Source organism: Tyto alba, unplaced genomic scaffold, assembly GCF_018691265.1.
Source record: "Tyto alba isolate M040663 unplaced genomic scaffold, T.alba_DEE_v4.0 Super-Scaffold_33, whole genome shotgun sequence".
Taxonomy (NCBI): Eukaryota; Metazoa; Chordata; class Aves; order Strigiformes; family Tytonidae; genus Tyto; species Tyto alba.
In genome coordinates this window covers 3382192-3522680 of record NW_024881308.1, presented here as the reverse complement: position 1 = coordinate 3522680, position 140489 = coordinate 3382192, and the positions used below count along the sequence as shown (strand labels likewise).

Genomic DNA, 140489 nt, shown 5'->3' with positions numbered 1-140489 from the left:
GCCTCAGATGAATAGTCCCTGCATTCCTCTGATGGTCCTAAATCCCCTCACTGGACCATTTACTGTTTGAATTCTTCACACTCACACTTGAGGGAAGTGAACCATGCACATTATTATCATGAGGTCAGACCTATCTTTGTAAAATTGAATTAGTGCTTCCCTAGACTTCTAGCCTTAACTGGAAAGCCAACTTGGGTATATTTGATCATTTTTTTCTTGAGACCATATAATTGGCACTTAATCTGTGACATCCAAGTACACTTGGGTCTTTCTCATCCTCAGTCATTTCTAACAAATAACTGAAATTCTTGCTACTACTCTGTAAGTACTTGTCCATACATTATATATTACTGTATTTTATCCCTTTTTTATTACTTTAGTTTTCAAGGTCAATCCTCCGTTGACAGCCCCATCCTGGTTTGCATTGACAATGCACCTACCATCGCATGAGCTCTAAGAGTCATTGACACACTCATACATTCCCTTCCAAGGTCAATACAGAAATGAAATATGTTCAGTCCCACTCCTGATCCTTGGGGATGTTTAGTGGTAACCTCACTTCAGAGTGATAACTCCCCTTTCGGTGTTCCCTGGCATTGGCTCCCTTTTAGCCAGTGCTGTACCCACTTTACAGTTCCTGTATAAATTCTCAGCACTTTCAGTTGAGCTGATAATTTCCCATGTGGCACTATATCAAATGATATCTTCAGACCAGATGGATGAGATATCTTTCATTTCCTTTGTCTAGAAAAATCATTTATCTTATCAATTTTTTCACAAATGGACACGGTTTGCCCAGAAGAATTTAATAGTCAACAGGATGATCGTGAGTGCAACAGAAAATTGGAGAGTGGGCTGCGCTCCCTGGCAGCTCTGCTGGACACGCATGCTTGTCGAGGGGGCCCTAATTTCAGAAACAATTTTTCCTGCTCTGCTACCCCTTGAAATGACCCACTCTGCCACCGGAGGCTGTGAATAGATGGTGACTCTCGTTCCTCGTACAGAGGCTAAAGTCAAGGTGAGTGATGTATTTTCATACAGCAGGCAGTTACAGCCCAGCACTCTGAGGAGAAGAGCTGAAGCATTTACCTGTTTTATTTTGGTTGCTGTTATATATCTATTTGTTTATTACAAGGGAAAAGGTGCACGGTTTTTACACAAAACTGATATGTTTAGTGCTTTCATTTTATGTTTTGAGCAGTTAAGCTATTCAGAGTTTTAAGAGTAGTATTGGTTCTTTATAACTCTATGCTGACAATAGGAGTCTAAGATAATGGAGCCTAAAGAGAGATATTTTTCCATTCCCACATTGTTTCTGAAATATGGAGAGATCAAATGCACTCAGTAGAAGGTTTCTATCAGTAAATCTTCAGTTAAAATGCCTTTAAAAGTTAGGTAGAAAGATTGTGGATGGGAAAATGGCTTGAGGTTTTGGTAAAAACTCACAAAAGTTTTGTGAAAATTCCTTAAAGGCACTGGAGCAGGTTTTCTCTAATTGTCATAGCAAAATGCCTCTCCCATCCTAGTCATTCTGCACTTTGGATCTATTTCAGCAAAGCTCTTAAGTAATGAGCATTTGTATAAATTAGAACAGAAAACAAACATGCTTAAGGTTAAGCATGGGCTTAATTCTCCACAGGCTCTGGTCTCTGCCATGAATGGAGGAGCAGACTTCTGTGAGAGCTGAGAAATGGGATGCACTTGTCCAAATGTCATACTCCCTGCAGAGTGATTAAGGGGTGTTCATTAATACAGGGCCCTGCACAGAGTAATCTGAAATTCAGATCTGTCCCAGAAAGGGCAGGGTGCTGCAATGTCCTGAAGGCCTGAACACACCGAGTCCTCAGAAATCCACACTGCTTGAAGGAAACCGCTTCAGGCCCTCCCCGTCTCAGTAGTCACACAAAGGATGAAGACCCAGGAAGGAGTACTTGACCTTTCCTCATCTGCACATCACTTGACTTTCCCTGGGCAGAAGAGGGAAGGGTTAATATCAGCCACACTTTCAATATCAGCCACAGTATTCACTACCTGAGGCTGTGGAAGGCTCCTGCTGTCCCTCTCCAGGTGCCTGTCTGCTACAGGATATCCTGAATATGCATCCCAAATATTTTTTCCCTTTCTCAGGTTCATAATCTTCACAAAATCCTGCCTGCTGATTACAGCCTGAACATTCATTGTTTCCAGACCACTAAGAAGTCCTTATCCCCCTTGGGTGTCTGGTTTTAAATTCCTGCTTGTGCACATTTCCTGAAGTGAATAGAAATGTGGGACTTATCTGCACATGCAGTTGATATGATCTTCTGCAAAACCTGCCCATGGGCAATTATGCATTGAAAGGGCAATTACACACACAGCGACCCAATTTGCATACAAAATCTAGATTATTGCCAAGAATTGCATGTACATTTTTGTGCAATATTCAGAAAATTGGGCCCCAAAGACATAAACCCTTTCTTCTGCTATCAAATCACTTTCTACTTCTGCAACAGGAAATAGAATATATATGAGTCATATGAGAAAAAATATTATTATCAGAAAATTAGTATGGCCACATCAGGTCAGAGTGCAGGTTTGTCTCCACTCTCACCACATCTCTCCTAGTTGGAGATGACCTGCACATCCCAGGGCTCGCCCAGAATCCTCTCCCAGACACCTCTATTCCATGGCTTAGTGACTTTCAGAGTCAAAGAAGGGGTTTTAGTATTTAAGAGCCTGGATTATTCACTAATAAATGGATTATTCTTGCAGATAAAAAATCAAATATAGAATAAACCATTTCCGTTTGCTCACATTTGTCCATATCAATATAACATCTGATGAGTAAATATGTCACAGTGAGCAGATTGCCTTTTCTGCCTTTGCACCTCGGTAGTGAGGGGGGAAGGAGGGTTGTGATCACGGGTGTCACTGCTGTGTCTTGTAGTATGTGTCCATAAAGAACTCTGCCAGCACCACAGGCTGTCGGAGACGGAAAAGCCAGCTCTTCTGCAAACCTTCTTGAGGGGCACCTTTAGCCTTGGCTGCAATAAAGACCAGAGGCAGGGATGTCTGGTTTCGAGGTATTTCTGTGCAGGACTGGTGGAAGCTGGTGGTCTGGCAGTTTGCACCACATCCCACTCCAGCGCTGTGCCCCAGCATGCGGTGGGGTGTTGAATCACTATTTCATCTGCTCTAGAGTTCAAAATGTGAGATTTGAGACAAGGTTATTTCATGATGTGAAATCTATCATATCCTTCTGATAAAACAGCGAAAGTTTTAGCATCCTTTCCTAGGAGACCAATAGAGGGTGGGGGGAAACAAGGAAGGCAGACAGCAAGAAAATGTTTATTTGCTTCATAAACTCTCTGTTTGTTAGCGAGGCCAAGAGCACCTTCCTTGTGACAGCCCACAAAACACCCAACGTGCTCTGCATTGTCACTGAGATCTGGCCAATAAACTTTATTCTGGTAAATGTTCTCATTTAGCCAGTATATTTCGATAACCCCTCTTCCTGCTGTCGCAGGTATTCAGATTCATAAAATAAAGCCACCCTTTATAAAAGTACATTTAATGAGAGTTTAATGTTCATGCAGTAAATTTGTAAGCAGCTGGATGTGTTTTTAAGTTTCCTTGACGTCTTTTATTTGTTTAATACATGGGTCTATAAAAGCTGTTTCTCTGAGCCTGCTAATGAGCAATAGGGGACTCGCAGCTATTTAAAACCTGGAACAAGGCATCAAAATGAAGAACGCAGTAAAGGCTGCTGGAGCAAGGAGCTCCAGATGTGACAAGTGGTGCTTTATGGTGCAGGAAGATGGAGCACCAGCCACGTGGCTGCGGTGTCACACCAGGTATGGGCTTGCTCGCAGGAACCCAGAGCCCTGCTTTCCATCCAGCTGGGCATGAGCTAACGAACTGGCTTCCTAAAAGTGGTGCTAAGGAGCGCCACTTTTGTCCAAGTTGAAATGGGAGCCTCAGCATGGAAGGCATAAAAGGACGTGGCGGGGAAGGGATAGGAGCTCTGTGAAGGTCCCTGTGAATTTGAAGTAGACTTCCATGGCTGCAGCTCGGCTCTGAAACATCTCCACCGCAGAGGTCTTCTCTGCGATCGAATCTCTGAACTCTGTCAGCACCACGCAGCTCATCCGAAGTGAGGAATGATCCCCAAAAGCCAGGCGGGAGGAGGGTCAGTGACAGCGCCAGCCAGCACCGGTGGCACGGGGCACGTCGGGTGCAGGATTAGCTCCCATCACGCAGCCGTAGCCCCGCGGGCCCTCGCCTCGAGGAGCTCACAGGGAGCACTGGGGGTCACCACTGCCGGCCCGTGGTGAGGCTTTACATAGGAAATAGCTACGAGAAGTCAGTGCCCACCCATGTACAACATGTTGTACAAAGTACAGGAAGCACCTGGGAGACTCGAGAATCAGCTGAAGTTGGGGGAGACTTTTCTCAGAGCAGTTCCTATAAGAAAGAGGAAGATACTAGTTGAAGAAAAGATTTTTCTAATATATTTTGGTTTGAGAAATTGTTTTGGAAAAATAAATCCTAAGGAAAAAAACATCTAAACTAGGATATTTTTCTTGATGCCTTTGAACAAAACATTTTTAAGTTATATAAAAACAAGACATCTATTTTATTTTTAAATAATTTAAAAATGGGTAATGAAAGTCTTTAGTTTCATGAGAAAGATTTTTTTACTTTAATTTGACTAAATGAATTTTATAAATCCCTTCAGGTTGATGTGAAATTATTTTTTTTTTACATTTTCTTATTCAAGTTGTACAGCAGACAGAAAAATCAGTTCTTTGCACATCTTTACTCTTGAATATATTGAATTCCTCTGTGAAGATGGAAAGGATGGGAATCCTTGAAAACTGAGTAATTCAGATGAATAGTGTCTTCAAAGTCAATTATCACTGTGCCGGGATGACAACTACTTCTGTCTCATCTGGACTCTCCAGCTCAATCTTTGCTCTCCCCAGAACTTTCTGAAGGTTTTGATTTGGTTTGGTTTTGGTTTTGGTTTTGGTTTTGGTTTTGGTTTTGGTTTTGGTTTTGGCTTTGTTTTTTTTTCCCGAGGAAAACTAGCAAGGGATCCCTCTCTTGTACATACCGATTAATTAGAGCAAGGAGGTTTAAAACAAGTCCCAAATCACAGAATCACAGTACTGCATTATAAAATAACTCACAAATACCTTTTCATACCTTGGTCTGTACATCCTCTTTATGAGGCATGTTACTGACAGTTCTAGTCCTGTCTGGTTTGGAATCACCAAAAAAGCAGAGTAGTTTAGCTTTTCCCAAAAAGCAGATGGCTGAAAGGCAGTCCAGCCCCAAACCACAACAGGGCAGCGGTCCCCCAGGATCTCCTAATGAGTCACAGCAGGCTCCTTCTAGCAGGCTATATCAAATTAAGGAAAAACACCAGTAACTCTGTTAATATCATGAATATCACGTACATTACTTGCTCATGAAAGACAAGCATTTAACTTTCCTGAATGCCTGTTGGTTTAAAATAGGAGAGCTGACTGCAGTGCTAGTCTCTGCCTGCCCAAAGTACCTCGGAGTAAGCAAAACCATGAATTTAAAGCACCTTATCTGCCTGCTGTAACTGTCCACCATGGGGAGAAAAACACTATATTACTTCTTTCCCAATGTTCGTGTCCATTATATGCCTTCCTGTTTAGTCTGGCAATGTGCCGTTATGCTTCCTATTCTCTATTGCTGGAGAGATAATAAATAAGGCCAATTATTCTTATCGGAGTTGCAGTAAGAAAGTCTACTTCCTCCAGTGCAATGTAAATGCCACTTTTCATTCTTACTTTTATGATTCTTTAGCCAGTTATGGATCCATGTAGCTGTGCTTATATCAAAGCCAGTTTTAATTTATTTCGAGATTAAAATTTTATGAGAGATTGCATCAGATGCTTTTCTAAAATTCAAATAGACTACACCCACCACATTCCCTTCAGCTAGTAACTGTAATTCTATTTTAATAAGATATTGAATTTGTCTGTAAGATTATTATTTTTTCTGTACAAAACCACCCTCAAAGAAATATTTATCTCATAATATTTGTTTCAGATTTAGAAATTCAATGTATGGTAACTGACTGTGTCACTCTTTCTCCGATTTTCCGATAAGTAGGACAATATTTGCATTTCTCCCTTCTTCTGGTGCTCCTCAGATATCTACCTATAGTTTCCCAGAAATAAGTCAAGACAAGTAAGTGGCTCCATCTGGTAGTTCCTTTATCATTCTGGGATGCATATCACCTCTCTTAATTGGTCTCTGCATTTTAAATTTTCCAAGGATTTCCTTAATTTGCTTTATTAATTTTTTCTTTTTTTCTTTTTTTTTTTTTTTTTCCCCTCTCTCTTTTCATTTATAGTTAAAACCAGCTCTAAACTGAATCTGGACCCACTACATAGACATACACATCATATATTCTACCGTGTATCCCTGCGCAAACCCATGTGCTTGCACAGAGTCGTTCATGGAAACGCCAGCACAGTTTTGTTCAGCAAAAGAGGTGTCCCTCGAACTGTGCCACCTGTGAGACTGAATTCTCTGAGCTAGCCGGGACATCTCCATCTCAAAACAGCGCTCTCAGAAAGATGTGTATCAGGAATGTCACTCCATGATAGCCTCTTACTGCCTGACGAGAGACTGTTTTAGCTGTGACATATAGTCTGATGCTAGCATGTACATACCCCATCTTGTAACACCTCCTCCGCAGGAGCTGAACCTCTTTCCAGAGAGACTGAATACTCACCAGTGTGGAAGGATGTCCGTAGCCCAGCCCGCAGCCACCTCATATCCAATTCCCTGCTGCCTTGATTACAGCAACATCTGCCTCATCTTAGTGTATTCTCTTCTCAGGCGGCCAACTTGTTTCTGTCAATAATAAAAATAAGTAGCAGAGCATCCAATGTATTATTGATCATATAATAAATATTTTACTGTTTTTCAATAATTCAACATTGTCTTAAAAAAAAACCCAACCCAAAGCCCCATGAACAATGGAGAAAATTCCCCATGTCCTGAGAGGGCTTTGGGAAGAATGTAAAAAGGATAAAATCTGTGTTAAAAGCAGATATGCCTCTCTCATTTTAAAAAATGTTTTCAGGTTTGATAAAACAGTAGAGGGTTTGATGCACTTAATGATTCGCCTGAGCTGGTTGGGAGGGTAAAATATCTTTCCTATCTCAATAATTGATCAGAAATAATGTTGCAGCAAGAAGTATACAAAGGTTTGCACCCTGATGGAGCAAAGCAAGTACCTGCTTCAATACCGTGTTTGAAAGTGACTGTTTATTTTTATGTGCTACTTCGTTCTTTCCTTAAAGAAACCACGAGCTCCTTCTCTTACACTACAGTTTGTTCCAGATTTACTTATTTTTACCCCTAGGTGAAAAAACGTGCTCTTCTACTTTCAATTGCAATGGACTGTAAAAGCATACACCTGGTGATAGTTTGCTGAACATTAAATACTCGTATTGCTTTTCTCAGTGCATTTACTGGCAGAGCTATCACGCAAGCAGTGTAGCTCTTCAAAACTATAAAGATCACAGGAAATACATTTAAACTCTGAAACACGACTTTGTAAAAAATGGCACCAAGGAATTCCATGGTTGTTGTCTTTTATCATATTTGCCCCATTTACAGCTCCAGAGGGATGGTTTCCCTAGTGCTCAGTGCTGTGTAGTCATCCATATCTGATAATGAAGCTCCTTACCTCTGAACCAGTAATCAGTCAAACCTTCAACAGTGACTTTATTTAAATGATGCCTGCACTAGGGCAGGATTTTGTTTACTCCCTGAATTTCCACCAACAGTTGTGAAATGATGGAAATACTCTTTTTTAACTTGTTTTTCTGCAAGAATTGTTTGCCTCAGCAGTATACACACTGCAAGGAAATAATAGGGAGAAGCAGATCAAGATATTCTGCCAGAGGTTTCTTTCCTGAGGTTCTTTCTCCTCTCTCCCCTGCTGTTCATGCTGCAATAAATTTTGCTGTTGTGAACCCAATCTGCACCCATTTCCAGCGAGATCGGGGCTGCATGTGTGGATTTAGAGCCTGTCAAACTCCGGGTTGGCTGAACCCTCCAGCCGTGCCAGGGGCAGTGGTCCAGGCTCCGACATCCGCATCGCGCAGCCTTGGGAAGGCTGAAGTCACCATCAGGGAATAGGGCTGAACCTGCTCAGCTTCACCTGAACCTGAACTACCTAAAAAGATCTTGACCCTGTGCTAAGGGGGTGCTCGTGGGTGTTGAGGATAGTTTTCTGTGTAGAGAAGATGCGGTGCTAACCTCCCCTCAAAGAGAAAGGCTCCATCACAGGGCTGATGATTTCAGATCCCTGTGAGAAGAAGAGGGGAGATGTACGGGCATAATTCTCTGTCCTCTTCCAGTTCTCTAGCCATCACCCCTCTTTCCACATTCATAGCATACACTTGTGCAGCTCCAAGAAGACACTTTGACCCTGGAGGCTACTAAAACATGGGTCCGGCTCAGTTCAACACAGCGCAGTGCAGCTCTGATGAGAGTGCAAGCAGAGAAGCTGTGACAGTGCTGGCACCTCTGCATCCCTGGCACCTCACAGTCTGCTTGTATGGGTGCACATTAAATGTTCACACTGCTGGGGCTTGGCTGCTTTTATTATCCCTTAGCTAGAACAAAGTCAGCTTTGCTCTGCCCAGCCATTCTTAGAAAAGAAGATGTGATTTGATTTGATTTTAGATGCAGACATTCAGCTTATTAATAATTATGTGAGCTACAGCAGCATGGACTAGACCTAATTCCCATGAATGGCAAGCTCATTGAAAAAAATGGCCTAGTTGGGGGATGAATCACCATTTTTGTACCAGAGCAGGGAGGTTCAGATGAAATGCGTTACTGCTGTTGATTCTCTCCTTGCTGAGCTCCAGTTCCTAATGGAGATCAAAGATCCCATTAGACAGATTTGATGAAGAGACAGTCCCTCATTATAGACTTCGAACAAGCTGTACAAAAATCATAAAAAAAAAAAAAAAAAACAGGGGCTGCTCTTTCTCTCGGCACAGAACCTGACTCTTCCTCTGGCAGGTGTGTGCTCGTCTGAAACATCCCAAGATTTTATAAGCTCATTTCCAGAATTCACAGGAGTTCTAACAAATCTGTCCTGCTCTCTGACACGGAGAAAGGAATGCAGGAATAGCTCATTAGTTTAAATTAAAAATAAACAAGTGGGAAGAAAACGCTCTGAAAAGGAGTCATCAAAGCATTAAGGCTGTGAATGTAATTTAAATAACCAGCTTCTATGGGACGCAGGTGAGAATTCAAGTATCGGAAGAACTCGGGCTTTGGAATTTTGAGGGGATTTTTTGGCTTGCACACAGGGACATCAGCCATGCAAACCAAACCCAGGAGAAAGGCACACTCAGAAAGGACCAGGAGCAAAGCATCAGACAGGGGTGGATGATCATTAAAGGCTCTTATTGAGGGGAATCGTGTTGTCACTGACTTCCCATGGAGCTGCTACATCACCACGGAAGCCTGCACTTGCCAGCCAAGCAGCTAAGTCATCTTTCTAGCAGCCTGGGTGTAGCCTACAGCAGCTGGGAAGGCTCTCTACTAATCAAAAACACTATCTCCAGTACTTTTCCTGTCCTTTCTTGGCTGCTGGATAAATATATATATATTCTGTTATAATACTGGGATCCCCTAATATTAGATTAACGTATACCATATAGCAGACCAGCTAAAAATCAAGATTTGTATTTCCATGGCAAACATATTTCAAAACTTGGCATCATTCTGTGTTGCAACTCTTTTCACCTTCTCCCCATTTAATCAATATTCCTGGGGAAAAGAAAAAAAAAAAAAAAAAAAAAAAAAAAAAAAAAAAAAAAAAACACATATATAAAAAGTCCACTTCAACTTATTGGCCAAAATCTCTGGTCTTCATCAATAGAAGTTTAGCCTGATCCATTTTTGAATTTTAATGTGTGGGGTGTTAGCCTCGCCTCCTCTTGATGACTGAACATGTCTTTCCCTGGAGAGGAAGGCCCCTACCATTTCCTGGCTCCTGTTGTTCTATTCCTACCTGGAGAGAATGAAACACAGAAATTCAGTGCAAGAAGCATCCAATTTGTTCCCCTAGTGCAGCCCTGTGGCTGCAGCCTCAATCAGCTGCACACTAAACACTTTAGTTAATTGGCAACAAATTGGGAGATATGAGCTGATTGCAATAAATATTTTATTAATTTTAAAAAACAAAAGGTTCTATCCCTTCTAGCCCAGTTTGATTGTGCACAGTCACACATATTAATATATAATTGCCACATCAGTTGGTATTCGTGGGCTCAGAAGGAGCTCATTATGAAAAATACTTATGCATGTATCCTCAGTAGGTGTCAATCAGCATTGTGCCATTGAGATCAATGGAGCTAGGCTTATTTATAGAGTTAAAGCTCCAACAATTCACCTGGAAAATAAACCCTACAGTATGTTTTCATATTTAAGCTGGGCAGAGAAAGAACAGATTTTTCTCTGCATTTTTTATTTACATAAAAATGCAATTTTATCGATATCTATATCTCACCTCTGCTTAGAAACAAGTTATTATTTTTTGCAGTAAACCCCTCAACTAAAATACAAATATTCAAACCCAATAATGTTACAGTTCTCCACAACCTAAGTTTGCCTCCTTGGTTTCAGAGGATATATTGAGTTGCTGTAGTGCTGCCAGTGGGGACAGGCTCATTTCCATTGCCAGCAGTGCTGCACCCCGCACCGACAGAGAACGGGGAATATTTCTGGCCAAGGGGGTGGGAGCCCATGTTATGCTCTTTCCATCTCCAGTTTTGAGGTTTTGATGGTAAAATCAAATGTGGTGTATGACAGAAAAGTGTGGCAAAGCAATGACAAGAAGTGGTTGAATTATTCATGGGGAATAAATTAGCGATGAGCGCAGCCCCTTCCCGGCCCAGGAAGACTCCGTGAGGTATCTCTGAGCTGATGGAGCCTTGTGTAGATCAAGAATAGCTCCAGTTAACTCAACAGACTTCTGCTGAGGGGAAACTGGTATCAGGATCATGCCTGTAACTTGCAAGCAGTCACTAGAGCTGTCGCTGGAGTGGTGTTTCGTTAGCAAATGTGGTTCCATTTTCATCAAAATGTTGCAGAGGAAACCGTTGATTTCCACAACATTCTTGATGGGGAAGTCAAAATAAAGTGCTTCTCTCTCCTTCTGATATGGAAAAAACATCACATCATCTCCTTAGATGACTCAATTAAACTCTTTACTTTTCTGCATGATTCTGATGTTCTCACGTTTTAGAAACAAGGAGCCACAATTATATCAAATATTTCTTTCTATTTTTTGTGACATTCTCATTCTTTGGAAAAGGTAAACAATTTTTCTTCTCTTTGGTTTTTAATTCAAATGTTTTCTGTAGAACAGGTATTCCTTTTTCTGGCCAATTTGTTGTGTGGAGGGGATGAATAATTTTTCAGGCTGTATTTTCATCATAAGTTGTTTACTTTGACTACTTACTAGTCATTCTGTGGGATATTTGAGCTGTCACTGAAGTCATTTTGGCTTTCCTTCTGCTCCTGGAACAGAGGACAAACTGTTTAAACAGAAAAATAACAAATGATGAAGAGCAACTAAAGAAATGTAAATAATTCATAAATACTTGTTTCTGCTTGTCCTGGTGTTCGTGCATGGCACAGTTGTTCTCAAACAGCTACACAAACAGAAAGCTGTTTGTGCAATGATGCTCACATCCCCTTTTCCGTCACTATTTGCAAACAGCAGCCTGAAAGAGCAAATAGTTGCAACCAGTTGTATTGAAAGGGGCAAGATAAGGCACAGCAACAAATATTTTCCCATCACAAAGGAGTTAGTATTTTATATGATATAGAGTTCAGCTTTGCATGAGGGCTCAGGACTTGCAATGTGGTGATCTGCCTTATAAAGTCACATACCTTAAGGTAATGTCATGAGGCTAAATTCATCAGCTTTCTTAAAAGTTTGGTTTGGTTTTTTTTTTTTGCTGGTTTTTTTTTTTTTTTTCAGATCTGCAGGTGGGATGTGTGTTTTACTATTACAGTCTGGGATCCCACGTACCTGAGACAAAGTTGTGGTGAGGATGTCCTTATTTATAAGGGGCTTGACTGAAGGCAAAAGATTAGCTTGAGATGATGAAAGAAAATAACGAAAAATCTTCAGATAAGCCATAACGGTAGAAAAAATATCCATTGAAGCATTATGTTATTTAAGCAGAGAGTGCATAAAACAGCTCCTCGGGGCAGGAGGCTTTGCAGGAGGAGTGGAGGAGGTTGGGGCCATGGACAGTTGTGGCTCCCCGATGTATGGGGCAGGGGAGGAGCAGGCTGGACTCGTGGTGAGAGTCCCTGTGGGACCGGGAGAGCTTCCCTCGCCAGCTTGTGCCAAGGAAGGGCAAGTCAACCCAACCATCACACTCTCCAACACACCCTCTCTGGGAGATTAATGCCAGCAATGATGGTAAACATTTCCCAGGGATGCATGTTTCCATCTGAATTTCCAGAAGCATTAAACTTGTCCAAGAAATAGAGCCAGACGTTTCTCCTAGCAACTCCTGCACCTTTCCCACTGTGCTTTGGCACCTCTGAAGCAGGTTTAAGTCATTGCACAGCCAACCAGAACACCACCAACTGCTCCAGGCTGCTAGAACGTGTCTGCTCAGGTGCAGCTTCCAGGCACAAAGCAGGATCTTCTAATGGTGGTGCCTGTGGTTCCCCAGAAAGGTGCTCAACACCAGCCCGTGCCAGAGGATGGCTCCAGGAGGAGTGGGCAGAGCACTCAATCTTTCATTTAAAGACGTACTTGAGTAAATAAACAATGAAGAATGAAGTATTTTAGACTTCTCAGTTTGACATGGGGGCTAAGGGTTTCTCTCACCATATTGCAATCTCCATGTTGTCAACCAAAAAAATTTGACAATAGTAGCTAGATGCAAGTGAATAAACGGGTAGCCTCCTGGACCCAGCTCCCCAGGAGACCATAGATTAATCATTTACGCTCAGGAAAGTACAAGTTTACTACTGGCTCCCTTCTGACTCTTTTCTCCTTTAATTATTCTTTTTTTCACCAGCAGTTAGTTGCAGTACTTTTCTTCTCCTAAGCAAAGGGCTATCATTTATGTAAGGTGAAACAAGAAGGGGAAGAGAAATGCATGACAGGAGTGCCAGGACTTTCTCATACTATGAACCTAGCTCTCTGCAGTGTTTTGTGGTAGGACATTAAAAAAACAAAACAAAGCAAACAAATCATGAGCAAACATCCTACTCCACCACGCTTCCATCAGAGGAAATTTCCAGCATTGGTGCTGGGTGGATGAGATTTTCCAGTGGCCCCTGACGTCACCTTGCAGAGAGCTGCCAAGTCCCTTCTCTTTTAAATCCCTCTTTGTGTTTTACCCAGACTAATTAAGTTGCTTAATTCCATTTGTGGATATATTGTGGGAGCAAAGCTCTGTTCCAACAATGTTAACGAGCCTGGGTTAGAAGTTAAAGCACCCACTAATGTGTTTAAATGAGTTCTTACTCGGAGCTTTACAATCAGCTGGAAGACGCCTGCCTTGTACTTTCAGTGGCGGGGACAGGACAGGGTCAGCCTCAGGTTAAGGTCCCTCTTCCCACACCTCAGCTCTCCCGCTGAGCTCCTCAGGTCAATCACGGCCTGCCAAGACCACCTGAAGGAGCTGAAAAGTTCCCACATATCTCTTGAGCTTTGTCCTTTGGAATATTTTCGAATGTCAGTGATTTTAGTTCTTCCTAAAACGGTTCTTCTCGGGACATGTCTCCATCCCTGGGGGAGAAGGGAGTTTATTGCAGCTGACCTCTCTCCTCCTGCCAAGAAATCCCCCCGGTGCCCAGCAGCTCCTTCACCCCCTCAGGATCAATTCTGCAGCGATAATTGATGGCTCCTTCATCAAGTCTTTCTTCTCTCAGAAAATACACTTCCTTATAGCCGGCATTAGCATGGTCAAGTGAACTCTTTGCAATCAATGGCCAAGGGTGAGGAAGTTTCTCTGAGAAAAAGATTGTGTTAGCAAACTTGGAGACTTGATGCTGGGGCAGAATGGGATGACTGAAAGGAACAGCGCTCGGCTTCTCTTGGGCTGTTTTATTCCTATGCTTTTTGTGTACTTTGCATAATAATGCAATAGAATTGACAAAAGATTTATTCCTGGCGCCTATAAAATGACACAATACAATGAGTTTTAAATGGAGAGGAGAAAAAAATTCAAGAGAAAAGGTAATTATGTGGGCTCTTCTTAAAGTCTGTAAATGTTATGGACAGAAATTCAATTAGCTCAGAGGAAGCTGCAGAAGCATTCATTTTTTTTTTTTTTTTTTTTTTTTTTTTTTTTTTTTTAAGCCTTTTAATGTCCAGGCAACGGGGCATATTTAAAAGATGCAAGTTGTGCCCCTGCGTGAGCATGCAGGCACATACAGGCAACATACATCTGTGTGTATATAATCATCACTGTTCTTCTCCTTTATATCCACACACAGCTGTTCTCTTTTATGATGGAGTGCCACTTGCTTAAGAAGAAATATTTGATTAGATTATGTGTAATCTTAAACTGGTGGTGTTCAACCATGGGCTACAGTGTGTGCATATAGTTTATATAAATCAATAATTCCCACAGAGCACATTTTGGGTTGGTGTACATGTTCAGACTAAAAAAGAGTTGTTTATATGAGCACTGGGCAACCGAGCCTTTTACAGCACGCCTTGCTTTTTAAGGCCTTACCAAATTCTCACTCTGAATTGTAACAGTCCCCAGATATGACTTCACACAGTTCTTTATCCTTTTGGAGAGTATTTTTGAGGCTTTATCTTGTCTACCTGATGATACATCCTCTCAGGTGCTAAGTGTCATCAGCTCCCATGCAGCCCCTCATGCAAGTGAAACCTGAACATGGAAACGGTAATTGCTGTGATTTAAAGTGTGCAGCTGGACAAAGTGAAATGGCAGAGCAGCCACCTCACCCAGAAATGATGGGAGAGCCCGGTCCCTGCGCCAGTGCCTGTGCCACGGATGAGCTGTCCCAACGACGGGTGCACGTTCATCGCCACATCAAACTTCCCCGGCCCCATCTCGAGCGGCTTGCCACTTCCTACAAAGAGGACACCATAAAGCAGGATCTTGCTTTATTCCTCCTGCCAAGAGTATGGACTGGCTCGAGCCAAGAAGGGTTTTGCAGAGCTGTAGACGCTGTGCTGGCTGACCGGAGGAGCTGGTGCTCCTGCAGAGCCTGCCTTCACCCACAGCAGGCTGCAACGCCCGTCCCCAGACGCAGCCAAGCACTGGTTGTGTTCTCCTGAGGCTTCAGCTTTCTTTTGCAGAGGGACCTCTCAAGGAGATGGTGCTTGCTAATGTTGCAAGGAGCCGTGGAACAGTTGGCTTGTTGCCTCTATGCATATTTAGCCTTGGCACCTTCTTGAAGGACATGTCAGTGGACTGCGTACATGGTGATTTGGGGGATCTGGCCATCAGGAAACTTAACAAGGCTAATAAAATGCTCAGGCATCTCCAGCTTTTCTTTCTGAAGGGCTGTTTCGCTAGGGACAGGCTAAAAAGTGGACCATCTCCTCACACAGCGTCTGCAGGCAGCTAATGCAAACCAAGAGCACCATCTACTGTCGTGCGTTGCAGGATTATCTGTTATTGACAGCTGGGGTTCAATAAAGGGACTGTTATTACAGTCAAGTTTCTTGACTGCTGCACTGAATGTTGCTCAATAGCTTATTAGAGTTTACTAATAAGGAAAACTCACAGATGAATGGATTTTTCTATTCAGCACTTACACTGTATGTCAAACTCAGCATTTACAGGGGTACAACCAGCCTCTCCTAATTGCATGCAGTGGAATACCCTAATAAAGTTAATTTCTAGGGTACCATAACATGCATTATGGACTGTGCAACTGATTAAAGGAATCATAAAACAAAACACTGACGTTCATCTTTCAGTGGAAGTAACATATTTGAACAGCAGCAGAAGGAACATGTTATACTGTACTATGACAGCACCATACAAAAGAACTTTAATAACAATAGTGTATGAATCACCCGGCCCAAGGGCTGTGTCTGTCATTGCGGGCTGTGCAGAGTGACCTGCCCCCAGCCTGTCAGCAGAATCACTTGCTTGCCGGAGCTGCCCCTGCCCAGGTGTTTTTCCACAGATACTCCAATTTCCCAGAAAATCTGACCTTTCTCTGGAGCACGGGAGCAGGATGAAGGAGAGAACAAGTTACGAGGTTGTGGTCCGCGCTTCTGGCCAGGCGGGTGCAGGATGGCGAGCGTCAGGGTGGCTGCTCATCCCTCCCAGCCAGCCACCCCAGCCACCCACGCCAAGTGGGGTCCCCTCACCCCCACCGACACTGACACCCGGGGTGCTGCATGGACACAAAGTGACAGCAAGCCTTGAAGTGTGCAACCCTCCCATTGGTAGCAAAATCTCTCCTTGCCTTCAAATCCATAAGCAATGACTTTTGATTACTTTTGACAATCCTTTCACCTTTTTGACATTTTCTTTGCGAGTTTTTAACATATGACAGATTTTGCAGGGTAGGAGATTCCTCATATTTTTAGGGGGGAAGTTGATGTTTAGCTATTTGTTTGTTCTGATTTGATTTTTTGCTCTGATTTTCTTGGGGGGCAGTATGCCATTTATTTATACACGGGCTGGGAGATTGTATGTTTGTTTACAGGTTGAAGGGGTGGAGGTGGTGGTGTTCTTAAATCCTGATTGGTACTTTTAATTATTTCTGCTGACTCATAGGGGCTTTTGCAGCCAGTGGACTGGTGAGTGCCAGTGCAGCCCTGTCACATAGGGGAGGATGGACAGGGAATGGGTGGGACAAGGCCCTGTTCCATTTAATACCTTCATTATTGACCTGAAAAACTCCTGTAACAGCCCTGGCTGGGAGTCCCTGCTGTGGCCAAAGAAACAGGAGCAAATTAAAGAAAAATCTTATCCCTTTCTCAGTCATCATTAGACCACATCTGCACCCCATTTGGGGCCACCCCATAGAAGGTAACGTCAGCGTAGATGTGAGCATTGGGGCACTCATAAGAGGCACTCTGCAGCTGGTAGCACGTGTTGCCATTTTGATTCAGTAGCATTTGATACCCACTTTGATTTTCTGTAATAAACAGCCAAGGCACAGATCAACTGGCCTCATTTTTACAGGGAGACTTTTAAACCCTTCCCTGCCAGATCAAGAAACGCATCACTCGCAGTCAGTTATCTAAAATAAATTTGTTTTGATGCATGATGTCATAATGAAGGTGGGGGCTGAATTCCAAATCTGAAGGAACTAATTTCCTTCATTTTCTGTTCTTTTCCTTTTCCTTTCCACTTTACAAATGTCCCCAGTTTCAGCAGTTCAGAAAGTGGCTGTAAGTACCGGGGCCAGCCTGTGACCACAGGCATTTTCCTCCCAGCCCCATAAATCTCTCTCGATGGGGTCTCATTTTTCTTGCCATTGCTCCCACATCCCCCGTGGATACGGAGCAGTGGGGTCCGTCATGGAGATGAACACTTCCAGGGACCAGGCAAAGCTCACCAGCTTCGTGTGATTTGTGACTGGTACCTGCAGCGCGATGAGGCACTCCAGAAAGCAATCGCTTCTTTTTATGCGTTCTTAGAAAACAATTACCAGCAGGAGTGATGAATGCACTTCTAATTATATCCTTGCTGTCTCACCCCCTCCCAGTTGTGAAACACTTTAATAGCAAAGGGCATTCAGGAAAAAAAGTGGTTTCATTCAGTGACAACTAACTCAACGGAGGGTTTCCACACCTGGTTCCTTTGGGGGGGGGGGCATTCACAGTGTCCAGGGCAGATGTGCAGGGCTGGGGGTGGAGGCCCAGCAGCTGGACTGAGCCCCCCAAATGCCTTTGGGGTTCTTGCACATCAGCTGCGTCACTGCTCTGTGTAGCGCTGTCATTCGCGGGTGGTATTTTGGGTGGTGTAGCATTTGGATGCACATTTTATCACTTTCACTTGCAAAAGTAGCTCCTAGCTCAGAGAGGCTCACGTGCTATGATACAGATGAGACAGACTAGCGTGACCTTTTAAAGCAAACCACCTACCCGTGCTGTATTTTGACCGTAGTTTTTAAGAGAAGGGTGAAGGACACCGTTCAGCTGTTACCGTCTTGGATAAAAACAGTGAACTAAGGGCTGCCAGTGTTTGTAGAGGAAGCCGGATCAAATACCTGATTCGAAAGATGCGCCTCTGCTTCATCCAGCCTTATAGGTCTGTTAAACAGTCCCAGAGAGACCACAAAAACATGTATTTTCTAGAAGAGATCAACATTCCCGCTACCGGTCCCAGTTGTCAATCTGAAAGCAAAAAACTCTGCGAGCAGCAGCAGTGATGGAGCAGTTTGATCTTATTTTCCTTCAAAATTCCTTCAAAGATTTGCATCCATCTCGTTTTAATTGGTCTTTGCTTGGCCTGTCCTTAATTTCTCTTAGTTGTTCTCATTTCATCTAAATCCTTTGCATTTCATAAAAGCACTGTAATGCTCAGCTTGTACTGCAAAGGCTGCACCATGAGCCTGCCTTCCTCATGTGCAGCTATTGTATCAGCTTGCTATTGTCTCAAAGTAGTTTTTTCCTCCTCCCTTCCAAAAAGCTTTGAGAGATATATAATACCCTCTTTAAAATGGCTCAGATGTATCACCTGAGGATCTATTTCTAACAAAGATTCACACTGAATAAGCATTATCCTTGATAGAATTTTTCATGCATTAGATTGGAAGCAAGAATTGATCAATGCAAGTTAAAATAACACTAAGCTACATAAATATAGAGCTCTATTTTGTAATTATTAGCAATACTTGACTATAAGCTTGAAAATAACATTTCTTATCTCATCAAGTGTGACTTTCCCCATGTGCCAAACACTGAACAGTTTTTCTAAGGGGGTTTCAGACTTCCCTGCGAACAAATATCCCAGCCAGTCTTGGGAGAGGACATGTTTTTGGGTGCCGGAGAAAAGTCGTCATTTCTAACCTGGGAGTGTAGAAGAAAGGGCAGCTGCAGTAATTTGACGTGATACCCCAACCTTTAAGGAATGTAGGTGCACAAAATAAATTTAAAATGGGTTAATATCTAGATTGCCAAATGCCAGCAAATAAATTGAACTTATTCTCGGCTGCGGTAAAGGTCGCAGCGTGGGGCACGGTGGGATGTGATCGGAGACTACAGCCAGCTGTGGCTCCCGGCGGTGGAGCTCAGCCACCCCCCGCAGCAAACGCAGCCGGAACGCCGCAACGCTTCCCGCAGCGGGGCGGCTGAGGGTGCCTCGGCAGCACACGGCTGTTGGACAAGCATCTTCACGTCTCTTTCTTAAAGCCCTCTGATTACAGCTCTGTGGTGGCTGAGGCTACGACCACAGCCCTTTTGCCGTCACCAAGGCTGACTCAGTATAATTTTAAATCTATTATCTGAAATACACGGTGCACTGTCTTTTGTACTGTAAGTTAGACTTCGCTTTTCCCCTGTGGTTTTATTTTTTATTTTAGTTGGCTCGTGGCAATCAGATAGATCACTTCATCTTCCCAGGAAAACTTCCAGTTCATTAAAACCCTCCTTTTTTTTTTTTTGTTGTTCTTTTTCTTTTTGTAATTAATGTGAGTCACAGAATATTTTATATTTGGAATCATGATATTTGTAGACAGTTGTCAAACGTGTTTGGTTAGCAGCCAGATGCTAAGCATATGCAGCAGAGGAGTGAGATGAAAGGATGTAGGTAAACAGGGAAGACACATGCTGATCGCGAGACCAACCCGCCCCCCTCCCAGTGCTGCTGTACTTGCTAAAATAGATGCCAGTCTGAAAGGTAAATGAAAGCCAAATTTGGATGGAAACCAGAAGTACTTTGGAGGATAAATTTTTAATTAAAAAAGCAGTATGGGATAGCAAGTTTAGAAAGATTGCTCCTAAAAGCTTAAGGCTCTGTTTCTCTGCCCTCTATCTTTAGCTTTTTTTATTGACATGGAATGAGGAAAGAGCTTTTTCTGGATGCATTATAGGAAAGCACAATTCATGCTATAAGCATCTTTCTCATTTCCATCCAGTATTACTGATTTGGCCCTTGAAATGTTGCAAAATAAAATACAAATAGAGAAGAAAGGGGCTATCTGCTTGCAAAATGACATCTTTTAAAGGAGGAAGCACGTGGATCCAGAGCTGTAATGGCTTCTAATTATCTTGCAGGGGTAATTTAAATTAGTTCAACTCTTATTTATGACTGTGACATTTATTTCTTTGTATTGTAGCCATTCTTAAATGACTTAATGTGGGATCAATATCACTTTGTACCAAGCCAGACCTGCACAACGTGCTACTCCCCAGAAAGCATTTGTTTTGCCACCAGGGCTTTTTGCTTGACCCTCCTACCAGTGAAGAAGTGAAGGACAGCGCCCTGCAAGATGCTATTTGCTTCCTGGCTCATGGCTGCTTGCCTGTGTGTCGCTCCTGGTGTCGAGCCAGGCATTTCTGCAGCGATGCCACCATCTCACCACACCACGTGTGGCCTTTTGGCTGGATGGAGATAAACAGGAGGGAGAGAGAAGACATGATCGTTGCTGGATGTATCAGTACTGAGTGCAGGGGGAAAACGTGGAGCTGGAAATCTTGCTGTATATAAACTAAAGTAATCCCATGCTACGCACTCATTGCAAATTCACAATGTATATCTATATGACAGTGAACATGTTTAGAACCTTTTCTTTTCTTTTATCTTGCTGTTCCAATAATCCAGCCTGGTAGATAAAATCAGCCAAGCAGGATCTATGTGGTGCTCTCCAGACTTCCTCTCTGGAGTGCAGGTGAATGTGCTGCTTCGCAAATCACATCTGCCTGTGGTTTGAAATATTTAAGCTTTTGATTTGCTTTGTGTAGCCACAAATGGATGAGTTTAGTAAAATAAATTACTTCTATGCCATCACGTGATACAGACACTGCATCTCAGCAGAGGCCAGAGGAAAGTATACATAATGGTTATGGTAGGAGAATAATCTCAAATCTAAGTCTTCCTTAAGGTGTGTGGTGTTGGAGACTGGAAGCTGTTATGTGTGAGACAGTGATCAACACTGAAAAATCTTTTTAGAGGAATTTCTTAGATGACAGATCCCTCTGCAAGATGTCATGGTAAGAAATCGATGAGATTTGGTGCAGCACTAAGGTGATTAACAGATATTTTTAATCACTAACATCTGTACAGGCAGAGATGAAGTAATTGGGGTCCACCCACTTTGAAATAAAGAAGAGCTGGAGCTCCATACACTCTCCACTCATTTTTTTAGGATGCAAAACTAGGTGAATATCGTTATTTGCCTTACTTTCCTGGGTCATTTGCCTCTGATTCATTTTATTGTGAGATATACATGCACACATGAAATGTTGTAGTCCAGATTCATGCTAAGGGAACTCCGTGAGCTTCAAGATGGTCAGGTCAGAAGTGAACTCAGAGCATTTTGTAGCAGACACTCGATTCAAGGCCTTTGCTACTGAATCTTGTAAACGTATGCAATACTGAATAGAATATGCTCAGCTTACCTGGACTCAGCTACATGGATGAGTGCTGGGGGTGGAAGTGATGCAGCACTTGGCAGCTCCAGCACAGGAGTCACTTAATGCTGCTGACACTGGCTTCAGATTTACAAATTGGCAGATTAGTTCCCAAACACCAGGCTGGACCTGACTCCAAGCAGCACTAGACAACAAGGGAGTAGGAATAAGGCAATTGTGACCTCATTAAAAAAGGCTGAAATAAGAAATAAAAATGTTATCACATTGCGCTCACTTACCTACAGATGACAAGCAACTTTAAAAATCCAGAATCTTTACAAACTCAGAGACCAGTATTATCTATTCTGGTCTCCCTTCCCAGTGCTAATTCCAGTTACACTGATAGAAATTCCTCTGCAATTACACATCTATGTCTGTCTGCAAGAATGGAGCTGGTTCTTCTGAAACTTTGGAGTAGATAAATCAAATGAGGGAGGCAAAAGCAGTGCTTGAGTTTGATCTGACTTTAACAGATAAAAATCAGAGCAGCTCCAGCCAAGCTAAAAGCAATGCACTGAAATCAGATTAACAACTCAGAGCGCAGCAAGTCCAGAAAATGTCCTTAGAGGGCATTTCATAACGCCCCTGATCCTACTCCCCAGCATTAACCTCAAAAGCACTGCAGTAACATCCTTTCTGGCATAGGCAGAGATATCAGAGATCCAAGTGAATGTAGTTAGCTAGCACTGACTGTCTGGATCTTAATATTCACCCTCACTCAGTGGCCTCAGAGGACAGCTGATACAGCACGTGATTAGGCATGATAAGCTGTACCTGAGAGATGAACAAGCTTGTTGATAACAGACAAGCAAGCATTACATTTTAATGATACTAGAAATTAGCATATCAAAATCTTGTTCTTTCTTTCCATAGCCCATATTTCTGGAGAGGGAAGAAGGAGCTGCAACACAGAGGGCTCTTTTGCATTGCAACCTTTTTGCATTGTAACATACGCCTGTATCTCTGTTCAGCTGGTTGAAGTTTTTCATCACAAAACTTTATTTGAATCCTTAAGTAGCTGTGCTAGAAGAATGGTTAACAGCAATGTGTGGTGCTTCAAGTCTGAGGACATAAACTTCATACGAGGTCCTTCCTTTCCCTTTTAATTGCAAAGTATATGCAACAGAGGCCACTCACTGTCATGGGAAAAAAAAAAAAAAAAATATTAGCGATTTCTCCTCAAGATTACTGCTAAAACACCTTAGGCATGTTTCACTGTGGCTATAGGAGCAATCTCTGTTATTTGAGTCCTGTGGCATAAAGTAAAGTCTGCTGGAAGTGAACCAAACCTGCCAGCAAATATTTTTGTAACTATCATTTTTGTTTTCAAATCCCATGTGGCATTAATTATTTGCCTATAAAAATGACATGTACAGAAGCAAAGGAGCTCTGGTGAGGATTTGCTCTTTGCCTTACGAATCCAGATAGCTTCACAGCTCAAAGGAAGTTGTAAAGGACAGGGAGAAAAAGAAAAAAATCTTGCTTTTGTGACTCCTGCCTGCAAGAGCCTGAAGGGAGGGGATGAGTGGGTGGAGGGAAGTCATTGGTCCCATTAACTAATCTGCCAAAACTCTCCAGTATATGTATTTTTTACCCTCTCACCTACTCAACACACAAAACTATGAAATGTGACTGATACAAGCTCATGTCTCACCAGTGTATCTTGACAATATGCAACCTTGACATTCTACAAGTAATTTTAAAAACTGCTTAGAGTCAAGAATGGGGTTTTTAAATTTATTTTTAGGTTATCCATTTAAAAGAAAACAACTGTGAATTCATTGTGTTCTCCAGGAAAGAAAGCTATCTGTTTCCAAGGTTAGGTTTCTGAGAACTTCACTCTAGTCATATCCTAATGATATTTTTTAATAAGAAGTGAATGCTTCAAAGCTTGAGATAGAGTCATTGTTTGAGCTAAAGCCTAGCAGCCATCACTACCAAAAAGGAATTAATTTCATTCACTTTCAGATGGAACAGGTATGCCCATCCCAGAAGCATATTATGAAATTTGCACTGTAGGTCCAGATGCACCCTACATAAAGGTAGCTTGTGATATTTTATTCCTGGTTATTTAGAGGAATGTCTAAAGACAGCCATTAAGAAAGAGAAACCACACACAAAGTCTGAATGTCTATTTGGGTTGCAGTGGTACAATGGTATCCATTGCTGCCTAAGAAATGAGAGGTAGATTTTGCAGGGAGATATAATACATCTTCTATTAGACAAACAAACACTGATATAAGCAAACCAGAAAACCAGAGACACTCAAATTACAAAAAAAAAAAAGAAAAAAGTGCTATGTGTTAATCACGTATGTCTCTTTCTAGCAAATTTACAAAGACAAATGGAGGCACAAACATTTTGCTGTCTTATTCCAACATGACCCTTTTCTTACTTTTTACAAAAAATCTCCTAAGCTTTTTTACCACCAGATGCTTTAGGCTGCTGCTTGCTCCTAGCAGAGCTGAGGTGTCTAGGACTTGCACTTTAAAGCATTAATATTGCTCTCTGATACGCTGATGGGGTTGCAAAAAAGTATTCTGGTGAAGGCTAACTGCTATCTGCTCAGAATTTAAACGTGGGAATCAAATGCACAGTGGGATGTACCAGCCATAAGAACTGCAGACAAATCTTTGAGGTCTTCCCTTACACACGCTGGGAACATTTTTCCACTCAGCCTTGAAAGAGTCAGGATTGTTCCAAGACATCCAAGTAGAGCTAAATCGTTGATCAGCATCCAGAGCAGACCTGCCTGGTTGAGGCTGCAGAAGAAAAATGGCTTTATTAGGGCCTGTCAAAGCATAAACCTGATCCCATGCTGAAGACACTGCTTCACTGTCTGTGATAAAGGACCACTGTGTAATGACAGGTTCAACCACAGCAGCAAGATAAATAGGCAGCAGAGCCTGCCTGGGTGCACGCCGCTGTCGGGGCTAGTTTGCACTGGATGTGTCCTCATCAGGGAGCCACTGCGGGGGACACGGTAGTTTCAGCTCTCAAAGCAGCAGCTCAGCTGGGGTTTTAAGCTTCTGTGGACTCCTACAGCATGAATTTTCCCTTTGTACACTGGCACCACGTCATATCTGACTTGCTTGCGTGCAGCATCTCCAGGCCACTTTAGCACAGGGGAGAGGTGCACCCAGGGCCCTGCTCCCCCGGGTGATGCAGGCACTGCCTCCAGGGAGATCAGTGCCAGCAGCCACAGAACTTGACCATGGTGCACTCAGGAGCATGGCCAGCACTAAGGCAGACTCCTGACAATAAATGAGTCTCTGTGCAAGCCAGGAACCTCTTCAGTTCAGAGGGGAAATGTACACAAAAACCCCTGGAAACATGGCTGCCCTGCAGAGAGCAAGCTACACGTCCCAGAACTCCTCCTTTTTACTTCCATAAATTCCTCTTCTGAATAGCTTTTCTACAATTAAATGAAGCATTTCAGGTCACGGGCAAGAGCTGTCCTAGAAACACACCAACTTCTGCTATTCTTCTGTCTCATCAAGAAAGGAAAATTAAAAGAACATAAAATTAGACTTGACAGAAACACAAATGTAGCTATCAAAGCTTTGTCTTCATATAATCATCGAATGGTTTGGGTTGGAGGGGACCTTAAAGCCCCCCCAGTCCCACTCCCTGCCCCGGGCAGGGCCCCCTTCCCCCAGCCCAGGGGGCTCCCAGCCCCGTCCAACCTGGCCTTGAACCCTTCCAGGGAGGGGGCAGCCACAGCTGCTCTGGGCACCCTGGGCCAGCGCCTCACCGCCCGCACAGGGAAGGATTTCTTCCCTATATCTATTCTAAATCTACCCTCTTTCAGCTTAAACTGTTACCCCTCATCCTATCCCCACACCCCCTGATCCAGAGTCCCTCCCCACTTTTCCTGTCCCCCCTTTAAGCCCTGGGAGGCCGCTCGAAGGTCTCCCCGGAGCCTTCTCTTCTCCAGGCTGAACCCCCCCAACTCTCTCAGCCCGGCCCCCCAGGGGAGCTGCTCCAGCCCCCCCAGCATCTCCGTGGCCTCCTCTGGCCCCGCTCGAGCAGCTCCGTGTCCTTCTGCTGTTGGGGGCCCCCGAGCTGGCCCCAGCACTGCAGGGGGGTCTCCCCAGAGCGGAGCAGAGGGGGAGAATCCCCTCCCTGGCCCTGCTGCCCCCCCTGCTCTGGCTGCAGCCCAGGGCACGGGTGGGTTCTGGGCTGCAAGCACACATTGCTGGCTCACAGGCACTTTGCCATCCACCAACACCCCCAAGTCCTTCTCCTCAGGGCTGCTCTCCAGCCACTCCTCACCCAGCCTGGGTTTGTGCCTGGGATTGCCCTGACCCCTGTGCAGGACCTTGCACTTGGCCGTGTTGAACTCCATGAGGTTTGCACAGCCCCACCTCTCCAGCCTGCCCAGGCCCCTCTGGATGCCATCCCTGCCCCCAGCGTGTCCCCGCACCACACAGCTCGGTGTCACGGGTGAACTTGCTGAGGGTGCACTCGATCCCACTGTCCATGTCACCAACAAAGATGTTAAACGGGGCCAGGCCCAACACCGACCCCTGAGGAGCGCCGCTCGTCACTGCTCTCCACTTGGACGTTGAGCCATTGCCCGCAACTCTCTGAGTGAGACCATCCAGCCAGTTCCTCATCCCCCGAGTGGTCCACCCGTCAAATCCACGTCTCTCCAATTTGGAGACAAGGATGTTGTGTGGGACAGTGTCAGATGCTTTGCCCAATCCAGGTAGATGACATCAGTTGTTCTTCCCTTATCCACCATCGCTGTAACCCTGTTGTAGAAGGCCACCAAATTTGTCAGGCACAATTTGCTCTTAGTGAAGCCATGTTGGCTGCCACCAATCACCTCATTATTTTCCATGTGGCCTAACAGAGTTTCCATGATCTTGCTGGGCACAGAGATTAGACTGACTGGCCTGCAGTTCCCTGAGTCTTTCTTTTTTCCCTTTTTAAAAATGGGGGTTATGTTTGTCCTTTTCCAGTCAGTGGGGACTTCACTGGACTGCCGTGACTTCTCACCTGTGATGGATAGTGGCTTAGCCACTGCATTCGCTAGTTCCCTCAGGATCCACTGATGCATCTCATCAGGTCCCATGGACTTGTGCACCTTCAGGTTCCTCAGATGATCTAGAACTTGATCTTCTCCTACAGTGGGTGGTTCATCATTCCCCCAGTCCCTGCCTTTGCCTTCTGCCCCTTAGATGGTGTGGCTGGAGCCCTTGCTGATGAAGATTGAGACAAAAAGCTCATTAGGTACCTCATCCTTCTCCATATCCTGGGTAACCAGTTCTCCCATTTCCTTCCAGAGAGGGCCCACATTTTCCCTTGTCTTCCTTTTATCACTGATGTACCCATAACAGCTTTTCTTGTTGCCCTTGATGTTCTTGACCAGATTTAATTCTATCAAGGCTTTGGCTTTCCTAACCTGATCCCTGGCTCCTCAGACAGTTTCTCTACATTCCTCCCAGGTGACCTGTCCTTGATTCCACTCTTTGCAGGCTTCCTTTTTGTGTTTGAGCTTGTCCAGGAGTTCCTTGATCATCCATGCAGTCTCCTGGCATTCTTACCTGACTTACTCTTTGTTGGGATGCATTGCTCCTGAGCCTGGAGGAGGTGATCCTTGCATACGAACCAGCTTACTTGGGCCACTCTTCACTCCAGGGCTTTATCCCATGGTCCTATGCCAAGCAGATCCCTGAAAAGGCCAAAGTCTGATCTCCTGAAGTCCAGGGTACCGAGTCTGCTGTGCACCCTCCTCACTGCCCTAAGGATCTTGAACCCCACCATTTCATGGTGACTACCTGGTCTTGCTTGTACTGGCCACCAAGACTGGGTAATGTGAGGTTAAATCTGTAATGGTAGCCTCGTGTTTTTTTCTATCTACTGGCATGTTTGAATGGCATCCAAACAGAGGACATCAGATCTTTAGTCTTCGTATCAGAGTAGAAATATAGTTCAGACCATCCTCAGTCAAATTCTGCAAATTTGAGAGGCAGGAACGTTCTGTTCAGTGTGAGGTGTGTCCAACAAACAAACTGTATGATGTGCGTCTATCAAACCAAAACCAGAATTTCAAAATCTGGTCACTGAAAGGTAACCATGTGTTATATCTTGTGCTATTGGTGCTTCAGCAGGGAGTACTCTCTAGTTCTGGCAGGGAGGAATCATTCAGCCTGGTACATCAGGACCCACAGTGGCATCAAGGATGCCATCGTGCTCAAAGTGTATCAGCATGGGCAGATACAGACAGCTGTCGGTTATCACCATCTCTTCTCCAAAGCAGACAGATACAAGGCAACTCTAGACCAGATAATCCTAATAATCACGTTAGCATGGCACAGAGCCCAAGGTAATATGCCAAGCCTCTCAGTTTATTCCTACATTGTTTATATGTGTTTATAATCTTTAAATCAAAGCGCTCTCCCATACTAAGAGATCCCAAATAAATGCAACAATAAACTGAAATTCAACAGATTGTGAGGCAGAGGGACAGAGCAGAAAATAGTACTGGTGAATCACAAATACTGAAACAAAATAAATGAATCAGTCTTAAATAGTCTAATTAATAAAGGTTAATTTATTTATCATCCTGGCGAACCTGATGTCTCTGAACTCATCTAAATTAACACAAAATGAACAAAGCACAAAAAGGGCAGCAGTAATTGGAAAGCCTCAGTAGATACATTTTCCAGAAGCTTCTTTTCCTGCTACATAAAAAGCATCCCAGGTTCATCAGTACATCAGGGTGGTCAAGGTGCACAGACATGCTCACTCACATCCTGATGGGCAGCAGCATAATTAAAATGATGTTAATGGATTAACTTTTTCTGAGTTAGAGACAGGTCTTTCTTCTTTTCATTTTATCATGAAAAGCATCAGAGATGGTCACCAAGCCCAGACCTCCCACACATAAAATGATGTCTCTATCATACCCAATGCAGTCTGCATGGAGGAAGATTTCATCCCTCCCAGGAAATCGAGCCTGGGACACTTACATGCTGAGAATTGTTTATTGAGACTTGAGAATTGTTTATTGAGACTAACTACAAACTCATTCTACTGTAACATGTTACTAATTTTCTATGTCTGTATCTACCCCCAACTAGTACATAAAATTCAGCATCTGGATTAGTGGAAACATCATTGCACTTGCTAGCTCATGGTAATTGTAAATGCAGCACCCTACAGAAGTGCCATACATATCAGTCCTCCCCAAGGTACACAATTCTCCAAACCTGATGTCTTCTAAGACTCAAATCTCAGAGAGATAAAGGAGTTTCATGGTTCATCAGGACAAAGGAGATGGAGCACTTCACTTCAGGCTGGCACCAGCAGTGCTGGGGGCAGCTGCAGGTGCCCCATTCCTCCCATCACCCCCTAGGCTGTCCTACACATGGTTCATGCAACAAAAATCATTGCCTAATACTTCAATACCACAAAGAAAATCTAAAGTTTTGTGCTGTTGCACCACTGAAACACTTCAACATGTGCTTGGTAAATTCAAGGTTCCCACAAAGCCATTACAACTCTTTAATTTGGGGGCTTCACTAGGTTCTTTCCTTCCATTTTGGCTCTTTGGTATGTGAGTTATAAGACTGATTCATAATACTTAAACAGGAAAAGAATTGTCTAGATCTACAAAGACTGTTTCATATTGCTGATTTCTGAGTGTTGGGGGCATCCTGATAGCGAACTTCTGATGCTGCTTTAAATTCCACCCACTTGGTGGCTTCCTCAGGAGATACTTTTGCCTTCCGTCAGGAAGAAAAGATGTGGTCGTCACTGAAAATCTTCAGTAACAATCTATGAAACATGGCTTGAAACATGGAGTTAAAGAAATCTAACGAGGGTAAAAAAGTAGAATTTGAGATCATACAAAAGAGCTATGGTCATAGAGTTAATTTTCTTTCTTTTTAAGAGTCCTTCTGTGTTACTGTATCTTGTACAATGTAGGCAGCTACGTTTAATTTCTAAAGGCATAAGTGGCTGTCACTTAAGTAGTAACTACCTGTGGGTAAGGGTAGGAGACAATGTCAAAATACTCAGTTTCAGATGGACATGTGTATTTTTTATTACCTCTTTCCTTGAAAATTCTGCAGATAAAAAAAAAAAAAAAAACTTAGGACAGTATTTTTCTGGTCTGTAGTGGTTTGAGCTGGGTTAACAGCCAACCACCACAGATGGTCACGAGCAAAAAGCAGACTCGTTATGGGAAGAACAAAACCCATACATTTATTACAGATACTAACAACACGTAACAAAGTAGGACAGTGAGAAACATTGCCACATCTTGAGAACACCTTCCCCCCACCCCTCCCTTCTTCCTCCGTTCCTCCACTGACCTTGGTGTTCACGCAGCTGCAGCAACTCCTCCTCACAAGTCCCACTGCCCGTCACCACGTCCCTCCTTAAATACGTTATCGCAGAGGCACAGCTGATGGGTTCAGTTTTCCAAACAGAAGTGGAGCTGACTTGGAGCTGGGGGAGCTTCGAGAAGCTTCTCACAGGGGGCCACCCCGATAGCCCCCTCCCCTGCCACCAAACAAAAAACCCCGCCACTCACTCAACCCAGGACATGGTTTTAAAGAGATAACTGAAGTTTTTGGAAGATAGCTTCCCACTCTCTCTGAGCAGACCTGGGAGCTCTGATGTGTCACTGGAGAAAATAGTAAAACAATTCCAGGAGGTTTTAAAGGTCACAGCTTAAGTGGACTGTAATTGACTTTCAAATGTTGATCCATTATTAGTGTTTGTTTAAAAACTAAAGGTTATTTGATTTGGAGCTATTTTGCTGCTTTCAGAGGCTGGAAACCCTCAGTTTGACTCCACTGAATTTGGTCATTCCACCAAAACAAAAAACTTCAGAGAAGTTTTTCTTCCAGTAATGCATTCTTCTTCCCCCTCACTGCAGACTTAACTTTTCCATACCCAACTGCCCGTAGAGACTTTGTTTAGATCTACAGCAGCTTCTAATTGGCTTTGGCTTCATTATCATGAGTACTACTCATTAATATCTTCCAGCTTCCATATGTAGAAGTGTCCTGGGTTTGAGTGAGTGGTGGGGTTTTTTGGTAGCAGGGGAGAGGGCTATAGGGGTAATCCCCTGTGAGAAGCTTCTCGAAGCTCCCCCAGCTCCAAGTCAGCTCCACCTCTGCACCAAAACTGAGCCCATCAGCTGCGCCTCTGTGATAAAGTATTTAAGAAGGGACGTGGTGACATGCAGTCGGACTTGTGAGGAGGAGTTGCTGCAGCTGCGTGAACACCAAGGTCAGTGGAGGAACGGAGGAAGAAAGGAGGGGGGAGGTGTGCCGGAGCAGAGACCCCCCTGTACCCTGTGGTGAGACGGCAAGGCGGCCCCCCCCGCCACCCATGGAGATCCCCGGTGGAGGAGATACTGATTTATGGCCTGGGTTTTTTGCCTGGATGGTCAAGGTTCTGTGCCCGAAGAAGGCCGGGGTCTCATGGGAAAAGGCAGCCCCACTGCTGTAATTCAGTGCTGGGAGGATTGCAGCATGTGGGGGAGTCCCACGCCAGAGCAGCTCGGGAAGGGCTGCAGCCGTGGGAGGGAATCCAGTTGGAGAAATTTGGTGACCTACACCAGAGCAGTGTAAGGAAATGCTGTGGCCCGTGGGAGGGACTCATGTTAGAGAAAGTTTGTGGAGGACTGTCTGCTGTGAGATGGGGACCACGCTGGAGCAGGGGGAAGAAGTTCCAGAAGCTCCCCCCACCAAAGATGGAGAAAGTGGCAGCGCTGACTGCACCCCCCATTCCCTGCCCCTGTGCCCCTGGGGGAGGAGGTAGAGATATCGGGAGCAGAGCTGAGCCCGGGAAGAAGGGGGGGGGTGGGGGGAAGGTGTTCGCAAGATGTGGCAGTGCTTCTCACTGTCCTACTCTGTTATGTGTTGTTAGTGTCTGTAATAAATGTTCTTTTTTTCTTCCCCTAATGAGTCTGTCTTTTGCTCGTGACCGTAATGGGTGATCTGCCCCTCCCAGTCCTATCTTGAACCCCAAGCCTGGCTCATCTGTCCCTTCTCACTGCCAGAAGAGAAGGGGGAGAGAGTGACTGTGTGGTGTTTCGCTGCCGACCATGACAAGGCTCAAACCATGGACAAGAAGACAGGCCTGGTTGCAAGTTCTAAATATGATCAGCAAGACTCTTCAGCAGTAGCTGCATAATAAAAACATCAATCATTTTCTAACATGGTTACTAGAATTAAAACTGCTCCTTTTGTGCTTTCTGTGTTCAGTTCTATTGACCCATGAGGGACAATTATGGGTTGTGGCAGTAGCCACCAGAAGGTGCCAGGATTCCATCAAAAGGGTAGAAACTCTTTCACATTTCATTTCCACTGGCCCAGATGACTTTATTGCTGACATCTTGAAAGAACAGACACACCACAGCTGTAGTGCCCAAGTGGGTTAGGGAGAAATCATTTCCAATTGCTTATTCTTTGACTATTGCAGGGAAGAAAGCTCCTGATATTTCATTTGATGAACATTATTTAATTCTTTTTTTCAATTACCAGGTAAATAGGAAAACAGACAGTTTAAAAATTGTGTATAACTCCATTATGAATTACCAGACCCTCTTGGAATAGAACTGTGATTATTAGTCCCAGTTCTCATCTCAGCCCGAGGTTAACAAAGGCTATGTCTTCTTAACATTAATCTTATAAGAAATCCATTCAGTTTGCTGGGCCCATTGAGGTTTGAGTCTTTAGGAGATTAAGCTTTCATAACAAGAATTATGGTGATATAAACTTCAATTTCCTTTAAAAGCAGTGATTTTCATATAAGCACATGACTCCACCCGGGACTTGAAGAAAATGGTCAAATGCTGCAGAAAAGCTATGAGTCACAGTGGATTGACTAGAGAAAGTGTCAGAAGCTCCTGGGCCATTACTTAAAAAACACAGCTAAGTATTGAGCATAACTGGTACATGTATCAGTCCCCATTGTAGAGACTGGTTTTGTTTGATTCTGCACAGTAGCTAGCACAAAGAGGTCTAGGATCTGAGGTACAATAGTAGTATAAATAATATAAATAATTTGGACATTGACCATATGGGACCAAACCCAAAGCTAGAGCAAGATGAGTTGATCTGCTGCAGAGGATGGAACAATGCCAGCTTATGCTGAGGAAATGGCCCAAGATCTGATCATGTTTTTGGGAACCAGATGGCGGTTTATGATTTCAATTTTTTTTTTTTTTTTCCATTTAAAATTCCTCAGACTGGCAAGGGGAAAAGGAATAGAAGAGGTGTTTCAGCAGGTTGGTGGGTGATGTGGAGGGTGGAAGAAACAGCAGCATTTTCCTAGCTTTGTGAAGTATGACAGAATGAAACAACATTACAGACTAACCGAAGTGTTTGATACTCTTGGATATGAATATATATTCCTGTTATTGGATAGAAGCTTCTCCATCTTCTGTTCCACTGAAGCCAACACAGGACCTGGTTTGTTACTCCAGTTATGGGTCAAGACTAAGTCTCCTACGTGTCCATCCTGTGCCCCTCCTCATTGAGGGCTACAAGGAGACTGCTAACCAACATGTGAGCCCATCACTTCTCTGCACATTGCTCCACTCAAACTTCTACCCACACTATCCACAAGGAAGGAGTAAACTACCATACTACACTCCTTTTTTTTTTTAATTTAAAAGGAGTTTTACCTAAGTTGAAATGTTGAAGATCAACAACTCCACAAAGTGCTATGAGGAGGCCAAGAAGTTATTTAAGACCTCAGTACCTTCACCTTTGGGAGAAAATAAGCAAGCTACTAAGCAGGCAGTAGCACATAGCAGTGACTTTTCAGAAGAGGAAAGCTCAGCAGCAGCTCTGCCTCACTCTGCCAGACAGAAGCTCCCCTGGAGATCTTGTGTGCTAGATGGATAGCAGGAGCCTTGGTAGAAGGGCTGTCAGGTCACCAATAGTCCCAGCGTGCATGCTCATTTGGGCTTGTGTCTTTTGTTCTCCATATGTGTATATGCAGCTATATGTGTGTGCATATACACAGACACACATTTATAAAAAAGCCAATATTGTGGAACATGGGTCTTCAAACATTATATTCAACAATTTTGCAATAAAATTAAGAGCCATTTGCAGTCAACCCAGCTAAGGTTTGCCAAGATTGTCACCTAAGTAGGTGCTGTGGAGGCACAGATGTCCCTTGCACGACAGCCTGGTGCAGATATCATTAATTCCTGGGCAATCTTAAACTTGAAAGAGCCACCAGCGTAGGCAGATCAGTCAGAAGTTACACCGAGACACCTCACATAGTCAACCAACCAAAACAGTGATCATGATCACCCCCTTCCTGATAAGAACCAGCTGATCACCCAAATCATTTGGTTTTCATTGCTGGACTAGGGGTAGTTCCCGCCATCTCCCCTCAGCTGAGGACTGTAGGGAGCACATCTGATTGCCACATTAGCACCCCAGCACCTACTTCCAACAGCAGAGAGATTTGCCAGGTGGAGAAAGCACAGTGGGAGCTGCTTATTCAAAGGCAGGGAATGGCATCAATAAATTCAGACAGAGTCTATCTGCTTACAGGGAAACAGTGCAGAGACAGTGATGAAACCTCTGATACTGCTTCTAATTGCAGCCTTTGCCCCTGGGAGCTGCAGTCTTTATTAATGCAATTATGATGTAGCTAAAGGCAGCAAATGCTTCTGCTGACCTTGATAGGGGAACAGAGGCCTTTAGTCACCATGGGAAATTGCTTCCTCCCCTGGCAAATGGCACATAACTCAGTATGTTCCCATTCCTGCAGATGCACCATCTTGACTTTTGATCATAGAGTATGTAAATTGTTGTTCAATACCACCTCCCTCACCCTTGCAAATCAGAAATAAAATCCAATGACTTTCAAGTTAGCCTTTTGGTAAAGGAAAATCAAAAAAAGTAAAACTTAAAATTAGACTAGAAGTACACTCTTATATCTTGATTTACAAAGAGTAATAATAACCCTTAAAGAGTCCTAATTACAACCATTTTTAAGCTCTAATTGTAATTTGATACTTCAGTTCAATTAGCCTAAAGGTATTCAACATGGCGACCTTCTCTTAAAAAATTATTTCCATAAATTGAAATTCTGTACCATATCAAGAAGCTGCCATTAGCAATAACAATAGGGGTTTGGGGGAACATTTCTTAGTCATTCAAGAATAAGATTTCTGACCACATGCTACAGAATTATAACTAAAGCAGGTTTTAACCTCAGAGCATCACCAAATCTTAGTCAAAAGAGCATTTCATAGGGTTACCATATATGCTTTGTAAATACAAATCTGAAAGGATTACCAGTTGTGCTTGGACTTTAAAGTACCAAAAAACTTCTTCTCCAAACATTAATCCCAGCACTTTATCTCCAGGAGCTCTAAAATTGCATTGACTACCACCAAACTTTGAGTTTCCCCATGTAATAGAGATCAGTCACAGAAAGAAGAACATCCCAGAACTGGACATCTCAGTTTGACTACACAAGGAAGACAGTGAGTGGAAAAATGAGAATTGTTAATTTATATGAAAAGATACTGATACTTGGAGGAGCTGGATGGCTTGGCCAAGGTCACTGAAGAAACCATCAGCACAGTTATGGAATACCCTGGTGGCATTGGACCTACCTTTTCTGGTGCTGGCTGTGGTGTGCCAGTGGTGGCCCCAGGGCAACCTGTGTGTCAGCCACAAGGTCTTTGGCTGGGTTCCACTGCAGAAGAAAGTAAAGCCTCCGCCTTCAGCACTTTTCATCTCTGAAGACACTGTTGGGGGTCTTTTGGTTCTTTTAAGTCAAGGAGACCTGCAAGATCTTTTTTCAATGTACCTGCAAAAAGGAGAAGACGACCTACAAGGTAATTTTGAAAAGGAGAGGACTGAGAATTGGTAAAAATAAATTAATACATGCAGAGTCATGGAAGGCAAGTCAAACAGGTTGTTTGCACTTACCCTAAGGACACTTTTCCTTGGTGTATCTGGTAGATATTGTGACAAGGCCCTGGGGAACCATGTGCCACCAGCTAAAGGCCCAGAGAACTGCCATAGTGTGAGGGAATAAGACATGGACAGATGCTTTTAGTCAGATGACTCATCTTCAAGAAGCCTAAGGGCCAGAGTTTTAAAAGGCATAATGCGTTAGTCAGCCTTAAAGTAAAGGCTTCTGCGAACCTCAATATCTTAAAATAATTATGCCTTAGAGACTTGCCCAAGGTTGCACAGAAACTCTGACAGTGCAGGGAAACAACCATGCTCCTTGCAGCCCCAGACCACCAAGCTCTTCTTCCTTGGTACAAATACCCATTAAGGAGCAAAGGGTGATTTGCATGAATTTTACTGTGCTGCTCACAGCTCATGATAGCTTTCCATTTTGCATGATGCTGTAGTTTAGTTTCCTACTGTTAAGCATGAAAAACTGCCATAAAGCAACAGCTGGTGCTAGCAGTATCTGCTCAGTCCTTAACACCACCCAGCATGTACTAGTACTGAATATTGATGAAACTCAGATCTTATTACAATGTAGCACAATATGTTCCTTGCCTATAGGTTCCCTCTACAGAGTTTTCTTGTTACAGAAAACCTGAGATGCAAACTGAGGATCCAGGTCAGGTCCAGATTCAAAAAACCCACTTAACCCAAGGTTTTGGAAAAGCACCATGGGTCTTGCTTGGCTCTAGGAAGGAGTGCTTCCTACTGCAGATGTCTAACCCAGCTGTCGAATGAAACCAAAGTTGTGGGATGTCAGGTCTTGATCAATCTCTACTTAAGAACACACTTCAATGCAATCTGATGTCATGTGTCCTGAAGACAAAGGCAAGTTAACCACTACAGACCACCAAGTTTCGATGCACAGCAAATTTCATTCTCTATAGAATCCAAAATTAAAATCACTGTTTACCAAATTCAGTTTCTTATTTTGATGCCTTTTTCAAGTTCAAAACTGGAAATGAAAAAAAAAATGTTATGAGCTGTATCAGTCCAGAAATAGAAACACAAGTGTAAATTACAAGAGAATGTTATTCCAGATACAGACAAATTTTGAAGGAGTTGTACTTCTGGGAATTTAGTGAACTTAGAAGATCTATGCATCTTTGATTCATTCTTTGGTAGTGGTCCAAATTACACAAGATCCACATTATTAAATTGTGTAGCTGATAAGACACAATAAGAATTCCCACATTCACCCCCTCAACCAAAGAAATCTGGAGAAACAGCAAAAGCAGTGTTTTGAATACTCTGGTGGTCTGCAAGTCAGTAGAAGCTGCTTTATAAAACAAGGAAAGGTATGAAAGTCAGTGGTGGGGAACATGCACATTATTGCCTTCCAGCACTCACAGACAGGGCTGGTTCCTGACTGCTTGTAGTGATCACAGACAGCAACTGAACAACCCTCTCCTGCCTTACAGACCAGAAACACAGAGGGAAGAGACCTCAGCGGGCCAGCCCTCTACACTGGGGAAGGATCACCTTTACACAAACCATATCTTAATTTTTTGTTCTTACATCACACTTATGCTGAAGCTTTCACACTACCCCGAGGCAAATGATGCCAGTACTTAATTATCCTTCCTGTTGGAAAGTTGCACTCAATGGCCTAAATAGATGAAACCTAAACCTACGACTTCTCCCATGAATAGTGGGCATGAAGAACATTTTATTCCTTACCTCTTTGCTCAAAATCTTTTAAAATCCTAATCCTTCTGGCATATTTGCAGCCGAGACCTTTTGTTTGACCTTATTTGCAAATTCAATAAGAACAATATCTATGTCATCCTCAGGATCATTAATGAAAATACTGATTGACAGTAAATCCAGCATAAACCTTTGCAGAACCCCACTCTGCAAAGACAAAACAACTGCAACAACTTTCTAGCGTGGCTTTCCAATCAGTTTTGTAACCACCAAATGAAAATTTTCTTCTAATGAGGTTTCTTTACCTTGATTATGAAAATATAATTGGAGAAAATAAAAAAACTTGATTAATATCAAGTAATAAGATATCCACTGCTTTTTTTTTGACCATACAACTGGATTATACTGTCACAGGAGAAAATTCAAAATATTTTGAAAGCCATTTGTTCTAGACAAAGCCCATGGGATGCTGCTGACTTCCTCATTATGTGCTAACAGTTTCATTATTTGTTCCAGGATTTTCCTGGCAGATAAAATTAAACTGCTGGTCTGTACATGGAGCTTCCTTAACCCTATTTGAAAGAGAATTATTTTATCTTTGCCAGGAGACATCACCCGTTCCTCATAAGGTCTCAAATACAGTGGCAAATAGTTCTCAGTTTGCTCCAGGCTTTTCTCTGCATACCCTGTAGTGTTTTCATTGTGCCTAGCTGATTTGAGAACAACAATCCATATTCTTTTTTCTTGCCGCCTTCTGTGTTGGCTGCCTGGTGGCAGCTGCACATTTTAGTTGAAGCTGAAGCAATTCAACATGAAACACCAAGGTGCTGGGCATTCCTCATCCACATCCTTCCCTCTTCACTGAGGACCAGACCAACAATTCTCCATCTTCCTCTTGCATCTAATACAAGTACAATAGCTTCTTCTCATCCTCTATATCCTTCCTAGTTCCCTCATCATCTTATGCCTTGGCCTTTTGGTTCCATCCTCCCAGGCTCACACACTAATCGTTTGTATTCCTCCTTAGTAATTTGACCCAGTTTCCATAGTCTGAACTGTTCTGCTTTGCATTTGTAGTGATCAAAGGCATCGTGACTTAGCACTAATAAACAGTGCCTATTAGATGCACAGACAAAGCATGCCAGAATGATCTGGGCCACCATCACCCCTGTCCAGCACACTGACTCCTCTCTGCATACTGATCTGAGAGACTTTTGCCTGCAGAAAAAATAGGAGACAACCATTTCTCTGGGGTGCAATTAGCAATTATTTGCACTAATGTCTGTAAAAACTGGTCTATGACTCAGTTGTTCTAGGCACTCAGTACACAGATCAAAAAATCTCTTCCTTAGATGATGAAGGTATCACATGCAAAGCTGGTGGGATGGCAGAGGAAACTGGGAGCAGACCTTCCAGGACCTGGGCTGGGAGCAGCAAGAGGCAAAGGGCAGGGAGATGGTTTGTCCTCCTGCACATCATTCATTCCCCCTATGATCTACTGCTGCCTTCGGTAAGACAAAAGAAGCAGTAAAGAATCAGGGAGACTATACTGAGCAGCCCCACGGGCAAAAATACCGTCAGTCAGTGGTCTGCTTGGTGTCAAGTTTTGAAGGTGCAAAACGGATGTTAAAGGAAGAAAGTAAAGGGCCACTGTGAGGAATCTAGCAAGTCTTTAGAGGAAATTTGTCCAGTTGTGGGAGACTGCTTAGAAGAAGCCACAAAGATGATTGTCAAGAGGGTAGCTTAGCATCAGGGAAGGAATAGAAGAGCTTCGAAGAGTGAAGACAACAGCTTTACTGGCACATTGGTGCTGTGACAGGGAAGGAGAGTAGCAGGGGTGCAGGCAAAGGAGAGATATCACAGCCAATTGGTAAAAAAAAAAAAAAAAAAGATTCCCATAGAAATGTTTTAACTGAGCAGAGTGGGGCAGGACTACATTTGCTGACACAAGGACAGGGTAGCAGTAGAGATGAAGTCACATTCCCAAGTTTCTGGTATATCTAGGTTTATCTACTTGTGGGGGGGTGTTTCGATCTCTTGAGGGGAAGGAAACAGGATTTATGATGCTCTCCCAGGTTTCCCATTACTCTGGAAGCCCAGTAAGAGAAGTAGTTGGGGTTGGCTTAAGGGTATCCACAAACCTGCATATGCACAAAGATAATCTCCATCAAACATGCAATAAGTTGGTCAACATCCAGACTCACTGTGGCTATGAGAGTCTTTAGTACCTCCTCCTGCACTGTGCATATCTGGTAGCACCAGAAGAAACCTATGAGCTCTAGATAAGATAACAGGCAGGGACACCCTACCTGCATTGATGGATCAGAAGGATTGAATTATAGAAATGTTAGGCAGAAAGTCTGAAAAAATTAAGTAGTTTCAACAACAGAACCCAGAGGGAAATCTGAGTCAAAGAGAGAAACAGGGAGCTGACCTGAGTGATAATCATGATATTGGCAGCTGATCAAGGAGGAAGATGGAGGGAAGCCCATGGGGAAGGGACTGAGGTCTCAGCCACATGGAGACTGAGCTGATGGTCGCATCTCCAGAGGACATTGAAGAGACAGGCTGAGATTTGTGTATGGACAGAAGAAGACAGGTCTGGAGTGATCAGGCAGATATATGAGTCATCAGCACAAACTCGGGAGCTGACTATCTCTTTGCAGAAGAAGTTGTTCCTAGGTAAGGCCTAAGGAGAACCTGTGAGTCAGAGGTGGATGTCATTGCCCCAGAGTCAGAGCAGGCAATACCACATTGCAGCCTTGGCCCTGGGTCCTGCCGTTGCCAGATAATCCCAAACCAAGAACAAGAGCCCAGCATGACCACATTGCTCCACCAACAGCAAGTAATAAGTCACTGTAGTCTTAGAGCAGACATGCGTAATACAACAAAACAGTTCATTAAAGAAAGATCTGGCGGAAGATCACACCTGAGTGAATGGGCTAGATAAATTAATAAGAGGAAACAATACTATGGTGAAAAATACAACTCATCATCTTTCTTTCTACTGTAGAAACAAAGCTTAAAATTGTTGTTTGGACAGTAATGAAGGGTCCTGATGATCAACAGGTAGCATGAAAAAAAACCCAAACAGGAATTATCTTGGTTTTAGCACGTTACAGAAATAGGTTGCAATTTATGTTATGCTTGTTACCTGGCCAGTCCATTCCTCAGAATAAAAACAAACAGAAAAAGATAAATTCAACTAACTGAAGTAACTAATTGCGCCAACACAAGCCAGTGAAGCCACATTGCCTTTGACCGTCCCTGATAGCTCTCCTGGGATACAAAGAACCATGGGGTAAGAGCACATACCTCTGTTTATCACCTACCTACACCCAGGTGGGACAAATCCCACACCACCCTCATAGTTGGAACATGGACAAAACCCAGTAGCTGCCACAAATGAAGGTTTTAAGGACCCAGGCTGTGTCTCAGCTGCTGCTGGACCCAGCCTGGGTACTGGAAGTTGAGGGGATCTCTATTCATGGACATCTCAGTGCCTCCTTTTGCTCACAGCATGTTTGGATAGCAAACACACACCAGTGGGAATTTCTGACCAAATTATTTCGCCTCTCTCAATCCAGTATTAACTGATGCTGAATCTCTTTGAGGAAAAATCTTGTATTTTCTAATATCTTTCTCCAGTTGGAATAATCCAGGTGCTTGCTTGAAAAGAAAGAAGAACCTCTGTTGCAAATATTTGTTCATTCATTCACTTTATTTCAGTTTCTTTGTAACATACCAAATCTTCCAAGAACTGTCCACATTTTCCATGACACTGATCAAAAGTATCATTATTAATTAAGAACAACATTTGACAGAACATATTCGGAAAAAACATTTTTCCCCCTAACAAGATCTCTCTGAGATCAGGACCTCAGCATCAAAAATGCTCCAAACAGCTCTCCTGTGCATGAAGCCTTGTAACTAGAGGGGAAAGGCACCGAAAGGACTGTGGGACAGAAATCCCATGCCTGCTCTACAGTGCCTACATGGCCAGGGTAACCACATACCCTGTAATACAGTACTGCCATCAGCTCTGTACCAAGCTTGCAAAACCTCAGAACTGAGAGACAGACATGGGATGCAGCACCGAGGCATGCAGGGGTGGGGTAATCAGAGCTGGGGCACAAGCTGGCACCAGGCACCCACAACGACAACCAACTCACTAATGGTCAAAGAAATGCAGACCTGAAGCTGGGCAAAGTTGGTTTTCCGTGTGACAGAGAACACAGAGGCAGAATCTAATATACAAAAAGGCTACTGCATATGATAAATTTAGGCATAGCACAGATGCAGACCATGAAGAAAGACAAGACAGTGTACAGGCCTCTTTGCTCAATGAAGAAAGTACAAATGTATAAAGGCATGTTAGCAAATATAAAGAAATGACCCCAAGAGGACACTAGAGCAAGAAAACCAAAATTACCACCAAGAACATCATGTTTTTACCGAAGGACTCAGATGCTGACAACCTGCTGTAACATCCCTCATTGCTACCAGAATGAAACCACCAAACTTAAGAGCCAGGGGAGCAAGGCAGGGATGAACATAACCCCCCAAAAAAGAGCTAGAAGCCAAGTGCATTTATAAACATTTTCATCGCATTATTTCTTTTTCTGTAACAACCTATGTTGTCTGATAATTATTAAGATACTGTGTATACTAGCAATATGTTCTTGGCTTTACTTACACATAAGGTGTGCTTCCTTTTTGCCCATAAAAATTTTGAGCGTAATGTTAGCAGCATTAAATTCTGACTGAAAAGGGGCTTGGGACAATTTGTCATTTATGTAGTTGTCATTTCTGTATTGCTTAATGGGATTTGGTGACTCCCTCTGGGTTTTCCTATGGAGGTGACTCTCACAGCTGCAGCCAATGCTGCTCGCTCCCTATCTGTTCTCCCTGAAGAGACTTTTCCAAAGACACTGTGAGAAATCCTCAGTTCCTCTACCGAAGCCACAAATTAATTTTCTGTTATACCCAGTGCCATAAAGCCGCGGAGAGGGCCCTGCAGTCATGTCACAGTGGCAGTGTACCCTGTCCCACAGCACCATCTCGTGGAGGACTGCAGTTTGAAAAAACCCACCAGCAAAACCACCAATCTGGATTAAATCCACTTCAAGAGTCCTGTCACTCTTCCCACAGCTCCAAATCCCTTCAAGAAGCTGCCATGCCAGAGCAGGACCAGTGCTGCACCTTTGCAGGGCTGCCAACTAAACCAGCAAGGAGTGACAGGGAGCCCCCCACCATGGCACAGCCTCACCGTGAGTTTATTTTTCTAGGAGGAAGCAAAGTACCCTGCATGGCATTGCAAAAACCATGTCCTTTAACATGATGGGAAGGGTCAGGGCTCAGACCAGCAGCAGAAGTGCAGCAGCTATTCAATTTCTAGATAAAGTGTCCTATTGCAATTTTCTCCTTCAGAGAAGGCCTTCAAGTGCTGCTTGCTCAGCTCCCAGGACATGATCAGTGGGAGTTAGAGCCCATGCCAGCCCTCATGTCATATGGTCTTGTCCAACAGTTGGCAGAGCCTCCAACTCCTCATCTGCAACTACCTTCCTCAAGCTCCAAATATCCCTAAAAAGTCTCCCTAGACAAAGTCATGAAGAGGTTTCATAAAACATCTCTTTGGGCAGTCTGGGAGAATTTACAGGGGACCCAAAAGCATATGTCTTGAGGATATATAAGATAAACCTAGACCAGACTTCTCAAAGACGTTTATGTTTGTGGTTCCATTGTTTGGAAGTCACGATTGATGTGGACCAGCTATTGTTTGAGTGATTTCTGCCATACTTGTAAGATTTCCCACAAAAGGACTGCTGTATGTCAAGGAAGAGGGGAACCAGACCCAGTAGATGCAGGCAAGGCTCCTGCCCGGAGGCTGAGCCAGCCTCAGACTCAGGGCCCATCCCTCCTCCTGAGGTTTTCTGGAGAGCATGCTGGAGGGTGGAATTACCACCCCACAGAGAAACAAAAAAATGTTAAAAACAGTTTAATTCCATTTGACTTATTTTCTGCCTAGGTTTATGGAAAAAACATGACTTCTCCGGTCTTATGAGCCTGCCTGCAGCTGCAGATGATTTGCTGGGATGCAGGAAAAAACAGAGGAAACAGTGTTCCCAAGCTTGGGTGCTGCAGGCCACCAGCTGGGTCCTGCCATGGGGCATGGAGACGCCCAGTGCTTTCCACCTTCCAGAACAGCATCACCCGAGGGCATTTCAATGGCACTGCTTTTCCTGGTGGGCATCCACACCAACTCTTCTCCCCATAGAAACATCTTCTGCTGCCTTTTTAATGAAGAGATCACCCTTCTTAGCCAGCACTGCAGTGAGAAAATAGTAGGAGTAGCAAACAGCTGCTACCTGCTACAAACATTTGACATAAAGTGTATCAAATTAGCTCTACAACTCCGTAGCTAATGCCTCATACCTACACAACTCAGCAGTGCATCGCCCTCGGCCACGTGCTGGGAATCCCGTTTGGTAAACAGCAGTCTGCACGCGCAGGCAGGAGCCCCAGATGTTTGGCTGCATCTCCCACACTCATACCCGAAACTAGAATTTAGCCTCCAGCTTGCAGCTGTAGGGGCTCAGCACTCCCAATTCCTTTAGATACCAGCCCCAAAGGGTTATTAACGCGCTCGATTTACACCAGCACATTGAAAATGTGGTGTGTCAGGCATCCATTAAGATTTGAGGTATCCTGCTGGGCTAACATCCAGGCTGATTTTTTTTTCCAAATGGAGGGAGAGAGATCTTGGTGATGGGGAAAGCACTGCGCACGCTGGTCCCACAGACAGTATCAGACACTGGTAGCAGCACCAACACCTCTGTGGGCCCATTTAGACCTCTCTGAGGTGGGAATCAGCAGACAGGATTTTGTGGTGGTTTTATCCATCCTCACCTTCTTCACTAGATGCTCTTTGCACTGCAGAGACTTGTGACCACAGCAAGTCCAGCCCTATGATGCTCAGCAGGGCAGAAACCAAGGATCACCCTGCTGCTTTGTCCATCCCCTGAATGAACCAGCCCTTGCAGTAAAGTTCTATCATTTCATGCCCTGGAGTCTGTTTTGCACAGATTTTCTCCTCAGCTGTGAGCAGTTTGTGCTCTCTCTCACCCAGCAAAGGCTGACCTGCCTAGGCAGGGAGTCAGCTTCAAGCTTAAACCTCACAAAACATCCTGAGAGCCCACTCTCATGGGCTTCTCCAACATTTATGAACCTGTTTATCATACTATCAGCCCATCAGCTCCCCAGTGCTTTCACACATAGAAGTTATAGTATAATCAAGCCTGGCTCACACTTTGTTTTTTGGGAAAAGTGGCTATGAGACAGAAACAGAAAGGATTTGCTAAAAGCATCCAGACCTTTGGGAATTCAAGCCCAACATAGAAAAGCTTCAATCACATTTTAAAGTCTGCTGTGATCGAGTGGGAGACTAAACTTTCTACCTAGACTGTAGGACTTGCTTAGAGCTTTATAGCAGAAGGAAGATTAGAGACCAGACCCTCTATTTCAGAAGAACAAGCTCTCAGCAATTAAGCTGAAATAGGTTTTCCATTAATGAGCAGTAATTAAGGCTGCTTCTCAGAGCCAAGCAACTCCGATTCCATCCGAAGGTGCTAGCTGTGGTTTTGTGCACTGGCCAACTCATTACAGGGGCTTTATTTGCCATCCTCAGTGCAGACAGCATTGAAGGCACCTTACCATCCTCTGTCGCCAACAGCACCATGACATCTCCCACACTGCACAGGAAGGGTACCAGGTGGACAGGACAGGGTAACACAGCTGAGATGGGCAGTCTAAGGTTCAGGCTATAATTGAACTGGGAATCTACCTTATATTATTTGTTTCTTATTCAATACGATCATTTTTCACAGCATTCACTATTTAAAAGTTGGTTTAATTTTACCAGCATTGTGCACTCTGAAGGCTTTACAATGCCTAAACATAAAAAAAAAAAAAAACAAACAAAAAAAAAAACAAACAAAAAAAAAAAAACAAACACACCAACATTTTGTTCAAGCTCTCAAGAAAAAGTGATGCCTCTAAGTTTTATTTCTGAAGAGGCACTTCTCTAAAGAAAGCCTAACTCTAATACTGACCTCACACAACGCTGCTGAGCCTGGGAGAGAAGCTGAGAGCATGGGCCAAAGAGGCACAGCAGCGTTTCTAGCACTGCTCCTACAGTACCCACCTACTACAGAGGAGAGGAAGAGGCACAACTCAAACTGCTGAAGATGAAGCCTTCTTCATACTCTGAATGCAAGCACTTTTAGACACTGAGGCTGTTCAAAACTTGAATTCAGAGGGATTTTTAAGTGGGCCATTCTCTTTTGGCTGAACTAAATCCCCTTGAACTTTGAGGACTTGGCCCCTGCCCTGGTTCTCCTCTGGATTTAGCAGAGTGGAGCTCATGCTGCACATTAGAAGTAGTCTTTAAACAGAACATGAAACATTTGGAAGTTGAGGAGGAAATGGTAAATCTAGGGCATAGGGGATGGACTGGTGAAAGGTTCCCTCATCTGATCAAAGAGGTCTTCTTACTGTTTTTAAAATTTAAAATTCATTTAAAGTTGTTGGCTTGCTTTTCACATATAGCCAGTCTCCTTCCTCACATGTGGACACCCCCCCCACTCCTCTTTTTCCTTGCAGGAACCTGCTACCAAAGGCATCATTCCCAGCCTTTTTCCCTTCCCACAAGACGGCAGAAAGTTTGTTCATTGAGCCTGATCAGCAACAGCTGCCTGAGCAAACAGCTTCACATGGGAGGTATGAGCAATCAGCCAACATTAACACAACAGGTCCTATACACAGAAAAACATGCAGAACCATTGGCTGCTTCTTCCAAACCCTTCGAATTTGCATTCGGGTTTCCCTGGAGGAAGGTCACCCTGAGCAAGATTTTTGGTCCCCCAAGATAACATCAAGCCAAAGCAACCAGGATGAGCTGCCCAAGGAGATGCACCACAGTAACGGGCCAGAGCCACAGGGTACAGACCCAGCATATCATGGGAGCAGCGGCATAGCAACCACTGGAAGTTGCCCATTAAGGGCTATAAAACCTCCTAGGAAAAATGCTCCTTGCAACACAGTTCCTCTCTGGGGCTTTCCATCCCTAAGAGAAATACTACAGGCCTGCACCTCCTTAGGGCTGCAGCCACGCTGAGCAACTGTGAGCATTTCTTCTGTATGCAAAGGTGGCTGTTCACGAGCCAGCTACCAGACTGCAGAGCCATTGCGACAGACCTTACACTTACTGTCTTCTAGAATAACAGCAGGAGTAGGGTGGGACTACAGCAAAAACCCCCAAGAGCCTCATCTTTGAGAAACTACAAAAGAGAGACCACCCCAGGAAGCCTTACACCTAAGAATTGAGAGGGGCCTGGGTCTGAGCTTAAAAGGAGCTCCAGGCCCACAGGTGGAAGGTGCGAGTGGGGTCCCAGGTGAGGGTCATCAGAAGTTCAGGCTTATTAGCACCGGGACACCCTGGTAGCACCTGGTTAGGTAGAGATGCTGCTAGGATGAGTTAAGCCCACACAATGAGCTCCTTGTAGCTCAGTTGGTCATGACTATTGACTAAAGTATATTGGGAGATGAGAAAGAAAAAATTTAACATGGGTGTTTTTTCTCATTTGTGTTCACTTACTATCTCTATCCTGCTACTAAATGTTGGCCTCATACTACCTGTTTTTAAAATTACAAAATTTAGTTTTAGCCTTGTTTAGGAAACTTTCCCTAGGAAAAGCGCTGATGGCTTCAGTAGTTCTCTTTTTTTTTTTTTTTTTTCACTGTTCAAGGTCTGCCCTGAGCTTCTGGCTACAAAGTCTTTGCTAAAGGGTGAGTGCAAATATAGCTGGGCTTGCACAGGGGTCAGAGCTTCAGCCTCTGAACACTGCTGTGGCTTCAGGCTTTGCTGGGTTTCTTTTCTTCATTTCCACTAACTATATTTTTAAAAAGCTATATATAAGTACCAGAGACTTCTTAAAAGTCAATTTATGGTCAGCACAGTAACTGTCTAACCCTGAAAACTTTCATATAGCAGGAGGTGATAGTTTCTCAGTGGCCAAGTTAAGAAAAGGGAAGAATTTGTTTAGGATTTTCCTTATGTATTCTTGAGCCCTTGATTGAACCATGGAGTTGCTGTCCTTCCTCCCTCTCTAGCTTGGACTCGTAGTTGAACATCCTCAGTTGTCTTTGGTGGCTGTAGGGAATATGGACCAGTGCCCACACTGGTGCTCTCAGCTCAGCCTTTGGGCTGGGTTTTATACTCAGAATGTTGTTAAAACTTTCTGCTGGGTATCCAGGAAAAAATAATAATAATAAAAAATAATAATAATAATAAAAAATAGCATCCTTTAAATATCAGCCTGGTCTTTGCAGTGTCATAGTTTCCCCACCACATCCCCATCGGTGAGATGGGAGCAAAAGGAAGACTTTTTGTCTCGGTAACGTGTTACTGGTAGTGCTGGGACTAGGATGCCGGGGCTCTGGGCAGCGCTGTAGCGGAGCTGTGGTCTCTGCTCCCGGGGGAAAGGCACCGAGCGCACAGGGATGCAAAATAGAAATAAAAAAAAAAAAACAAAAAAAAAAAAAAAAAAAACCACCTGGCTGAAGACTGGAGCAATTTTGCATGATTTGTTTGTGTAAATACAAACGCACCCGCACCCGGGGCGGGAGCGCTGCGGCCCGCAGGCTGCCGCGGAGCTGGCGAGCGGGGCCGCGGCTGCGCTATTTCCCGCGGTCACCAGGTGGCAATGGAGCCCCGCGGCTCCGCCGAGAAACGGGGCGGAACCCACACACACACACACCCCCCCATTTGGGTGTTTATTGCCGAGCTCCTTGCTGGCGGAGGGCTTTGCTTTGCTTTTGGGGTGTGGGGTCGGGAGAAGACTCGTGGGTGGGGGGACCCACCTGGCCCACGGTAATGTCTTTGCTCACGTCCCAAAAGAGAGCGGCTCCCGTACAGTTGAGCTGGAAGAGCAGGCAGGCTGAGAGGTGATGCCTCCAGCATCTCAGAGGGCCACTCTGATGCCCTAAATCCCCATGACCACTCCCGGACCAAGGCCCCCATCTCCAGCCCGGGAGAGCCAGGCTGCCTGCTGGGGTCCTGGGTCACGGTGCAGCGGCACTTCCCTGCTGCCCGCGGGGTCAACATGGGTGGGATCAATCCCGTGTTGGGTTTCTGGAGCAAATTTCTCCCCGTTGCTCCTCACAAACACCCCCATCCTGCAGTGTCCCCCGTGTCAGGGACAGCCAGGCTGTGGGGGGTCAGCGTGGTGCCTTTATCTGGCCCAGGACCTGACTTTACTCTCCTGCAGAGTCAGATTTGCTCAGCGTGTGGGAGAGGAAAGCAGTGCAAGGGGAGCACAGCCTGGACCCGAGTGCAGTGGCTTGGTCCCTCAAGAGCAAGATATCTCCTCCCCCCCCCCAAGCAGCTCTTGGGAGCACTGAGCAGCAGCAAAACAGCCCAAAGCCCCACCGGACCGTGCTTTCCAGGGAGGGCAGGAGGGAAGGGCTCTGTGCAGCTCTGGGACCTGCACCAAGGGCAGGGTGAGCAACCACAGGCATCACCAGTGGTGACAGGAGAGCACGAGCTGCAAAGTCCAAGGTGCTGGAAGGTGGGATCGGCTCAGGGAGAGGCTGTGGGGCTCGTGGCCAGGCTCAGGCAGCACAGGACCAACGTGCCACAGCTGCAGCAACCCTGACACCGGCTGCTGTGAGAATGGGAGCAACTTGGGACCAGGGAAGGGGAATCCAGCGTGGGTCTTCTGTTTTATTCATCCTTGCATTTTTTTAATGCCTTACTGCAGGTCGGTAAAGATGTTGGTGGTGTGATGTGGAAACCGGGTGCTGCTCTGTCCCCAGGGTGCCCTCGACACCTGGGAGGACTGTTCTCACACGCTAAATCCCCATGACCATTCCAGGGCCCCATCTCCAAAGCCCAGCAGCCATTTCAGTGGGCAACACCATCATGATCTCCTGTGCAACACTGCGCTGGCACTGCTGTCTGCTTCCAGGGTGCTGCTGACCCTGGAAATGTTTGGATGCTTGGCTCTTGCTCGCTCTTCCTCCTTCCCCGTGTGGGATCCAAGCTGTTGGTGCAGGCAGGCAGTGCTTCCCACCATGCTGATGCTGGATGGGATGTGGCTCAGGGATCTGTGGAGGCTTGGGATGGTGGAGGTGGGAGTGCCTGGAGCCTGTGGAGCGGCTCCCTGGGCCAGACACCAGAGTCTTCACCTGACATGGGGCAGCAGAGCCCCAACCTGGGTACCTTCCCCAAGGACAGATCAGCCCCTCTCTCCTGCCTGGCCGGAGATTTTTGCTGGCATCTCTCAGGCAGCAGCAAATCTGGGAGAAATCTGTATCGTTTCTGCCGGGAAATGTGGAAAATCGAGGCAGCCCTGTTGCTATGGTTGCCGCAGACTGTCCTCAATGCAACATCATGTCAAGCAGCTCTGCAAGCAGATGTGCTGCAGCTGGAGAGCAAAGCAATTCCCCCAGGTGTGAATATGGCATGGCAGGCCACACACACTGTCCCCTCCGTTCCCTCCTCTATGATGCTGGCTGTGCCCTTGCCTGCATGTTCCCCTCCTTGTCCCTATTCAGGACCCTCCCTGACAGCAAAAACAATGCATGTAGGTGTTTAAAAATAACACAATCAGAATATTTGTTATTCAAATGGTGTGTGTATATATACATATATATATACAAAGTGCTTAATACCATATTCATATGTTGTTTGAACAAGGGGGGTGCTGAACACTGGCTAAGCATTACAAACATTTCTAAATCTTTTTTCCCTACAAAATTATAGGGTCATCAATTTATGGGGTTTTTGTGGCTTTGGTCAATACAGTTTGGGCCAACTTGTAGGTTCACTGAGTCCTGCTGCCCGCTTAGAACCCAAGGGCTCAGGCTCTGCCTCCTGCCACGCTCCAGGGCTCACTGCTCTTTGCTTTGTAGCTCTTTGCTACAAGGCTTTTAGCATCTTAACCCAAAATGCACCTGACAGCCCCATCAGAGGTCTGGAGTGAAGCCAGCGCTGCCACGGAGAGCCAGAGGAGAAGGAACAGAGAGTGTGCAGGGCCCAGGGTCTGATCCAGAAAGGTGTTTGGGTCTGTGGACCTGCTGCTCCTTCCCGGTGCTCTCCTGGGCTCTGCCCTTTGAGCTCTGGACACATATTTAGGGATATGTCCCCCTGAACCCCTGGTGTGCTTCTGCCCTTACCCACACCAAGCACGGTGGGATTGACTCCGGTGCAGCCCCTGTGAGGTGGTGGCCCACGAGGAGGTGGCCGGGATCTGCAGGGTTGGTGTCCCTGTGCCCGGAGCCAGCACCCACCAGGGACCCTGTGCGGTGCGGCAGGGCAATGTCCCCTCTGGCCACCTTGCCTGTGTCCCCTGGGAGGGCAGGGGGGACTCCTGCCTCGCCTGAGCCCTGTCTCCAGTGGCGCAGACACAGATGAGCAGACCTTTCCCTCTGCGCTGCTCAGGGATGCGCCGAATCCTGGCTCCGGCTGGCTGCCAGCCAGACCTCCCAAGGGCCCAGGGGGCTGGTTAAGCTCATTGCTTTTCTTTCAGAGGCTTCAGAAAGCCGCCCGCCCGCATTTAATTCAAAATTATTGAATAATTCTCCTGGGAGCAGCTAGTTCAAGATCAGCCACTACAACCGACCATCAACGAGATCAGCTGGCACGGCCCCGGTGATGGAGGGCTCTGTGTCCTCCAGCACATCTCCGCGGCCTTGCCAAGGGGCTGGTAAGCGCAGGACTAGGTGCCTGGCCCAGGGCAACCTTGGCTCAGCTCTAAAACTGGCTGCCTGCATAGCCTCCAGCCCCAGGGGATATTTTGAAGTCTGTTAATACCCCTCCCACTTCCACCCCAAACCTGTTTCTGCCGTTGAGCACTTGGCCCCCAGGCAGCCGTCCCAGAGCCGGGCTGGCTCAGCCCTTGCCTGTCTCCAAAGCCTGTTGCCGGTGCACTGTGCTGCAAAGGTGGTGAGATGCATGGATTGTGCACGCACCGCTGGATGCACACCCTGCTGTGGTGAGATTCGTGTCCACCGTGGGCTGCACCAACCCGAGACCACCTGGACAGGAGTGGGGACAAGCCAGAGCCAGGCTGGGAGCGCAGGGGTGAGTCCCCAGCTCCAGCAAGCGGGCGGTGGGTGACGGGAGCAGCCAGACCCCGGGAGGTGGGCTTCCCTGAAGGAAGCTGTTCTCCAGGAAAGCCATTTTACTCTGTGCTCAGCTGAGAGCAGTTTTGGGGGCACATCACATGCCCCATCCTCATGGCATCCTGGGGGCTGTTCCCAAGGACAAGGCTGGGGACACGCGGCCTTCACCCTTCACTCCCCTGCTGCTGTGTGGCTCCATGAGGGCAGCCCACTGCTCGCTTTACGGTACACAATTAACAACTGCTCAAAGAAAAAATATTAATAATCTTCATTAATGAGTGCAGCACTTGTCGGTCAGGGCGTGACATCCCATGCAGGGGCATGTGCAGTCATGCAGCGGGACTGAATTGTACTTTGCTAACGATGCCGTGAGGCCTGTGGGGAAAGCAGCCTTCCCGTTAGCTCTGGGCACGTGTTGATCTGCAACACGTACAGAAAGGCAGCTCCATCCATGCCTCGCGCCCTGGTCTGGGGGACAGGACCTGTGACAGCCCAAGCTGCTTTCCTGCAAGGTGTGGGATCAGGCGATACGCTGGAGCCTGGAAAACAGAGCATCCCTGGCTTCAATTCAGCCTAGGAGGGGCAGGAGTGCCTGGGGGCCTTGCCCCAGTGCAGTGGTTGTGCTGCAGCGTGGGGCCAGAGCACCCAGTCCCCTTCATCTTCCTGGGGTCCCTTATTCCACCCACATCCCCCTTGTCACAGTCGTCAGCAATTGACCGGCTGGAGCCACCAGCTGGGGATTCGCCGAGTCATCGGGGGGGCTCAACAAGCCGTGGCCGGAGGGACCCGCCCGATTTATAGAGCTGGCTCAGGCCACGAGCAGCACGAAGCTGCAATAAAACCCTGGGTTTGTTGTACAATCCTGATTTTCCTAAGCCGGATGCACGGTTGGTTTAGGGCAGAGAGGGGCTGCAATCCCATCCTGCGTCCCAGAGGGTGCTTGGGGAGGCTCCCCAGGGAGAGCAGGGGGCTGTGTGTTGAGCAGGGAGGGATGTCGAGCTTAATAAACCCTCAATAAACCCCAACGCGTTTTTCTCAGAAGCCAACCCAGCCGCGCGACGGGCTCTGCGCCTCAGCCAGGCTCAGGTTTGCCCCTGGAGAAAACCAGCTGCTGCCTTGGGGTTGTGCTGCCCGCCATCAGAAGCCGAAAACGAGCGGCGTGGGGGTCCGGGGGCTCGGTACGGGCGGCAGAGCGCGGCCTCCCGATGCGAGGCTGCAGCCGGCCGCGGGCGCAGGCACAGAGGAGCATTTTTCAAACGCCGCTGTCGGATGCTCGCAGAGGGTTTGGGGCCCGGTTGTTAACGTATGAGAGACGCGGGTGGGTGGGAGCAGACTCGCCCAGGCACTCGCCGCTGATGGCTTTCCCCCCCCCCCCCCCCCCCCCCCCACCCGCCAAGAGGCACCGTGCGGGGCTGTGCACCCCCCGGCAGCTTGGCAGGCGGCTGGAGCCGGCCCTGGGCAGTGTGGCGGGGGGGTCCCAGGGGACCCCCACCCATGGGGGTGCCTCAGGGGATCCTCACTAAGAGAGTGCCCCAGGGGCCTCCCACCCATGGGGGAACCTCTGCCTCTGAGGATGCCCTGCACTTAGAGTGGTGTCCTGGGGGACCCCCACCCACGGGTGTGCCTCAGGGACCCTCACCCACAGGGGACCCTCCCCTCTGAGGCTGCCCCGGGGGACCTGTGCTTGCAGGGACTCCCAGAGGACTTGCACTGCTGAGAACACCCTGGGGACCTACCCCGGGGAACCCTTATCCTCAGGGGTGTCCCAGGGACCCCCACCCACCGGGATGCCCCTCCCCACAGAGCTGCCCCAGCGCCCTGCTTTGCAGGGGACACCCGAGGGCCCCCCCCCCATCCCCAGGGATGCCTCAGGGACCCTCCCCCATAGGGGCGCGCTGGGGGCACCTGCGCTGCTGAAGATGCCCGGGGGTCCCGTTCCCCACGGAGGGGGGGGGGTGTGTGTATGTTCCCCGAGATGTCCCTCATCCCCCACGGCTGCCTCGGGGTTCCGCAGCGCCGGGAGGGGGTTGGGGGGGGGAACGCGGTCCGCGCGGCGCTGGGCGGGCGGAGGGGTCGCTGTTGCCGCCAGCACGGCCGCCCCCCCGCTCCGGCTTCCCCCCCCCCACACCCCCCCCCGCCTTCTCCGCCGCCTTTTGTTCGCCGCCCGCGCTCGTCCCCGCCCGGCGGCGGGGCGGGCGGAGCCGGGGCCGCAGCCGCAGCCGCAGCCGGGGCCGAGCCCAGCCCAGCGCAGCGCAGCGGGACATGGAGGCCGCGCCGGAAGAGCAGGGCCCCCCCGCGCCGCCGCCGCCGCCGCCGCTCCCGGAGAAGAAGAAGAAGCCGCAGCGGGCACCGTCTCCCGCCCGCCCCAAGGAGGTGCCCGGCTGGTCGCTGGCCAAGAGCCGGCGCGGCGGCGGCGGGGGGCACCCGGGCGCGGCCCCGCGGCTGGCGGCGGGGGGCCCGCACCCGCGGCGGGCGGGCGGCGGCAAGGACGGGCGCCCCGAGAAGCGGGCGGCGGCGGCGGCCCGGGCCGGCGGGAAGGGGCCGGCGGGGCGCGGAGCGGCGCGGGCGAAGGGGCGGTGCCGCGGGGCGGAGACGGCGGCCAGCGGGGCGCGGCGGCCGGGCCCCGGCCCCGGAGCGGCCGCGGGGGCCGGGCCCGGGTCGGGGTCGGGCCCCGGAGCCGGCCTGACCGACAGCAGCTCGGAGGTGTCGGACTGCAGCGCCTCGGAGGAGGCGAAGCTGCTCTCGCTGGAGCTGGGGCTCAGCGGCAGCGACGGCGAGTCCCCGGGCAGCGCCCCGCCGCCGCCGCCCTCGGCCGGGGAGGCCTCGCCGTTGCCCGAGGAGCCCTCGGCCGCCTCCATGGCCAGCAGCCGCCTGCAGCTCAGCACCTCGCTCGCCTTCTCCGACCTCACCGAGGAGCTGCTGGACGCCGGCACCGACGGGCTGCTCCGCGAGCTGGAGGACCTGCGCTCCGAGAACGACTATCTCAAGGTGGGCACGGCGGCGTGGCGCGGCGCGGCATCCCGGGGCGCGGCGTGGCGTGGCGCGGCATCCTCGGGGCAGTAGCGTGGCACCTCAGGGCATGGGTCGGCAAGGCTCAGCATCCCTGGGCACAGCGTGGTTCAACACCTCCGGGCACGGCACGGCACGGCGTGGCATCCCTGGGCATGGCTCTGCATGGCACAGCATCCCTGGGCGATAGCATGGCTCAGCATCCGTAGGTACGGCACGGCACGGTGCGGCATCCCTGGGCACAGCTTGGCTGAGCCCAGAGTTGCCTGGTTCAGCTTGGCATGACATGACTGAGCCCAGCACGGCCTGGCTCAGCTGGGCAGTGCAGCATGGCATGGCTGGGTGCAGGGCTTTGGCGTGGCTCAGCCCAGCACAGTGTCACTGGTGGCCTGGCGGGTGTAGCTGGGCGCAGCTGGGGCTGGCCTGGCACACTGTGCCTGGGCTTGGCTCAGCTCGGCATAGCGTGCTGTGGCTGGATGTAGGGCATGGCTTGCCTAAGCTTGGCAGGGCCCAGCTGGACATAGGGCAAAGCTCAGCTTGGCACAGCATGGCCCAGCTGGGCCCAAGACCTGGCCGGTCTCAGCACAGCAAGGCCCAGCTGGGCATGGTCCAGCATGATGTGGCATGGCTGGGCACCACTTGGCTCAGCATAACATGGCATGCTTTGGCACAGGGCTCGCATTGGCACGATGTGGGCCAGCTTAGCCTGGCACGACCCAGCTGGGCATGGCATAGACGGGTGCAGCTTGGCTCAGCACAGCATGGCCAAGCCTAACATGGCCCCAGCTTGGCACAAGTAGGCTCAGCACCGCCTGGGCTGGCACAGCTTAGCAAGGCACAGCTCAGCATGGCACGGCTGTTCTCAGCCCAGCTTGGCATGGCTGGGCATGACACGGTTTGGCTCAGCGCAGTTTGTCATCCTGGGACGCAGCATGGCATGACCTGACCCTGCACGGCTGGGCACTGCTCGGCCCAGCACAGGCTGAGATGCTCCCCGCTGCCCTCCCTGCCTGCTGATGCTGCCAGACCCTGGGGAGATTTCCCAGCTTGCTTCTTTCCACCGGTTCCCGTGCTCCCCGGGGCCTTTTTCCAAGTGCACGGTGCAGCTGCCTGGTTCATGGGCACGTGGAGAAGCCAGGGCAGATGTGCTGCATGGGAACAGGGGCACAGGGCTGTGCCACCTCCGGTCACACACCGACCCGACGCACCTTGGCACATGGTGCCTGCTGCGGGGTGGGCACAGACACACATCAGCTGCCACGTCCCGGTGGGATGCAGGCATTTTGCATCCTCTGCTCTTCTTCAGGAGCTGTGGAGCTGTGGATGAGATGCTTGTGCAGTCACCTGCTGGGGGGTTCAGGGGCAAGTACTGCATCTCGCTGGAGGCTCTTTGGATGTCGCAGGTTGGAAATCAGGCCAGCTCTCAACCACTGGTGCCAAAGTTTGTAAATGCATCAGGATTATAGCTACAAGGTGGGAGCTAGGTGTTGGGTGATGCGCTCGAAGACGCTCAGTCAGGCCCTTTGTCCATTAGCAAAACCCCAGTTCACAGCTGGTGTCCCAACTTCTGCCAGAATTAGCAGCAAGAGCTTAAGGGCTTTGATTTACTGAGAGCTGGAAAAATACAGATGAGGCCCCTCCAGTTTCCAAGAACGTGCGTGCAAACGCTGCCGTGCCTGCGGACTGAGCAATTGCTTCCTCCATTTCCACGTGATCTTCCCGGCAAGCTGTAGGCATGCGGGGTGTGAGTATTTTACCTGCCATGTGGGATGGCAACGAAAATCCCCCAGCCAGAGCCGTGGGGAGAGCTGCTGGAGGTGTGTGCCAAGAAGTGCCGGGGGGGAGCTGGTGGCACCCTCCCTTCATCACCTTGACATCTCCTGCGTGCGCTCACGCCAGCGCATGGGTCCCTCTGCCCACACCTCCCCGGGATGTGCATCCTGCTCGTAACCATGATTTCGGTGTTGTAGCTCGCTTCTCCTGATGCTTGAGCAGGAGTCTGGGGGGTGGTATCGTGGCTCCAGCTGGGCAGAAGCCATGGACAGACACAGGCACCCCTTTGTGCTCCCCAAAAAGATGAAAGATTTGCCCCGTTTCTCCAGCAAGGAGCAGAAAACTGTGCTGGGCTGCAGCAGGGTGCTGGCTTGTGCTGTCTCTGCTAAAAATTCAGGGATTTGGGGCCTTATAACAAAAATAAAGCCTTAACCCAAGCAATCAGCATCACCCACCCTGCTGTGCAGCCCAGGTTGCAGAGCAGCATGCAGGGGCACTGTGGAGGTGGCCCCTGGCCTCAGCACCTCCCCTCCCCTGGGGTACGGATGAATCAGATTTAGCAGAGGTGACTTATTTCCTAGGACTCGCCCAAATAGCTGCAAATTAATATTTTACTATTTCTTTATCAGAGCTGGCTAAAACCTGGTGTGTTTTTAAAGAGAAATGAGGATTTTGGGGAGTGGGAGGGTTTTGGCAACGTTTTGGCACGGGCCAGACATGTGTGGTGCTACTACGCCTGTGTGATGCACGCTGGGTTTTGGAGCTTCCCAGCAGAGCACATCACAGTCCTCTGTGGCAGTGCCAGCTCACGTTGCATCTTTCCTCGGCTGCCATAACAAAATGTACATATTTAAGCACACTTTGCCCGTTTCTCTTTGCAACCCAGATTTTTTCAAAGGCTCTGCCTTCCTTCTCCTGCTCTGGGTGTACTGGGTGGGCTGGTGTCTCCTCTTGGTCTCACTTTTGGGTGCGTGCACCTACTGTGACACACACACCCCACCCCACCCCCCCATAAATGGGTTATTTCAAGCACTTCCCCAAAAAGGGCCGTTTCTCGTGCGCAGGTTGGCAGCCTGGTGAGGGAGGAGGTGTCTCGGGTGTCCTTGCCCCATCTCGCCGTTGCCGAGCCGTGCGATGGAGAGCAGCTCCCAGCCCTGCTCAGCGGGCTGGAAAATGTGAGATGCGATACGGCAGCAGCTGTGGAGGGACAGGCAGACAAAGAGTAGGCACGAGAGAGGGTTCGGAGCAAGGGGAGGGGGTGCCTGCAAACCCTCTTCTCTCCATGGAAAGGGAGAGGCGCCACGTAATGCCAGGAGAGTAGTCCTGCCTGCTCCGTGTTGCCCTGCATCCCGCGGGGTTTGTGTGCATTTCCCAGCTCTGTGGAGAAACACAGCGGGTGGGTGGGTGGGTGAGTGTCTTGCTTCCCCCAAGGCAGGCGGGGACTGGTGCGTGCCACCAGCAAGGGCTCGCTGAGAGCATCCCCCCCAAGGGCACGGGGGGCTGCAGGGGGGACCCGGAGGTTGTATCTGGGCAGCCTGGTTGGCACTGGGTCCCAGTTCTGCTGCTGCTCAGATCCTGCCCAGCCACAGGCGCAGGGACCGTGCCCGGGGGTCCCAGTAACCGCAGGCAGAGCTGGGACGCAGGGCTCTGCCGTGCATCACCCCCCAGCAGCCACGCTGGAAGGGGCTTTGCAGCCTCTTGCCTTTTCAGACACTGCACGACACGGGTTGGGCTGCAGAGAGCCCCCAGCTGTTTGCCTGTTAATTTATGGGGGCAGGTGTAAAGCTGAGAAATGTTGATTTTTCCCTCGTTGACGTGCTGTGCTCTCTGCTGAGTGAGAGCTGGCGTGCCAGCCGGGGGCAGGGCTCAATGCCCGGGCTGCTTCACTGAGCTCCAGCGTGACATGGAGGGAAGGATGGCTGATGTTTGCTGTCGGAGCTGGGCTAGAGCTGCTGTTAATGCACCTAAAGACACCCATGTATGTGACACATGGGTGTGCCTTACCCATCCTTCAACCCCTTGCACCCCACCACGGGCTCGGGGCAAGCTGCGTTTGCTGGGATCCTCTTGCTGGCAAGGGACGTGCCTGGGCACCCTGGGCAATTTTCTTTCGAAATCTCCTCTGATTTTATTTTTTTCCTTAGCAAATTCTAGCATAATTCCCTCTTCTGTCTGGCGGGGGCTCAGAGTTAATTGAAAGCTGCTGCTTTTGTCCTGTAATCTCAGAGGAAGCGGTGCTTGTTGCTCCTGGATGGTAATCCCCGTCTTTGCACGGGGGATCGCAGGCGCCACCGCTGCCAGTGCAGCCCCGAGCTCCGCACAAAGGCATCAGTGCAAAACCTACAGGCAGTTTCCACCCTTTCTCCTCCTTTGCACCTTGTGCTGAGGTTTGGGGGTGCGGGTGCAGGCAGGGCTGTGCTCCCCGGAGGGTGCCTGGGCCCCGCGGGCAGGCGGCTGCTGCTTGGCTGCGCCCCAGAGCCTGGGGCTGCCGAAGCTGAGGGTGTATGTGCTGTCAGCAGCACAACAGCCAGCCATGTCGTTATTTGCATGATCCTGTTTTGTATCCGTTGCTGCTTTCTGCTTCTAAAAGATAGTGGATCCTACTGGGGAGCTGCCAGCTAGCGGGAGGCCCCTGGTCTGGTCTGAGCTTGCTGCATTCTTGCAGGTGCCTAAACCAGCATGTAACTCCCCTTGGGCAGGAGATCCGAGGGTTTAACTCTTCTGCTGCAACCCATGATGGGTCTGATCTTGCATTTTGGGGTGTGCTCTGCCATCTGCATTGGTCGCCCTCCTGCCATGCCACCGTTCAGGGCTATCACCCTAAAGCACAGCCCCTTCCAGGTCTTGCCCTTCCTGGAGGAGCTGATGTTCTCCAAGCATATGTCTGGACACGGCTGTAGCTGTTGCCTTCTCCCGCCCTGAAAATGCAGTGGGGTTTTTTTCTGAACTGGAACCAGGCAGTTTGCATCCTACCTTGCCACTTCTTAGTTTCCTTTAATAATCTCCCCAGGGAGAGACAACGTCTCCGAGGTTTGCTCAGAGAAGGTTGAAGGTGTATGTCGTCTCTCAGGTTCCTCCATCAGGCGTAGCCTGACTCCTGCAAACATGAGTGGGGTATTTGCTTCTGCACACTGTCATCCCTTGGGAATTGAAACATGTCTCCCTGGGCTGCAGATCCCCAGCATCTTTTCCAAGACAAGTGACTTCTGGCATAAAAAACCATGAAAGCTTTGCTGTTGCAGAGATGGGGTGAGCAGGGGTGCAGTAGCAGATGAACGGTGGTGAGCAGCCCACGGCTGTGGTCATGTTGGAAAGAAGTAATTTATCTCATCCTCAGTGTTGCCCACTACGTCTCTCTTTCTACATGTTATTTAGCATCGCTTATGGTGCTTCATGCTCACAGCACCAGCCCTGAATTTGGGATGTTTCTAGGGTGTTTATCTCCACTCCAGGCTCTGTTCTCACCTTGGTCTAACTGAATCTTTTTTGCTTTGAATTTACAAAGATGGGCGTCAACCCCAGGAAAGGTGCAGATGCAAAGGGTGAGGCTCAGTGGCGGTCACGGACCCCCGAAGCGGTCAGGGGACCTCTGTGCACCCCATGTGCTGCCTCCAGACACCGCGGGGCTCTCCCCGTTGCAGCCGGGCCGTGGAGGTGGTCAGGTTTGCTGTCCTAAACTCTCTTCCAGTTTGCTGGCATTTTTTTGCTCTCTGACCCTAATCCAGTGACTGTGGCTTAGTGGCACAGCTTGCCTCCGAGGGGCAAGCCCAGGGTGGGCTGTGCCACTGCTGGGCTGCGGCTGCTTGAAGGGTTTATTGGTGTTATGGGGTGCGGGTGAATTCCTGTCGCTGGAGTGCAGGGAGGCATCGCTTTCCTGGCCCCTCTGGTGCCAACCCTGCTGCAAACCCCCAGCCCTGTTCCCCGGGGGAGCACCCTATGAGGGAGCAGCTCGGGGTTGTGCTGCTGGGCTTTGCCCAGGCAGTGGTTCATGCCGGACATGGCCTCCCCCTAAACTTAACGGTTTCTACAACCTGAGGTATAAACAAGCAGGAGCTCTCAGCACAGCAAGCCCAGGCTTCCTTCCAGAAAATGTAAGGTTTGCTTGGGTTTTTTCCAAGGTCCCTGCTCCCTGCCTGGCTCGGCTGCTGCCTGGGGAAGCCACATGGTGAATGGAAGCCGGTGTGGTCAGCGCTGGGGCAGGATGCAGGCAGCCCCGTGTGCCTCTGCAATCATATCAAAGCCACGATTTCCATGAATTTGATGGTGAAAGGTTGTTTTCCACCACGCTGTTGCAGAACGCCTGCTCACCTGCCGATGCATAATGCATTTTTTCCCATGAAAGCTCCTAAGGACTAGTTCCCATAAACCAGCTCGCCGGGCTGGTTTGGCTGATGGGGGTGTTGCTGGGTGTCCCCAGGGCCGTGGCACTGCCGCGTGGGGTGGGCAGTGCTGGCGGTGGGTTTCCCGCAGGTTCGCTGACCCGCGGTCCGTCGTGGCTGACGCAGGGCTGTCCGACAGCACGTGCGGTTCGTCCCTGGGGGGTTTCACGACCGAGGTGTCAGGGGGATGTTTCTGAAACGTGCCTGCAGTGATGCCCCTTCACGGAACAGTCTCTGGCTGTCCCTGCAGCAGCCCAGCCAGAGGATGCCCTGGTGCCCCTCTCAGTGCCTCAGGGCTGTTTCTGCCCTGCTTTTGTGCTCCAGACCCCCCAGCAAGAAGCAGAGCGGCGGAGGGCAGCCAGGACACTGGTGCCCACGGTGCCGCCGGGCTCCGGCAGCCTGGGCCGGGAGATAATCAGGGATTGTCTAATTGACGTTCCTTATTTGTCACGTAGTGTTTAAAGCCAACAGTGAGCAACTGTGACTTGTCCCTGCAGCTGCCGCCCTCCCCAGGCTCAGCTTTGCCTTTCGGGGGGAATTCTTGCAGCTGGGGCTTTGTCCGGGCTGGGCGAGCGCGGCGGCGAGCGTGCCAGCGCCTGGCAGAGCCGGCACGGTGCTGCTGTCTCGGGCTGTGGGTCACTGTCACGGGCAGTGTCGGGAGCAGCAGGGTCCTGTCCCCCCCTGCCTGGGGTGAATCGGGGATGTGCATCCCTGCTGCCTGTGCCCGATCCTCATCGTGTCCCTCCCTGGGCTGTGCTGCGGTGCAAGGCAGCGGCGTGAGCCCCTCACCTCTCCAGTGGCAACTGCATTTGGCAGCGATGGGAGGTGTTTAGTGGGGGGGGGGGGTTGGCAGGAAAGCAGATGCTTGATCCCCTCCCAGGAGCGTGCCGGGTCTGCCGGGTCTTGTCAAGGAGAACAGCCAGTGCAACAGCTGGAGCATTTGCTTGGAAGATTTGGGTTGAGATCGTGCTTTTGGGGACGTGAAAAGAGCTTTGGGCAGTGCAGCCAGTGTGTCCCCGGGGATTGGAGGGGACAGTCCTTGAGCGTCACCCGGGGGCCAGAGCTCTGTGCTGCACAGGGAGGTGGCACTCGGGCAGCGGCTGTTGCAGGAGATCCCACAGCAGTCATGGAGGAGGCTTTGGGTCAGCACTGGTGCCAGCAGGATGTCACCCCTGGCCCTGCTGTGACAGTGATGCTGCGGCCCCGTGCTGGAGGCTCTGCTGGGCTGGGAGATTTATTATTGTGAGAGCTGATGAGACTGGGAAGGGGCGGGAGGGGGACCCAGCCTGACGACTGCTGCTTGGTGGCAAAACAAGAGGCAACCTCTGGTCCCTAGTGCTGGTGGCATGTCCCCGTGTTGCCTCCCCTGTTTTTGCCTGCTGTCTCCTCCTTCCCTCGCCTGCCTTCCTGACACATCTTTTCCAAAGACGACCTACATTTTTCTCGCCGTGGCTGCTGCCTGCGCTGCTCCTGCAGCTCCTCTCCCTCCCCCACCTTCCTCTTTCTTTCACCGCAAATATTTATAGGCGCCGTGGCTGGCTCGGCAGTGGGTGATGGTGCCCAGCTGACTCAGAGCCCTTTTCCTGCAAGGATGGGGCTTGACCTGAGGGGTCGAAGGCCTGTGAAAATGGCTCGTGGGATGAAGGAGGTCAGGGGAGCCCATGGTGGGGAGGTGTCCCGGGGGGGAAAAGAGGGGAGAGCAAGCTGTGGGGTCTGTCCCCTCTAACACGCATCTCCCCACAGGATGAGATCGAGGAGCTGCGCGCCGAGATGCTGGAGATGAGGGATGTCTACATGGAAGAGGACGTCTACCAGCTGCAGGAGCTCCGGCAGCAGCTGGACCAGGCCAGCAAGACCTGCCGCATCCTGCAGTACCGGCTGCGCAAGGCCGAGCGCCGCAGCCTGCGTGTGGCGCAGACGGGCCAGGTGGACGGCGAGCTCATCCACAGCCTCGAGCAGGACGTCAAGGTGAGGCCCGGAGCGTGACGTCCCCGTCCTGGCAGTCCCCAGGTCCCCCAGCGTGGGTTTTGGTGAGATGTGGACGTGGTGGCTGGTGAGGAGGGGGCGGCGAGGGGATGTTGGGGTGCAAGGAGCTCCGCGGGGTTGTGCTGTTTGTGAAGCTGTTAATGGGGACATCATGATTCCTCGCTAGCGGCGATGATAGGAGAAGTGGGGAGCAATGCTGTCAGCTCACAGGTGGTCTGGGCATGGGGGTGACTGGGGGCGGGGGGGAATCCTGCGGGGGGAGAGGGCCAGCGTTGCCCGAGGATGGGGCTCTCACAGTGCCATATGTGAGGTTCATCCTGTGCAGGCTGGAGCCCAGCCCAGCCGTGTGCCCCAGAATTGAGCTCCCTTATCCTGCACCGATGGGAACGGGATGGGACCACCGCCTTGGGCTGGAGCCACATGAGTGTACAGGGAGGGAACATGGGGACCAGGACCCTTGGGGACTTGGGAGCTGTTCCTCTCAGCCCTCCGGGAAACCCTGCAGAGCCCCGGGCCTTTGTGGCAGGCAGGCTGGGGCAGGGACAAGGGGATTTCTGCGGGGTGACATTGCCTTGCCCTCGCCAGCCGCTGCGCCTCGAGGAGCCGCTGGTGCTGGTGAGTGTTTGCCGAGGGCTCTTGCCGACACGGCCGCTGCCAGGAGGGGGGTGCGGTGGCAGTCAGGGATGGCTAGGGTGTGGACAGGCCACAGCTCCAGGAGTAACTTAGGTTTTTGAGCAGAAAACAGCTGGTCCTGGAGCTGAGATGTGCCACAAGTGCAGGGCTGTGAGCCCACCTTGCCCTGTCTGTCCTTGCCACGGGCCCAGCCCACTACCCAAACCACCTGGCAGCCCCAGCTTGGGGTGCTGCTGCCAAAAATGCCCCCACCTCCAGCTTCTCCCTTTCTGGGAAAGAAAGCGCAGCCCATCCTCGGGAGGAACAGGAGCCTAACCTCACAGCCTGACCCCACCCCCAGCCCTGCAGTGGGGCTTGCTGCTGCCTGCACAGCACTGGTGCCCCAGGCTGGCCAGGGGACCAGGGGGATTAGGGACAATTTTTCCCTTTCTGTAGATGCAGGAGCGAATGCTTTGTGCTGTTAAGGTCCCTTTATGCCAGGGGCTGCTCTCTTGCAGGGCTCTGGAGAGGGGGGGCTCTGGGGCCGTGCCTGGGATGGACAGAGGCACCCTTCACCCTGGGGGCAGCTGCTGTTTTTTCTGTAACGTGATGCAGCAGCTCGCCTTTCTCCCAGCCAGCACAGCTGCTCCCTGTGGTGAGAGGCTGCCTGCTCTGGTGCTGCTCGACGATGGAGGGGCTTTTCCAGCCTTGCAGTATGGGAAAAAAGTACAAGAAGGTGACAAGCATCCTGCATCCTCATGTTAGGGCTAGGGAAGGCAGAGTTTGGGCAGGGGATGGGGACACAGAGCAGCAGCCTTGCAGCTGGTGAAGTCACAGCAGTCACAGCACGCAATCGAGGGGACACACACACAGGGGCCAGGGTGTCACCCAGCATGGTGTCTGCTCTAAAGGGTCTCCGTAACAGCCCGATGATCTCTGCATGAGGGTGGTAGGTGCCCAGGCACTGCGGTCCCAGCCCCACCTGCTGCACCCAGCCTGATGACAGCCCCGTTGTGTCCCCAGGTGGCCAAGGACGTCTCTGTGCGGCTCCACAATGAGCTGGAGGCAGTGGAGAAGAAGAGGATCAGGCTGGAGGAGGAGAACGAGGACCTGCGCCAGCGGCTCATTGAGACAGAACTGGCCAAGCAGGTGGTGCAGAACGAGATGGACAAGCTCCGAGAGGTGAGTGGGACACGGGAGGGGGGACCAGGAGGCGTCCCCAAGGCTTTGCCCGTAGCAGGTGTCCTGGCCCTGCCCTGCAGGATCCCCCATCCCTGCTCGCATCGCTGAAACTCAAACTGTGCTGCAGATGCTTGCGAAACCCGAGCAGTGCCTGCCCTTGGCCAGGCGTGCTTCATCCCACCCTGCGGGCACGGGGTGGCTCTGCCCCATCCCGGGTGGGGGCTACGGGACTCCCCCCCCCGCACGAGAATCACATTATGTGTCCTTGGCCACTTGCTCAGCCCGGCTGCCTGGGCTGTGCCCAGCTCCCACTGGCCAAAGCTCTGCACGATGTGTGGCGTCCGCTGTGTCCCTGGCGCCGTGCCCAGTGCTGGCCGTATCCTGACCGCACTCTGCTGGTTCAAACTGGGCTGAGCTGCAGGGCTGAATGGCAGTGATGGCCCGGTGGTGTCCCAGCAATGGCCTGGTGGTGCTGCAGAGCACAATCCCATCGGGGTCTTGTGAAGCCACGTGCCACACTTGTACCCACATGCACAGGACCAGGGTGCTCCGTGCCATGCCAGGTTTGGGACCAGCTCCCGGCCAGGAGCGATGTCATCTTCAGAGGCAGGAAAGGCACCGCGGTGACACCGTGGGCTTGTGATCCATCGCAGCACTTGTAACCCACTTCCCTACTGCCCGGGATGCCTTTGGTCCCCCGGGAACCTTGGGAAGCATCGCTGGCTGAGCCGTCGGGGCGGCGTGTGGGAGGAGACGTGCCGTGGCAGATCTCGGGCCCTGCTCCCACTCAGGATGGGGATGTGATGCAGGGAGGGCTCTCTCTGCCCCCAGCCACCCTCCCCTGCGCGGCGGGGCGGGGAGCCAGCACACGGCTTGGCATCTCCACGGCCAGCTCCAGTTAACGCTGGGGCCAGCTCCGGGCAAGCCGCAGGACCCGGCTGCGGTTGCACTGGTCCCCTCTGCAGCCCCCTTCTCGTGGGGTGGCACGGAGCAGCGTCACCCGAGACGGTGGAGGTCTTGTCCCTCCGCTGCACAGCCTCTGCTAACAGGCGTGAAATGGATTTCCCTTCAGCCAGCGAGCGCGGGCTGAATAACAAATGGCAGCAGCAGGAGCTGAGCTCTCACGCTTGAAAAACAGGCAGAGAAAATGGTTGCGTGGTCAGTGCGCAGGGAGACCTGAGCGGCAGCTGCTGCCTCGCCCTGGCAAAAGAGTGTGGGGCGGGATACAGGCCCCCCTCTGCAGCTGCGTGAGCCCGAAGGGGACGCTGCGGGCTGGCACGAGACTTGGCACAGCTCTGAGCACAGCTCCCTGAGCCTGGGGACGGCGTGTCCCCAGGCTAGCAAGGACATCGGGGTTACTCGATGATTGCAGAGCACTAATTAGACAAACAGTGAGTTAACAGCCCTCCTCCGCCTCCTCCCTCCTCCTGGAGGGCGCGGAGCATGGCAGAGCTTGTTAGCAGCCAAACCCACGTGGAGTGGAGGCTGCGTGGGGCTGGGCTCACCCCTCAGGGCTGATTATCTCTCCCTTCCAAGAGGTTTCTCCCATAATTGGTTAATTGTTGGGATGGGCAGATCCGTCCCCAAAGGCAGATGCATTACCCCTCCGTGGCATCTCCTGGGGGGCAGGAGAAAAATGGGACTGGTCCAGGCACCCTGTGCCAACCCTGCTGCATCGAGCTCGGCCGCAGCGAGACACTTAGGCATGGCCACCAAGGGATGCTCCCAGGGTGGAGCGATGACAGCCGCCACCAGACCCGGGGTGCTGTGATGGGGCTGCGTGGGGCCAGGCGATGCCCTTGGCCAGCCCCGGTCCCCAGCGTGGTGGGGATGAGGGATGCCAGCGTGGCACAGCCAGCCCCTGGGAGAGGCTCTGCAGCAGCAGCAGCAGCTCCCGCGATGGTCGTGGCCTTAATAGGAAAGACTGGAGCCCGGCACCTTGGCACAGGCAGCAGCTTACATTTCACAGCTGCTTTCTTTGGCTGCTGGGTCTCAGCGCCAGCTTGGAAATAGGTCCAGGTCAGCCACATGGATCAGCTCATGGGGTGCTGCGTGGATGTTCTTGAGGGTTTTCCCCTAGCTCACCTTCCCAGATAACTGGCCTTGCTCTGGACACCCACTTTTTTCCCCTCCTCCAGTCTCCTTTATTGCTCTGTCTGGCCTCCCCCTCTCCCAGCTGTCTTCACTAGCCTGGAGATTTTCCTTTGTGTCCCCAGAGACCCCGAGGGCAGAGTCAGCATCCTCCTGCTGAGGAGCCCTCCCCATAGCTGAGCAACCAGGATGTGTCCCTTGCTTGGAAAAGAGGTGATGAGGAATGTCATCATCTTACTGCTCCAACCCTGGGATGCCCTGAGAGCCATGCCTTGGCCTGGGGGTTGGATTCCCTGCTCCATCCAGCCCTGACAGGACCATGACTCAGCCTCTCCATGGCTCATTTCCTGCTCACTCCTGCTCTCTCACTGCTCACTTGCCTGGAGGGGGAATTTCTGGCCAGATCTCACGATATGATGCTTGCCAGTCCAGCTCCCCCAAAGCAAAGGGCCTCAGCGCGATGGGGCTCTGGTGTTTTCCTGGGGTTCACAAGCAGCTGGAGAAGTCAGTGTCAGTGTCCACCCACGGTGTGTCTGTCTGTCCATGACGGGGCCCCGTGCCATCACTGCGGGTAACAGCTCTCTCTTTTCTCTGCAGAATTCCCTGAAGAAGCGGGGGTCTCGCTCCATTGGGAAGACTGAGAAGAAACCATCAGTGCAGGTATCGGCACCGGCGCATCGGGGACATGCCGCGGTGGCCCACCAGCTCCTCAGGTCGTGGTGCCAGCTGGAGACTACGCCTGGCCCAGAAGTAAATCTGGGCATGGCAGCGCTATCCCCTCCCTTGCAGGGCTGTCTTGCCTTTGAAAGACGATGCATGAGGGAGGGATTGATGTGCTGGGCCATCCTCATTGTCCTCTACCGCTTCCTTCTCTCATTTATCAGTGGAGCATCAGTGGCTGGCTGGTGGCTTTAACCCTTTCCACGTGTCAGGGCTGCAGTAAGGAGCTGAAGGACTTTGGCTTTTACGCTGCGAAGCTGCTTCTGCTCTTGGGTTGGAGCTGTTGTAGCCTGGCTCCCTCCTGCCCGTGCCAGCAGCCGTGCTCGAGGGTGGCCCGGGAGCCCTGGGGGTTTTGGGGGAGCTGAGGGTCCCCGTGGGGAATGGCTGAAAGCCACACTGTCCCTGCCCCACGCCAGGCTGCTGGGGCAGCGCAGGCGAGGGGGGATTTGCGAGCGGCAGCAGGATTTCAGCTGTCACTTGCTGTTGGGCTGAGCTGCTGTGACTCACTAATGCCGTTACCACGGCTCAGAGGGGCAGAGCTGCTGTTGCAGGAATAGGAATGCAAGTGTATTAATACTGGAAAAAGCCTCTTTTAAAGGCAAAAAACCTGGAAGGTTTATTTTGGGGAGTAGATCTGCTTCCCCAAAGCCGGAGGAAGGCAGGGAGACCCTGTAAAGACACTCCTGCCCCACGCTGCTGAGAGCATCTCATGGTGGGGACTCCAGGCAGGGTTTCTGGGTGACCTGTGTCACTGCTAGCACAGCCCACTCTGTGCAGCCACAGGATGGGGATCCTCAGGTCCTCAAAGACTTTCCCTCTCAGTCTTCTATTTATCACCTCCTTTTAACTCCATCCTTGTGAGCCCTTTCAGGCCAGCTGATGGTCTCAGAGCTCTGCCCCACAAAGAGTGGGCCGTGGCTTTGCCCCTCCACCCAGCTGTGCCCTGAGCCAAGGGGGCTGTCTGGGATCCCCTCCATCACTGCCTTCCTGAGGCTGAAATACAGCCCCTCCTCTGCCTCTTCCCAGGGCAGGAGACAAACCCCAGCCCTGGGCGGCAGTAAACCCACCCCCTCTGCACCCCCACAAAGCTGAGACCCCTCAGCCTGGGGGCACGGGGCTGGATGCAGCCCCAGCTCTGCGGTGGGACTGATGCTCCAGGAAGGAGCCGGTGCTGGAAAGCAAACTCTGAGCTTCCGTGGGTGCAAATGTCCCTGGACATGTCCCCACCCCCAGCACTCCCTGTCTCTGGCAGCCGTGGCCCCTGGGCACAGATGCTTGTGACTCATCCGTGGCTTCCTGGGCCCCTTTCCTGCCCGGCTGCGCTGGGCAAGCATTGGTGCTCACCAAAAATGGAGCTGGGGGGGGGACAGACTCAATCCTGAGGTCTGTCCTGGACCCCAGGAGCACTCGAGGTGGTCTTGGGGACATGTGTGTCCCTCCAGTGATGCCAAGGGGCAGAGGGACACGCTGGGCTGCTGCTTTTTTTTTTTTTTCCCTGGAAAAACAGGAACTGAGGTCACGTCTGCCCTGCCGGGGAGAGCCAGCCCTCCCCTAACCTCCACAGCTAATTAGTGGGGGCACGGCTTTATTGCGCCTTAGCGAGGCTGCGTCTCCGTGCGCGAGCGCGGAAGAGCAGCAGGGTGGTTCCTGTGGTCACAGCAGGGCGGTTGGGGTATCGAATGGCACCCCAAACTCACACGACGCCCCGCCATTGCCCCTGGCCTCAATATGAGCAGCCCGGGCAGTTTGCAGAGTAAATAGCTGCTGTGGGGTTTCGGGGGTGTGAGCATGAGCATGGCTGGGGTGGGGCTGGAGGGCCAGGAGCAGCCAAAGAGGGGGACAGCTGGTTTCGGCCAGCCAAGGAAATGGGGAAGGGGAGGAGTTCAGCCACCCGGCCAAAGGGCTCGGGATCCAGCACCCTCCCGGGGCTCCAGGGGGTGTCACGGGGCCAGGGTCGCAGTCCGGCAGGTCCCCTCCTGGCAGTCACCGCGCCAGAGCTCGGAGCGCTCGGGTGACCCCACGGCACGGGAAGCCGTGAGCTGGACATCAGGAAATCCTGGTCCTCCATCCAAAGAGCTTTCGAAAGCAGAGAAACCGTCTGCCTGGGCAAGTAGCCGAGATCCTAACTGCTAAATTAAAAAAACAAACAAATAAAACAAAACACGTGGAGTAACATCCTAAGAAGCAAAGGTGCTTGGTAAGGGACCAGCAAGCTGCTGGGTGGGGGGGTTGCCTGGGTCTTCTGTCCCCTGGCAAGGTGGTGGCAGCAAGGACAAGTGCTGGGCGAGGACTGGGACTCTGGGAGGTTTCCAGCCAAAACGACTGCTTCTCCACCCTGTGATGGAGCATACGGGGCTGAGGGGGAGGAGCAGGGCCCTGGTGGCGGTGGGGGGGAGGTGGTTGCAGAGGCAGCAGCACCAGTTGTTTCAGTGCTTGCCAGCTTTTGGGAGGAAATCTTGTTGGTGGCTTTTATTTTGCTCTGTGGAGTCCAACAGCTTTCCCTCCTCTCTCCTGCCCACGGCGGACTGGGCTGCAGCAGGGCCGGGCTCAGGCCCCACATTGCCCGTCGTGCTCCGTGGCCTTCCCGGGGCCGGAGCCGTTGGTCTCCTTGCCCGGGCATCCTGCCCAGTCTCCAGGCTCTCCCTGAAAGCCTCCAGGATGGATCTTAAATTTGTTTTCCCGCTCCCTGAGCGGGGGCTGCAGGGATCACCGGGGTGGGAGGGTGGCATGTCCCCAGGGCTCGCTCAGAGCCACAGTGGCGGCTGGGAGCACGTTTCTAACGACCGTGCCCTCTCGGTCCCCAGGAGGACAGCGCAGACCTGAAGTGCCAGCTGCATTTTGCCAAGGAGGAGTCAGCCCTGATGTGCAAGAAGCTGACCAAGCTGGCCAAGGAGAATGATGGCATGAAGGAGGAGCTGCTGAAGTACAGGTCCCTGTACGGGGACCTCGACAGCTCCCTCTCCGTGGAGGAGCTGGCCGACTCTCCCCATTCCCGGGAGGCTGAGCTGAAGGTTCACCTCAAGCTGGTGGAGGAGGAAGCCAACATCCTCAGCCGGCGGATAGTGGAGCTGGAGGTGGAAAACCGCGGGCTGCGGGCAGAGATGGACGACATGAAGGGCCAAGGGGACAGAGAGCTGCCCGGGCAAGACGTGCGGTTCCTGGCGGGTGTCTCAGGCTGCGGGGACGGAGGGGACACGGTGGTGGAGCTGCGCCGGCACCTGCAGTTCGTGGAGGAGGAGGCCGAGCTGCTGAGGCGCTCGCTGCTGGAGCTGGAGGACCAGAACAAGCTCCTCCTGAACGAGCTGACCAAGTACAAGTCGGACCATGAGCTGGACGTGACGCTGTCGGAGGACAGCTGCTCGGTGGTCAGCGAGCCCTCGCAGGAAGAGCTGGCCACGGCCAAGGTGCAGATCAGTGAGCTGAGCGGCAAGGTGAAGAAGCTGCAGTACGAGAACCGCGTGCTGCTCTCCAACCTCCAGCGCTGCGACCTGGCCTCCTGCCAGACCACCCGGCCCATGCTGGAGACGGACGCCGAGGCCGGCGACTCGGCACAGTGCATCCCCACCGCCGGCTGGAGGGACGGGATGGGCAGCAGCGAAGCCGACGGGCAGGACAGGGTGCCCGGCGGTGGGAAGGTGCCCGATGGGCCCGCCAAGCTGCTCAAGCCCAAGGACCTGGAGACCTTGCTGGGCATCCGGGACCAGGCGGCGCTCGTCAGCAAAGCGATCGACATCTTGATTTCGGATGCCAACGGCTTCACCTCCGGGCTGAAGGCTTGCTTGGACAACGAGTGTGCAGGGGGGCTGCTGGGCGAGGCGGTGGGTAGCGGCGGCGAGAGCCCCAGCGATGCCAAACTGATGAACGTGCTCCTCATGCGGCTGGGCGTGCTCCAGCAGGACCTGGGCTGCTTCGCGAGGAAGGTGGACCACCTCACCGGGGGCCTCAAGGAGCACACGGACTCCTCCTTCCCCTTCTCCAGCCCCAGCAGCCACGACACCGCCAAAGAGGGGCTGCAGAAGGAGCACGCCTCTGACTTCCAGGTATGGGCTTCTTCTCACGTCCCCCCGCAGCAGCTGCCGCTTTATTTGCCGCCCCGTTTCCTCCCGCTTTAACGGAGCAAACCCCGATCCCCAACGTAACCTCCCTCCTCCCTCTCCAGAGCAAACCCCAAACTAACACCTCGCTGCATGCCAGTGGCACCGGGGACAAGGTAGGACTCTGCTCCAACAGAGTGTGCCCAGGGCAGGAGGCGGTGGGCATCCTGGCACATCCCGGCACGGGCTGGTTGTGCCGAGGCTGCCCTGCCCATGGCCAGGGGCTCTTGGGTGCAATCTCACCATATCAGGGGCCGACGTTTTGGCTGCTCTCCCCCAGCTCAGCCCAACGTCCCAGGCTTGGAAGTTTTTTGCTTACTGGGGATGAGCTGGGTGGGAGGAGAGCAGCCTGCAGCCTCCTGAAAGCAGCCCAAATTGCAGGGACCCCGGTTGCGAGAAGCCTCGGCCCCCCCCAGTGGTACCCGGGCAGGGTCTTTTGGAGAGCAGAGGCTCCAGGGCAAATCGGCATCCGAAGGGGAGCACCTCTGGAGCAGCTCATGCCCTGCCATCCCCCTCCTCTCTGGGGGGCCCAGCTCCTGCCAGGGGCCAGGGATGTCAGTGGTGGTTGGGGCTGCGGGCACAAGCCCCTTTCTGGAGCACACTCGCTTGTTCAGAGTCCTATTTTTCTGCATGAGATCCCACCAGCCCCAGGTCCCAGTCTCCCCCAGTCACTGCATGGCACCGTAACTGGTGTTTGCACATTTTTTCCCTCTTTCTCTCTTTTTTCCCCTTTCCCCAAACAATCCAGGCCACGTGTCTCCTCATCCTGTTTTTCCTTTTGGTTTCTGCATTGTCTCCCGCCATGGTGATGAAGCTCCTTCTCCTCCTCATCCTTTTTGTTGTCTTGTAGTTCTTTACTGTTTCGGAGACCCATTGTTTTGTTTTCTGGCTTTTTTTTCTTCCCGCTCTTTTGGTTTGTTCTCATTAACTTGCCCACGCATGCAGCAGCCTGATTTTAGGGACGCCGACCCTTATCGCATCCCCCACGCCAAGGACACGGACCCCACGCATCCCCGGAGCTACAAAACCTGCCGGCCTGAGGAGAACGACTCCTACGCCACCGAGGTACGACGCAGGCAGGGAGCTGCGTCCCCTCAGCCAGCGGGGTAGGGCTGGGCTGTGGGGACACGGCTGTCCCTCTCGGGAGCCGGGGACAAGGGAAGCTGCTGAGCCCCGTCAGGGAGGGACATGGGGAGGCACGGCCAGGCACAGCCCACCCTCCTCATCCCATCCCCGGGCTGTTGCAGATGAAGGAGCTGCAGCTGGTGCTGTCGGAGGCCAACGAGAGCCTGCGGGGACTGCAGGAGCAGCTCTCGCAGGAGAGGCAGCTGAGGAAGGACGAGGTGGACAACTTCTCACAGAAGATCTGCCAGGTGAGTAGGCAACAGCCCCGATGCCTGGAAGACAGATGTCCCCACCCCCATGGCTGTGCCACCTCCAGCCCCAGGCTGATGAGACCCAGCTGGGGACCTGGGCGTCTCACAGCGTGTCCCATCTTCAAGGGGCACGGGGGCTGAGCACATTCCTCCTTGCACATGGCCATGCAGCCGTGCAGGGCTTCCACCCAGGGCAATGCCTCGATGGCCCTGCTATCCCCAGAGTGCTGCCAGGGCGTTGCAGCATCCTAGGGGTGTTAAATACAGAGCTGGCACCAGGCTCAGCCCAGACCCTGGGGTGGGAGCACCACATTGCTGCTGCCAGCCCCTGTCTCGGAGCTGACGTGTCTCTCGGCAGCTGAAGGAGGACCATCAGAAAGCGCTGCTGCGACGGGAGTTCGAGCTGCAGAGCCTGAACCTGCAGAGGCGGCTGGAGCAGAAGTTCTGGAGCCAGGAGAAGAACCTGCTGGTGCAGGAGTCGCAACAGTTCAGGCAGAGCTTCCTCCTGCTCTTCATGAAGCTCAAGTGGTTCCTCAAGCGCTGGCGCCAGGGCAAGATGGTGCACAGTGAGGGCGAGGACTTTTTGGAGGTACTGTGGCCTGAGGGGCTCCCACCTCTGCTGCTGTGGAGGGGGGACCATGCTGTCGGACATCCCCAGGGTTCTTCCTCCTGCCTACGTGTCCCACCCAAGGCAGCTTGGGTGTCCCCCGTCCCTGGCCGTGGGCTGTGGTTCTCCTCATCACCCCAGCCGTGGTGTCTCCTGCAGGTTAACAGCATGAAGGAGCTGTACCTGCTGCTGGAGGAGGAGGAGCTCGCCCCACAGCAGCAGGCGGACAACAAGACATGCGCTGGGGATGCCTGGACCCCCAACACGGTGAGCAGGGTGCCCATGAGCCCAGGGGGTGGGCAGGATCAGCCCCTGCTGCGGCTGCACGGCATGGGGTGGAAGCTCTTCTCGGGCTGTGTGGCAGGGAGGGGATGCTCCCCACTGGCATGTCACCCCCAGGGGTGGTCCCCTGCCCCAGTAGCACCCCCTGTCCCTCACCCTGGGGGTGGGCAGCCCGCAGGGCTGGGATGCAGAAAGGGCAGTTCCTATGGGGTCCCCCTCGGCATTGGGTCTGGTCCGGTGCAGAACCCCAGCTCCCCTCTGCTCACTCCCGATCCCCCGGCAGCCCAACGAGTGCATCAAGACGCTGGCGGACATGAAGGTGACCCTGAAGGAGCTGTGCATGGAGCTGCGGGAGGAGCGGCGCGGCGCCAGCGAGCTGCAGCAGCAGTTCACTAAGGCCAAGGCTGCCTGGGAGATGGAGCGCGCCGAGCTCAAGTGCCACATCGCCCAGGTGGGAGCCCTGGGCACCCCCCGGGCTGGCAGAGCTCCCCCCTTGCCTGCTGGGGACGTGGGGCTGGGGGGGGCTGCCTGCGCCATGTGCCAAGTGCTGGCTGTTGGGCAGGGCTGGGAGGCAGGGTGGCACTGTGGGAATCTCAATTAGCAGCCGCTCCAGCAGATGAGTTTCTATAGCAACGGGCTGGCACGACAGTCTGACTGTGAAGCAGCTGAGGATGCTCTTTATTCTGCTGCTGGGTTTGTCTGGGGTGGGCAGGATGGTACTGGGGGCTCAGCATCGCTCCTCAGGACAGGAATCTGGGAGCAGCATCAGAGCCCTCCTCTCCTCCCCCGGGTCACGTTGTGGGTGGGGGCTCTGCACCCCCCATGGGTGGTACAAGAGGGGTGTACGGCTGCGGCGAGGGCAGGAGGTGGAGGAAGGGCAGCCTCAGCTCTGGGGGAAGCTCCTGCCTGCAGAAGCAGTCCCGTCGGTCCCCCAGCCCTGCCTGCAGAGTGCTGAGGGTTTTCTGCTCCCTCACGTTCTGCTGGCAGCAGCCCACGGCCCCCCTCAGCTCCGCTCCCCAGAGCAGGGGCCAGCACCTCCCAGGCAGGATTTCTCCAGGCAGAGCTCAGCGGTGGTCCCCAATTCCCCTCTTTTCCCCGCAAAGCAGAGCAGAGCTGGCGGGGTGGCAGCACTGCCGTTTCAGGTGCCTTCCTGTCTGCCAGCAGCAGCAGCAGCAGCAGCAGCAGCATCCTCGGGGTCCGCTCTGCCAGCCCCGCGGGTGATGTTGCCCCTCTCCAGGAGCCGGGTCCAGCAGGCAGGGTTGCAGGCAGAGCACAGCCGAGCAGGCAGGACATTCAGCCCACGTCCCACTGGGTGACCGTCTGCTGGGCCGTCTGGTACAACAGGGCTGCAAGCCAGGGCCGGCTGCGGCTCGGCTGTGCCCACGGGCGAGCCGTGCTGTGCACCGTGGGCCTTGGGGACACGCTTATTGCCTGAACTGGGGACCCGCACTGGGAAGCGGGATGCCCACGGCCTTGCCCTTTTACTGGGGATGTTCAGTGCCATGCTGGAGCCACGGGTCCCCCCCACAGCCACCACCGTGTCCCCCGCAGCTGGAGTCGAAGGCAGGCAAAGGGATCGCGGAGCGCGCGCTGCCGGACTGGAAGGTGGCCTTGAAGAGGGAACGTGAGGAGCACCAGCATCTCCTAGCCGAGTCCTACAGCGCCGTCATGGACCTCACCAAGCAGCTGCAGATCAGCGAGAAGAACTGGAACCAGGAGAAAGTGGAGCTGCTGGCCCGCTTCAAGGAGGAGCAGCAGCAGGCAGAGCAGCAAGCGAAGGACCTGCAGAACAAAATCAACCAGGTATGGTGCCCCCCCCGTTGTGAACGTGTCCTCCAGCCTCTGTCACTCGCCCTCCGCGTGCGCCTGAAGAGCGTGCAAACGCTTTTGGGGGACACGCTGGGGGCAAGCAGCAAATGCTTTTGCTTGCCCAGACGGGCACACGTTGCACACGGTGAGTGACCAACACATTCTCCAGTTGCAGAAGGGAGCCAACCCATGGGCATTGAAGCACTCTGAAATGGAGAAGCACAGCAGCAACTGGAAAGAGGTGGGCAACAGAAGGCGGAAGGCTCTCAGGGTGCTCACTGGGCTCGGGTCTATGCTAAGGGTTAGGTGGGAGGTTGTGTGAACCCCAAATAATACCCGCCTTGAACAGCAAATGAAGCTGCAAGGGGGAGCACCAGGGACTGGGGAGAGTGAGAGGGTGGAAAACGTGGCTTCTGTGAGGTTCTAAAAAGTTAACTTAAAATAGATGTGGGCACAGTGAGCCCCATGTAGCCCTGGGAATGGGATGTTGGGCCTGGGTGCATGGGGGAAGGTGGTAGTGCTGGAGAGGAGCAGAATGCAGCCCCTGCTCCAGCCCGTCTGTACTTTGGTCCTGTGCTTGCTGACACCAAAGCTTTCGTCTATGTCCTCCTAGGCTCTCAATGAAAAAATCACAGACAAAGAGACAATCTCTGAGGCAGAAGCCAAGGGAACCAACCTCAAAAGGTGAGTGCGCTGGTGCCTGCATTCCCCAGGGCTCAGGGGAGGCTGTGCAGGGCTGTCCCCGGGCTTGGCAGCTCCAGCAGCCAGGGACAGGGAGATGCAGCCAAGGTCCAGGGTTGTCCTGGAGGCCAAGGGCTCCCATCAGGAGCAGCACTGGGTGCCCAGGAGGGACCCATTGGGGTGGGAGCGGGGTGCCTCCAGCTGCCCCCCAGCCCATTGCCCTGTCCCTTTGTGAGCCCCATCCTCTCTCCTCCCACAGGACCAAGTCCGTTTCCTCCATGTCAGAGTTTGAAAGCTTGCTTGACTGTTCTCCCTACCTGCCTGGAAAGACGGCGCCAGGGCTGGGTGACCATTCCCGGGGCAAAAAGGCATCTGCAGCCACCCAGCTCCTGCCCAACGGGATTCGGGACAGCGCCGGAATCCCTCCCTCAAACTGTACATATGTGAATATTGAGCAACCTGCCCCCGACAGCCTGGCCAAGGAGAAGCTGGGCATCTCCTCCTGGGACTACTCGCGAGCAAGCAGCCTCTCCGGGCACGACCCAGCCCAGAAGCAAATGCAGAGGAGCTACACGGCGCCCGACAAGACGGGGATCCGCATCTACTACAGCCCGCCGGTGGTGCGGCGGCTGGAGGCACCTCTGGTGCACAACAAGGAGGGGAAGATCATGATTGAACCCGGTTTCTTGTTCACCATGGCCAAGCCGAAGGAGCCAGAGGAGTCAACGAGCGCTGAGAGCACCTACAGCCAGTGGCTGTGCAACTTCTCCAAGCAGCAGCGGGAGCTGCTGGACGGCGGCACGGTGGAGAGCGCGGTGCCGCCGGTGCCCCGCTTCCCCCCATCGCTGCACGACCTGGAGATCTCCGGCAACATGAGCGACGACATGAAGGAGATCACCAACTGCGTGCGGCAGGCCATCCGCTCCAGCTCGCTGGAGAGGAAGGTGAAAAGCACCTCCAGCCAGACGGTGGGGCTGGCCCACGTGGGGACACAGACCATCCAGACGGTGAGCGTGGGCCTGCAGACCGACCTGCCGCGCAGCAGCGGCGTGCACAGCAAGAGCTGGTCCCCACGCAGCTCCTCCCTTGTGTCGGTGCGCAGCAAGCAGATCTCCTCCTCCCTGGATAAGGTCCACTCCAGGATTGAGCGGCCATGCTGCTCCCCGAAATACGGCTCTCCGAAGCTCCAGAGGAGGTCTTCCTCCAAGCTGGATGCCTCCAAGGACAGGAGCCTCTGGAACCTGCACCAGAGCAAGCAGAACGGCTCTGCCTGGGCCCGCTCCACCACCACCCGTGACAGCCCTGTCCTCAGCAACATCAACGACGGCTTGTCCAGCTTGTTCAGCGTGGTGGAGCACGCGGGCAGCACCGAGTCCATCTGGAAGCCGGGCTGCCCCGAGAGCAGCCGGGCCAAGCCCGAAGCGCCCAAGTACGGCCTCGTGCAGGAGTTCTTCAGGAATGTCTGCGGGCGGGCGCAGAGCCCCACCGCCCCCCCGGAGAAGAAGGAGGCCACCGGGGAGGAGGGCAGCAAGAGAGCCGAGCACCCCAGCCCAGCCACCCACTACCCAGCCGAAAACATCTCCCGTGTCTTGAACAAGAAAGTCCTCAAGCAGAGCAGCTGCGAGGACCCCAAGCCCTTGTCCCCCGGCCAGGGGAGTAAGGACGCAGCCCTGCGGGACCCCGACCTCATCTCGGCCATAGCCAGCGAGGTAACGAGGCAGGGTGCCCCCCGGGGTGTCCCGCCGTGGCAGGGGACGAAGTGGCCGACTGCTCTAACCCCCCTGTGCCCTGTCTATCTTTGCAGGACACGGCGTGTGACTGCAGCTCCCAGTCCCTCACCTCCTGCTTCGCCCGGCCATCCCGCTCCGCCGTCCGCCATTCCCCCTCCAAGTGCAAACTGCACCCCGCGGACCCCCCCAGGGCGGAGGAGAAGCCGGGGGGCTCGAGTGAGTGAGGCCGGGGGGCCGGGGGACGCAGCGTGCCTGCTTTCCACTCTCCTGCCGGAAGAGCGCCCGCGCTGACGCCCCGCGGGGGCCCCTCTCGGAGGCGGCGCGGGCGCATCTGTCTCCTAACCGTCCCCTCGCCCCCCGGGGACGCTTACGAAGCAGATGTGGAGGCGGAGGCTGCCGGTAGCCCCGGGGTACGTGGGGACATCCCGCCTGGGGTGGCTGCTTCACCCGTGCGGAGACCCGCTCCCTCGGAGCCGCTGCCCAGCGCCCCGGGAATGTCAGCTAAGGTCCCGCCATGCCGAGGGCTCGCCGGGGCCCCGAGAAGGGGAGAACAGCCGGGGGAGGCTGCTGCCGTAGACAGGGCAGGGCTGGGGTGAGGTGCAGCAGGGATGCCCTGCGGGTGCGGTGGTTGGAGGCGCGATGCCATGTCGGCCCCCGCGGGCGGAGGGTGCTGGCTCTGGCCCCCCGCGGCCGCTGCCAGCGCTGCCCGAGCTCCGGCGCATCCCTGCCAGCCCCGATTGCAGCGCGGTTGCATCAGCCGCGGGGCCACTCGTGCTTCCCTGGGCAGGAAGGAGGCGGGGAGGGTCCCTGCGGTCACCCGGGGTGGGTGTGGGCACCCTCCCTGGTCACCCTTCTGCTTGGGGGGGGGGGGGGGGTGGAGGAGGGAGGGGGCTGCTGAGCTCCTTCGCTGCCAGGGTTGGTCTCCCTGGCTGCTCCAGCTGCAGGGATGGGGTTGCTGGGTGCACAGCGTGGGGAGAGACGGCGGGGGGGGGGCGGGGTGTGGGTGTGTGTGCACACTCGTGTCCTGCCACTATCCCGAGGGGCCACAGCTGTGGTGCCCCCCCTGCATTGCACCCAGCTCCCTGCCTGGGGTCACTTGTAGTTATTTGCTCCTCCAAGTGCTGAATATACATATTTCTCTTTGGTTTTTTCTTTTTTTTTTTTTTTTTTTTTTTTCTTTTTTTTTTTTTTTTCCCCCCTCCACTTTTGGCTCTGCCCAACTCCGGACAGCCTGCAATGTAAAACCAAGTCCATTTTAAAAATACCGAAATGAGCTACATTGGAGATGCACCAATTGGATTAAGAGATTGTGGGTTGGGAGGCTGCAGCGTGGCCCGCAGTCTGCGCCATGCATCCCTCTGTCACCACCAGAAAAAGCCTTATCCAGGGAGGGAGGGAGGCAGCGGCCACAGCCCCCACAGCGGTGCAGAGCTCCCAGGGCTGGGGGGCTGTGTCCCAGCCCCACACAGAGCAGCGTTGGGCAGCCCCAGAACACATCAGAAATTTTGGGGGCATCTGCCTGACCTGTTTTTGAGCTGCCTGCCAGGGGCCAGGCAGGGATTCACCCAGCTGGAGCTGCCTACAGGTGCCCGCGCCTCCTGGGGCTCTGTGCATTGCTCAGGGGCTGTGTACGTTCCCCCAAGGGCTCCGTGCATTGCTCGAGGGCTCTGTACACTGCTCCAGGACCTCTGCATTGCTCTGGGGCTCTGTGCATTGCTCTGAGTCCACGTACACTGCTCCAGGGCCTCTGCGCATCGCTGTCATCTTGCAGCTTCCCTGAAAAAAAATATTCCTGCTGCTGAAGCTGCTGCCCCCTCCCGTCCAGCCGCGCGCTGCCCGCAGCAAGCAGGCTGCATCACTGCCACGTCGCAGCCTCCGTCAGTATCTCCGCGACGGCCGCTCACTGCCTGTGTCTCCGGACACACCAGCATCAGCCAGGGCCCAGCAAGCCCAGCACCGATGGCCTTTTGCTCCTGGGGCGCCTGTCCGGCCCCACGGGGACCCTCGTCACCCGGGTGCGGGACGCGTGGGGCAGGCGTCACCCACCCTCACCAGCAGCCGGGGCCAGGCAGCATCGCTGCCTGCCACGGAGAAGTCAGGTCCCTGCACCCCGGCAGGCGCAGTGCTGCCACGGGCAATCTCCTGCTGTACATAGATCCTTTCTGGGTGTTTTTTAGCATTTTCATTGATAACGGGGGGTTTGGTTTTGGTTGGGTTTCTTGTTTTTTTGTTTTTTTTTTTTAAAAAAAAAAAAAGACTCTCTACTTTTGGAATGTGGTTTCTCATTTTTACAACTGCCTTTTAATTATTTGTAATATTGGTCCGTTCTGTCTTTCTCTGTAAATAGCGGTGCTGGGCATTTCCTGCGGGGCTGGGGGCTGAGCTGAGACCAGCAAAGATTTTGCAAAGGCAACGGGGAAAATTTGCTTGAGGTGTGGAGGTGGCTGATTCAGCCCTGGCCCCCACGCAGCCTCTGTCCCTGTCCTCCCCACATGTCAGTGCCCGGCCCGGGGCAAAGCCCAAGGTGCTTTAGGCAAAGTCATGCTTGCCCCTGCCCTGTCCTGCTTCCTCTCGCCAGCCCATGCCAAGGTCGCATGAAGGGCACGTCCTGCCCCGATGACAGGCCCCCTGCCCACCCCGTCCTGCACCCCTGTACCATGCCTGCTTGTTGTGTGTTGAATAAAGACCCTGCAACCCCTCACCCACGCCCTCGGTGCTGCCTTCCCATGCTGTGGTGGGGGGACCGTGATGCCTGTCCTTGTCTGGGGAACCGGTGGGGATGTGGAGGGGAGTGTGGGGTGGCTGGGGCACCCGTGGGTGGGGAGGTGCGTCTAGATCCTGTCCACCTGTCCCTGCCAGCTGCCCAGCCTAGACACGATGTCCCACCCTCTCCTCACCCGCCTGTCTCTCCCCAACACCATCCCCTTGTGCTGACCCTGTGTGCCACTCCACAGGGGCTCCTTGTCCTCACCCATGGGTCCTCCACAGCCTCACTCCTGGGGCTGTCACCTCACACCAGGCTCCTCTTGGCTCTGTGTTGTTCTTGTGATGCTGGTGTTTCTCATGCCTCCCCGTCCTGGCCCATCCTGCCCAGCAGCTCTCACCCCAGCCTGCACGTGGACCCCACATCCCCTTTCCCATTGCTGCCCGTGGCTACTTGCCCTTGTGCCCCTCATCACCTGCAGGTCCCAGCCTCTTCCAGGTTCACTACATTAAACTGTCCCTCCCTGAAGTCCTCCATCACCCACCATGACCAACCTCTTCTTTTGCTCCTACATCATCCTTCATGTCCCATCCCTTTCATCCCTGCTCTTTGATCCACCGTGTCCCATCTTTTCCTTCTTGTTTTTCTCCATCCTCAATCACATTCTTTTCTTCCTTTGTGTGCTCTTTCATTGCCCACCATGTCCCATCCCTCCTTACCCTGCTCTTCCATCACCCACCTAACGCAACCCAGCCCTCCTTCCTGTGCTCCCCCATCACCCACCAATCCCATTCCTCCTTCCCACACTCCATCATATCCCATCACATCCCATCGCTTTTCCTGTGTACCTCTATGTTTCACGTCCCACCCCTCCTTCCACTACTCCTCTGTCGTCCAACCCATCCCTCCTTCCTGCGCTCCCACTGTGTCCCATCCATCCCTGTCATCCTCCATCACCCACCAGGTCCCATCTTTCCCATCTGTGGCTCCATAGGCCTACATTGCATCCTACATTGTGTCCTATCCCTCCCTATTGTTCTCTTCCATCACAAGCCACCTCCCATCCCTCCTTCCTGTGTTCCTCCACTACCCTTCATATCCCACCTTCCTGCCTTGTCACACTTTCATCTCGTCCCTCTCACCTGCTCCTTCTTCATCCACCACATCCCACTCCTTGATATTCTCATCCACCTCCCCCAGTCTTCCTTCTCTACCTCCATCCTATCCCATTCATCCTCATCCTGCTTTGCCTCCAGTTTCTATTTTCCTTTCACATTCCTACTTTTGTCAACATCTCACCATTCCTTCTCATCTTCTATCAGCTCCCACCATCACTCTGTTTTCCTCTACATCTTATCTTCTCACCCCTGCTTGTCGTCCATCACCTCCCACCATCACCCCAACCCATTTCAACCTCTTCCACTTCTCATCTCTCCATCTTTCTTCATCCTCTTCTACTTCCTCCTATCTCCTCATCCTCCTCCACTTCCCCCATCCCAAAATCCACCCTTACCTCCCACCATGGCCCCATCCCTCCAGCCGCCAATATCACCCAATCCCACCTCCTCTTCCTCCATCCCCACATTTCCAGTCCCTGCCTTGTGCTTCTCCATTTCCCACCATCTCCTCATCCATCCTATTTCATTGCCCTCCAGTCTTTGTCATCCTCTACCCCCTAAATGTCTCTCCATCCCTCCTGTCATGCTCATCCATCTCCCACCATCTCCTCATCCCTCATCTTCTTTCATTTCCACCTCCCCCTCCACCATTGTCCTCCACCACCTGCCATCTCATCTCTGTTGTCTTCTTCCACTTTGCCCACCTTCTTCATCCTTCTCCATCTCCCACTTTCCCCCATCCTTCCCCACACCCCAACACCACCCACTATTTGCCTGTTCTTCCTCATTCTCCACTTCCTACTGTATTCCCAGTCCTCCTCATCTTCCTCCAACCTCTCTTTTCAGCATCCTTCACTTTCCACCACTGCCCATACCTCATTGCCCTCCACTTTCCACCATCTCCCATACCTTCTCCCTCATCCTTCCTCTTATACCTCTTCTTCCTCCACCTTAGTCTCTCTATCCCTCCTGTGAACCTCCACCTCCTATTGTTCCCCATCCTTTATCATGCCTTTTCACTTCTTGCCCTGTCCCTCCTCATACTTGACCTCTGGCTGTCTCACTACCCGTTGTCATTTGCGTACTACAGTCTCCCTGTTTCTCCTCATACTCCTCCACCTCTCCCCATCGCTCCTTATCCTCCAAGTGTCCCACCTACCTCACAGATTTCCCCTCTACCCCTTCCTGACCTTCAGCCATCCTCCCTTACCTCACACCTGCCTCTCTCACTGTCGTTTCATTCACCTTCACCTCCCAACTCCATCCTGACTTCCCATCTTCTCCCAGTCTGACCTCTCCCATTCGTCTTCCATCCTCCCTGCACACTTTTACTCTCAGCACATCTGAATCCTGCTGTTATTTTCTCCTCTTCCTCCTTCCCTGGCCTTGTATCCCAACCCTTACCAGCCCAGGAAAGCCAACACCAGCACAGCCATCCCTGATGCAAGCAGGAAGGGCCCTTACTGTTGGGGATGGGATGTGGGGCTAGGTTAGATGGACAACTGGCCTCCCACCCCATCCCCACTACTCAAGGCACTTTCATAGTAGAGGTAACGGCCACAGCTTGCCAACAGGGAAATTCATGCTCGTGGTGATCAGGAAAAACTTTTCCCTAGGGCTGGTGCAGCTGGAACTGGTCACTGGGGAAGCGGGATGATCTCTGTCCTTGAAAGGTTTCACAACTCAGCCAGATAAAGTCACCGATGTCTTGATTTAGCATTAGCAATAACTATTTTGGAACATGGAGCTCGACCAGAGCCCCCTGGGATCCCTCCAAGCACACACATCTTTGGGAGACTTCTCTGAGCAGCGGAGGATCTCCAAAAGGGGCAAGAAAGGCCAGACATGGCTTTGAATGCAGTGCTTGGCATGCTGCAGGACATGAGGAACTATCCCTGACACTTACAGCTGCTCCATGGTGCTCAAGCAAGACCACCCCATGCTGCTCAAGCAGGACCATCCCATGCTGCCTGAGCAGGACCACCTCACACTGCTCAAGCAGACCCCTTTATGGATCTTGAGCAGGATCACATCAACCTGCTTGGGCAGGACCATCCCACACTGCTTGAGCAGAACTAGTCCATGCTGCTCAAGCAGGACCACCCCATGCTACTCCAGCAGGACGATTCCATGCTGCTCAAGCAGAACCACTCCAAGTTGCTTGAGCAGGACCACCCTAATGCTGCTCCAGCAGAACCATCCTGTGCTGCTTGAGCAGTACCATCCCACACTGCTTGAGCAGCAACACCCCATGCTGTTCTAGCAGGACCTCTCCAGGCTCCTTAAGCAGGATCATCCAGTGTAGCCTGAGGAGAACGTTCCCATGTTGCTCAAGCAGGACCACCCCATGTCGCTTGAGCAGGACCACTCCATGCTAAGCAGAACCATCCCAGGCTGCTTGAGTACCATGGGCCAGGTCAAAGTGGCTTCCTGAAAGACTGACAAATCCCAGGCCAGTGATCTATTCCTGAGATGACCATTCAGACCCTAGAGCCAGGGACCCTTCCATCATCTTTGTTTTCCTTTCCTCGGGCTGGGCCATGCAGGGATATGGCCATTCCCTTCCAACGACCTTATGGCTGCACTAGGGCACAAGGCTGCTGGCACTGCTGCCAAGGGGAGGACAGGTCTTCTCTCCATCCTGAGGCAGCCCCATACCCTGAGGGACCTGCATGCAGGGCCTATTCAGAGCATCCCGCATCACGCACGCACAAGGGCCAGCCAGCCTCACGCGACTGCAGACTTGGCCTTGCAATGTTGGAGGCTCCCAGCCATCCCGTGGAGGGGACCCTGCCCTTTCCAAGGTGATGTGTCTGAGGGACCGTCCCACTGCAATACAGGCAGGGACAGGGCAGCCAGTGTCTTGACAGGGTGGGGGTGACATCTGTAAAGCATTCCTGCCCACATGCCTTCCTGGCCGGTAAATCTGGGGGAGGGTGGAGGGAATTTGCTACCTGTGTTAGAAACTAGCTGAACTTATGTGTCTCCCCAAGCTGGATTTCTTATTCCAAATGTTCAAACTGTTGTATATTGTACTGGGATTTTTACATTGAATTATTGTAGAAAACAGAAATTTAAATCAAGTCTGTTAAAAAATAAACATTAAAAATCTCTATGAAAAAAATAAATAAAAGCTGTCTCCAAGTCCCCTTCTTACAAATGTGTCAGAGCAGTGATGTGTCTTCAGTGGTGGCTTTCCTGTTCCCAGCCCTGCCTGTCCCCTGCCTGCCACAGCTGCCGGGGACACCAACTGTGGTGAAGATGCAGCTCCTGTGGTTTTGTAAGGTCGTGGGTGATGAAGGAAACAGCTCCCATCTCTCAGCATCTGCCTGACTGTGGAGACCCTGAGCCCTGGTGCGAGGCAGCATGGGGGGTTTGTCAGTGACCCCCATCGGGTCCTTAAAAGTTGTGTCCCTGCCACAGCGCAGGGCACAGTTGAAGCCACGGGTGAGCAATGACTGGAGCCCAGTTTTGGGGTCTTGGATACTGAAGACATGGTTGGGGTGGGACAAGCTGCTGTCTGTCCCCACTGAGTCTGGAGGTAGCTCCCAGCCAAGTCCACCACTGCCTTTCACCCCAGTTCATGGTGCTGCAAGGTGCAACAAGTTTTTGCAGCAAATTGCCAGTTCCTGGGCCAAATCGCAGCCCTGAGGCCTGAGCAGCTCAGAGGGTTTGGTGCTGGGGATGCATGAGACCACACCACCCTCTGGTGTCAGCACTGACCTCAGCTCCGAGCCGGCCCTGCTCCAGCCATGTACCTCTGCTCCCAGGCCCGCCTGGCTACCTGCGCATCCTCGCACCATCCCAAATCCTGCTCACTCAAAGCAGGCCCCATCCTGCTCCCAGCATATGGACACCCCCACATGGTGTGGGGCAGGACATGGGTGAAGTCAGAAGGAAAGAGCAAAAGCCGACCTGCTTCGTTGGGTGCTGCCATCAGCCCTTGCAGTCTCACCAAGCACTGGTACAGTCCTGCTACCCCTGAGGTGCCCGAATATGGGACGTGCTCCTCCACACACAAGCTCTCATCCTTGCCTGGGCTTCATGTCCAAGGGAATTAGTGGGGTGTGGGGATGGGCAACAGCTTCAGGCCCCCCCTGTGCAGGTAGGTAATGGCTTTCTTGCTGTTGGGTACTGGAGAAGCATCCCGGTGCAGCCTCGTTCCTGGCTGCCCCAGGCTCTGGGCAGGGCAGAGGCAGATGGTGCCAGGGGACAGCATGGGGACGCGTGTGCCCCGACCCCATGGCTGGGACGAGACCCATCATGGCCAGACCATGAGACCTGGCTGCACTGGATTCATGCTTGGATCCCGCATCACTTTGCAGCCTGCATTGCTGGCACCTCAGACACTGCACCACAGACATGGCTGGAGCTGGGGACCCTGCACTGCTGGCACCTCAGACACTGCACCACAGACATGGCTGGAGCTGGGGACCCTGCACTGCTGGCACTGCGAGCCCTGGCACAGCAGCCCTGCATGGCTGGCAGCCCATCAGCAGAGGGCACGCCGCTGCCGCCTGCCCGCCCCGGCTGCCTGGGTCTGTGCTGCCCGAGGTGCAGGCAGGAGCTGGCGGGACGTGGCTGCTCCGTGGGCCACAGTCACTGGGCACCCCAGAGCTCCAGCCATCTCTTACTGCTCAATAACACAGGGACAAAAGAAAGCAGCTGCGTTTATGGCTGTGCAAGGACACTCTCTGAAGCCTGGGGACGGCTATGAAGCTACATGGGGAAGCCAGTTATTAAATCTCAACCTCCTCTAACGTGCTGCTGCTGAAGGCACCATCTCTCCTGAGCTGGTTTTCCTTTCTGCTGCAGCCCGGGCCTCTGCCGAATCTCTTACCAACCTGGCCCCCTCTTTCAGAATGAAAATAGCATCAGCCGGCAGAGCCCAAGTAAACAAATGAGGCGCTGTGAGCAGAGAGTGCATCTTTATAAGGTTAATTGGCCCCATCTAGGAGACAGACAGACATTTTCTTATGGCTAGATTGCTCAAAAAGCTCAGGCGAACAGTACTAACATGTCTCTTGGGTTTGATTTATAACCTTGATTGCGTTACTAGCTCATCTACATGTAAAATGATTATGAATATATTGTCTGTACTCTGCAGAGGGCTAAATCACCAGGCTTTGATATTCATCAGCTACTCTTTGAAGCTTAAAACAGCCTGAAATTCAGTGGTGTCTCTACCAGTGACACCAGAGGCAGGAAGGAAACAGCTAGCTCTGGCTTGATCCTTGTGTTCAGCAGAACCTGGCATGTTTTAACACCCCGATACCCGGATATCTGGGAGCAGGCGGCTGGAGGGGAAGGAGGCTGCTTGAGCCAAAGGGCTGTGGAGCTGGCAAGTGCTAGAACCCAGGGCAGTATTAGTATTGAGCAGTTACATTTGCAAACAAAGGAGCTGATAACTCCTATCAGGACTGAAAAGCTGTTATCATGGTGCTGATTAGAATTTCCTCTGCAGCCAATGCAGAGGAGGAGTGTCATCAGTGGGGAGACATGTGTGATCCGGTGTTTAACCCCATTGCCGCTATGTGCTGATTCATTCAGCAGAACTGAAAGACTGTCCAGCCTGGCCATCAGCTGAAAATTAGTGTAGAAAACCCCAGCAGGGAGATCCACATCCCAGTTCACATCCTCCCACCCCACCTCCTCTGGCTCACTGTGGCCTCGCCGTTCCCAAGACATTGCTCTGGGGATCCACACTGCTTGAGTCCACGTGGCACCATCACACATGGAAGAAGGGGGGATGCAAACGGCATAGCCCAAGATTTGGTTGCAGTGCTGCATGGTGCCTTCCCTTCTGCCCCTGCAAGCCATATTTGAGCCTGCAGCACCAGCCATGCCAGCCTGGAGCTCTTTGCTAGCAGTCCCACTGCTCACTTGTGGTGTCATCTTGCATGCAAGGGCCAGCACAGGTACCTGCCCCGGGCATGAGCACCACAGGCCCATTTTAATGTAGCTAACCTTGGGCACATCCTTTTGCCAGCGCTGGCCAGGCCATAAGCTGACCCTTGCTGTCAGATATCCACCCTGCTCCCTCTCCTATGCCTGCTCTGCCTGTCCCAGGAGTGTTTGCTGGTGTCACTCAGGATTCATTCCAGATCCTTTGCTCTTTTATTCTGCCCCTTGATTTCCTGCCCTTGCAGTTACCTATAGTTGGTGAAAACTTTTCCTTCTCGCTGCAGGATATTCTGATAAAGCCTCCCACTGCCTCTGGCATGTCCGTGCAAGGCGTAAGCTTGCTTGTGCTGTGACATGTTCACCAGGGGTTGAGTCAATGCTAAGAAGATGTCTTCTCTGATTACCACCACTGACAGCTGTGTCACCAAGCTGCTGAACATGCCTGGCCAGACCTGTTATGGCCTCACCAGGCCCTGGTCCAGGCTGCCCTGTCCAGGAGATACTTTGGGATGAGTGAACAGGCAGTGTGAGAGGAGGGTGGCTCGCTGTCCTCCTCCTCCATGCAAGCACGTGGGCCTCAGCCAACACGCTGACCTCGGTGTTGCTCAGATACCTCTCTGCCTTCCTGGGTTGCTTCCTCCACTGCTGTGGGTTGCATCCGTCCTGCCATGCTGCAGTCTGCACACCCAGATTTTGGCAAAGGAAAGATATTCAGCTGCAGAAGGGACCCTTTCACAAGCCTGTGGAAGGGACACGTGCTCCCATGGGAGGGCCATGCCACAGCACGCCTGGGACATGTCTCAGTAGGATCCTTGTGGTGACAGAGATGGTGAGAAGCATGGAGAGACCCTTCGAGGTGCACTGGCAGCATGCACTCTGTGGAGCATGGAGGTTTTAACCACTCCTAACTCACGTGGATTTTAGAGTGGGAGTTTGGATCAAGTGAGCAAGGTGAGGTGGGGCAGGAGGAGGGAGGAGAGGTCTGCTTGTTTCAAGCTACGACATACCTGATGTGTTCAGTTGTTTGCATGAAAAGGGATGTGATTCACACACATTTGTTGGCAATAAGGCCAGTCAGAAGGGAATTCCTTGCAGCCACAGTTGGAGCCCCCCCGGGTAAGTCAGGGGCTCTGCTGGAGCTGTGCTTTGACCAAATTGACACAAGTTTCCCATGCGAGCCTGCTTCCTGCTCACCCTGCTTTACAGAAGGCCTGAGATGCATGGACCGTTTCTGATTTTCCAGTTTCTTTCCTCCACTCCCAGCACATCTAGGACTGAGGTCCTGCATGTTGGGGAAGTTGCAGTGAAGAGTCCCACCGTGGAAGCTGAGCTGCTGCAGGTGCTGCACTAAAAAAGCTGTTTCCAGAGTACCCCAAGCAGATGGTGTGAGCAAGGCACCACATATCCTGGCCAGTATCTTTTTTTTGACCCTCTGAATTCCTACAAGAGACCTTAATATACATTAACATGTAGGCTTTATGTTATTTTATTCCTTTACGGGAGCGGAAATGAAGGGCCCAAAATGCATCTTATTTTCTAGGGCTTCTTGATGAGTCAGGAGGACAGCTGGGAGCCAAGCTCAGAGCAAAACCTGCAGCATCCAGCCCCACCACATGTCAGCTTGCAGGGCAGGATCCCAGCTGAATGCAAGCTGTCCTGGGGTGGAGGGAGCTGGAGTAGCAAAGTATGGTCATGCAGCAGGAGCCCTTTCCTTAGAGACTATAAAATCACTGAAGGGAGGCCTGAACAAGCCCATATTTCAGCTGTGGACCACTGAAAGGGAAGTATGCAAAGGGCTGTGTTTGTGCCATGGGTGAGTCTGATGGACGGTACCAACTATGCAGTTCATAGCCCTGTCCACGGGTGCTTGGAAGGTTATCAGAATCCTGAAAGAGGAGAGACCACAGGAAAACCTGTCCAGGTGTCTATTCCAAGTCTTCCTCTTTGCAGGTGCATTGTGAGAGATGACGCAGCCGCTCCCCATCAGGCAGCTTCCTGGGCCACAGCTGTGGACAGCTGGAGCACAACAGTAAAATCCCCCTGGCTGTGTCAGCCCATACTGGGCAATGCTGGATGGAGGACAGCTGACAGGCTGGTGGAACATGGTGCTGACCTGGCCCCACGGCTTGGTATGTCCTGCCCACAGCAGACAACAGTTGCTGGAGAGAAATCATGCTGTCACTGAGCCTGGTGGAGAATTTCAGCTGGATAAATCACTGAAAGCAAAAGACCAATGAGAAGGAAACCAGAGGGTGCCTCCCAGATCTGCAAACCACCTCTTCATTGGCTCTGGGGCACCCATTCTATGACAGGGAGAGCAACAAAGCTCTTTCCCAGCAGTAGGGTGAACTACAGGCCCCTGCCTGGCATGTAGGAGGACAGAAGGTTTGTTAGTAAGCCACTAATCCCTGCTGGTAAATGCAAAATCCTCAAGACGAAGGCTGCTAAAACTAAGGGTTGGCAACTTATAGTAGAAAAGTTGCAGTGTGTGATGGCTTCTGAAGGACTTTAGAAGTGCTGGGTTTGTCCTGCTTCGCAGGAGATCAGTGTGATTTCCAGTTAGGGTTGTTAAACGATGTGCCACATGTACCCCGAAACTCATGGGGCTGTGCCTGGACCGTGACTCTGAGGGGAGTGCTGGAGGAGTGCAACTCCCATAGCTCCTGGGGAGCTTCAAAATTATCCATGCTAGATTGCCTAGGCTGCATGGCCAAATTGAGGTTTTCTTCAAAGCCCTCTTTTTGTAATACGGAACTTGGAGGTAACCATAGCACTGGCTGGTGGAGAGAAATACCTTGCAGGGTTTGGCTTTGGCTGTATTTGTCCATGGAGCGAGCCTGGGCTTGGAGATTGGTGGTCTCAGGATGAAACTCCAATAGGTAATGTGCTAAAATTGGGCATCTGGATGGATGTGGACTTGTGCTGGAGACTTTGACTTCATCCATGTGGTTTGGTAGTAGAGACTTAGTCCCTGCACCCTAGGGAAGCCCCTTCACAGGAAGGAATAGTTAGATCTTGTGTTAATAACAACTGAATGAATAATATGAGGCCACGCCGCAGCTTTCCAGGACAGTGATTTTATACCATATGGCTAAGGAAGCTTTGTTGCATGTGCTACCATGTGGTGTGAGGGCAGCTGACCAATTTGGAGTGTAAAGCCTGATGAGGTCGTGTTGGAGAGGCGTGGAGAGCATCTCTGGAGTGATGCTGCCTGCAGGATACAGCCCATGGAGGGTGGTATCATCTGAATTACTCCTGGGTTTCATCTTGGAGGAAACCAACAATGTCCTCCCAAATGGAGTCACAGAAGAGACTTTGTCCTCAAGCAGTGTGGGCAGCCAGCAGACTAACACCAGAGCAGGGAGCTGCAGCATAGATGTGCCCTTCAAAACTAGGGGGCATCCTTAACAGAAAATACACACCAGCACCAGCTACTTTTGTCTCTGGAACTGTTTCTGGCCTCTTTGATGAGGAGAGACTCTGCATGGAGTGGCAGATGATGCTCACCAGTCTACAGGTTTGCACCTCCTGCAGCCTCTGGCCAGACAACGCTCCCAGAGAGTGCACTAAACCATGGAAAACACCAAGGATCCTGCAGTAGGCTGTACCTGTTCTCTGACACCAGACCACTGCTCTCCAGACTGGGGAATACTGTGCCAAGTTCAAGGTTACGGACTTTTACCTTTTGAGTGCTCCTTGGCCCCAGCCCAAACCACCACAAAAATTGCCTGTGGCTTCAGAGCAAGTGCCTCCCTGGGCACAGCAGAGCTTCAAGGTTTCAGTAGCTTACCTAGGCAATGGCAGCAGGGCAGCCTCGCTCAGCGCAGGAAATGTTAAGGACTGGGCTGAGAATGGGTCTGCTGCGGGAGGTACCACCGTAGGCAGCTCCTGCCTCCAAGCCCAGAGACACGGAATCACGCTGGTCCCATGGGAGACCCCAGGTCCAGCCTCTTGCTCTGACAGGACTGGTCGCTCAGGGGCTTTTCCGGTCGAGTTTTGACTGTCTCCAAGGGCTGAGACCCTACGACCACTCTGGGTCCCTGTTCCAGCATTTGCCTGCCTTCTTGGTGAAAGGAATATTTATTTTCTCACTAATTACGCAAGATCTGTAAAATTCTTTGCAGGGGGGGAAAGGCGCTCAGCGAACTCCTGTGGCTCTGTACTCACCCAGCCAGACGGCGGTGGGGAAGTGAAGTGTCAGGAATCAAAATGGAGGTTGTTTTCTGCAGGGCACTGAGTGCGGCCATGGCCTCTGGGCCCGTTTTGGGGCTGGTGAAGGAGGATCACGATGGCACCCTGGGCTGTTCCCCTGCGCCTGGCAAAATGGCAAGGGACTGGCCCTGAGGGCGCGTGGCTCATGAGGGACACCGCTGAGGAAGGGAGACGTGGCTGACGGGGCAGTGCTTGTTAGTGGGAGAACACTGCTGGCATGAGGGAACATGGCCAGTGATGGGGGGCATGGGCTGACTGGGGGACAACACTGACGGAGGGGCCGTGGCTGACAGGGGTGGACACCACTAATGGGAGCCACGGCTGCCAGGGGAACACCGCTGACTGCGGGAGACACCGGTAATGGAGACAGCTGACAGCGTGAGACACCAGTGGCAGAGGGACAGGGCTGACGGGAGGTCATGGCTGACGGGGGGAGATACCGCTGAGCGGTGTGACATGGCTGACAGGGGGACGCCACCGGCAGAAGCGGGGCGATGGCGGGGAGCAGCCATGGCTGCCGAGGGTGGTCATGACTGGCAGGGGGACGTCTTCCCGGCCGCCGCAGGCGCTGTGGGGCGGCCCCCGCCGCCGTGAGGGCGGGCCGCCGCCTCCGCCCTCCCCGCCTCCGGCTCCGCGCCGCTTTGAAGCGGGCTCGGCGGCCGCTAGCCCGCCCAGAGCCGCCGGCGCCCCGCCATGGTGCTGCCCGGGGAGCAGGCCCGGTTGTACCGGCCGCGGCCCGAGCTGCTGCCCGCGGCGCACGTCCCCTCGCTGCCTCACTACGAGCGCCTCTACCAGCGCTCCGTGGAGGAGCCGCACGGTGAGCACCGGCGGCGGGAGCCGCCTCCGTGCCCGCCCGCCCCGGGCGAGGGCCGCGGCGGGGCGGGGGAGGCCGGCGGGGGGAGCGGTTCCGGGAGGGGGCGGCTGGGCCGCAGTGCCGCGGCGAGCCCCCACGCGTGGGGTGCGGGAGCGTGGGGACTGACCCTCTTGGTCCCGTGTTGTGTTCCTTAGCCGCGCCGGTTTCTAGGTCATGAGCTCTGGCCGTTGCTTTTGCAGAATTCTGGGGTGACATTGCTAAAGAGTTTTACTGGAAGAGCCCGCACACAGGACCCTTCCTGAAGTACAACTTCGATGTGACAAAGGGGAAGATCTTCATCGAGTGGATGAAAGGGGCGACCACCAACATCTGCTACAACCTCCTGGACAGAAATGTCAATGAGAAGAAACTCGGGGACAAAATTGCCTTTTACTGGTAAATTTCTTCTTTTATTGTGGTGTAGAAGATGTGTAAATACCATGGTAAAGCGTGTGGTGTTGATTTCTACTGAAGTGAATTAAAACATGGTAAAAGCTGCGAGGCTTTTATCTTTACATAGGTCTAGCAGGTGTTTGCTTTCTGCACATTTGAGAAGAGCTGTGCAGTGGAGCTTCTCTGCTCATCCTGGATGCACGGAGCTGGCCCAGCATAGCAGTGGGTTGCTCCTGACCTCCAGCTCTGCCTTTGCGGTTGTACCTGCTACAAGCTAAGAGCAGTGAGATAGTATTGTGTCACAATTCCCTAGTGGAGGAGGTAGCTGTGGGTAGAGACATAGGATGAGGAACAGCTAACATCAAACAGCACAAAGCTAATAAACCCCAGATCTCCGGTCTTAATTTTTTGTGGGTCTGACACATTTCCACTCCTGTGGCAGAAAGACTCTCCTAAAACCTGAGCTTATATCTTGATTCCTTGCACTTGAACATGTATAACACAGGGATGCTTTCAGAAAGGCTGGCTTTTCTACATTGTCTTTCAGAAGAAGAGTTAACTTCTAGCCCTCCCTGAACTATGTTTGTATTTTTTTTTACCAGAGTAGTTACTAGTGTTAAAAGCCATATGAAACTTGAAATTTTCATATTGATGCAAAATAGGTTTCACTGGTGATGTCCAAGATCCAGAACGAGTGCTCCGCTGCAGAACTAGCTCAGCTGCTACCACAGCTGTGTCCCCAAACTGAGAATAGTGCCTTGCCCACCCATGTGTTTTACTGTTTCTCTCGAACTAGCATGCATTTATGTTGCATCAGAATGACTGTATGTGGCAGTACAGAAGCACAATTAAATGTACCACTTGCTAGGGATGTAGTAACTTGTTGGGTTACGGTGACTCTGTTCAGCAGAGCAGCTGAAGCCTTGCTGTCATTGCAATAAAAATATCCGACGCTCTTAATGATGAACAACTGTGCTGTTCTAAGTGCTTTTGTGCAGCTGAAGGTTTCCCCCCACCAGTCACCTGGCATAATGGTGACTAGGGGCTACCCTGCCACAGAAAGGACGTACTTATACCAGTGTAGTTCTGGATGTGACTGTAAAATTGGTTTCGTACTAGAATTTGTATCCATAGAGTTACTGCTTCAGTAAAAGAATTACACTGCCTAGCAAATAATCATATTGATAAAACACAGGTGAAATGGTGGAAAGTATTTACTTCCCTGCTAGTTAAATATGTTCTCTAACTCACTCAGATGTAAAATGACTGTAGCTTCTGAATGAAAACTCCTTTGTAAACTCATTCAGGTAAAGGTGTGCCAGCAAACAAAGCCATTTGGCAGGCCAGTGCTGGCAGCTGTGCTGGGGTTTAAGGAGGGAGTGGGTGTATCATTATTCTTGCACATAAACCTTTGGGTGACAGCTGGGCAGCAGCCTACAGCTTTAATTTGGTCTTGGTGAAGGTTTCCCTTCTTAGTTATTTTTCTGGAAGCCTTTGTGGGGTGTTTGTGATGCTGAGCAAAACTTGGAATGGATATTAAAATTGTGGGTGTCTGTCAGTCGAGTTGTTCACAATGCTGAAAAATAAGGTCTATCTTCCTTCTCAGCAGACAGTTTTCCTTGACTATTTTGGGATAAACTCCCCTAGTGTGGTTCTGTCACAAGTGACCTGGCACTGGGGAGTCTGGAGCTGTCAGCTGGGAATGTTGGTGGGAGGAATGGAAGAGGCACGCTGAACGTGACGTGTGTGGGACTGACCTGCAGACTGGGGTCTTGGGGAAGTGGGCCTGAGGGTTGCTACTTGTAAAATTGCTGTTCTAGGAGAGTGCACATGCCTCCCTGGACACGTGCTGTTCTTCAGTAACAAAATGTAATTGCTGTCGTCCTTTCACATATTGCGTTTAACGCTGTTGAATAAGCCTGCTTTCCTAAAACACTTGAGACTTGTCACACTGTATGAAAGGTCAAAAATGAAATGAGAGGTCCTGAAAGCCAAAGAGGATTCCTGGGAAAAACTTGGATTTTTTTTTTTTATTTTTTTTTTTCTTTAAATACCTTGGCCACTTGTGTCTAAGAAAGTCTATAGCCTGCTAGATGGGAAAAGGTCCTGAGCTTATACCAAAGTATTGATGACTGTCCAGCTCTGAGAGCTTTGAAAAGGTACAAGACAATGGTCTTTGCTTTCAGAGAGGAGAAATTAGGGAAAAAGTGAATAATGTTTTGAGGCATTGCTGAGTGCCTCGGAGAAGAGATGTGTCATGACAAAGCTCAGAGCTGCTGTGTGCTGCTGACCGTGGCTGTCTCAAGTTTTACATGGACTGGAAGGAGTGAGCAGTTCACCCGGATCTGTTACGGCCACGCTGCTCCGAAGGCTCCTGCACCACTAGCAGTCTAGGACTGCCCACGTTGGCTCCACTTGGAGGGTCTGATCCCAAGCCACATGGCATTGCTCTTTCAGCACAAAGGGCAGTACATGGAATTGCTTCATGCTGCAGAACTTGTACATAGGTGATGTTTACTGTTGTGGTATCATCCTCTTGGTACTGTTACGACTATATAGTTCAAAATTACTGTCCCGAGTTGATAGGAAACACTTGTGTTTTCCCTGTTGCCTGTTTTCAGTATGATATCTCTTGCTGCTTGTGAATGTTGCAAGTATTTCTGTTTTCTGCTGCTTTTGATTCCTCTTTCTCTGGTATTGTTGATGTGGCCTAAAAAGGAACAGAAACTCCAGGAAACGTTTCTGATAAAGTGGTGCTCTCAGAAGTGAAATCTCTTTCATAATTGTGTGGAAAGGCTGAAGTCAATAACACTGGTTACTGTGCAGGTAGATACCTGTGGTGGCTTTTGCAGGCCTTGCAGGTGAAATGCACTGGACAAACTGGCTGGGATGCTGAGGGCATTTGTGGGGGACTTGAAGCAGTGCTGAGGACTTCGTCTGTGGTGGGTAGTGTTAATTAGAACAGGAGCACAGTATGCCTTCACCGTGCTGTAGGCATACCTGCATCACATGGACAAACCCTTAGTTGTGTGCTGAAGTGCCTGTTAATAATCTCATATAAACATCAGCCTGGGCAGCTTGTGCAGGTAAAAATATAACCAGGTGGGAATTCCAAAAGAACAACGCCTGTTACAAAGCTCTCACTTATTAGACCTGGGGATGTGAAGGTACCTGGATGAAGCCTGTTCTATATGTAACTTGTGCAGAGCTGAATTGCTAAATTCTTGTCTTTGTTTCTCAAACCAGCCACACCAGCTGCTTTACTGGTGGTGTCTGGTGGGACCAGGGGGCTGGGGCAGAAGTTAAAGCTTTGCACATTACTTCTAGCCTCCCTGTAGCCTAGGTGCCTGGGCTTAGCAGAGTGCTGCTGGCATCTGCCATCTTTGGGAGACTGTAACAATTTTCTTCTTTCTTATGCTTGCATATGAAATAACGTATCTCTAAAGGAGAAACAGATAGTAAAGGCTGCCAGAGCTTACTGGAGATTTGTTTAAACAAAAAAATAACAGCCTATGTTTCCCATTCTTGGCCTAGAACAAACATGACATGCAAAGATAAAATGGAGAAAGGGGGGTTCGGGTGTTTTGGTGTATGGTTTTTATTTATTTATTTATTTTTGTTTTTAAAATATAATAAATGATTTGGGGTCTTGTAGCTGTGAGATTTCTTCAAATAAATCTTTCTGTAAGGAAAAACCAATGACTATAGAGCATGTTTAAAAAAAAACAAAAAAAAAAAAAAACAAAAAAACAAAACAAAAAAAAAAAAAAAAACAGAGCAACACAAAAACCAAACAAACAAAACCACCAAATTATTAGGAAACTGGAAATAGCTTTTGGACAGCAGCCTTCCAGAGAGGATACAGACTGTCAAACACTGGTTCAGTCTGAACATGCTGCTGGGGCCAAATGGGACAACACCACACCTGCCAATTCCTGGGGCCCTGCTCTTCCTCGCCATGGACTGCTTCATTCTGGGATGTGCCATCCCAGAGACAGAAATGAAGCCAGATGGAGCTGTGTTTCAGTTACATTTCTGCTGTAAAGGCTTGAACCTCTTCTGTTTGCAGAAATAATCTTACTGTAAACTACTGAGAACAAAGTGTTTAGTCTCCATAATCCAGTTCAGCACTGTGGGTTTTTTTTTTTAGATAGCTTTGCAGCTATCAGTCTTCCGTTACTGTCATCTACACAAATTCTGTGACTGAGGGTGCTGGCTGTTAACATCCAGACTTTCAGACATGCTTAATTGTGGCCAGATTCTACACGATACACTCAGCTCTGCTACTCCCACTGGCTTCAGGACTTAAGCGTCCTGTGCCAAACTGACTCTTCATTTCTTTGGTAACTTCCTGGATGACTTGTCACGATTCCAGTGATGCAGCCTCTTTCAACACAGTTCTGGTAGTGAATAGCCCATCCCTAAATCACAGTTTGTTTAAAGAACAAAAATTCACCACTGGGAAGATTGCTTTTACTGATACACATTTACAGGCGGGTGCCTGCAGGCTGCTAACAGCAGTCAAAGCTGCGAGGCAGGTGCTACCAAACAGCTCTACCCAATGCTGCTGTTTCCTCCTTACTGCTGTGGAGGGATTAGTTCCATAGGGAATCTAAATAAGCTCTACAACAGTGAGAAGCGTCACGGAAAAGTTACCATGTGTTTGGTTTATGCTCGCAGCACTACACAAGCTCAGCACAGCTCTTTTCCCTGACAGGGATTCTCTATGGGAGAAGCGGTGGCCCGACTCAACCCTGAAAAGCAGAGAGGCTTTCTGGGGTGCATCCTCAGCAATCTGTGTCACCTCCCCATTGTGTGTACTGAGTAGTGGAGTGATAGATTGGTGGTCGCAGCAGATATTAATTATTTTTGAAGCGTTGCTGGATGGAACAATGCTCTGTTTCTGGAAATCAGATGGATTAGGTGCACCTAAAGTATGTAATAAAATACCTTGAATGTACTTGTATTCCATTACCCTTCTTCAAGGGCAATGATAGTTCCAGCTTTCCATCACGGGAAGTGTAGCTGTCTTCTGGCGGGTTTTGTGAAATCTTCCAACCTGGGAGGGGATTTACAAAACTGGCTGCATTTGCCTGAATGCTTTAGAGCAGTGTTTCTCATTTCTCCAAACGAGAACACCTCTCCTTTTTGGGGCCCTTGGTGACTTGGAGGTGGGAATGGTGGGAGCATCAATAGAAACCTGTTATTAAAACAAGGACTAAAAGGAGTAGCTGTTGTAGCTCAGACACATCCAGGTCATGTGCTTTCCTGATTTCTTTGATCGAATTCTTCCTCTTCCAGTTCTGGGAGAGTTACCAACCAGTATGGTTAGTGCTGTGGCAGTAGTGCAAACAGCCTCTGTGTTCAGATGCTCATATGTAAGTATAAAGTGGGACAAGAAGGACTCATAGCTTGTCCTCAGGTAGAGCTCCCTGGATTTTCTTCATTGGTGGATGGAGTCTCCAGCTTCAGCTGTGGGCTGTTTGGAACGAGAGTGTGCTGGCCTCAACATTAACTGATTTCATCTAATCACTCTGTCCTACTGTGGGTTTGGTTGTCGATGAGATACCAAGATGTTGCTGCACCGGGGCAGCATAGTGATGCCTGTTTAAGGGTCTGGAGATTCTTGGTTTGGCCTGAGGGGCTGGAGAACAGGGATCATGGTCTGGAGCTTGTTTCCAAAGGCTACATGTATATATGCTGAGATCTGGCATATGCCAGTTTTCTCCTATTGTATCTTGAGGTTCTTCTGTCCCAAGTGTTTCTGTTAATGGCTTGCACTTGTGCTGCATCCCACATCCTCTTTATTGCTAGTGAAATCTGTGGGATAGTTACCAGGTGAGCGGTTGTGCCAAAGGGATGAACTGAACATGTGAGAGGAGCAAAACCCCTTCAGGCAAGTACTGTCCTGTGGGCTTCGAGTGTGAGGGGTGTGCTTCCCTGGATGCTGTGAGTCAGGGTGCCACATTACTCAGACAGCTGGCAGGCATGGAGTCACTTGAAATTGTTTTTCCCTTCTGAGGCCCAAGTTGGAAACAGAACCTGACTCAGCCTTGTCAGGTATGCATGCTGGTTTGTAAGGAAATGCTGGGAAGGGTGACTGGTTTGATGTTTTGGAGATCTCAAGTCCTGCTCCTGCTCTGCAGAGCCTTTTCCATCATATGATGCAGGGTAGGAGAGGGGAGCTGGCTAGTGCTCTCAGCCTTGTGCTGTTCTGCTCTGCAGTGCAACGAAGGAAGGGGACCAGTATTAGAGATTGGTGACCACTTGATTACCCAGTGCCTGGCGTCTCCTGTGGTTTTGCCTGTTCAGAAGCACCCTGTGGCCTGTGCCTCCATGGGAGGGTATTCAGCATTATTGAAGATTTTCACTGGAAGTAGTTTTTACTGAGCTCACGTAACCTGTAATCCTGCTCCTGTAGGCAGAATGGGACTTTTCTTCTCTGTTAGGTCAAGTCTGTAAAGAAAGAAGGCACTCAGGCAGCACTGGTGTGGTTGCTCCCTGGCTGAGCAGTAAGGAGATGGGTTGTGTAAGCTCTCCTGCTTAGGAACGCACACCGGCAGCAACCTTGAATCAGGGGAGCAGCTTTCATTTGGGTTGTGTCGAAGCTTTTTGCTCACAGCCTTTTGCTCTGAAACCCTTAGTAGCTGCTACTGGCAGGGATACAGCATCCGTCTATATAAATACAAGGGAATATCCAGGAAGTATTTGACCAGATAAACAAGTTGGATGTCAATAAGTGCCTGGGATTAGATGGCATGTGCCCCAGAGGGCTGCAGGAACTTGAATGCGAAATTGCATAGTTGCTGGCCAGGGTATGCTGTGTGTTATTGCAAAGGGCTGCTGTGCCAAGGACTGGGAGGTTGCCAGCCCCACTCTGTCTAGAGAGGGCAATAGAGGGGGTCCTGGGAACCGGTAAATCTGACTTGCATCCCCAGTGGTACAGTGGAATGGGGCCACTGTGTGCATGGACCAGTGCAGTCTGCTGGGAAAGGTGGTGGAGCTGCTGTGAAGTCCTGCTGGCAGACCTGCTGGAGTGCAAGGCGGGTGGGCACGGATAGGGCTGGTTTCAGACCGCCTTGGGGAGGTTTCCCACAAAAGGTTGTTCAAGAAAGTAATTTAACTGTGAATGGAAGAAAGGTCTTTCTATGGAGCTGGTTTAGCCTTATCCCTTGCTTCCTTACTTTTAATGGTCACTTTTCAGGACCAGCAGCAGGTCTGCCAAGGATCAGTGTTGAAACTGAACTGCTGATGGGGGCCAGGCTCATGCACCCTCCATAAACAGCATCTCCTGCTGCTGCTCCTGGAGACAAAACAGCAGACCCTGGTTCTGACCCAGCATGGTATTTTGTTTAAGTTTAAGAGGCTCTCGGCTGAGCTGCTGTGAACATCCCAGTGCTGCAGTACAATACTGCCATGTAAATGAGATGGCTTTTATGTTCTTATTTAGTATTTTTTCCTCATGCTGCTCATTGCTCTGGCAGAGGGTCTGGCTCCATTGATTCAGCACAAGGGACTTAATAATTTTTCACAAATTGCTTCTTACACCCCTATCTTAAAAAGTTGGCTTATACCCTGTCCAGATCTGCCTTTCTGGATGTGAGGTTGCACAATAACTACCTGGGGGAGTAGTGAGGGGTGTGTGTGCACAGACAATAGCTCCCAGATTTTCTCACGTCTATGAAACTTGTATCTTGTAACACTGGCAGATATTACAGACACCTTGGTATGTTTTGAGAATAGTTTGCTTACTGCTGGGAGAGGCACCACAGTTACGCAATGATGGCGTATTGTGAATATTGGCAGGAGAGTTGAAACTTGCGGTGAATAAATGGAGTTCGTGGACAGAGAGGATGATGAATTCCTGTGCGGATTCAGGACATGGCAGATCAAAGCCTTCAGTTTGCTCATTGGACTAGAAAACCTGATTATTTTATTTTAGCTGTGTAAATAGCTTGTGTATTCTCCCCCAGCACCCTGGTGTGAACGGAGCAGAAGTGGACAAGGACTCACACTCGTGGATGAGGCTTGCTCCGACTGCTGGCATTTACAGGGAGCAAAGTGATCAGGCTTTGCCAGAGAGGTGTGGGGGGGTGCTTGTTCCAAGCATGGCATTTTTCCTGTGGGTAGTTGCATTTGTCGTGCCTGGTGGGCTTTCTGTGCCCAGAGCTGTTAGGCTGTATTGTTGATTGTCAGGGCTTTGACAAGACCTCTTGACTCCCACCAGCGCAATGAGCTTGCCTTTTCCTCCTGTGCCCAGCCCTGCGTCAGAGCTGTTGCGTGTGGCTGGAGCAGGGCTTCAGTTCACTGTTTGCATTTCTACACAGTACTTGTAAATGTCGAAATGTGGTGTGATATGAAATCACGAGCCCTGGCAGTTCTCTGTAAATTCAAAGCCCGTCATTTTCTCAGATGTCACCTCCCTTCTTTGGGGGAATCCCTCAAGGAAACTGATGGTCTTCCTGGTTACTTTTTCACATCTCTATACCTGATCGTGATGCATGTTTTGCATTTCTGTTGCCGTTGACCATATTCTAAGAGATGTTCCTTGTATAGAATAAGATGACAGTCCAGCAGGTGACATCTGGCCATCACTTATAGAGATTTCAGAGGCATGAAGGTGAAATGTCCACCAAAAATCAGCTTACCGGTTTTTCAGTGTTTCTAGGTCTTGAAAATTTGGCAGTATGCTCTATCTAGAGATGCACTATTTCCCCAAATGAGGCCTTTCCCAGCTGCAGGTGGCTTTATGGCTATTTTACTTACAGAAGATTTGTCCAGGGTATGTTTTGTGGCCTGACTACAAACTGTTTAAACAATAAATCAGCTATGTTGTGCTGGAAATAAGCTCTCCTCCCATTGAACTAGTAAAAATAGTCCATGCTCCTCTGAAAACATTACTTACAATAAGTGTCTAAAATGTTTCCTCTTGTGTCAAACGCTCACATTCTTCTGCAGCGTTCTGTGGATTTGACTCACAGGGTTAGAAGTGCTGGCTGAGGTCATCCAAACATGGTGACCTACTGTCTAAGTCTTGTATATGAGGTCTGTTGGAACACTGCATAATGATTTTGTTTAAATTTTTTTTGTTGTTGTTGTTTAAAAATACTAAACTTTATTCTAAATAAAGTAGGTAAAAAGCTATCATTTTTCTTCATTGGTTGTCCTCCCGTGTTGAGAAAGTAAGAGCATAATTAGAGTTAATGCATATCCTCCTGACTTGATGGTTACTCAATATCAAGTAAGTAGGAAAAATCTGAAGCCACAGAGGAGCAGAATTCTCCTTGCTGTTGAGCAAATACCCATCAGCGCAGTGGCTGCTGACACCATCACCAAGGTATTTACATGTGGTCTGTATTACTTGTAAACTGCCTTGTTTTGTCAAATGTGGCAAAACAATGGTAGATTTCTCTTGAAGAAGGGCTTGCCAGCTGCTGTCAATCCTGCCTTCTCTAGAACTCTTACCTCTGAGTGTTCTGGCTCTCGGGTGTGAGCTCAGGCTGTGCAAACCCCATTGTGTTGACTTTACTCACTTCCTTATGTTGGCTGATGAACCAGCAGCAGCGTAAGCCAGGAGGCCTTGGTGCCTTTAGAGATGTCTGAATGTCCCTCAGTCCAGAGAAAAGGGCTTGAAGTAGATTTTAGGGTGTAGCCTGGCAGATGAGCAGGAAAATTGGAGGGAATTCTGGAGGGCCAATAAATGAGTGATTTTCGGAGCAGTGTTCATGTGGGACACTTGGCTGTAGACGTTGCTCAGGGTATGGTGAAGTGGACAGTGGTTGGACTGCACAAGATAAATATTATTTCTTTAGATGCCTTTGGTACTTGTTCAGGTTCTGAAAGGCTGCAAACAGAGTCGCTGAGAATGTATTTAATGAGAAGGAAGGACAGAAAGATTGATGGGGTTTTCCTATGGGACACTAGTAACCATGCAGGGTGTTGGGTGTTTTCTTTGTAGGCTGCGTTTCCATATGGCTATTTTTAAAGGTGATTAGAATACTGCTTCCCTGATCGTAGAGCAGATGGTGGCCCAGTGTACATTTAGAAATACGCTCTGTTTTAGCTGTCTTGTAAAATACAGTCATGGTAATGCCTGCATTTAAGTCATTTGGGCTGGAGAGGATGGGTTTTGGGAGCTGGACACAGTGCATTGTGCTCTGCAGAGCACAGGACTCATGCTTTGGCGTGGCACAGTGCTGTCTGCCAGCCTGGTTTGGGTTTCTTGACAGCAGTATGAACCCGTTCATCCTAGGTACATGATCAACTTTTAGTTGAGATGGCTTGAGATCAGAATCATGGAATGGTTTGGGTTGGCAGGGACCTTAAAGATCATCCAGTGCCACCCCCTGCCCTGGGCAGGGCCCCCTTCCCCCAGCCCAGGGGGCTCCCAGCCCCGTCCAACCTGGCCTTGAACCCTTCCAGGGAGGGGGCAGCCACAGCTGCTCTGGGCACCCTGGGCCAGCGCCTCACCCCCCGCACAGGGAAGAATTTCTTCCTTACATCTAATCTAAATCTGTCCTCTGGCAGTTTAAAAACATTGCCCCTCATCCTATCCCTACCCCCCACAGATCCAGAGTCCCTCCCCACCTTTCCTGTCCCCCCTTTAAGCCCTGGAAGGCCACTATAAGGGCTCCCCGGAGCCTTCTCTTCTCCAGGCTGAACCCCCCCAACTCTCTCAGCCCGGCCCCCCAGGGGAGCTGCTCCAGCCCCCCCAGCATCTCCGTGGCCTCCTCTGGCCCCGCTCGAGCAGCTCCGTGTCCTTCTGCTGTTGGGGGCCCCCGAGCTGGCCCCAGCACTGCAGGGGGGTCTCCCCAGAGCGGAGCAGAGGGGGAGAATCCCCTCCCTGGCCCTGCTGCCCCCCCTGCTCTGGCTGCAGCCCAGGGCACGGGTGGGTTCTGGGCTGAAAGCACACATTGCTGGCTCACAGGCACTTTGCCATCCACCAACACCCCCAAGTCCTTCTCCTCAGGGCTGCTCTCCAGCCACTCCTCACCCAGCCTGGGTTTGTGCCTGGGATTGCCCTGACCCCTGTGCAGGACCTTGCACTTGGCCTTGTTGAACTCCATGAGGTTTGCACAGCCCCACCTCTCCAGCCTGCCCAGGCCCCTCTGGATGCCATCCCTGCCCCCAGCGTGTCCCTGCACCACACAGCCTGGTGTCACGGGTGAACTTGCTGAGGGTGCACTCGATCCCACTGTCCGTGTCACCAACAAAGATGTTAAACGGGGCCAGGCCCAACACCGACCCCTGAGGAGCGCCGCTCGTCACTGCTCTCCACTTGGACGTTGAGCCATTGCCCGCAACTCTCTGAGTGAGACCATCCAGCCAGTTCCTCATCCCCCGAGTGGTCCACCCGTCAAATCCACGTCTCTCCAATTTGGAGACAAGGATGTTGTGTGGGACAGTGTCAGATGCTTTGCCCAATCCAGGTAGATGACATCAGTTGCTCTTCCCTTATCCACCAGCACTGTAACCCCATCATACAAGGCTACCAAATTCATCAGGCACAATTTGGCAGTGGAGCTCTGTTAGGCCCTACCTATGTGTATGGGGGGCTCTGGAGGGGAAAACCATAGGGTGGTTTCAATGTAGGTCTCAGAATTAACTGTATGGTTTTAGAAGGTGATGTGTTAAATTGATAAGATTTTTCTTTTCCCCGGGATTTCTGTCGCCAGGTTTACTCAACAGTGTTCTCTCAGTGCTGCTAAGTATTTCTGAACATACTGGGAAAGCATTTTCACCAGCCCCTTCCAGGCTATGCTCCATCATTACACAACTTCTTTCTTGATCCTTGTCATGATGTAATGGGATTCGAGCATGACTGCAGGGACCATAGAGGCTGAGCTTCCTGGTAAACCTTTTACTCAACCAACCTCTTAGCCTTCCAGAACTCCTTTGGGTATTTGCTACCGTGCGTTACTGTGATGGGAGATGGGTGACATTAAGCATGGGCAGGGCTGGGCAGTCTGTCCCCTTATTATGAAATGTTCTGATGAAGGTTTTTCTCAAACCTGTTTCAGACCCCCAGCTCCCTCCTGGCGTCAGTGGTGCAGACCCTGCTGGAGAGCCTTCTGCTTTGGGCAGTCTGTCTAGGAGCATTTCCATATTGGAGAATCCATGCAAATACAAGCATTTTTTTCTGATGAAATGGTGTCTTTTTCTGATTATCTTGCACAGCTGGTGTCTCCAAACTTCATATTTCAACGTAACCTGTTTTTTCAAGGACAGATTTTAAAGGGCTCGGTCTACTCATTCCTGTGTCAGATGGGTTAAGCAAGGCTGGGGGTGGAGGAAGAAATTGCTTTTTTTTCAGTCTTGATGGCTGTTGTTCCCAAACTACCAGTCTGTCTCTAGGCAAACCCTTCTTCAGGCTGCAGGTTTCCTGGGTCTCCGGAGAACAGCCAAGGTTCTTGAAGTGGCAGCAGGAGGTTTGTGAGCAGCTGGTGGCCGCGGTAGCTGAGCACGCAGCCCGCGCGTGCTAGCGCAGGCGTTGGAAAGGCCTGGGGCTCTCGCTGCCCATGCGGCTTGCACGTGAGTCCATTCCCCAGATGGCAGGAGCTTGGCCCAGCCAAGCTCTGCCTGGCATTTCGGCCGCTCTAATTCTGGACGCGGGGCGGATCGGGAAGACATGAGCTTGTCTGGCTGCCCCCAGCGACCTTGCACGTGAGGAGGTGCCACCACGCAGGAGCCTGCAGTAGAGGAAAGCTGCTTCCCTTCGCCTCCTGCCATGCCTGGGGACAGGCTGCTGGTGGAGGAGGAGCTGGAGAACTTGCTGGCTCCATCCCATGCCTCTCATGTACCGGCTCGGTCCTGTGCTTAGGAGAGATTTTGGGCTCTGAGGGTGTTGTAATTTAGATTGGCACCAGAGGTGTTTTAGGGCAGACATTCTCACAGTCCCTGACTCTGCTCTACTGGAGGTTTTCCACAGTTTCCCACTGTGCAAATTCTTCCTGTGACGTTGCATCATCTGAGAAAGGGTCCTTTCCCTCTTCCAACACCTTTTTCAAAGTGGGAATCTATGTTTTCTTAAGGATGCTTTCCAGTAGCTAAAATGCAGAGCCTCTTTCCTGCATTAAGCAAAACTGCTCTGTGGGCTGCCGTTGCCTCTCTGTCGGTTGGAGAATGAAGCCTGGTGGCTTGGAGTTGGTTTGCTTTGCTTTGAAAACTTAACATTCCAGGTGCCCCACAGCCCAGCTGTGCTTGGTAACTTTGGGTTACTTCTATTTGAGGGTGTTGTGGTCACAAGAGCCTAGAGGAGAAACTTAAATGATATTCAGCCCCTTTGGTCCTCAGTGGGGTCTTTTACAGGGGTCAGGTGGGGTTTGGCTTTGTGCCCTAGTTTGCTTTGGTCTGTGATTTTTTTCTTTCTGACTGTCTGCAGATGGTCTGGCAGATCTTGAAAACTTGTAATGCTTCAGTTGCTTGGCTTCATTTAATTTCTTCTATACACCAGCTTCTCTTAGTGGTGTTATAACCCTTGTAAGCCACGATTATCATTGGCAATTACCTTGAAAACCGTAATTCCCACTGATGCAACCTGTGCTTCCTGCTGCTCCATGCAAATGCTGAGGCAGCGTTGCACAGGGCAGCTGTATTCATCCATTACTCAAACGGGTTATGTCAATAATTTTTATTTAGAAATCTGGTGAAAGAGAATAACCAAACAGCACTGCTGATTAATTTTTGGGTCGGCTTGGTCCATTTGGGTGCTCTGTGAAGTGTGCATCCCCTTGGCCACTGAGCTGTAGCAGGTTAAGAAGTTACTGCCCTTCCCTACGGCTTGTTGTCCAAGAGCTGAGATGGGCTTAGCTTGCTTGGATGGTCAACGTAAGGCTTACTTGATTATGTGATGAGTGGTTGAAGAAGACCGGTTCTTTGAAAAGTCCTGTAGTCAGCCCTGGTGCTTGGCAGAGCCTAGTAACTTCTTAACCAGCCTTGGTGCAAATATTCAGGAGTGCATCTGGCCACAGCTTCCCTCTCCCACACTGCTCCTCTGCATCCCTGATGGCTCCACAGGGTCAACACTTGAGTTAATGTGGCTCTAAAGAAATACTTGCCTGCTCCTACAAACTGCTTTTCCTACTACACAATGTATGTACAACACTAAATCTTTCGTTAGCTTATGTGGTCACTCTAACAGGGAAGCTGAATCTTGATCTAGCTACATGGGGGACCAGGTGAAATAGGTCTGTGGCTCTGCATCTCCAAGGTCAAACTCCCAGCTGAGCAGGCAGTCCCTAAACCTCTTAGGCGTGGTTGTGCCACAGATGTGACAAGTGTTCAGGTTTCCCACCTGAAGTTTTCTACTTCCCCTGCCCAGGCTGACTTCTCCATGTGATTGTTTCTTGTGGAGATGCTGGTAGGGCCACCAAAGACATGTGCCATGGGGCTTGTGTGCATACCGGCGCCTGCTCAGAAGCTGAGGGCCGTTATTTTAACTGCTGGTGGAAGGGAGCAGTACGGTAAGTGCTCTGCAGGGCCTGTGCTTCCTTTAGTATGCTGATGGGGATCTATTTTGTGCAGAGCTGGGCACTACCGTCCTGTACACTGCTGTGGTGATGGTCCCCGATGCCCTTGGGCTATCTGGTCCTGGAAGTGAATGGCTGCAGACAGCTACAAAGCTATTATCTTTCCATAAAACCTGACTTTTTCAACAAAGCACCAATTTCTAGGAGAAAGCCTGCCTGGGGAGGTCTCCAGTTGTGCAACTGTGTGGTTTAAAGGACTTGCACTTACTTAGTCAACGGGTGGTTCAGCTGAGACCATATGGCCAAAAAAAGCCTTTCTCCAGCTGAGTGTGCATGCAACATGCAGTATGTAAAGCACAGACTTTGCAAGTGCTAAAAAACTCAGATACATTCCTGCTGTGACTCAGATGTTACTGTAAAATTTTGGATTACTAGTTGCTAAATGGAGGACTCAGTTTGAGGGAGATGAGAAAGATGTCAGGCTCAAACTGTGTTTCACCGTGTATTTCATCTAATGATGTATCTGGGAAGTTTGGGGAACTGAAAATTGATTTTGCCTTTCAGAAGGTGGCTTGCTGTTAGATCAAAGATTGCACACTAGCGATCATAGCAGTGCTGCTGCCAACTATTTTCATCCCCAGTTCTTAAAAAAGGACATATTTGGGCGATGTTGGATTCTGTGGAGCTTGGGCTGCACACTGTAGGTATGGAGGTGAGCACTGCGTCAATATTTTCAGAAGTGTGAGGTTTTTTTATTTTATTTTTATGTCTTTTTCAATTTGATTTGGACAAGCGAGTCCATATGAGAGGCTCAGGACTAACAGCTCTTGCTTTTATCCGATGGGCGCCAAGGGGAAGATGCCGCTCGCAGAACTTTGCTGCCAGGAATTGACAAGCTCGCTTTTGACGCACGGAGTACTGGATAGTATGTGAGTGGGCATTCCTTTAAATGCCCTGTCTAAAATACATCATTCTCTGGGCTTTTGTGCCAGAGAAGAGGACAGAGCAATCTGAATGCTGCTGTAGCCTGCTGAGTGTAGCTGTGGGCACTCCAAACTATTTTCAGATGTGAGGAGGCTCAAAGCAATTGCCTGCTCTTGAGAGACTGCTCGGAGGCCTTTGCTGGAGATGAGGTGAAAGGAGGCGTCTTGTCCTGTAGAAACGTGGATGTGACTCATTTCCCATTAAGCACAGAATCATCTTAAAATCAGAAGCCTGCAGTTTCTCCCACTGATACTAGTAGAGCTCTCTTGCAGTCGTGCGAAATAATGGAAAGGTTTTTGAAAGCCCTCTGAAAATCCTTGCAAAAGTTTAAACTTCTCTTTGACTCTGTTCCATGTTTGTCCTGCAGTGCCCCACGTGCACTGGCTTTGAGGACGAGCCTGGGTGCGTTCCCTGGCCTCAATTTCCCTCCCAAAGCCTGGTGAGGAAGAGGACCTGGTGTATTTGAGATGTTCTTGTGTGCAGGGGCTGCTCACCCCAGAGCCGCGGCTCGGTGTGGCCTGGCTGCCGTCTCCCCTTGGCTGCTGGGCGAGCGCAGGATGCTCAGCCCAGGCTTTTACGTAGGCTCTGTCTTGCCATCAGCCTGTCTTGCAGCAGCAGTGACCTGAAGCAAATCAGCGCTTGCGGAGACCTGTTTGCAGAGCGGGGCACGGCCAGGCTCTGCTGGAATCTATTAAGGAGACACATTAGATATGGAGCCAGTGAAGGCTCAAAGCAGGGAGCTGAGCCTTCCTGGAGCGTGGGATTGCAGGGCTCGTGTCAGAGGACTCCCGAGCTTTGCATGCAAAGCAGAGCCTTCCTCTCCCTTCCCGGGCAGGTATTGCACCACTGAGTTGATGGACAAACCCGATTTCCTTGGCATGGGGAGCCAGTGTGCTTTCTGCTGTGTTCTTGGCTTGGTCTGCTGCCAGCCAAAACAGCGCTTCACCTACTTCACCTACAGCACCCAGCTGAGCCCCCCGACAGCACTCTCAGCTGCAGGCTGCCTGCCTGCCTTACATGAGGAGCTTTCCAGATGGGACAGCCCGTGCTAGTCTTTCCTCCTAACGTCTTTCTCTCTTAGTAAAGGTTGTAATTAGATCCTACGCTGCAGCAGAGCATGGGCAAAGGGATGTCCCTCCTCCCTGCCCTGATCTACAGGCTTATGCTGGTCTGGGGACTGGGTTGCACAAGGCCTGCCTGCAGTGCCCAGTAGACCCCAGTGCAGAGATCTTCAGGTGCGGGATTAGTGGGCTGGGATTGCATTTGGAAGCATCATAATTGTCTTTAAGAGTTATTTCATAGCAAGGCTCATTGCTGAGGGACAGAGCTGCACACACAGTGACACTGCATGTCTGGACCCAAGCAGGTTTGCACAGCGCTAGCCTTGATGTTGCTGCACCTGCGGTGTAAATGCACCAAGGAAAGCCCCTGCATGGTGAGGAAAGGCTCTCAGCCTGCGCCCAGACACAACAGAAGCAGATGCTGTTTCTCCAAGCCAGATCAATTACAGATCCTCAGTCCAGCACTGAAATCAGCTCTTGGATCTTTGACCCTCAAGTAATAAAATCAAAAAAGAAATTCTCTGATTTCCTGGTTTCTCTTTAGTAGCGGAGTGTCCTGCTGTAAGGGACCTTGTCTAGTTGTTTCATATGTCATTTAGCTAAAAGCAGTGCTCTTGGTTATGATGGAGAAAAGAGAGGAAACTGCTTGGATGCCAGGGCTGAGCTGCCTGCCCTGGGCACTGGTTCTCACTCCCATGCTTTCATTTTTCTTTGTATTCTCATTTCTCTCCTCTTTGCTCTTTAAAGGGGCAAATGAATCAAGCAGGGGATCCCCTTTTGGGAGCCACTGGGGGACCTGTGCACGTCATTGCAGGTATCGATGGACCCCATAGCTGCAGAGCGCCCTGGAAGCCAGGGGTGTAGCTAGGTCAAGTTTGTAAGTGTGAGTAGCTTTTGAATGGGATGATCCAAGAGTAATAACTGCCAGTTCTGAAACCCCTGTCCTGCGCAGGGCTTGTATCAGTGCAGCTCTCCCAGCTCTGACAGTTTCCACCAGGACCGTGTCTGCCGTTGGGGCACGTGGTCACTGTTGTGGTGACACAGAATGGCACAGAATTACACAAGAAACGAGAGTGTTTCTTTCTGCATTTCTGCTTCACAGGAGCCCTCCTTCTGTTTGTGTTGCTGGGGGAAGGGGGAGCAGTAGCTAGTTTTAGCTAGAATTCAGGACATATTTTTCAGTCCATAACTCTGGACTGTTTGAGATGTTAAAGAAGTGAGGTTTCTGTTCCTGAGTTAGGCAGAGTCTGGCTGCACTCCTAAGGGAGGACACTGCCTGGAGGTGCTTCCTGGCTTCTCCCCAGCACCGGCGTTATTTTTGATTTGGCTGCACATATTCAATGGGACGCTTTTCCAGGGGGACTGTCAGCTGAGAGTGATACCCTTGTTCTTTCAATAGTCACTAATGTTTCCACGCTGGCTGCCTTGGGGAGAGACCTGGGAAAGTGTCTGCCTCCTTCCTGGATGTGGGAGACTGCTGCTCTGCCAAGAGTGAAGTAATTTCAAATTCTTTGTTAATCTCCTGATCCCTTGGGAGTACCACCTGGTTTGCATGGGTGAAACATTGTGTCACAGTAAAATTAGCTGGATTTTACTTCAGTAGCAAATCATTTCCCCCGGGGTCATGACATTTCTGTTCCATCTCTGGGTGCAGCTCTTGTCTCTTCTCATCCATGTGCCTAATGGCAAGGTCCCACTGAACAGGCACCTGGGCTGCAGGAGCCCAGAGTTGGTTCATGAAGGACCACAGACAGAATAATGCAGAGCAGGCATGGCACTGAACAAATATACACGGGTATATTTATATATGACCTTGGGAAATAAGACAGCCCTTGGCATCCCATCCCAGTCCATCAGTTGGTAGGTATTTAAGGAGTGCGTGTTGCTGCACAACAACATTGGCCCATGTTTCATGCAGACATAACTGCAGGCATAAGCACATGTGAGCAAGGGTGCTGTGCAATAAATCCCAGCTTGCTCTTGAGCGTGTGCACTCTTAGCTTTGGTTCTGTTGAACACTTCTTGCCTCTCTGAAAGTACCATGTGTTTCCACTGCATGCATTCAGTTGCTTTCATGTGTAGTGATCGACACATGGATGGGGACTTTGGACTAAATTTTCCTACTATTGGAGAACTTTAGTCCAGGATTGGATTTCTGGGGGTTTGGTTACTCTGTGCTAGAAAGGGCAGGTGAGGGCATACATGTTGTCCAAAGCAGTAAGTGCCTCTGAATTTGCAATGTCACTCTTACCTTGTAATGCTTATACAATAACAAGTATTACCTTGCTTTTCCAGGGAAGGGAATGAACCTGGGGATTCTGCGAAAATCACATACAGTGAGTTGCTGCACAAAGTCTGTCAGTTCGCCAACGTCCTCCGCAGCCAAGGTATGTGGCTGAAGCAATAGGAGCACTGGATACTGGGAAAGCAGGGTTTTGGGGACTGGGTTAATCTTTTTGTGTGGTTGCCAGTCTGTTGAGTAATTCTGTGCAAAATGCTTCATTCGTCTCTCAGCTTCCATAGTTGTAAAGCAGGGTGGATGCAGATTGTTCTGCAGCACACTTTTGGAGATTCATCTCTGAGTCTGTGAAAACTAATCAATGCTGGTCATGTCAGCTGTACAAGGAAGAAATCTGTGTTCAAAACTTCCTGCTCTGGGATTTTCCAGTAAGCAGTGTACTCTGGTTACATTTGTGCCTCCTTCAAGGGCTGTGTCCAGTGAAAGCATTGGAGTGTTCGTTGCAGTCACCTTACAAGAGCCATTGGGCTTGAAAGGCAAAATCCAAGGCTGGTTCAGCTCTAACTCCAGCTGAAGCTTTACTGCATACATATAAATGTTGATTTAAAATCATTAGTTTCTTTCTATATCCTGTTCTTTTTACATGTGACGTGTTCATTTTGACAAACACCGTGTTCATTTTCCCTTCACAGGTGTGAAGAAAGGAGACCGAATTTCCATCTACTTGCCGATGATCCTGGAGCTGGTTGTAGCCATGCTCGCCTGCGCCAGGATCGGAGCTCTGCACTCCATTGTGGTAGGAACAAGCCCTTTGTGTTGCTCTTGGTGCTAAGCTCCGTAGGGGGAACAGCTCTTGTTTTCGGGAGAGGAGCTGGAAAGATGGGTGCTGACTGTGAGATGGATGGAAACTAAATTAAGGTGCTGCTGTTTCATATTCCTCTGCATTAAGTATGGAATAAGCTCCTTTACTCTCTCTATCAGTGCCTGGTGGTGTTGTTTACTGTGGGTGAACTGCACGGCTGCCATTGGGGTTTTTGGGTTGGGGGTTTTTTGTGTTCTTGCTGACCTGGTTGTGTGATCTGTCAGTTTGCAGGTTTCTCGGCAGACTCTCTTTGTGAGCGGATTCTTGACTGTGGTTGTTCTCTCCTCATCACGTCAGGTAAAACATTCATCTGCGCCCCTGAGCTGTTACTGTGGCCCGTCTGATAGGTCTTTATTTTAAAAGCCAGATGCACTTGGAAATGGAAGAGGAAGGGGCAGTGCTTTGGCTGAGCTGCCGCAAGGCGGATGCACTGCTGGTAGCTGTGCTTTGAGTACTGTTTTCCACTCTGAATGTACAGTGAAGCATCTAAGCAGCCTGCCCACTTTGTCCTGTAAAGCATGATGTCACCAGCTGCTAATAACATGTTTTCAAACACTTCTTATCCATGTTCCTCTTCAAAATCAGCCAGATGTTTGCAACATGTATCATTTATGAGGCAGTCCTAATATGAGAATTCCATCCCTTCCCAATTTCCAGAATATTTCTGCTGCAACTCTCAGCCTTGTTAAGCAAAGGATCAAGGAAGTGGTAGCGTTGGCATGTAAGCCCACTGTATTTCCCCAACTGTTTTTTTGCATTACTGCATAAAACAGTGGTTTTACTAATAGGTCCATGGCGTGGAAAGGACCCACTAAACTGCAATCTGTGTTCTGGCCACATTGAATTATTTCCCACGGAATATTCCCCAGAGACTTGTTGGATCAAATTGGAACCTCTCCCAAGGAAGGAATTTCACCATTTCTCTTGGCATCCGTTTCTCTAGGCTAAAAGGGTGTATTAGGAAAACTTTCCCATCAGCTGCCTGTCTGCTTTGCCTCACTCCAGTGCATGAGCTCTGCACTCCCAAAACTGCTTGTTGCTTCCAGCTGTCCCCTGGCTGCTTTGGCTCTGAAGCCCCTCTAATGTTTTTCTTACCATTTTGCAGATGCCTTTTATCGAGGGGACAAGCTGATCAACTTGAAGCAGATTGCAGATGAAGCCCTCCAGAAATGTAAAGACAAGTAAGTTTGGAGTCCCTTGTAAGAAGGGAATTGCTGCCGGAATCTGCTCCTGCACAAATGGAAATGGAAGTTTTCGTAGGTGGGCAGACTCTGCAGCAGGTCAGACACGAGCTGCATGACATTCATGAGCCTTTCAGAAGTAGATACATGCTTCGACTTCCTTGTCTTAGAAATATTTTCTTTTAATCTTCCCCTTGTCCATTCTGACCTGAAGGCTCACGTACTGGATGGGTGGATTTGCTGGAGACAGGCTGACCCACCACCGTTACGGCCCATGGCAGATCTCTCAGTTCTACAGCAGCAGCTCTTGGAGTGGGAGGGAATAATGCACTGCCAGACGAGTTGTGAACAGCTAGACACAGTACCATGGGGTACATCAAGATGAGGCTTAAGTCTTGCTCCAAATCCACTAATTCAACAAGAATGAGATAAAACAGAAACGATTCAAGTTTGGGAAATGGCTGTGTAAACAGGAACAGGCACTCCAGCTGACATGCACCAATATGTGCACAGGATCAGGGCCTGACTGTGCACAACTATATGGTGAAGCTGCTTTATTTTTTTAAGCCTCTTCACTGAGATACTGTAAACCATAAAGAGATACACAGATCTATCACCAGATTTTACAGAAGGGGAAATAATCATGGTGAAATGACTTTGCCAAGCTTAGACAGAGTGTCTGCACAGCTTGTATGAGACTGAATGTGGTCTTGCAAGTTAGATCAAACATGAAAATTTAGGGCAGATAGTCTGTATGTTAGAAATTCAAACTCTTTAAAAGCATTTAGAACTCTAAAATGTGAAAACCTAAGTTTATATGTCTGTAAAAGTAGGTACCTGGGAGGACAGAAGTGGTCCTGAAGTTGGGAATTTGCCGATGGAGACAGTGTGTTGGTACCCTGACAGGGCTGAAGGGAGAGAAGATGATTTTGTTTGCATTATAGGTGGGGTATGTTGACCCTCAGGAGGGGACAAATGCCCACTCTTTTCCTTGATGTATAATCTGGCTTTGGAAGCCTTTCCCTCTTCAGAATCAGTCGGTCACTCCTAGGGATGGGAGCAGCCACCTAATATCTCCTGGGTGCTGTGGAAGGTCACAGGTGGGCAAATTTGGGATTTATAAGGAATCTCCCCAGCCAGTGACCTGGGAGAGATGCTTGTGGGATCCCTGCTTCCTCCGTAGGAATCGCGCCTCATAAATCCCCAGTAAGCTGTGCACAGACCTTTCTTACTCTCCAAGCTCCGTTCCTGTGGCTGGTGGCTCTTGGCAGTTCATGGTGTGCCTGGAGTTTGCACAGCAGCAAACGCTCTCGCTCACCAGAAGCAGCTCAGGGCCCCTGCTCTGCCTCCAGTGCTGTGGGTAAAGCCCACGAAGGGCAGGCATAGCCCCTGCCCCAACAGCCTGATCTGACAGCTCCTGCCTTTTCCAGGGGCTCCCCTTTGAAAAAGTGCATCGTGGTGAAGCACCTGGGGAGAGAAGAGATTGCGGTGGACGGGACGTGCAGCAAGTCTCCCCCTCTCAAAAGGCTCTGCCAGGATGTACAGGTATGCTTCTGGGGGATGAGAGGGGGGATTTTATTGCTTTGGGCAATAAATGAGCCCAGCAAATCGGTGAAAAACCACTGCGGTGTTTCCCTGGATGCTCCTGTTCTGACTCCTGTTCCTGTTTTCCCCCCTCCTTGCTGTTGTTGCATTGCGAGTGGTCTGAAAAATGGTTCCCTTGCCTTACTGAGATCCTCTCCCTGCTGCTTCCTTTAACACCATCACCAGCTGCCAGCCCACAGGACCCCTGGGAGCACAGTGGGGTACATCTTCCAAAGTTATTAGGACAAGGACGAGATGCCTGTTTTCCTCTGCCCAGTGAAGGACTTCTCCTTCCTAATCCTGTACCTATCTCCCTTTTTGTGCAAAGATCAATGCTGCCCTGCAGTGTAGCTGTGACAGTGGAAACAGGAGAGGAAAACCAGGAGATTTGTGCTCGTGGTGGGCGTTCAGCACAGCCCCCCAACCTGACAACAATCATGCACTGAGAATAGTGCAGTGTCTGTAGCTGGCACAGTAACAGCGTCAGCTGTCAGGGCTGGGGCTTTCCCTTGCAACTGAAACCAGATGAAAGAGTGTGGGACAGAGGCATGTGACGAGACAGGAGTGGAAGGAGGAGGAGAAGGTGTTGTGGAGCCGTGGCTGCCTGCTGGGCTCCCGAGGCTGGTGTGCAGTCCTGTGCCCAGCAGCTGCCTGCTGCCTTCATCCGCTTGGAAGGCAGGTTGCTTTCAACTACCTAGCAGCTCCGTGTCCTGCAATGGTGCCTTCTGTCCCTGTGTGTTTGGTGATTATTTGCACTGGGTTATCCCCAGGCTGCTGCTCGCTCAGAAAGAGGTTGTATTTGGGGAGTGCATTTGAGCTTTGGGCTCTGCTTTCAGAAGGGATGGTCTGGGCGTATCCCTGGAACAAGAAGCCCAGCAGATTTGTATGAGTTAATTTTCCTCGTTCAGCTGTGTTAATTTTGTTGAGGTGTTGCTCAGTATTTACCAGCCTGGCTGTGTTACATTGGCCTCTTCTGCCCCTTTTCTTGGCGAGGGCAGGGGAGCTGCAAAATGGTGGGAAAACTGGAGCAGACCAGCTTTCCCATGCGAGGTTTCCCTGGTTGGGTGGTTGCAGAGAAGCCTGTCCCTGCGCTGGTCACCATTGGTGAGGTGAGGTTATTGCGCAGAATGTCCCAGGAGGAGGCTGGAGAGGGGTCTTTTACCCCTTGACTTTTGCTGCTCCACTTGTTCAGGCACTTTATTAAAGATTGCTTTCCCTTGTGAGCGCATTTTCACCATGCCGTTGGCTTGTGTGACGCTGTCGGATGGTCCGTGGGCTGGATGCCAGCTCTGAGCTGCTGTACCAGCTGGCCGTGTGCAGGGGGTGGCCTCTGTGACCCACTGCTGAGGTGGCAGGTACCCAGGGAGGGTGATGGAAACGGGCAGAGGGCACCTCCTGGCCTGGCCCCGGATCTGAGCACTCTCCAGCCGGCTGGGATGGTTTCCCAGCACGCGGGCCTGTGGGCTTCCAGCTCCCTGACTGCAAAGCCTGGTGTAGATCTCCTCTGCTTCTCGACTTTCACACCCTCTTTGTGGATTTTTAACAGGAAAAAAAGACTGAGAGCTCACAGAGACTCCATCCCAAGGTATTTACACACAGCACTGTCTTCCTCGTGACACATCCCCTCCGCTTCCCCCTCCGGTGCTCCACCTTCCTAACCGCTCTGACTCTGCACGGCCACACATGCCTTCCTAACCGGGTTACCAGCAGTTGCATGTTAGGGGTAGATACTACTCGCCGCTTGGCCAGAGCTCCCCATGGTTTCGGTGTGAATACAGTGCCACCGACTTTGCTGCCGGAAGCAAATCTGCATCCATAAACCCCCCCGCCCCGAGCGCGTGTTGGCGTGCTGACGGGGGGAAAATGCAGAAGCGCTGGGATGCGCCGTCAGCGTTGGGATGACTGTTCATCTCTCTGCCTTGTCAAGCAGCTCTCGCAGCGCGCTTCCCTTTGCAGTGGGGCTGGCAGGGATCGCCCGCAGCTGCCTGGCTCTGACAGCGTGTCGCAGGCAGCAAAACCTGGAGCTCCAGACCCAACGTGCGCTCTCTGCCTGCCCCGTCCGTGGATCTGTAGCCTCCGGACCCGCTGAGCAGGCAGGCAGGCAGAGGCAGGCCTGCCCTCGGGGGGCTGCGTGCCGTGCCGTGGGTCTGACCTCCTCCGTGGGGCAGTGGAAGTTGTGTGTTAAAACGGAGGGATCCTTGAAGGAGGGATGCATGAAAGGAACTGGTGGATGAGCTGGTGGTGAGCCTACCTTGGGCTTGCGTGACCTGGTGCCTTGCTGGGAGCTTGGTGGTGGGACAGACTTGTAGAAACTGCTTCCCCAGGTAAAGCCAGGAGCCCTGGGGATCCCTGAGAGCTTTCCGAGTGGGCTTGGTCGTGCCAGGCTGTCAAGCAGCTGGTGTCCCCTGTACCACACGTGCAGGAGCTGCATGCTGGGCCGTGGGGTCCCAGTGCCTCCAAAGGGCACGTGAACATCTTTAGGGCTGCACAGTCCCCGTGTTGACCGTGTGGCACCCCAGCTGTGCCTGCGCGATGGGCTCTAGCTCGGCAAGGAGGAGACGTGTCCCAGCTGGGAGCTGCAAGGCTCGCAGAGGTGCGGGAAGTGGAGGTCTGGGCTGAGGCTGGGGAGTGTCACCCGCTCAGCTGCCCCCAGGCTCCTCTGAGGAAAGGCGAGGAGGTCAGGTGGCGGTAGGTCTTGCACTGAACTGTGCCACCCCGGGGAGGTAGCCAGCCAGCACGGGTCTCGGGGCAACCTCTGCCCATCAGCCACAAGCGTTGGTGGCTCTGCTGCAGCTCTGGCGTCCTCAAGCAGCTCCTTCGGGCAGCCAGGGCTGGGTGGCTCCGCGTTAGAGCAGTCACTTCTTATCAGGGTAATTACCTTAAAATCCAGCTGACAGATTTTTGCAGGGGTCTGCAGGCCCAAGCAGCGCGAGGCCAACATGTTCTTGTTTGTCTCGGGCCATGTTGCCGTAGGGGTCCCCACAAGGTGCATGGGACGGGTGGGTGTGTGGCTGTGCCACGCCAGGATTGCTGCTTTGCTGCTCCACTGCAGCTCGGGGCAGCCCAGGAGGAGCCTCTTTGCTGTGAGAGCGCAGAGCGACTGCTCCTGCAGGCCCTCTCCTGGCTGCTGCTGCTCCCGAGAGAGATTTATCGGTGTTACCGGTGGTTTGGACAATCTGCTTTTGGGTCTTGCAGCCAGACTGTGTTTAAAGGTTTCCCTCGTGGCTATGGGCTGAGAAAAGGAGCTTCTGGAGTGAGAGCTGCAGCTCAGGTGCATGGTTTGCAGCAAACAGCTCTGGGTCAGAAGCTGTGCTGTGAACATCTGCCTTGATGGTCCATGGCGGTGGGGGGTGAGGTTGGGGCTGCACCCCTTGTCTGCCCCTCTCTTGCTTTTGGACAGGCCTGTGTCTAATCTACTTTTCTCAGACCCCCTGGAACCCAGCCATGGACATGTGGTGGCACGAGCTGATGAGCAGTGCCAGCACGGAGTGTGAGCCCGAGTGGTGCGACGCGGAGGACGAACTTTTCATCCTCTACACAAGCGGCTCAACTGGGAAACCCAAGGTATGCTTCCCAGCTCACTGCCCGCAGGGCCAGGCTGAACCACAGCAACACCTCAGCCGTGGCAACTGGTAAGGGTCGTGTTGGGAGGCCCCAGGAAGAAGAGGAGCCACAGAGGTCTTGGGAAAGGGGCTGTGCTGCTCCTTCCTGCTCAGCTGCTGCTCGAGCTGAATGCACTGGTGATGCTCAGCCTGGCCTGGGAGGGTGAGGGCCCTGGTGGGAGCTTGCCCTGACAGTTTCACGCCTTCTCCTCGTAGGGTGTGCTGCACACAGTGGGTGGATACATGGTTTTTGCTGCCACCTCATTTAAATACGTGTTTGATTACCAACCTGAGGATGTCTACTGGTGCACAGCTGACATTGGATGGATAACAGGCCATTCCTACCTCACTTATGGACCCTTGGCAAACGGGGCAACTAGTGTACTCGTAAGTGTTGGGTGGCAGCTGGGTGCTTTTACTCCAAGACAGGGGAGGTCATGGTGCTGAGTTGCATCCCTGCATTGCTCTGTGGCAAGTGTGTTTCTCACTTGCATGCAGTGCCCTGGGCTCTGCAGGGGAGGGTGGCAGTCCCTGGGGAGGGCATGGGGGACTGCTCGGTGGCAGACATAGGGGCTAGTCTGTGTGTGGCTTTTGGGCAGTTAATTTTTCAAATGCTCCCCTGTTTCTTTCTCTTAGAAGTACAAGTCTTGTGTACCCGGGTAGCCAGGGCTGCTGCAGGGTAGGATGAAAGCTGGATCAGGAGCAGGGCGTGATGTTTTCACTGCTGATGCTGATTTGACAACCTTCATTTAACTCCTGCGCCTGTCTCTCTGTCTCTCCCTTGGCAGCATACAGCTGTGACTTGTGTACAGATCAAGGAGCCAGAGGCCTGGGCCCAAGACTCCCTAGGGAAATGCAAACAGCAAATTCGCTGTCATGTTGGGGGAGTCCTTGCTGGGGTTCTTGGTACTTTTGGTTGCGGTTCTGTCACTGTGTTTGGACCTCTCACCCTTAACCATGTGGGCAGGGTCATTTGGGCTGGTGGGACTGTCACTGTGGCAGCCACTCAAGTGCCTGTGCTGCCAGGGAGTTGCAGGGGACATTTGCTAGGACACTGGGGTGGGGTGATGCCAAATGCATCCCAAGGAAGCAGGAAGAGAGCTCCCTGGACTGGGCTGGTTTCACTGCGTGGTGTCCCTGCCGTTCCTATAAGGACCTGCTAAGGTCCACCTGCTGTTCCCTGTCGCTCTCAGCTCCTTCTGCTTGGGAAGGTGCTGCAGGTCAGTAGCGGTAAGGAACGGCTGTGTCACTGCCCTGTCTCCTGCTCAGTTTGAAGGTGTCCCCACCTACCCGGACGTTGGGCGAATGTGGAGCGTCATTGACAAGTACAAGGTGACCAAGTTCTACACAGCACCCACAGCCATCCGGCTGCTGATGAAGCACGGGGATGAGCCTGTCAAAAAGTGAGTGCCAGTCCCCAGTGGCGTGGGGATCCCTGGCCCTGGTTCCTGATGGGGGACCAGGGGCCTCAGCTTCCTCTCCGAGCAGCAGCTTCCCCAGGATCTTCTGCCTTCTACACAGTAATGTGCAGGCCATGTTTCTGCATTCCCAACACTTAACTTCATTATGGCACTTCTGAGCAGGTCCCCTTCTTCCACTGTAAGCTGCATCTAAGCTCAGAGATTGCAAGTTCTCCCTGCTCCTGACCCAAAGCTCTGCTGGGCAGAGAGCCCTTCCACGTGCTGCTCCTTGGGCCAAGGAAGGGAAGGAGCAGAGCCAAGTGGGGACTTGGAGCGAGAGACACCAAAATCACTGAAGTCTCCTTTCTTTTCCCCTGGAAGAGGGCTGAGAAGGGTCTGAACCATGCCTGAGAGCCCCAAGTCCATTTTGGGTAGCCCAGAGGTTCTTGCAGGCTCCGCGGTGCAGCAGGCTCACAGCTGCTGCTCTGCATGGCCTGCTGAGGCCCTGCCAGCCCCCTCCTCTCTGCAGGCACAGCAGGAAGTCTCTGAAGGTGCTGGGGAGCGTTGGCGAGCCCATCAACCCTGAAGCCTGGCTGTGGTACTACCGCGTGGTCGGAGAGGAGAGGTGTCCCATTGTGGACACATTCTGGCAGACGGAGACGGTGAGTCCTTGCCTGGGTGTCCCTGGGACCTCTCTTCCCCTTGTGCTCCCCGCAGGGGGTGTCTTTGCAGTTTTGCCATAGGGTTTCTTTGGTTCTGTGTGGACTAGTTTTGCTTGCCCAGGAGCCTCTGCTGTGGCTTGCAAGTGTTAGTTCCCCTTCTCCTCTTTCTTTCCTGGACCTCAAACAGGCTCCAAGGGGAGGCTTTCCTCTCCAAAGGGTCCCTGCTGAGGTCTGCTCTGGACCCTGCTCTCCTCACCCTCTTTCTCTCCCCCAGCAGTTCCAAAGCTTCCTGCCCAAACGCAGGCTCCCCTGCCGTATCCTTCCCAAGGCCCCCTCCCCACAACTGCCCTGAGCAGCCTGCGTCTCACTGGGATGGGATGTGACCAGAGCTGATGCAAACAGCTGTGGGACAGTTTGGGCCATGCCAGCCTCACTTGGTTTTGCCTCTCTTCGCAGGGTGGCCACATGCTGACACCCCTTCCTGCCGCCACCCCCATGAAGCCAGGCTCTGCTGTGAGTGCTTCTGTTCTCCTCCCCAGGGGCAGGGAGGGCTCCGTGGGGAGGCACTGTGGCAGTGGCAGCCGCTGTCTGCACCATGGCCTGGTGGTTACCAGCCTGCCGCGGTGGTCATGGGACGGTGGTGCATGTGGGGAGGTGGCCACCACCCAAAATCCCAGGCCTGGCCCTGTGCAGCTCCACTCACAGGCCCCGTGTGCCACAGCCTCTCCAGAGCTGCCCTTGCTCTGCCTCCCGCTCCCTCTGGTTCATGGGGTGTTAATGTGTGGGCTCACCTCCGTGTCTCCTTGCTCTCTGGTCGCCATGGCAGACGTTCCCCTTCTTCGGTGTGGTTCCTGCCATCTTGAACGAGTCGGGGGAAGAGCTGGAAGGAGAAGCAGAAGGCTACCTGGTAAAGAAGAGCTGATCTTCCCCACCCTCCCTTTGCCTGTTCCCCGTGAGCTCCAGGACCTTCCCGGTACCATACACACGTCTCCCCTTACTCTGGGTCCACCCAAGGGCCCCCTTCACTGCCGTAACTCGCTGGGAGCTTTATGCTGTAAACAAACCTCTCGACCAAGTGCAGTTGCACACGTGGGCAAGGCAGGACGGGAACAACTTCAGCCGAGCTCCTTCCCCCATGCTGAGCCTGGCAAGACTTTCCTGGTAGATGAGCACTGGGCAGCGAGTGCCGTCACTCATGGCTGCCTCTGGCATCTGTCACTGCGCGCAGAGACTGCGTGCGTCTCTGTCGCCCAGGTACAAGGCCCGAGTTACTGGTTTTTACTCTCACTGACTCAGGTCTGCATTTTTCACCGTCAGGTATTTAAGCAGCCCTGGCCAGGGATAATGCGCACGCTGTATGGAAACCACCAGCAGTTTGAAACCACGTACTTCAAGAAGTTCCCCGGGTACTACGTGACAGGCGATGGTAAGGCTGTCCGGGGAGCGCGTGGCTGCGGAGGCCTGGGGACAGCACGTTAAATCTTGCCGTGTCCTGGCCTCAGAATCCTTTATCAGGAGCTCTGAGAGCTGGCACTGCTTCCTCACGCTGTCATTTCTGGCTATTTTTAGGTTGCAGGAGAGATAAAGATGGTTATTACTGGATCACAGGGCGAATTGATGACATGTTGAATGTTTCTGGTAAGAACAACTTTTGTCTTCAGTGCAGACCAATGTGCTTCCTGATGCTAGTTAAGAGAGACACCTTGCTTTGTAGGGGACACTTCTGCATCCGTTTGGCAGTAGTTAAAAAAGCCACCTTGCTTTATGGGGGATGGTTCTGCGTCCGTGACTCTGCCCAGCAGCCTGTCCTCCAAGTGGATCTAATTGTTGGGTTAGGGTTATTTCCAAGACAGAGTCTGTGACTTGGTAACTTGCTGCATCATTTCCTCTAGAGACAATGCACTGGAGGGAAGGAACCTTCTGTAACCTCTTAGAGGAGATCCTTAACCTGCCGAGATGCCTCTGTGCTGCAGGATTTAGGGCCACAGGGAATCACAGAGGTTGGGTGGGACCGTGTGGTCCCTGATCCAACCTGATGCTCCATGCAGGGCTAACCTCGAAGCTGGATCGGGGTGCTGGGAGCTGTGTCTGCAGAGGTGGAGATTCTCCCACCTCTGTTGACAGAGTCTTTGAGACTCAGCTGCTTCTCAGCCCATCACTTCCCATATGCTGCATTTAATAGCTCCCTCTCTCCCTCCTTTCCTGGAGGCTGTAGCCTGCAGGTACTTACTGCTGGCTGTGAGATGCTGCTCTGCTTGTGCCCGGATCAAACTAGATCCTTTCATTCTGGGAGTTGACCACCTTCCCGTGGTTGTCTGTGGTGGCAGTCCCAGGGTGGGCTGTCAGAGCGCAGGTACAGGGGCAGGGCTGTACAGGAGGGAGTTGTGCCCCTGCCCCGAGCTGTGGAACATGGTTTCATCTCCCCACAGCCATGAGCTGGAGCACTGCATGGCAGAGCTGGTTCCTGGGCTCTGCAGATCCAGCCTCTTCCTCCTCTGCACCTTCCAGCTGACCGTGTGGGCAGGTCTCCTCTTACCAAATCCAGCTCCTCCTCAGCCAGTGCTTTGTCTAATCCCATGGCTGTGAACAGCTCATGATCTGTAAAAGAAAGAAGCCGAAAGGTGGGAGTGAGAACAGCCAGGGGAGTGATACGGGGCAGCCCAGCCCCTGCGCTGCTGAAAGGAGTTTCTCTCTCCAACCATTGGCTTTTCTCAAGCAAATGAAATCAACGTGCTCAAACCTTTTAGGGCCTTTTACACCTGCAGACCTCTTCATCCCCCCCCCTCCCAGCTGCTGGGAGGTTGCAGGGTCTGTAAAGCATGGCCTGTCCTTGCTTCCAGGCCACTTGCTGAGCACTGCGGAGGTGGAGTCAGCCTTGCTGGAGCACGCTGCCATCTCGGAGGCCGCGGTGGTCAGCCACCCACACCCCCTGAAAGGCGAGTGCCTCTACTGCTTCGTGACCCTGAGAGATGGCCATGAGTTCACCAAGAACCTGACGGACGAGCTGAAAAAGCAAGGTAACAACAGGCAAATCTTTGGGGGAGGTTACGTGGCAGGGAGAGGGAGGAGAGTGCTGGGCAGGTGATGGAGGGGTTAAGGGCTTGGGTGCTTGAACGAGGGCGCGCGTAGTCTGGGGAATGCAGCGTGGACAACTGCGACAAGGTGCCCCCTCTGATTAGATAGCACGGCTGGTGAAGACTAAAATTAGTTCTCCCAGCCTTCGGCTGCTCTTGTGATGCCAGCTCTACCCCTTGGGAGCTGGCAGCCCTGCAAAGGAGCGGGGTACCTGGCAGGCAGTGCTCTGCGCTGGGGACACGGCTCCCAGGGCTCTCCCTGGCAGGGGGCAGCTTGCTGTGAGCATCTTTTGGTTGCTTTGGGGCAGTGTCCTGCATGTTTGTGCTCTGGTCTCAAGGCGGGGGTTTCATGGCCACAACAGGTGGCAGCATTTCATACACAAGATGGACCCGTGGCAGTTTCTTCTCTGTAGGGACCCAACAGCAAATCAGTCCTTGCTCTATCAAAATGGCAACAGTAATTGGTGTAGCCATTATAGAGGTCTCTTGGAGATGGAGAGAATGAAAAAATGAGCGCTCTTGCCTTTGGAAAGATGTGCTTACAGACCCGTTGGCGTTGCAGGTCTCGCTGCCCCCTTGCACAGCCCGGAGGCTCAGGTGCAGCAGCTCTGAGCCCTGCCCTACCAGCTTCCCCCACAGCCAGGTTCTGCATGTCTTAACTTGGTCACCCTGCCTGAAAAGGATGTGTGTGGTATCTCCTAGTACCTACAATGGAATTATCTTCTTTTTTTTTTTTTTTTTCTTTCAGTTAGAGAAAAGATCGGACCGATAGCAACGCCTGATTACATCCAGTATGCCCCTAGCCTGCCCAAAACCCGCTCAGGTAAGGGGCCCAGTGACAGTGCTGGGGAGGACTGAGCAGTTCTTGCCAGTGGAAGGAAATCAGCCCTAAATTGCTTGTCCAGGGCCGCTCAAATTTAGGGGAGGGCAACCTCAGGGCAAGCAGGATGCTGCAGGTCTGGGCACTCCCCACTCCTGCTAAGGATGCTGAAGAGATCCTGACTCCTGCTTTCCCTTTCCCGGCTGTCCTTACAGGAAAGATTACCAGACGGATATTAAGGAAGATTGCAAAAAATGACCAAGATCTTGGGGACATCTCCACCTTGGCAAACCCGGGCATCATAAAACATCTTTTCAGCAGCAGATGTGACACAAAACAGTAGCTGCGTGGCCTGTCCCTGCTGAGCAGAACTGTAGCAGCAGCACTGTCCTGATGAGCAGGTCCCTTGAATAACCGCTGTTTGCCCTGGGCAGGAAACCTTCGCCTGTTGAATTGAATGTACAAATGTTCTGAACATGAACGAGGGGAAGGCTGGCTCTGGAGGGGCCGCGCCTCTCCCCTGTGCCCATGCCTGGGAGGAGCGTGCGCATCGTGTTCCAGAAGGGTATTGTACACCTGAGGTTCAGCCTCGTGCACAGAGGGACTCCTCCTCTCTTTTCAGCACCTCGTTCTTGATTTTTAATTTTATTTTGGGGGCGGGGGGGGGTTGGGGGGGGTGTTAATTAACTTTATGTAATTGAGGGGCCCTGGCATCTTGCGCACAGTGGGGAGGAACTGCGAGGGTTGGAGGAGAAGTGGTGCTGGAGTTACTCAGTGCAGGGGGGGAAGGGAGGTGCACCTGCCCCTGCCCACACGCCAGCTAAGCTTTCTTCAGGTGGAGCACTGCAAGCTGCGGGAGAGCTGAAAAACACTCTCGCATCATCGCTGTTTAGCTGAGTTTGTCTCGTATCCGCCGTCCAAGCCTGTTGTTAGCAGAGGTCCCCGAGCCTGAAAGAGGAACGGGGCAAGGCTCAAGGGAGCTCTGTGCTTTAAACACGGGGGGGTTTAGAGAAATTTGGTACCAAGATCAGCTCCTTCCTAGCTGCATGGGGCCAGCTGGCGTGTGTGCCCCAGTCCCGAGTCCTTCCCTGGCCACGGACACGAGAGGGAGCCAGGATGGTCAGAGCGCCGCTCCCACCCGCTCTGCTGCCTCCAGCCCACGGCAGAACTCGGAGGCTGCGCGGCTGGATGCTCCTTTCGTGTCCTGGGGTAGGAGCGGGCACTGTCGATACCAAAGGAGGGAGGGGAAACAAAACCACGCAGGGGCACCTTTCCCAGCGCAGGCGAACCACGTGCTGGGTTACAGTGCACCAGGACCATTGCTACAGCAAAGAAATGAAGGCAGGCAGGGCTGTGTTGGTCCTAGATGGTGTTTTCTCATCAGGAAAACAGTGGTGGAAGATGTTCAAAGTTAGCTTTTGCTTAAATCTCACATAGCTTTATGATGATGAGAGGAAAAAAAAAACAACCCCAAACCTCTAGCCCAAGAGCCTGAACATCACAAGGGTATTGCCAAAGCCATTCTTCAGATAAATTACATTTAACTCCAGTGCTGGGTTGAGCTGGGAGAGTTGCCTCCTTTGTAATGTCTGTATGAAAATTGCATGTGAACTGTTTGATTTTGCACTTAAACCAAAGGAGAAATGGGCTTTAAAACCGACTGCGAGAGCTGTTTTGGTGAGTGCCAACATCCAGGCTTTCCCGCCTGGGCTGGGCAGGTTGAGGCAGCTGCCTCTGAGGCTGGTTGCTCAGGGTGGGTGTTGGGGGGTGCTCTGGGGGGCTGTTGTCCAAGTCCCAAGTCTCACTTCTTACCTGCTGCTCTCACTGGCACAGCATCTCCCTGTGATCTCTAACCTCAGCACCTGCCGGTATCCCACGTGCCCCCCTGGCTCCGTACCACCGGATTGTGCCACCTCCTTGACGATTCCTGCATCATCTCTCCTCCTCTGTTACTCTTTGCTATGTAATTTTGGCTGGAAACAGCTAGAATTTTATGCAAAATGAAATAAAATTCAAGGAAATAAAATGGAGATAGGCATAGAGTGTGTGCAGGGGTTATAGGTGCTTGTCTGCCATTGAGTCTGGGGGAGATGGGGGTGCTCAGGGGTTGCTGTGCCATCACTGGGGTAGGTTACTGCTGGTGTGATGCTTTTTCATGGACTGGGATTTACAGGCTGTGGCTCGGTCTGTGCTGCCCCACGGCACTGAGGCCAGGGCAGAAGCTCTGATTCCAGGGCTGGAGCCTGTGCCTCGGTTTCTCCCTGGTCTCTATCAAGCATCAGTCCACTGAGGCTCATGGAAGCATCATCAGCCCCAGCAGCTCAGGGCTGTACAATACCACCAGCCTCTGCCTCCCCCTTCTCTGGGCCCCAGTGTCACTTTGAGCTCAGGCTTTACCCCGAACTGTCCCCACGCTCCGGTGTCTGTCCTGGCACCCCTCACCCCAGCAGCTCTCCCTCCCCTGGTTGGGCCAGGCTGGCGCTGCGGAGCCAGGACACATCCCCAACACGGGGCTGTGCAGCCTCCCAGCAACCAGAGCAGAAAGACGTGGGGTGGCTTTAGCTGTTGCTGCTGTGAAGGTAGATGAAAGGGGCTGCCCCGGAGCCAGGCCGGGGAGGAGGCCAACACCGCCCCTTCGCCTCCCATCTCTGCCAAAACCAGCCCAAGACCAGTGGTCAGATTGCACATAAGTTTTATTTTCCAGCTCGGGTTAATCAAACCACCACCCAGGAATCACAGAATCAGTCACACTTACAGAACTGAACTCTTTCCAAGGTGAAAGGCTGGTGAGTGAAGCACAGGGCCAGCAGCAACGCACCCAGCAGGGCACGGCCCTCCCTCAGCACGGGCAGCCTCCAGGAGCACCGGCTTTACACCGCTTCTCTCGTGTCACAGAAAGGGCAGAGCTGAGACTGCCTGGGCGCTTCACCAAGGCACTGCCAGAAAGGTGCGTTTTTCATGTTTCCCCTTGAACTGCTCAGCCAAGGAAGAAAAAGGGCTGCGAGAAAGAGGCAAAATTGCTTACGAAGAAGAGCCCACACTCCCCTGTCCTGCTGCTGCGCTGTTCCCACTGGTTCATGAAACCTGGAGGACGACGCATCTCGCGCATCTCCCCCTCCGCTGGGGCTGGTCCCAGTGAAGCACTTGGCAGCTCCTGGAGTTCCTCTGCTCCCTCGCCCCAAAGCTCCCAGCTGGAGCATTACTGAGGTCAGGGCTCCGGGGCTGCATGTGTGGCAGCAGAGCCGCCGGGGAGGCCGTGTGTGACTGACTGGGGAGGGGGGGGGTGTGGGGTGTGCACTGGCACAAGCCCTCAGGGGTTGGGGGGTTCTCAAGGCGCTGTCTGGGACACAGGGCTCCAGCTCGTCTCATTGGGATCTGCCAGCGTTGGCAAGGGATTCTTCTGCCAACCCGTGGGGAGCTGTTGGACAAGGCTGCAGGAGGCGAGGGGAGCAGAGGCACTGTTTGGGATGAGTACTCAGGCAAAGCAAAAGTCATTTGCCCAAGGGCCTCTTGCATCAGGGCAGCCGTCCCTTGTGCAGGAACCCTGAGGATCCTCAGGCACAGGGAAGAGTAGAAATCAGGGTGGCAGCAGCAGCTGAAGGAAGGCTGGAGGGGCCATGGGCAGGTGGAGCTGTGCTCCCCTCTTTAACCTAGAAAGCACTGAGGCCCTGGGCCACAAATCCTACAGATGAAGGCTCTTACACATCCACCTTTCTCTTCCCATTCTCCAGGCTTTGGGTTTCTGTATCTCCAGAAATAACGCAGCATCAAGGAGCACAAAACTGGGAACAGCCCAAGCGCCTGTTGTGGCACATTCACCCCTTAGCTTTGCTGTACATACCCCGTGCCTGCAGGCTAACCACCCCCCCCCCCCAGCCCGCCCCCAGGGGCCACCCCAGCCACTGCAGCCCTGCGAGGTGACAGCCAGGACACACAGCGGGCAGGGCCCCCTGAGCAGGCAGAGCAAGGGAGTCCTTCCTGCAGGAGGAATGGCAGAGGAGAAGCTGGGAGCGGCACGTGGGACGTCGGAGCAGCTGTGTCCACACAGCCCCTCCTCAGTCCCCAACATGTCAGACCTTGGTAAGCACACCCTAAGGAGAACAGCCCTGTGGCAGACCAGCTCTTTGGGCAGCAGAGCAAGGTGGGGGGGATGGGGCATCGCCTCCTCACACCAGGTAAGGAGTGTCCAGCACCGCCACGCCAGCCGCTACCCCCCCGTCCGCGTGTTCAATCGCCTTCGTCCGCAGGAGGTGGCCGGCGGCCTTGTTCATCACCATCTCCTTGCCCTGTCTGCAAAGAAAAGGGCAACTGAGCACCCGCCGAGCAGAAAACTTATGGCATTTCATCTTGGACAATGGGATTTGCCCTCCCTGCCACGGCGCAGGGCAGGTAACTGGCCCGTAAAAGCCCCAGGGCTAATGCAGACACCCCTGCAGACAGAGCTGCGCCTGCCAGCAACAGGGCCCTTTCTCAGCTGGGCCAGTTTGGTCCGATGGCTCCGCACATGGGCAGTTTCAAGGTCTAAATGCTGCCAGAGTACATCTGTTCCTAAATTTTTCCGAGAAGGATTTTAGTTTATAAGCTATGGAAACATTTCTATGGGCCTATGAAGGTTTTAAACAAAAGCAGCAGCTATTTAGGGTCGAACACAACCTCATTAAGCCTTCAGACATCTCAGGGCTTCACAAAACCGTGTGGCTGCATCCAGAACCTGAGAAGTGCTCCTAGAGATCAGGGATGAGACACACCAGTTCCACGTGGCCGTTACACCAGTAACCATCAGCACCAGCTCTGCCAATTTTCAACAACTTTTTTGGCAGCAGGTAGAGCAGCAGTTCAGCATCCGAATGGCTGAACGCAGTGCTCAGAGAGCTGCTGACAGGGGCAGAGACTGAATGTCATCCCCTTGTACCCCCACCTCCCCAGGCACCTGCCCTGCTGCCGCGCTCAGCCAGCACAGAGGCGAAACGCTCCCAGCCCGAGTGCCGGCTGGAGCAGGTAACCACCCCGCAACATGAGCACGTTTCTCACCTGACATAGACACCAAAAATACCGAGCTCTGAGATGCACTCGGATGCTCGTAAGGGACTGTGAGCCCTCAGCAAGTAATTAATTGCTGGCTGTGGTTTGATCTTATCCATCAAGATGTAGGAGGTTCTCTCAGGGCTGTCTCTGAGCTTCTCCAGAACCTGCCTGAGCTCTTCACCATAGAGGTTGTTCCCTGACAACAAAACCAGCAAGTCAAGCACTTCCCAGCACAGTAGAAGTCCTTGGCCCCAACAGCCCCAAAAACCCCAGCCTTTGCCTCCCCCCGTGCTGCCTGGGCTCCCCACACCCCAGCTCTGGGGCCTAGGGAGCTCCTCAGGAGCCTTACTGCCATGACTAGTCCCCAAGGCTACAAGCAGCTACAAGCCACCCCACATTTTATCCCTCAGCACAGGACCAGGAGCCACCACAGAGCTACTGCTGCTCCTGGGTACAGCACAAACAGCAAGGAACACCCCACGGGCCCGGCCCGGCTCGTACCTCCACCTTCTCGCTGCGGCTTCAGCACAAACCGGTCGGGGTCAGCGATAGCCGTAGCAGCTATCTGGTCACCCTCTTCACCCTGGCAGGAAAGGATGGCAACAGCAAAGCATCAGGGAGGAGCAGCAGTCCCCTCTGAGCACAATCAGCAGGGTCCCCCAGGGACCACAACAAAGAGCTCTCATCTTCTTAACCAAAGAGAAACATCGCGCAGGCCGAGCACACATCCGCGTGCTCGTTCCTGCTCCAGCCCTGCTCACACTCACCACGTCCAGGGAATAGAGTCCAGCAAACGTTGCTCTTATTCGAGCAACAGCCTCGTCACGGCCAGGCAGCAACCTCTCCAGCGTCCCTGGCCGGCTCAGCTCCTGCTGGACCTTCTTGGTGCCTGCGAGCTGGGTAGCAATGTCAGGGCACTTCACTGCCCTTGATCTCTCCAGCAACAACCGTGCCTCCCAGTTCTAAGGCAGAAAGAGAACAAGCATCCCGTTAGCAAGGAAAAAAAAAAAAAGCTTTCTCCACTCTTTTCTGTTCAGTTATTGCCATGATTTGCCTCCTCCCTGCCTGGTTGGGATGAGGAGTGGGAATAGCACACCAGAGACAAGCAGACATGCATACATGGATTTTCCACCACATCTGGAAACAGCACAGCCAGGTTAGTCCACTGCCTTTGCCTGTACCACCTCCCCAGCTTGTCCAGTGCTGCCACCTCCAGACAACAGCAAGATCTGGCCTGTATTATTATTATCTGCAGCATAACAGTCCTAGTAGAGGACAGAGAGTGATCTCTAGATCGTGTCTAAACCCTTTAAGCAAGTGCTAATATCTGTGTTAACCCATATTGTACAGAAGCAATTCAGTGCTGCAGTAAGAGGTCATCACTTGAGTGGTTTTTAAAGAAGACAGACGCTCATTTTTTCTTACTGCGTGAGCACCAGGGACACCCACATGCACTGCAGCCACAGGTTCCCAATGCTGTCAGCCACGCCGGACAGGACTAACCCCACCCAGGACAGGACAAACGCCCCTGGGATCACAAGGCACTTCAGACTCGCCAGGCAAGGCCACAGCGTGGGCGGCCTCTCGCAGCAGAGCAGTCAGTACTGACCTGCTGGTCGTAGTTCTTTGGCACGTAGCCTTCTCTGTAGTACACCACCGCTACTTCCTGCCCATCCCTGCAACAGAAACCAGAAGCATTCACAGAACCAGGCCAGGCCCTGCCCGCCTCTGCCCAAACGCCCCAGCACCAAGGGGGTTGCAATGGGGTCAGGCAGGCGATGCGTTACAACATTTGCCCCTTCTCTTCTGCTGTTCTGCTCCTGGCTGGCTCTGCCAGAGAAAGCTGAGGACTGCAAATCCTGGCTTCTCTCCACTGAGCCTCAGCTGGCTTGCTCTGTCCCAAGATATGGGGAGCTGATACCTGGTCTCTGCCCAGACTAACCAAAGTCCCAATAATTCAGGCACCTAGCCCAGCACGGAGGTAAGAACCTAATTTTTGAATAGGTTTTTCCACTAGGAGCCAGGCCTGGGAGACTGTCCTGGGTTGAGTGAGTGGTGGAGTCTTTTTGGTGGCAGGGGAGGGGGCTATAGGGGCGGCCGCCTGTGAGGAGCTTCTCGAAGCTCCCAGTCAGCTCCACTTCTGTTTGGAAAATTGAACCCATCAGCTGCGCCTCTGCAATAACGTATTTAAGAAGGGTCGTGGTGAGGAGCAGTCGGACTTGTGAGGAGGAGTTGCTGCAGCTGCATGAACACCAAGGTCAGTGGAGGAACAGAGGAAGAAAGGAGGGAGGAAGTGCCAGAGCAGAGACCCCCCTGTATCCTGTGGTGAGACGGCAGAGCGGCGCCCCCTGCCACCCATGGAGATCCACAGTAGAGCAGACATTGATTTATGGCCTGTGGCTTCTGCCTGGATGGTCAAGGTGTTGTGCCCGAAGAAGGCCAGGGTCTCACGGGAAAAGGCAGCCCCGCTGCTGTAATTCAGTGCTGGGAGGATTGCAGCATGCGGGGGAGTCCCACGCCGGAGCAGCTCGGGAAGGGCTGCAGCCATGGGAGAGAATCCAGTCGGAGGAAGTTAGTGACCCATGACGGAGCAGTGTGGGGAACGCTGCGGCCCGTGGGAGGAATTAAAGTCGGAGAAAGTTTGTGGAGGACTGTCTCCTGTGAGAGGGGGACCACGATGGAGCAGGGGGAACAAGTTCCAGAAACTCCCCTCATCGAAGATAAAGGAAGTGGCAGCGCTGCCTGCACCCCCCAATCCCTGCCCCTGTGCCACTGGGGGAGGAGGTAGAGATATCGGGAGCAGAGCTGAGCCCGGGAAGAAGGGAGGGGTGGGGGGAAGGTGTTCTCAAGATGTGGCAATGCTTCTCACTGACCTACTCTGTTATGTGTTGGTAGTGTCTGTAATAAATGTTCTTTTTTTCTTCCCCTAACTAGTCTGCCTTTTGCTCGTGATCATAAAGGGGGATTTTTTTCCCCATCCCAGTCCTATCTCAAACCCCAAGCCTGGCTCTCTGTCCCTTCTCATTGCTGGAGGGGAAGGGAGAGAGAGCCGCTGCGTTGTGGTTGGCTGCCAACCAGGCCCAAACCACAACAGATTCCTGAAGCTGGGAGGGAACAGGGTCCTTCTCTGGTGGCAATTCAAGGCAAGACATCAACTCAACAACCTGCCCAGGCACCAAACACCCTGTCAGGGCAGGGCTGCCAGCATACCCGTAGAACAACGTCCCCAAGCTCTGGCCACACAAATTATGCATGTGGTCAGGGAAAGCAGCATGGAAGCTGCTGGTAGCCAAGCAGTGCAATCATAAAGGCATTCATCAGTAAGAGGAGGGGATGCTCTAGAGGAAGTACAGTGGACACACTTTCCCCTTAACTGTCTGACAATGACAAATGTATTCGTTAATTAAACACAGCAGAGGCACCAAAGGTCAAACCGTGGAAAGATTAACCTAACTCCAGAAAAAACACTGGCATAAAACCATGTCTTCCTTTAGGCTTGTACAGCTCCAAGCACCTTACCCTGGAAATAGGACAGATGTCACACTTTGACCAACTGGCAACACTTGGAGTCTGCAACCTGCGTGTCCCAGCCTCAAAAGGGAACGGGCAAGATGGTGAGCGCATTCAGAAAGAACAGATACCATATGGACATGTAATACTTCTTCCTCTAGCACCTATAGCCCAGCCCAACTCCCGCCTGGCAGAGCACCACGTGAATGGTAAACAGGAAATGTCTTTGCAGAAGCCTCTGAAATAGTCAGGACTTTTAGTAGCAGATGTATGTGGAGAAAGTAAAGATCTCACAGTGCTCTGAAGGCTGCAGCTTGAAGAAGGGAAATTATGTTTCTGGATGTAAGGGACAGATGTGCATATGCAAAAATCTCACCCCTGTGAAAACAAAATCATTTCAGCTCTAAAGGGAAGCAGCAGCAGTCTGGGGCATGGAAGAGAGCTGCTTTCTCAGAAAGTCACTATTTACACTCAAAACATACCACCAGCTTTGGTTGAAAATTCCCAATTGCAGCCCAACACACGGCCAGGAACGCGCACCTTGGCTCATACTCACATATACAGCCTCTTGGCATCATCCAGAGACCCCTTTTCAAACACATCTCTGAATCGCTTCCTGATGACCCGAATATTCCTGTTGAGAGGAATGGAAGAGTCAGCAGGCTTGGCATAGTTACTTGAGCTAGAAATCACCGGTGTCTCCAGCAAGGAGGACCTGTAGGATCCTTCACAAATAACCCCAGACTTTGCACTATGGAGCAGGAGGCCCCCAAATCAGTCCCTGTTCTCAGCACCCATCCTATGCCTCCAGACCAAATGCTGCAGGAAGCAGAACACATGCCTAAGCACCCTGAATTTTTCCATACTCACTTTTCACCTCCTAAATTATCTCAGAGATAAGTCAATATCCTGGGGTTTTTTTATCCCTAATACAACAGATTCACTTCAAAGCCAAGAGCTGCAGATACACAAGTGACTTCGTGCATGTTTTCTCTCCTTCACACTTTATAGTCTTTCCTCCACGCAGCAGCAGTGTGGACTTGCTGATCTGGAGACACAGTGAGATACAGCTCCCACTGCTCAAGTACAGGCTCAGGGCTAGACCTCATCAAAGCACTGCCTTCCCCCAAGTTCTTTATGTCACTGCCACATTGCTTACTTTGCCCAGATCTTTCACAATGGGTTTGAAGCTTCATTAATTAAGCTTTTATGAAACACCCTGCCCGCAATCCCAAGCCAGAGAGCCAGCAGGACGCTCATTAACCCCACTCTGCTCCTTATTGTCTCGTCTAAGAGACTTGGCCCACAAAAAAGCTACCACTGGTGCAGCTCTGAGGGCTACACAGGCACAAAATCAGCAAGGAATCAGCTCTGGAGACCCGAGGCTTTGATGGCTGCTGGCATCTCCAGCGAAGTGCTGGTGAGAGGCGTTGGGAGGTTGGTGCTGAGGCTAGGCAGGCGGCCACGGAAGGAACGCCGCAGACAGCTGTGTAACGGACCACAGAGATAAAGGCTGCCCTGTTACATACCACGACACGCCCTCTTACAGTCCCAGAAACTATAAAAATGTTTTTGACTTCAGGAGGTGACAAAGTAAAAAGCAAATGGATTCTGCACACCTCCATCCTTCCCTGGCCTGCTCCTCTGCTCCCTTCCCACCGCCACGTCGCGCCTGCTGGAGACGCCCCATGAGCTGCCTTGAGGGAAATGCCATGATCTGGCAGCAGTCAGTACTGTTTTGAAAAAAAACAAAGCCAAGTGATCTCCTTCCCTTCCCATGCCGGGAAAATTCAACCTTTACCTGTTCCAAAGCTCATTTTCTACGCATCGCTGATCAAAAATGTTCCTCTGGACCTCCTCCACCAGAAACATCACCACAGCACTGGAAGAGATACCAAAGACACCATTAAGCCCAGAAACACTCAATGTGTACACAGGATCACCATCTTTTGATTTCTGATTCAGGTTTCCTGCACTGCTCCTGCTTGTTTTCTGCAGTGTTTCTAAGGGTCAGCATGCAAATGGAGAGCAGTATTGACCCTGTGTAATTACCAAACCAGTGCAGGGCATAGGTACAAGGGCAGGAAGAAAAGCAAGCACTGTGCAGGGTTGTTGAACCACACAACTCCCCCAGGCTCTCTCTGCACCTCTCTGCCTTTGTGACACAGCAGTCTTGCATGCTAAGACAACCACATTGCTCTTCCCAGGGTGGCACAGGCTTTTCAAGAGCCACTTGTAAAGCAAAACAGACATTTTTCAGAAAGCACAATTTCAAAACCAAACATGTGCATCCCCAGGGGCGACAAGATAACCCAGCCTGCAGCACCTCCTCTCTCCTCACCTTTGAGAGCCATAGAGCTCCCAGGCTTTCGCAATACCCAAGGCAAGTCCTTTCGATGGGTTGTTGGGCAGCAGGTGCGATGCCTCCTTAGACTTTCCCAGCACTTTCAACACCTGCCTGTGGGGGGAAAAAAAAAAAAAAAAAAAAAAAAGTTGTAAATGCCATGACAGCCCCCAACTGGACCTAGGGAGCAGGAGTTGGGAGAGCACGCACAGGCGCGGAGTGCAGCAGACCATGCAGTACAGCTGCCGCAGCGCCTGGCGGCACGGGCCAGAGGTGCTCCCTTACCCGTGGACAGCCGCAGTGCGGGAGATGAGGCCTCCGAAGCTGGCAGCAATGGTGTTTATTTCTATCTGCTTCAGAGCTGGTGTCCCATCCACCCCACAGTCAAACATGTAATCAGAGCGGTTTATGCCTAAAAACACAGACTAAAACAGAAGGGAGGTGAAGTAGGTTTGCCTGGCGCCTTTAACTGCAAACCCCCTTGATGATCTAGCTTCAAAATTCTCCTGGGACAGATACAGTCACCTTCATTTTGATAAAAATCTCTGCAAGACAAGTCTGTAGGTGCCTTGGCCCTTGCTCAGGGCCCTCCTCGGTACTCCAGAGGAGTTAACAACACCCATGAGAGCAAAGGAGCTTCTGCAGTGGCAGCCCATCAGGCGCAGGTCCTGACCTGGCACACGTCTTTAAACCCACCCAAGGCTCCCAAAGTACAAGGACAAACCATATTAAATCCTCCCAGTCAAGGCCTGACTGCTTCCAGCAGCGCTAACCAAAGGGCACGGCTGTCAAACAGGGCAAGGTCCTGAGCTCACAGGCTGTAACCGAGACAGGGTGTAGGGATGGGCAGCCTGACTACGGGACAGTTCAAAGCCCAGAGCAGCAAGCTTGCAGACAGAGGCCAGGCAATCTCACTGCCATGCAAAGGGGCACAGTGGTTGAGAGCTGGGGTGTCCTGCCAGCGTACCTGAGCCAAGCCTTCCTCCAAAACTTGCACGTGGATCCTGAAGAGCCGAGCTGTGAAGTCATCTACCTTGATGGTGCTAGAGAGAAAGACAGGCCAGATCAGCCCCCTTACTCTGTCGCACAGGAACAAGAAAACTAATTCCTCTCCAGAATTAATAATTAATTCTCCAGCAAAAATAGCAGGGTTGTGGCTAGAGCAAGTCCTACAGCACTGTTAAGCATCTCACCACGAATGCACTCTTCATCAAGGGTCACAGTGCATTAAACCATAATGCAAATCCAGTTTGCCAGCACAGCCACTCTACAAAAAGCACTGCTGTACACAGGTGACTTTCATTTACAGGGCAGAAACAGGACATGCAAAAGCAACAAAATGAAGCAGAATTCTGCAGATACAGGAAAGCAATCAGAGCCTCTCCGTGCCTGCACACACAGTCCATAGAAGCGTCACAAGCTTCATCAAATTCCCCCTGTTCTGTTCAGCTCCAAATCCCACACACTGTGGTGCCAAGTGCTTCAGTGGCCCTGCTTGAGTAGGTCTGGCTTTTCTTCGGGGTCCCAAATCCCCGAGTTAATTGTGGGCAGCACCTCCAAGGAGCTGCCCTGAGACACTGCACAGGAGGAGGCACAGGGCAGGCGCCTGAGCGCACACAAACCCCAGGCGCCGCATTCTATAACCACAGGTATAAACATGCCCCCACAAGCTCCGGTTGCAGCCAGCTCTGGAACAGTCACAAGCATTAAAACAGCTCTGAGGGGCCAGGCTTTAGCAAAACAAAAAGGAAGCCGGAAAACAGTTTCCTTTGCTCTGTCCCAGTGCCAGAGAGCCAGGAGCATTTGCGCAGACAGGAAGCACAGACTAGGCAGCAGGAAGAGAAATGGCTTTTGTGGAAGCATCCGCCCTACGTATCATTGGGGCCACAGTCTGGGATGGTCACTCCAGCTACACACAAATCCAACGGAGTTCAAGAGCCAGAGCTGACCAGTCCTCCAGCACCCCGAGCTTGTGGGTCACCTTCCTGGCACGGCTGGGGACACGGGGTAACTGGTCAGAAGTCGGTGTGGGGGAAGGAACAAGCACCTCTTCATAACTGCGGGCAGGCAGCAGAGCTGGTGGTTGTCGGGTAGACACAAGCAGATTCAAAACAAGACTAAAAGAGACTACAAAGTCCAGGACTCAAAGAAGACTCCAGTAATTTGAATTTAAGGCCCAGGGGCCAACAAGCTCACATGTAAGAATTCACAAGTCTGAAACACTGACAAAACTGAAGACCACTGCACAGAGTCAACTCTTGGCCAGATGTTCCAGTTTCTGAGGCTCAAGCAGACCCAAAAACACTGAAACTTGATGGAAATTAATCTTACGACAAATAATGCAGCAAAGGAGACAAATTCTGCAGAGGACAGGAGTGCCCACCTCAGCGTGAAGGACATGAAGGGATGGAAGTTAGAAATGCCTGACAGGTGATAAATGCTTTGCATTTAAAATACTTCGTTCAAATGCAACCTGCAAGAAAGTTACCTGGCCAGAGTATGCTCCAGGAATTCTTTGTTTTGACTAATAGCATCCATCAGCAGGTTAAAATCCTGCTGCACAGCGTATGCTTGTTCAAACAGGGCACTTGGTACTGCAGAAGGGAGCAGCGTGAAGGGAGCGTAATTCACCACCTGCAGACAAAGATGCAGCAGCAGAGCAGTCAGGTCTACGCAGTTTACGTGGGGCTAAAGAGGTGCTTTCTCTGCTTGTCTGAAGGCTGAAGCCATCCCCAGCCCTCCTCGGCGCACCCTGGACAAACACATGGCCTCAACCCTGCTGAGCCCTGACTTTTGAGGGCCTTTCTTTATAAGCCACCCACAGGGTGCTGCAGAGGTGGGAGCAGCTGCTGCAGAGGTCAAGCTGAGCTGAACGCTTCCCTCAGAAGGATGCTCTGTTTCCACATTAACTGAGAGCACTGTCTCCAAAACACCTGTTTCAGAGAAAAAGTAAATTTGCCAGTCCTGGGTTTTGGCCATCCTTTGATTCCTGCTTACTGAGGCCCAGGGGTGACCCTGGACCCCTGGCCCACCCCACAGCTCAGGCACAGGACCACCCTCAAAGCCAAAATATTATACCAGATAGAACTTCTCAATTCACCTTGATTTTTACACAAGACAAGGGACAGTGGCAGTGTCTTTGGTCTCTCCTCCCAGGCTCCCTCTTCCTCTCACCCTTTGAAGGTTCCCTCAGAGCCCTGACCTGACCGTGGGGTTGACATCAAGGAGCAGCCCCCGTGGTGGTGGGAGGAGACCTCCCGCCTCATACCTCTACCAGCTCCCAGTGCAGCTGCCTGCATGCTCCTCAGGGACCCGTCCCTGACTGTGTCCCACCCCTCGTGCACAGGGGTACTTCTTCTGAGACCCCTCACGGCATCCCCACCAACGGGCCGACTCCCCCATCAGCGCCCCCAGCTCAGATTCACCAGAGGGAATCCCACGCATCAGTCACCCCAGCCCCCATCCTCTCGTCCCGGGTATGGGGCAAAAGCTGACGTGTTGTTGTCAAAAACAGAGGCCCCTCAGAGACGCTCCCCTGGTTCAAAGGATCATACAGGTGGTGAGAAGCTGGGAGGGGGATGAACCCCCACCATCACCCACGCACAGGGCTCCTGGCAATTTCTCAAACCCTTCTAGATCTATCCCTCCGCTTGGAAAAGAGGAACTGTGTTATAGGGCTGTCTCTTGGGAAGGGGGGACTCATCAGGAGTATGGGGTGCAGGTTACAGCCCCCCAGGTCACTCATGCTTCAGCCAGGCAGCTGGGTGCTCACTGCAGAGCAACGCACGCGGACGAGGGCTCAGCAAAGGCGGGGATGGCAGCCAGGCTCCTCTCGCTTTGCTGACTCACACCCTGGCCAGGACCGAACACGTCCCGTGACTCCGCTCTGGCACTCACATCCGAGGCGTTGGGCTCCCCCTCGGTGCGCATCAGCACGCCTCCCAGGAGCGCCGCGTCCACGGCCACCGACGCTGCCTCCCGGATGGCCGGCTGGTTACGCAGGACATCTTCCCACGGCGCTGCCATGGTCTCTGAGGAGGCAGAGCAGAAGTCACCCACCCGGTCCCTGGAGCCTCGCCGCCTTCCCCGCCTGGCAGCCCGGCCTGGCGCTCCCAGCGGGGGAGGCGGGCAGCCCGGAGCGCGACGAGCTCAGCACCAGCCCCGCTGCCCAGCTCAGGCACGGGCGATGGCGGCTGCACATCCCTCGGCCCGGCCCGGCCCTACCTCAGGAGCCGGCACCGCCGGCTGCCACGGCCGCGCCGCCGCTCGCCTCAGGAAGGCCCATGTGGAACCCTCTGGGCGCTACGGAGCACGGCCCTCCACGGGGGCGGGCAGCCACGCACCTCCGCGGGGACTGACCGGCCCCGGCCCCGCCGCCCCGGCCCTCACCTGCTCGTGGCCGCAACAGCCCGCCGCTCCGGCACGCCCCGCCCACCACCACGCCATTGGACAGGCCTCCCAGTCCCGACCCGTCCCTAACACGGATTGGCAGCTCATCTGACCTATCAACGCGGGAGAGCGGCCTGGGGGCGGGGGGAGTGATCTGCGGGAGGAGTTGTGAGCGCGCATGCGTATCTGCATCCGGGGAGGGGGACTGGGGGGAGTGTACCCCGGAGCGGAGACGCGTCGGGGTGTGTGTGTGTGACGTCATGCTGCGATGTCGTGCTGTGATGTCACTGGGGGTGCCGGCCCGCAGCGGGGGGGTTCAAGCTAAGGAACAGCGACCTCAGCACCCAGGGGCGGTGCC

The 140489-nt window shown here is 51.7% G+C and overlaps 3 protein-coding genes across 6 annotated transcripts; 2 read left to right on the top strand and 1 right to left on the bottom strand.

Annotated features, from left to right (window-relative positions):
* Positions 1 to 54019: 54019 nt before the first annotated feature.
* Positions 54020 to 80443, top strand: SOGA1 (suppressor of glucose, autophagy associated 1). Of its 2 annotated transcripts, none has more exons than XM_033003616.2 (16): positions 54020 to 54399; positions 62316 to 62540; positions 64194 to 64352; positions 67041 to 67103; positions 69968 to 71203; positions 72203 to 72322; positions 72505 to 72630; positions 72992 to 73222; positions 73400 to 73507; positions 73806 to 73973; positions 75074 to 75325; positions 75501 to 75572; positions 75945 to 76015; positions 76272 to 77721; positions 77817 to 77958; positions 78973 to 80443. In XM_033003616.2, exons 1-16 carry the CDS (start codon positions 54268 to 54270, stop codon positions 78999 to 79001), a joined length of 4584 nt encoding a protein of 1527 aa, XP_032859507.1. In that variant the 5' UTR covers positions 54020 to 54267; the 3' UTR covers positions 79002 to 80443. The 2 variants fall into 2 exon arrangements, with proteins under 2 accessions (XP_032859507.1, XP_032859508.1); XM_033003617.2 differs by having other exon boundaries at positions 54156 to 54399; positions 72206 to 72322.
* An 11847-nt stretch (positions 80444 to 92290) lies between these two features.
* ACSS2 (acyl-CoA synthetase short chain family member 2) lies at positions 92291 to 126889 on the top strand. 2 transcript variants are annotated; one of them, XM_042801111.1, is made up of 19 exons: positions 92291 to 92497; positions 92734 to 92929; positions 111735 to 111826; positions 112371 to 112474; positions 112765 to 112837; positions 113646 to 113721; positions 115152 to 115266; positions 116852 to 116890; positions 118732 to 118869; positions 119124 to 119294; positions 120177 to 120310; positions 120837 to 120969; positions 121426 to 121482; positions 121796 to 121876; positions 122287 to 122395; positions 122539 to 122607; positions 123810 to 123986; positions 124792 to 124866; positions 125079 to 126889. In XM_042801111.1, exons 1-19 carry the CDS (start codon positions 92374 to 92376, stop codon positions 125204 to 125206), a joined length of 2091 nt encoding a protein of 696 aa, XP_042657045.1. In that variant the 5' UTR covers positions 92291 to 92373; the 3' UTR covers positions 125207 to 126889. The 2 variants fall into 2 exon arrangements, with proteins under 2 accessions (XP_042657045.1, XP_042657046.1); XM_042801112.1 differs by lacking the exon at positions 116852 to 116890.
* A 649-nt stretch (positions 126890 to 127538) lies between these two features.
* On the bottom strand, positions 127539 to 140196 carry GSS (glutathione synthetase). 2 transcript variants are annotated; one of them, XM_042801193.1, is made up of 13 exons: positions 140132 to 140196; positions 139640 to 139773; positions 138231 to 138376; positions 136710 to 136785; positions 136028 to 136167; positions 135740 to 135856; positions 135200 to 135280; positions 133955 to 134032; positions 131498 to 131564; positions 130656 to 130850; positions 130390 to 130471; positions 129895 to 130084; positions 127539 to 129153 (listed from the first exon to the last, which is right to left on the bottom strand). In XM_042801193.1, exons 2-13 carry the CDS (start codon positions 139766 to 139768, stop codon positions 129030 to 129032), a joined length of 1425 nt encoding a protein of 474 aa, XP_042657127.1. In that variant the 5' UTR covers positions 139769 to 139773; positions 140132 to 140196; the 3' UTR covers positions 127539 to 129029. The 2 variants fall into 2 exon arrangements, with proteins under 2 accessions (XP_042657127.1, XP_042657126.1); XM_042801192.1 differs by lacking the exon at positions 140132 to 140196 and adding an exon at positions 139967 to 140114.
* Between the last annotated feature and the right edge of the window lie 293 nt (positions 140197 to 140489).

Coding starts and splice junctions, on each gene's coding strand:
- SOGA1 (XM_033003616.2), top strand. CDS start 54,268: ATGGCCAGCAGCCGCCTGCAGCTCAGCACCTCGCTCGCCTTCTCCGAC. Junction 73,974..75,073: donor TCAAGTGCCACATCGCCCAG/GTGGGAGCCCTG, acceptor TGTCCCCCGCAG/CTGGAGTCGAAGGCAGGCAA. Junction 77,959..78,972: donor GGAGAAGCCGGGGGGCTCGA/GTGAGTGAGGCC, acceptor AACTCCGGACAG/CCTGCAATGTAAAACCAAGT.
- ACSS2 (XM_042801111.1), top strand. CDS start 92,374: ATGGTGCTGCCCGGGGAGCAGGCCCGGTTGTACCGGCCGCGGCCCGAG. Junction 92,498..92,733: donor CTCCGTGGAGGAGCCGCACG/GTGAGCACCGGC, acceptor TTGCTTTTGCAG/AATTCTGGGGTGACATTGCT. Junction 111,827..112,370: donor CAACGTCCTCCGCAGCCAAG/GTATGTGGCTGA, acceptor TTCCCTTCACAG/GTGTGAAGAAAGGAGACCGA.
- GSS (XM_042801193.1), bottom strand. CDS start 139,768: ATGGCAGCGCCGTGGGAAGATGTCCTGCGTAACCAGCCGGCCATCCGG. Junction 136,168..136,709: donor TGGAGGAAGGCTTGGCTCAG/GTACGCTGGCAG, acceptor CTTCTGTTTTAG/TCTGTGTTTTTAGGCATAAA. Junction 135,281..135,739: donor GAGCTCTATGGCTCTCAAAG/GTGAGGAGAGAG, acceptor TATCTCTTCCAG/TGCTGTGGTGATGTTTCTGG.